Source organism: Narcine bancroftii, chromosome 5 (assembly GCF_036971445.1).
Source record: "Narcine bancroftii isolate sNarBan1 chromosome 5, sNarBan1.hap1, whole genome shotgun sequence".
NCBI classification, from domain to species: Eukaryota; Metazoa; Chordata; class Chondrichthyes; order Torpediniformes; family Narcinidae; genus Narcine; species Narcine bancroftii.
In genome coordinates, this window is record NC_091473.1 from 182923476 (window position 1) to 183067654 (window position 144179).

Sequence of the window (144179 nt, forward strand, 5' to 3'; positions counted from 1 at the left end):
TCCTCTACATCAGAGAGGCCAGACGCAGGCTGGGAGATAGCTTTGTTGAGCACTTTGGCTCTGTCCGCCACAAGAGCGTGAATCTCCCGGTGTGGAGAATCGAAGGGGCCAACTCCCAGGAGATCCCTGTCACTGGTGTGGACAGAGTGAAGGTGTTCACAAAGTGGTCTCCCGGTCTGCATCCGGTCTCTCCGATGTAGGGGAGGCCACAGCAGGAGCATCGGATCCAGCAGGTGACTCCTGTGGATTTGCAAGTCAAGTGTTGCTTCACGTGGAAGGACTGTCTGCGGCCCCGAATGGTGGTGAGGGAAGGAGGTGTGGGCGCAAGTGGAGCATCTCCTGCAATCACAGGGGATGAGTGCATGAGGGAGTCATGGAGGTAGCGGTCCCTACAGAAGGCGGAGAGGGGAAGAGAGGGGAAGATGTGTCTGGTGGTGGGATTATGTTGTAGGTAATGGAAATTGCAGACAAAAATATAAATTTAAATTTTAAATGTAGACATACACCCAATTGACTAACAACCCATGCTACATTTTGAACGCTGGGAGGAAACTGGAGCCCCTGGGGAGAACTCATGCAGACACGTACAAATTCCTTACCAAGAGCGTGAGTTTTGAACCCTGGTCCTGACCACTGGTGCTGTAACAACGTTGCGCTGACCGCTATGCCAATCAGGCCACCCTTGGAGGCTGAGGCTGGTGGGATGGCAGGTGAGGCCAAAGGAGACTCATCAAAGCCTTAGAGAATTACGCACATGTAATTCAATTCAACATCAAACCTTTTATTTTGAGGTGAATCTTTTTTTAATTTGTTTTGGGAATTACCGATATATTTTGCAGACAAGCACACCAAAAATCTCTGACTCAGGCTCTGTGGGCCCTGTACAATTGGACAAGGTGATTCTCCTTGACTCGTACTACGGTAAAGGACAATGTGCGATTTCCCTCTCATTGCAGGTTAAGACCATCAGATAGAGGAGCAGAAATAGGCCATCAGCCCATCTCATCTGTCCCATCTTTCAATCACTGCCCAGCCTTCTCCCCATAACCTTTGATGCCTCAGCTAATCAAGAACCTGTCAATCTCGGCCTTAAATACACCCAATGGCCCGGCCTCCACAACTGCCCGTGACAACAAGTTCCACAGATTCAATGCCCTCTGACTGAAGAAATTCCTCTGTATATCTGTTCTAAGTGGACGCCCTTCAATCCTGAAGTTGTGAACTCTTGTTCTAGACTCTCCCATCATGGGAAACAACGTTTGTCCACACCTTTCAACATTCAAAAGGTTTCAATGAGATCGCCCCCTTGTTCCCCGAAATTCCAATGGGTTCAGGCCAAGAGCCGTCAAACGCTCCTCATATGATAATCCTTTCATTCCCAGAATCATCCTTGTGAACCTCCTCTGAACCCTCTCCAAGGTTAGCACATCCTTTCTTCAACGAGGAGCCCAAAACTGCTCACAATTCTCCATGTGGGGTCCTACCAGGGCCTTATAAAGCCTCAACATCACATCCCCACTCTTAGATTCAATTCCTCATGAAACGAACACCAGCGTCACATTTGCCTTCTTAACCACCGTCTCAGGCCGTCCTGCACGAGGACCCTCAGCTCCCTTTGCATCTGGGGATTGTCAATTTTCTCCCCATTTAGAAAACAGTCGGCCCATTTATTTCTTATACTGAAGCGCACGACCATTCACTTTCCCACCTCTCTGCCCGTTCTCCCGGTTTGTCTAATTCTTTCTGCAGCCTCGCGGTTCCTCAGCACAACCTGCTCCTCTATCTTAGAGGATGTCTCCCCTTATCGTGGTTGAGTCCAGAAGCTTGCCATTTGCGGGGGTTTCCTTCACAGTAGATGAAAACTGTAAATAGCTAATGGCAGGGTTTTTAACAGTGTGGAGGAACAGCGAGAATTTATGGCCCAGGCCTATCGATCCCTCAAGATTGTTGCACAGTTTGACAAGGTGGTTAAGAAGGTATATGGTGTGTTGACCATTAGTCGGGGGATTCTACAGAGGTGCGGTGGAAAGTGTGCTGACTGGCTGCATCACAGGGACACCAACACCCCCTCCCCCCCAGAGTGTAAAACCCTGCAAAAGTTAGTGGATGCAGCCCAAGACATCAAGGGTAAAACCCTTCCCCAGTATCGAGGACATCTATGGCAAACATCGCTGTTCATCAAGGATCCACGCCACCCAGCACACACTCTGTTCTTGCTGCTGCCATCAGGAAAGAGGTGTAGGGGCCACAAGACTCGGCCCAACCAGTTTCAGGAATAGCTGCTCCCCCTCCACCATCAGACTCCTCAACGACAAACTCAATCAGGACTCTTATTTTTGCACTTTATTAATTTTTCTTTATTTGTTTACATGTGTACATTGAGAATTTTTTTTTTGTGCCAGCCAATTAGTGGTAATTCTGCCTGGCCCGCAGGAAAAAGAATCTCAGGGTTGTATGTGATCTCATGTATGTACTTGGACAAGAAATCTGAATGAAATCTAATCGAGTTCAAGAGTTGCAGCTCTGTAAAACTCTGTTTGGACCGGATTTAGATTATCGTCTTCAATTCTGGTAACCTCATTACAGGAAAGGTGTGGAAGCTCTGAAGAGGAGATTGACCAGGATGTTGCCTGGACTGGAAAATAAAGTCTTATAAGGCAAGGTTCGCAGAGCCAGGGACTTTTCTCTTTGGAGTGAAGAAGGACGAGAGGAGACTAAATAGATTATGAGAGGGAAAGATGCTGTGAGACCTGCTGAGTTTCTCTCAGCACTTTTATGGACCACGTTAGGCAGAATTTTCTTAAATCCGTGAATTCATCTCCAAATCTGTTAAATGTCCCGATTGTAACCAGCCTCTAGGCACTAACTAATCTCTTTATGGAAAATTGTCTCCCTTAAACTCCCCTCCCCCCTCCCACCTTGTGCACACGTCCTCTGATGTATGCTACTCCTGGTCCTGGGATAAAGGGGCCCGTCCACCTTATCTATGCCTCTCATAATCTTGCAGACCTCTATTAAGTCACCTCTCATCTTTCCTCGCTCAGGGAGAAAAGTCCCAGCTCTTGCCTATTGGGACATCTCTCCAAACCAGGCAAATCTCCTCTGCCCCCTCTCCATAGTTTCCCCATCCTTCCTGTAATGACATGACCAGGACTGAACACAATAGATCTGCAATGTTTCCTCGCAGCTCTTGAACTCAACCAGGCTTCTTAATTACCCTCTCAATCTGAGAGATCTTGTCGTAGCAAAACAAAAACTCGAAACTAATATCCAATCTGTCGGCAAAAATCAGGTGATTTTGATCGATCCTTTGATGGATTCCCCTGCACATCACCGGGGTGTGCACTTTCCAACCTTCTCCCCACAGGTTCTGGTCGAGTGGCAATCATAATAGCATTTCGTTGTCTTCACCCCTGAGTAAATAATTGGACATTAAATGAATGCCTTTTCAAATTCAAATTCATTCCCATCGTATTATACCTACACAGCCTGACGAAACAGCGTATCTCCAGACCATAGCGCACACTCTTGGACACACAATACACCCAAGGCACTAATGGCATATACTGTGTGGCAGTCGTGTTTTGGGTAAGGTCAAATTTTACACGGATGCTACTTTTGACACCCCTCCCCCAACCCCCCCCGGCAAGTACCTGCATTGTTCGAGGCATCGGGAGCTCAAAAGGGTGGTAGGTCCGCAGGTGGGCACCCATGGTCACGGTATCTGGGAACTTGGATGGGTGGGCGGTCAGGGCCAGAAATAGTGGGGGGGGCGGGGGTATTTGACTTTTACATACAAAAACACGTGAACTTTGGACCAAAAAAGTTGGGTGTCAACCATTACACGAGTACATACAATAGATTAAAAAATACAAACATTTAAAATTGGCGCCCCCCCCCCACCCCCCGCCGGAGGTGAGTTCGCCAATCACAACACTCAATCTCAAGCAACCAGAAAATTCACTTAACCAGCATCTACCAAGCCTCAAAGGTGCCAGATGCTGTTTTTTTTAAACTATGTACAAAAATCATTCATGGATTTGCAAGATTGCTCAACGGTCTCACCGCCTCCGGGAAGAAGCTGTTTCCTAGCCTGGCAGCCCTCTCTTTATGCTCCTGTTCCTGAGGGTAGTGTCTCAAAGATATTATGGGCTTGATGCGAGGGACCTCAATGTTTCCCTGAGCCCTCTTGAGGCACTGATCCCTGTAGATTTCGTTGACAGAGGGAAAGAAGGCCTTGGTGATCTTCTCATCAGTTTTAATCCCCCTCCGTTCTGACTTCCAATCTGATGCTTGGCAACTACCCGTACTGAGGTGGAGCCACTGTGTAACCGTCCAATCCAATGGTTCTCGACCTTTCTCTTTCCACGCCATCCCACTTTAAGCAATCCCTCACTCATCACAGAGCACCGATGGTCTCGGAATGTAAGTGGGAAGGGAAGGTTGAGAACTACTACTCTAGACCCAGTTGTTACTGAAATATTTTGCTTGAGAAAAATGGTTATTGGTCCATTTCCTTTGGAGTTCAGAAACCGTGCAGATAACGAGTCAATGAGGGACGATTAAAACAAGTGGGTTTCAAACTTTTTCTTTCCACCCACATCCCCATAAGCAGTCCCTCACTAATCACAGAGGGATAGGGATTACTCAAAATGGGATGTGGGTGAAAAGAAAAAGGTTGAGGACCACAGGTCTAATATGAATGAATTGTATGGATTTGCCTGGCCTCTGTACCTGTGACTCTGTGGTGGTACACCACCAGCCTACTGCAGAGGGCAACCTCTGTACCTGCAGGAGTGTAAGGGGACAGGACAACACCTGGCCGGCTGTCAATCAGTCGGCCTGAATGGATCAAGCCCCATCCAGGCGGTTGTCAATCACCCTCCGGGATATAAGCCTGTGCCAGCCTCCCGAGGCCTCACACAGAGTTACTGCAGCCACAGCCAGCCTGGCTCTGTGGAAGTCTTTGTGGATTAAAGCCTGTTGTACAGTCTTTAATGTGTGTCTGATTCTGTCTAACAGCGCACCACAGACTCCTGCCCTCAGGATCCCCATAAAGGCTGTTACCCCTCCCTCGGTACCTGCCTTGGAACTGGGTCAGCAGCATGTGAGACGTGCTTGCAGTTTATCAAGATTAAAACCTATTGATCCCGACTTGGGATAGTGGTACGTTTTGAAGGGTGGGTTGAAACCGGAGTCCGCTGCCAGCCCCTCCCCGGGGGGATCCCCACGCAGAAACGCGGAGAATATATAAATCCCTTATAGGCAGTGCGGGGTCCCAATTGCCGGCGGTGAAAACGGCGTTGCGGTCGAACCATGTTTCGTGGATCCTGGATGGGTCACCCTTTAAATGGACACCAATGAACTTTGTGCTTCCCCCCCCACCGCCCCCCCTCTCTCTACAATGGAGCCATTGATATGCAGTGGGTGATTTGTCCTCTTGAGGTCCACAATCATCCCCTTTGTCTGGTCCACGTTGAGGGTGTTGCACCTGCACCAACCGTATGACCTCTCTGGGAGCTGACTCTTCATTGTTGTCAATGAGGCCAACGACTGCTCTCAAGAGAAATACAGTGGTGTTACTGCTAGTGCGGACCTGGGAAAGTGGGGAGCGGAGACACAGTGCTGCTCCTCAGGGACCTACTGCCTGGTAGTGATGCCGCCGGCTTAGTACAGGATTTATGCAGCCTGTTTAGAGGAGCCGACGGCTTTTATTTAAAAAAATTCCTGCAACCCACAGGGTCTGTGCCCAAGATGGTGGCACCTGGGAGGATCATGGATAGATGCAGGGAATTTTTAGTCTATTGAATACGTTTAATATAGGTCCGTACAACAATGTGGGATGAAGGGCCTGTTCTCTGCTGTAATGTTCTATGTTTTGTGCTGGGCGCTGTACCACGAGGGGTTGAAGACTCCGAGGGGGAGCAGTGGACCGATGCAGGCCACCAGATGCCGGGAGACCACCCCCCCCCCACCCAGTTGAGAAGCAGAAGAGACGACCCTCCAGGGAAGGTGACCGCGGCAGCGGGCCAGCGAGGGAGGTGGGGGGGGGAAGCTCAGCGGCTGAGGGGTTCACACAGGCTGTGGGATGCTGGAGACTGGTTCAAGGAGTCTGGCATCGAGAGAGTGCTAAGGGCAAGAAGGGGCTCCCGATTGGGCCTCGAGCGCTGGATGGCTTCCCTATTGTGTCGGAAGGTTCGAATCTGGAGCTTGGGTGGCCGATGGATCAAACAGGAGTCTGTGTGGCTGCAGAGGCCACAGGAGTAGAATCCATGGACACTTGGTGACTCTGAAGGGATTCTCTCTTTTGCTTCTATTTCTCCCCTTGTTAGGGGCGCCGGGCAATGCTCATGGGTGGATAGACATTGAAATATTCAAGATTCGAGATTATTTTATGCCATGTAACAAAATCAAAAATGTAATGTTACACAAAATTTCCTTTAGACAGACAAAGATTCACCAATCAGCAGAAATTTCCCGGCACCCCTCACAGACAGAGAAAGAAGCAACAGACAGCGCCTCCCTACAGTCACCGAGTGTCTGTGGATTTTCCTCCAGCACTCCCGCGGTCCCCCGCAGCCTCACAGAGTCCAATCCAAACCACTGAGCTCAGGATCTGAACCTCCTGAGGCCCCTTGGCGCCCTCTTTCATCCCGGTACCGATACCCAGCGCCCCTTCAGCCGGTCTCCAGCGGCCCGCAGCCCTTGGCCGCAGTTGCCAGCCGCCCATGTGGGTTGCTCAGCTCAAGTCGCCAACAGCCTGTGCAGAGCCCCTGGCTCGTCCCGTAAGGTCCAAATTTTAATGTATTATCACGTGACAATAAAATGAACCTTTATCCTTGAAAGGGGATGCATGTGCAAATCAAGGACCAATGCACCCCAGACAAATTGTGGGAACTCACCTGTTCCTGATGAGATTTGATCATGGATTCATTCTGCTACAAAATCTAAAGCTGCAGACAGTCAAACAAACATGTATTTCAGTTAAACTGTGGCCAACATAAAGCATTTCTGCACAGTACAGGCCCTTCGACCCACAATGTTGTGCTGACCCATATATACTTAAAAAAATAAACCATCCCGACTCTGTAACTGTCTTCTTCCCATCCATGTGTCTGTCTCTTAAATGCCCCCAATGTTCCAGCCTCCACCACCACCCCTGGCAAGGTACTCCAGGCCCCTACAACCAACCCTCTGTGTAAAAAAAACGCCCCCTGACGCCTCCCCTAAATTCTCTCCCTTCACTTTGTACAGACATCCTCTGGTGTTTGCTGCTCCCCGTCCTGGGAAAAAGGCGCCCTATCGATTCATCCATCCTATCGATGCCTCTCAGAATCATGTTGGACCTCTAATTCTCCCCTCATCCTTCTTTGCTGCAAAGAGAAAATTGAGGGCTGCATGGTTGGCAAAGGGGTTGGCGCAATGGCATTACGGCGCCAGCAGTCGGGACTGGGGTTAGAATCCCGCACGGTCTGGAAGGAGTTTGTACGTTTTCCCCGTGTCTGAATGGGTTTTCCCCAAGGGCTCCAGTTTCCTCCCACTCTTCAAAATTTTCCGGGGTGTTGTAGGTTAATGGGGTGTAAATTGGGCGCCGCGGACTCATGGGCATTCATACATACACACATACATATACACACATTCCTACACCCACATACACAAACACATACACTCATACATACACAAGCACACACATATACACACATTCATACATACACACATACATTCATGCACACACATATACACGCATTCATACACACACACATCTTCTCTTTGGCTTGGCTTCGCGGATGAAGATTTATGGAGGGGTATGTCCACGTCTGCTGCAGGCTCGTTGGTGACTGACAAGTCCGATGCGGGACAGGCAGGCACAGTTGCAGCGGTTGCAAGGGAAAATTGGTTTGGTTGGGGTTGGGTGTTGGGTTTTTCCTCCTTTGTCTTTTGTCAGTGAGGTGGGCTCTGCGGTCTTCTTCAAAGGAGGTTGCTGCCCGCCGAACTGTGAGGCGCCAAGATGCACGGTTGGAGGCGATATCAGCCCACTGGCGGTGGTCAATGTGGCAGGCACCGAGATTTCTTTAAGCAGTCCTTGTACCTCTTCTTTGGTGCACCTCTGTCTCGGTGGCCAGTGGAGAGCTCGCCATAGAACTCGATCTTGGGAAGGCGATGGTCCTCCATTCTGGAGACGTGACCCACCCAGCGCAGTTGGGTCTTCAGCAGCATGGATTCGATGCTTGTGGACTCTGCCAGCTCGAGTACTTCGATGTTCGTGATGAAGTCATTCCAATGAATGTTGAGGATGGAGCGGAGACAGTACTAATGGAAGCGTTCTAGGAGCCGTAGGTGATGCCGGTAGAGGACCCATGATTCGGAGCCGAAGTTTACCTACCTCAGCTGCACCATTTCATCTGATGCAAGGATCGACAAAGAGATAGACAACAGACTCGCGAAGGCAAATAGCGCCTTTGGAGGACTACACAAGAGAGTCTGGAAAAACAACCACCTGAAGAAACACACAAAGATCAACACACACATATTCACACAAAATACATACATATACACACATTCATACATACACAAACACAACTAGACAAATGAACACTGACACACTCAGAGATACACCCACACACACTCACACACACAGACACACACTCAGACACACACTCACATACACTTTCATACACACACCTGCACACCACACACTCACATCCATATACACACACACACACCGCGTGGGGTAAGAGCGGACGTTGGACAGCGAGAATCCGACCATCTGGACATGACCTTACCAGGCCGCTGCCCCAGCATACACGAGTCCTTGTGCACCATGGCGGCACAGATGATGATCAAGCAAAAAGTCACCACTGCGGTGATGAAGAAGCAGATGTGATGTCCTTTGCAGAGAGCAGCCAATGGGTCTGGAAAACAGTGAAATTCAAGGCACAAGATCACTGGAGGAAGTCAGCAGATCATGCAGCCCCCACGGGAGGGAAAGGTACAGAACCCTTCCTCAAGGGATGAGCAAAAAGTAGGCAGGTGTAAAATGATGGGGGAGGAGGAGAGGAGGGAGGAAGGGGCAGGGAGAGGAGGAGAGGGCAACAGGCAAGAGGCCATAGGTGGACATTGATAGGAGGGCAGGAGAGGAAAGAGGAGGAGAGGGCAACAGGCAAGAGGCCATAGGTGGACATTGATAGGAGGGCAGGAGAGGAAAGGATTGATCGGTGTGTTTGCAGAGCTGGAGGAAAGGAGTCAGAGGGATGGAGAAGAGAGAGGCAACGGGAACTTAAACAGCATCTACAGACCTTACTTCACTCCATCCAACTGCTCCTCTGCGAAATCTCTTCGAGGAGTGCCTACCCTGAAGAAATTCTCTTCCTCTTTTTGAGGGGAGTTCTGTGAGAGTCTCTCTCACTGCTCCTCCTTTCCATTCCCTGTTTCTCTCAAGCTCTGCACTCTCTTTCCCTTCCCTCTGTCTTGTTCCTCCAGCTCTCCACCCATTGGCTCTCTCTCTCCCTCTCTCTCTCTCTCTCTCTCTCTCTCTCTCTCTCTCTCTCTCTCTCTCTCTCTATCATTGGATGCAAGAAAACCATAAAGTTATGGGAGTGAGGTAGGGAAGGTTTAGATTGTTGAGTAAGTTAACATTGTGGGCCAAAGGGCCTGTACTGTGTTGTATCTGTCTTTTGAAATATATATCTATCCTTCCATCCATCCTTCTTCCCTTCCTCCCTCCCTCCCTACATCTATCCCTCCATCCATCCTCCATCCCTCCCTCCCTCCATCCCTCACTTCTTCTATTCATCCATTCCCTTATCCATCCATCCAATACTTACCAAAGGTTTCAAGATCATGTTTCATACGCTTTTTCTGAATGTAAACAGCACAGATTAGTATCAGTGCCAATGCCAGGAGACACAGCAGGGCAAGGATGATGTTGTTGGCTGTGCAAGCCTTCCTGGAGGCTGGATATGGCAAAGGGAAATGTTTGATGATTAGTTTAATGCATTAACAAATGTCATCTCAATGTCAACTCCACTGGACAATACAACCCAATCCTTTATCCATAGATAGATAGACAGACAGATGGAAGAATAGATAAATAGAATGGAAGGATAGATAGATAGATGGATAGATTGATAGATGATGGGAAAGACAGAAGAATGAAGGGACAGATAGATAGAAGAATGGAGGGATAGATAGAAGGACAGATAGATGGATAGATAGATCAATAGATTGACTAATAAATGGATAGATAGAAAGATGGATAGATAGATGATGTATGGATAAATAGATCAATATATGGATTGATAAATAGATAGATAGAGACAAAAGTAGGTAGGTAGACAGATAGATTTGATCTGAAAACATTGGTCCAAAAAATACAATGATGACACAATTATATACAGTAATTCTGAAGCCGATTTGGGAGAGAGAGCACCCACTTACTGAAGACATTCACGGTGATGTTGGCTGTTGCTTGAGCACCAATCGGTGACATCAGAGTAATGACGTAGATGCCTTCCATGTCGAAGTTCAGTGATTTCAGGAGGAGGGATCCATTGTGCAGGAGGTATATCTCATGGTAATACGAGGTGTTGTGCTTGGACGGGTGCCAGTAGAAAAGCCACCAGCCATTGAGAGTCCAGTTTCCGCTTTGGACCTCGCCACTCATGTTCACGGAGAGGAGGACGTCAGCTTCCATTTCTGCATTGATGGTGCTGAGTTCAGCCGAGACCCTGAGCGGCACAGATTTCTCTGGCAGAAAGAGGAGCAGCTGAGTCAGTAGAGGAGAGCTTTGGGACCGGACCTTACTAGGGGTGGAAAGAGCAGGCATGACCTGCTTTCCCGGAGGGCAGAGGGGACAACAGCCATCCGGATGATCGATGGGATGAGTGGAGAGTTGAGGACGTAGGTCCTCAGCCAGAGAGTAGCTGAAGACACAGGAGAAGAAAGAGGCTATTCAGCAAATTGAGTCTTTCTCGCCGTTCAATCATGAGCTGAACCATTCTCTTGCTCAGCCCCACTGCCCAGCCTTCTCCCCACAACCTTTGATGTCCTGGCTAATCAAGAACCTATCAATCTTTGCCTTAAATACACCCAAAGACCGGCCTCCAGAACCGCCCGTGGCAATAAATTCCACAGATCCACTGAAAAGATTCTTCCCCATCTCTGTTTGAAGCAGACCCCCTTCAATCCTGAAGTTGTGCCCTCTTGTCCTGGACTCTCCCACCATGAGGAAACAACCTTTCTGTGTTTACTCTGTCCACACCTTTCAACATTCCACCCCCCTCCCCTTCCCCATTCTCCTAAATTCCAATGAATACAGGCCAAGAGTGTCGCAAGAAAACAGCCTCTATCCTCAAGGACGCCCCCCTCCCCTCACCCAGGCCATGCCCTCTTCACTCTGCTACCATCGGGAAGGAGGTCCAGGAGCCTGAAGATGAGCCCCAGCAACACAAGGACAGCTTCTCCCCACCCACCCCCCCCCCCCCAGCTGTCAGATTCCTGAAGGATAGTGAACCCCAGACACGGCTTTCACTTTCAAGTCTTTTGCACGTGTTCATTTAGTTTTTATAAAGTAATTTATTTAAATGTCTGCCCTATGAGGCTGCAGCCAAACAACAAATTTCCGTGATGACAATATTTTCAGATTCAGTTTCTGATCCTGACTCATCAAACATTCCTCATATGATAACCATTTCCTTTCTGGAATTATCCTTGAGAACCTCCTGTTCCTGCAGGGTGTGAGATCAATGAAACATGAACAATGTATTTAACAGGTCTTCGGCATCACCTTAGGTTTGAGCGAAGTTTGAGGCCGATGGTGGTTTAGAAGAGACGTTAACAGGACATCCCAAAGACGCAGATTATTAAGGTGATTAGCAATAGTAAATTGTGTCGGAGAATTGAGTGGAATTAATGTGTGAGAATCCGGGGGTGCCATGTGCAGGAAAATATGTATTAATTCAGGAGAATTCAGGCAAATTAATGTACCTGAATCAGGGAGTATTAATGTGGGAGATTCAGGGGTATTAATGTGGGAGATTCAGGGGTATTAATGTGGGAGATTCAGGGGTATTAATGTGGGAGATCCAGGGGTATTAATGTGGGAGGTTCAGGGGTATTAATGTGGGAGAATCAGGCGGATTAAAATACCTGAATCAGAGAGTATTAATGTAGGAGATTCAGGGGTATTAATGTGGGAGATTCATGGAGTATTAATGTGGGATAATCAGGGAGTATTAATGTGAGAGAATCAGGGAGTATTAATGTGGGATAATCGGGATATTAATGTGAGAGAATCGGAGTATTAATGTTGGAGATTCAGGCAGTATTAATGTGGGAGATTCAGGGAGTATTAATGTGGGAGATTCAGGCAGTATTAATGTTGGAGAGAAGAAACAATGTGGAGAAAGTCAGCAGGTCATACAGTCTCCTTCCTCTATGTGGCAAAAGTAAAGAGACATAACGGGCGTTTTGGGCTTGACCCCCGTCCTCAAGGTATGAAGAAAACGGTCGGTAGGTGCCTTAACCAAATAATGAGGTGTTGGGGCCAGGGGAGGAGCACGGTCCCACAGGCAGGAGGTAACAAGTGGATAAGGGAGGGATGGCACACTGTCGAGCAGGGGGGAGGAGGGGATGGCTCTCTGAATGGAGAGGGAAGGGGGGTGGAGAGCTGGAGGTAAGGAGACAGAGGGATGGGGAAGGGAGGGAAAGTGGAGGGGTGGTGGGGGGGTGTTCTTCACACAGAGAGGGGTGGGTGCATGGGATACCCTGCCAGTAATGGAGGGACAATTGGATCTTCGATGAGATGGATTAGATAGGTTCACGGAACTGAGAGTAAACGGAGGGTTAGCAGTGGGGAAATTGATGCAGTTGTTGGAGTAGGTTACGTTGGCACAACATTGTGGGCCGAAGGGTGTTGACTGCGCTGCATGGGCTGCGGGCGACTTGCGGTTGGGAGGGGATGGGCGTGGGCTGCTGTGGACAGGCTCATGGGAATCAGGTCTCGGAACCGAGACTCCAAAGGGCGCCTCGGGTGGCTGAAGGGCTTCCCGATCGTGCCGGGGGCTTGGATCTGGAGCCAACGGATCGAACAGGGGTCTGTGCGTCTGCGGGAGCATGGGAGGTGAATCCACGGACCCTCAGTGCCTTTGAAGGGTCTTCTCTTTCTCTCGTAGTGTAAGGGGCACTGGGCGACAGTAATGGCAACTCTTTGTCTGCTTACTTTCATGTAATATTACATGTTCGGTACTATAAGGAATCCTGAGGTCGTGGGAGTATGGAACGAGCTGAAGTGATGAATGTGAGCTCAATTTTGATAAGATGTGGATGGGTACACTGATGGGAGGGGTATGGATTGGGAGCAAATCAGTGGGACTAGTCAGTAAAATGGTTCGGCACAGATTAGAAGGGCCAAAGGGCCTGTTTCTGTTCTGTAATGTTCTAAACTGCACTGGGTGAGTCACGTCTCCAGAATGGAGGACCATCGTCTTCCCAAGATCGTGTTATATGGCGAGCTCTCCACTGGCCACCGAGACAGAGGTGCACCAAAGAAGAGGTACAAGGACTGCTTAAAGAAATCTCTTGGTGCCTGCCACATTGACCACCGCCAGTGGGCTGATATCGCCTCCAATCATGCATCTTGGGGCCTCACAGTTCGGCGGGCAGCAACCTCCTTTGAAGAAGACCGCAGAGCCCACCTCACTGACAAAAGACAAAGGAGGAAAAACCCAACACCCAACCCCAACCAAACCAATTTTCCCTTGCAACCGCTGCAACCGTGCCTGCCTGTTCCGCATCGGACTTGTCAGTCACCAACAAGCCTGCAGTAGACGTGGACATACCCCTCCATAAATCTTCATCCGCGAAGCCAAGCCAAAGAAGAAAGAAGAGTGTTCTATGGTTCTAAATGGTCAGTCAATGTTTCGAGTCTGAAGCGGGCAAGGCTGCCAACCACCATCTCGCCAACCTTTTACAGGGGCTCTATGGAGAGCGTCCTGGCCGGCTGCATCACAGTGTGGGTACAGTCGCTACAGAGAAATGGATCAGAGGTCAATCCACAGGACCCTAAGAGAGGCAGAGAGGATCCCTGGGGTCTCCCTCCTCACCTTTGATGCGATCTACCGGGATCGTTGTCCGAAGAGGGTGTGCAAAATCATCGAGGACCCCCTTCCATCCCGCACATGGCGTCTTCCAGCTGCTCCCATCGGGGGAAGAGATCCAGGTAGATCAGAGCCAGCACCACCAGGCCGAGAAACAGCTTTCCACGGGCAGTGAGAATGCTGAACAGCCAAAGGAATGGCTCGCACTGACCCTCCGAGACTCTCATAATCACGACAGAATTATTATTTATTTATTTGTTTACGATAAATCCCTTTTTCTCCAGATGCAAACAACCGGCAACCTCAACCAAGCGGCAAAAAAAATAGCGGAAAATAAACGGGTAAAAAATAAGGATCAACTTTACCTGGTAAGACTTCTTTTCCAATCCAGGCAACATCCCAGTGAATCTCCTCGGCTCCCTCTCCATAGCTTCCACATCCTTCTTATAATGAGGTGACCAGAACTGAACACAATACTCCAAGAGTTGCAACATGACCTCTTGATTCCTGAACTCAGTCCCCTGACTAATGAAGCCCAGTGTCCCATCAGCTTTCTTAACGATCCTATCAACCTGTGCAGCGACCTTGAGGAATGTATGGATTTGGACCCCAAGGTCTCTCTGTTCCTCCACACCGACCAGTAACCCTATCCCCTGGTTTGTCCTTCCCAAATGCATCACCTCACACTTATCTGGATTGAACTCCATCTGCCGCTTCTCTGCCTGATTCTGCTTCATCTGGCCACTCTATCCCTCCCCCACCTTCGTTCGAGACCCCTGGGTTGCTCTACTTACGGAACACGTTCAAGGTGATGTTGGCTGTGGCCTCCTGGCCGTTGTGCGAGTCCATGGTGACCCGGTACACGCCACTGTCGGCCAGCGCCACCGACCTCATGAGGAGCGAGGTGTTCAGCAGCAAATGCACATTCCGCTTGGTGTAGGCAACATTGAGGTAGGACCCTTCCACTGTCCAGGTGACGATGGAGGAGGAGCCGAGCTTCCAGAAGCCACTCACCACTGGGGAGGTTGGCCTCACAGACAGGGTGACCATGTCTCCCACCTCTGCATTCACTTCACTTCTGCTGACATAAATGGTGAAGTTCTGCAGGTCTGCTGTGGAAATCAATTGCATTTAAAAAAAAACATTTTTGGCTTCACCATTCTCAGGGGAAATCAACCCCAAAATTGTTTTAACTTCCATGCTGAACGCAAACCAAAGGAAGAACTCAGTGGGTCGAGCAAGAGAGCGAGGTTCAAGATACTTACATTTTTAAACTTAGTGCGGTAACATGCCCATTCGGCCCACGAACCCGTGCTACCTAATTAAACCTGATTGACCCACAACTCCTGGTACGATTTGGAGGGCGGGGAGCCCCCGGAGGAAACCCTCACAGACACGGAGAGAACGTACGAACTCCTCACAGACAGCGCGGGATTCGAGCCCCACTGCAACAGAGTTGCGCTGACCGCTACGCTAACCATGCTGGCCCTAAGATTCAAGAATTCATGTAATACAGGCAAAAGAATATCAGAAACTGGAACAGAGGTCAGCCACTCAGTCCATCGAGCCTGCTCCACCACTCATGGCTGATCTGATGAGAGGCTCATCTCCACCAACCTGCTTTTTCCCCATATCCCTTAATTCCCTGACTATGTAAAAATCTACCCAACCTTGTCTTCAATACATTTAGAACATAGAACACTACAGCATAGTACAGGCCCTTTGGCCCTCGATGTTGTGCTGTCCCATATATTCCTTAAAAATCGACTAAACTCTCCCTATCCCATAACCCTCTATTTTTCTTCCACCCATGTCTAAGAGTCTCTTAAATGCCCCTATTGTACCAGCCTCCACCACCACCCCTGACAAGGCATTCCAGGCACCCACAGCTCTCTGTGTACAAAGACTTACCCCCGACGTCTCCCCTAAACTTTCCTCCCTTCACTTTGTTCAGACGTCCTCTGGTGTTTGCTGATCCTGCCCTGCCTCTCAGAATCTAGTCGACCTCCATTAAGTCTCCTCTCATCCTTCTTCGCTCCAAAGAAAAAAGCCCCCAGTTCTGCGGACTTTGCCTCATGAGACCCGTTCTCCAATCCAGACAACATCCTGGTGAATCTCCTTTGCCCCCCTCTCCGCAGCTTCCACGTCCTCCCTGTAATGAGGTGACCAGAACTGAATTCCCAACTGAGACCAGCAGCCATCTCTCTCACTGCCCAGGTGTTCACGTCAGATTCCTACCTGCAGAAATTAGTAAGGGAGCAAAGAGCGCCAGGAATTTCCAGGTCACCATTGTACACCCGCTGTTGCTCGGAGTTTAATGTTTTATGCCGCTTGCTTCAGCTGTTAAGAGCAGAGATTGCTGACTTGACTGTTGGTCCCTGGTAAACAACCCCTGCAGAGGACGGCTCTCCCAGTTCCATTGTTCTCTGGTTTCCCTCCAAAGCACTTAACATCAGTTTCTGTTAACCTCCCCCCCTCCACTTCTTCCCCCTGTCACCTTTACCCCAGCTCTCTCTCTCTCCCTCTCATGCTCTCTCTTTTCTCTCACACTCTCTCTCCCCTTCTCTCTCCCACCCTCTCATGCTCTCTCTCCCTCCTCCTCTCTCCCCCTCTCTCTACCTCTCGCGCACTCTCTCTCCCCTCTCTCTCCCTTTCTCTCTCCCTCTCTGTCGCTCCCTCTCTCTCCCTCATGCTCTCACTCTCTCTTTCTCTCTCTCTCACTCCCTATCTCCCCCCCCGCACTTTCTCTCTCTCTTCCCTTTTCCCACTGCCTCCTTTCGCAGAACCAAAATCAATCATCACCCTTCCCCTTACCCTATCCAGTTAACGCTTTTTGTTGGTCTGGACCCTCCTCCCAGCCAGTCTTCAAAGTCTTTATTCTGATGCCTTCCTGTTCTTCAAGAAACCTTTATTTGTCATTTTGAAACCAACTGCAAATGCCTTAAAATCGAGACAACGTCCCTCTGAACCTTGGTGCTACATTAAACAACATGAGACTACACAAAGACAGTACAAGACATCACAAGTCTACACTATCACTACACAAGACGGAACAAAATCCACACTAGACGACAACCTACACGACATTCCATAAAAGGAATTTTCAAAACTGTTTTCCCCAGAGAAAAGTGAATCTGTGGAATTCCCTGTCCAGGGAAGCAGTTGAGGTGACTTCATTAAACATATTTAATGTTCAGTAAGATAGATTTTTACATAAAAAAAGGGAATTAAGGGAAAAGGCAGGTGGGTAGAGATGAGTCAATGACCAGATCAGCCATTGAATGGCAGAACAGACTCGACGGGCTGGATGGCCAACTCCTGCTTCTGTTTCTGATGCTCTTAAAAACAGGGCCACAAATCAGTAATTAATTTAAAAAAAAATAGACAATAAAAACAGAGACAAGCTACAATCTACTAGACTCTGGGTGTTAAAAGTCTGATAGGTCTAAGTGAAGGAACCGCAACCAGATCTGGAGAGGCTGCTGCCTTGCCGCCATCTTGGACCAGGTTTGCAGGTATCTACTAGGCTCTGGTTGTTGAAACTCTAATAGCTCGAGGGAAGAAGCCCCCATACTGTTCACAATCTGTAGGAGCCCGTAAGCCTCGACGCCGTCCGCTACAGGGCCCCATGATCCAAGATGGCACAACCTCCAGGACCCCACCCCCCAGGCACTGAACCAGGCACACAGCACCGAGCACCGCTGTTCTGGACACCATGGCACACCCTTCGCAGAATGCACCACAACGCCCTCCCCCACCCCCTGCCTCGGCCACTGGCAACAAGTGACGCCGAAGACTGGAGGCCTCATCCCCACAGCAGAGGCTCAGTCCCGGCCACACAGCTTCACAGCTTCACATCTTCTTCCTGAAGATTTGCTGCTTGCCAATTTCCACATTGCAGCAGTTGTCTCACAACACTCCACTGTCCATCTCCTTCCAATTAAAAATTGTGCACGGTGCCTTAAAGTCTTTGTTTATACCTCAAAGAAGGGCTCAGGCCCAAAACACTGGCAATAGATCTTTACCTCCTATGGATGCTGCTAGACCGGCTGAGTTCTTCCAACATTTCTGTGCATTTTCACTTAAGATCGTTCAGCCTTGCCAGAGAGTTGCTGAGCTATTCCAGTTGTGGAATGGATGTTTTCAGTGCCTGTCCATGAAATTAACTGCTCCCTTGGAGATAGGGATCCTGCTGACTATGCCAAGGGGCTGGCAGGTGGAGTACGGCACTGGTAAATGTGTGGTTATCCACTTTGGAAGGAAGATTGAAAGATCAGACTATTATTTAAACGGCAAGCGATGGCAGCCATGCTACTGTGCAGCACGACTTGGGAGGGGTTGTTCATGAAATGCAGCAAGTTGATTTGCAGGTGTAACAAGTGGAATATTGAACTTCATTGATTTGGAGGCAGTGCAGAGGAGGTTGATTCCAGGGATGAAGGGGGGTCAGCCTATGAGGAGAGATTGAGTCGTCTGGGACTGGACTCACTGAAATGTAGAAGAACGAGAGGGGATCTTATAAGAATGTATCAAATTATGAAAGGCATAGATCAGATTGGTTAAGTTGTTACCATGGGTGGGGGAGACCAGAGCGAGGGGACATGGCCTCAAGATTCAGGGGAGTAGATTTAGGATGGAGGTGAGGAGGAATGGCTTTTCCTAGAGGGTGTACAAAGAGAGAAATAAGGTGCAGAAATCACAATGGAATAAACTCATGAGAATGACATTATAATGTGTCCTTTTTATATTAAAATCTAAGTTTTATCTCATACAAAGGAAAACCCATTGTTGATGGCTCAGGGTGCCACTTAGTTTCTAAATAATATCTCACTGAAAGATGCTGCATTTTCCCGAGGACTTCACCCAGCTACTTACAATGAAGCTGTCCAAATTCCAAATTCAATTCATAACAATTGCATTGGCGGTGGCCAGGAAGTGCATAGTGGTATCAAGGAAATCCGACTCTCACCTGAGCATTGCACAAAGGACTGGGGAGATGCAAGCTTGTATTCCCCTTGTGACAGATTATGTTGTGTTTGTATTGTTTATAGATACGTTTTTAGGGCAGGTTTTTTTTAGTGTAGGTCACCTACAAACACTTCAAAACAGATCTCATTTAAAATACAGAGCAAACATTTATTTAATCCATCAGACAAAATATAAAGAGACAAAGTGAGGCCATGTCTGGGGTTCATTATCCATTCAGGGATCTGATGGTGGAGGGGAAGAAGCCATCCTTGTGCTGCTGGAGGTTTGTCTTCAGGCTCCTGAACCTCTTTCCCAATGGTTGCAGAGTGAAAGAGCATGGCCTGGATAGTGGGGGGGGGGGGGGGGGGTCATCTTTGAGGATAGCTGCTTTCCACGATACATACACCTGTTTCCAAAGGTCTTCGGTGACAAATCTCCCTTTCTGTGATTTTGTCGACATAGAGGCTCCAGGACAGATCCTTGGAGATTTGTTTTTTTTATTTTTCACACTATGAACCATTCCTATGTTGCACCAGCTTTTCATCCCACTTATATAGTATATGTTCACGTACCTTCTCCCCTATTTTATCTAGCTCTAATCTGGTCCAATCTGGTTTTTCCCTTGTTTGATAAAAATCTGATAGGTATCTTAATTGTGCTGCTCTATAATTATTCTTAAAGTTTGGTAACTGTAATCCCCCTTGTTTGTACCATTCTGTTAATTTATCTAGCGCTATTCTCAGTTTCCCCCCTTTTCATAAGAATTTCCTTATTATTTTCTTTAGCTCCTTGAAGAATTTCTCTGTTTGGTGAATTGGAAATGATTGAAATAGGTATTGTATCCTTGGGAAGATATTCATTTTAATACAATTTACCCTTCCTATCAGTGTTGGTGGTAAGTCTTTCCAATGCTCTAAGTCATCTTGTAATTTCTTCATTAATGTCTGATAATTTAGTTTGTATAGATGGCCTAGATTATTATCTAGTTGTATACATAGGTATCGAATTGGTTTTGTTTGCCATCTAAATGGTGATTCTTTCTTAATCTTTGTGAAATCTGCATTATTCATTGGCATTGCTTCACTTTTATTTGCATTGATCTTGTGCCCCGATACTTCTCCATATTCCTTCAATTTCTTATGTAATTCTTTTATTGATATTTCTGGTTCTGTTAAGTATACTATGACATCATCTGCAAATAGACTGATTTTATATTCCTTCTCTTTTATTTTTATCCCCTCTTATTTTATTTTCTGTTCTTATCAGTTCTGCCAATGGTTCTATAGCTAATGCGAACAGTGAGGGAGATAGTGGACATCCCTGTCTAGTTGATCTGTTTAATTTAAATTGGTTTGATATATATCCATTTACTGTCACCTTCACCAATAGTCCCTTATATAATGCTTTAATCCAATTAATATATTTCTCTGGTAGGTTGAACCTCTGTAGTACTTTGAATAAATAATTCCATTCTACTCTGTCAAAGGCTTTCTCTGCGTCTAAGGCAACCGCCACTATTGGCATCTTGTTTCCTTGTACTGCATAGATTAAGTTAATGAACTTACAGATATTGTCTGTTGTTCATCTTTTCTTAATAAATCCAGTTTGATCTAGTTTTACTATTTTTGGTACACAGTCGGCCAATCTGTTTGCTAATAGTTTAGCTATTATCTTATAATCTGTGTTAATTAGAGATATTGGTCTATACGATGCTGGTGTTAGTGGATCTTTCCCTGCCTTTGGTATTACTGTAATTATTGCTGTTTTGCATGAATCTGGCATGTTTTGTGTTTCTTCAATCTGGTTCATTACTTCCAGGAGAGGAGGAATTAATGTCTTTAAATGTTTTTTTTTTTGAAATTTATTTATAGTATCTCCATACATTCATTTCATATTGACTTAGTATAATATTACATAATAGATACTAAATAATTTTCAAATTTTCACCCCCCCCCCACCTCCCCTAACCCCTTAGGAAACCACCTTGTGGTGGTTAATTCCCAAAAACCCAAATGGGTGTGGTATAAACCACAAGTGGCATATGACTTTCGGGAGCAGAAGTACCACTCCCTACCCCCCCCCCCCAGGCAGACAAAATACACGTATAAACCAAAAAATCATCATTTCTTATATCCATAAAACCCCGGTCCATCAATTTAACCAATCTTATTCATAAACTCTTTTTTTTGAAAATCCAAACTTGATATTAAATTTTGCACTCTTTCCACCCTCCCAACACTGAGTTAAACATTGTTTACAATCAATAAAAGTTTTTTTTTAATTTTTTTTTTCAAGTCTTCCTGAATTTCATCCACTGAATTAAAACACCTCTGAACATCCCAGTTCAACACCGAATCTTCTATTCTTCTCAGTCTCAAGTTGAATTTGTAACTTACTTTCAAAAAAAGTTTTTTTCAAATCTTTTAAAATTTTCTTGAACATAATTCCTTCGGTCTTGATCTTCTAAAGCATCAATGTTATTCATAAGTTCTTTCTTCTGTGTTTCCCAATTTAATACCAAATTTTCCACTTTGTCAATCTTCTCAATATTAAGTTGAAATTATTGTTTATTTTCAAGAAAAACTTATTCAAAATTTTTAACTCTTCTTGGACATTGCTCCTTCGACTTTAATTTTATAAATCATCAATCTTGTTCATAGTTTCTTTCTACTGAATTTCCAAATTTAATAATAAAGTTTCCATTTTTTCCAATTTTCTCAATATTAAACTGATCTTGTTGTTTAGTTTAAAAAAAACCTTTTCAAAACTATTAAAATCTGTTTGCAATGTATGCATACTCACAGATAATAAATTCACTCTTCCAATATTCCATCCAAAAAAAAATCACTGATAAACCTTATTGCAGGTCAAGGAGTTCCATATATATGTTTATCGTCAGAAAATATTTCAAATATTTCAAATCAACATTCGTCGCCATCTTTCAAAAAGGAGTCCGAAATCAACTTTAATAAGTTCTGTTCTTGAGAAAATTCCAGCACCAACTCCGGCTCTGTCTGGGCAAATAGGTCAAATTTCTTCCAAAGTCAAAGAATGTAATTTTGTTCTGTATTTATAGATAATAAATTCATCCTTCCGATATTCCATCCAAAAAAAATCACTAATAAACTTTAATGTTATCTGGATTTTTAAAACTCACGGGCAACCAATACCAATTACTGAAATTTATCTTCATAAAACATTTCAAATCAATATTCATCACCATATTTCAGAGGGGTGTCCAAGGCCAGCTTATCCGACAGTCCAATTAATGAGCTCCATTCTTAAGAAAATTCAAGCCTTGACTCCGTGGTTCTGTCTGGGCAAATAGGCCGAGTTTCTTCCAAAGTCGGAGAGTGTAGCTTTGTTCTGTATTTGAACTCTATTTTCCTTAATCTTTGTTGCCATTTTAAACATTTTTCAGAGGGGTGTCCAAGGCCAGCTTATCCGACAGTCCAATTAATGAGCTCCGTTCTTAAGAAAATTCCAGCCTTGACTCCGTGGTTCTGTCTGAGCAAGTAGGCCGAGTTTCTTCCAAAGTCGGAGAGTGTAGTTTTGTTCTGTATTTGAACTCTACTTTCCTTAATCTTTGTTGCCATTTTAAACTAAAAACAATTGATAAACAAAACAAAGACTTTTAACAGAAAAGAAATATTCTTAAAACGGGTATTTATATAACTGCCTGGGGGAGACCGGGAATGCACGTCCGCTCCCTACGCCATCTTGCCACGCCCCCCAAGTCTTTAAATGTTTTATAGATTTCTATTGGGAGTCCATCCTCTACCGGCGTTTTATTGTTCGGTAGTTTTTTTTAAATATATCCTGTATTTCCTCTATTTCAAATGGTTTTATTAATTTATTTTGCTCCTCTTCTTGCAATTTTGGTAGTTTAATTTTAGCTAGAAATTCATCTATTTTGTCTTCTTTCCCTTCGTTCTCAGTTCGATATAGTTGCTTGTAGAATTCCTTGAAGGTTTCATTGATCTCCGTTGGGTTATATATAATTTGTTTGTCCTTTTTCCTTGATGCCAATACCATTCTTTTAGTTTGTTCTATCTTAAGCTGCCAAGCTAGTATTTTGTGCATTTTTTCTCCTAGCTCATAATACTTCTGTTTTGTCTTCATTATGTTCTTCTCCACCTTATATGTTTGTAGTGTTTCATATTTTATTTTTTTGTCTGCCAATTCTCTTCTTTTTGTTGTATCTTCCCTTATTGCTAATTCTTTTTCTGTACTTGCTATTTCCCTTTGCAGCTGTTCTATTTCCCGATTGTAGTCCTTCTTCATCTTAGTTACATAACTTATTATCTGCCCACTGATGAACGCTTTCATTGCATCCCATAGTATAAACTTATCTTTCACTGATTCCGTATTTATTTCAAAGTACATTTTAATTTGTCGCTCAATTAATTCTCTAAAATCCTGTCTTTTAAGTAACATGGAGTTTAATCTCTATCTTTACGTTCTCAGTGGGATGTCCTCCAGCTTTATTGTGAATAACAGGGGTGAGTGATCCGATAACAATCCAGCTTTATATTCCATTTTCCTAACTCTCCCTTGGATGTGGGCTGACAACAGGAATAGGTCTATCCTTGAGTATGTTTTATGTCTACCTGAATAATATGAGTATTCTTTCTCCTTTGGGTGTTGTCTTCTCCATATATCCAAAAATTGCATTTCCTGCATCGATTTAACCATAAATTTGCTACTTTGTTCTTTCTGCTAGTCTTTTTTCCAGTTTTATCCATCTTTGAGTCCAAATTAAGGTTAAAGTCCCCTCCTATCAATATATTCCCCTGCGTATCTGCAATCTTCAAAAAGATATCTTGCATAAATTTTTGATCTTCTTCATTAGGTGCGTATACATTGAGCAAATTCCAAAATTCTGAAGAAATCTGACACTTTATCATTACATACCTCCCTGCTGGATCTATTATTTCCTCCTCTATTTTGATTGGTACATTTTTATTGATTAATATAGCTTCTCCTCTGGCTTTTGAATTATATGATGCTGCCGTTACGTGCCCTACACATTCTCTTCTTAATTTCTTGTGTTCCACTTCAGTTAGATGTGTTTCTTGCATGAATGCTATATCAATTTTTTTCTTTCTTCAGTAAATTTAACAGCCTCTTCCTTTTGATTTGGTTATGTATTCCATTAATATTTATAGTCATCTAGTTCAACATGGCCATTTCATACTTCGTTTATCTTTCCTTTCCGCTTCCTCATCACCACCTTTCCATCCTTGGAGATTGTTGACACCCAGGAATCTGTAGCCCTTTCCACTGCTGACCCCTCAATGAGGACTGGGTGGCATTCTCATTTCCTCCTGAAGCCCACTTGGTTTTGCTAATTTAAAGCAGAGATTGACAGGCATCAACATTTACGGGGAGAAGGCCGGGGAGTGGGGCTGAGTGGGAAAATGGATCAGCTCATGATTGAATGGTGGGGCAGACTCAATGGGCTGTTTGGCCTCTTTCTGTTCCTATATGGTCTTAAATACACCCAATGACTTGGCTTCAACAACCGCCGATGGCAACACATTCCATAGATTTACTGCCCTCTGGCTGAACACAGTGGGTGGGTGACTGGTGGAGTCTGGGGGTTGGGGTGGTTAATGGGAATAAGTTGAGAATGAATTAGGATCAGCGTGTACTGGGGGGGAGGAATAGCATGGACTCGGTGGGCAAAGGGCCTGTTTCTGTGCTGCAGCTTGACATGCCTCTCGATGGCATCTCAAGCCTCAACAGGGGAACAGCTCGTCCCAGTTCAGCTGATAAATGTTTCCGGAGATAAGGAGGCAGGAAAGTGAACTGAACCTGACTCGGCAACTTCCCTAAACAGCGCTGGGCCAATGCACTTTCCTCTCCCCTCACACCACAATCTCCTCCATTCGCTGATGAAAGAGTCGACAAATAAACAGTGTCCATTTCTCAGAATGTTTTGCATTTTTCGACTGAATGGTGCCTCATTTCTGAACAATCAAAATAAGATGATGAGAGCCACAGACAGGGTGGAGGTGTTGATGGACAGCGAGGAAGGGTTTGAAAGCTTGCAGAGGGATCTGGAGCAGCTGGGAAAATGAGCTGAAAAATGGCAGATGGAATTTAATGCAGACAAGAGTGAGGTGTTGCATTTTGGACAAACCAAGAAAGGACGTACATGGTAAATGTCGGGCACTGAGGAGTGAAGTAGAACTGAGGGATCTGGGAATACAGATACAGAATTCCCTGAAAGTGGTATTACAAGTGGACAGGGTTGTAACGAGAGCTTTTGACACATTGGCCTTCATAAATCAGAGTATTGAGTCCAGGAGTTGGGATGTTATGGTGAAGTTGTATAAGACATTGGTGAGGCCAAATTTGGAGCATTGTGTGCAGTTTTGGACACCGAACTATAGGAAAGATCTCAATAAGACAGAAAGAGGGCAGAGAAGATTTACTGGGATGTTGCCCGGACTTCAGGAACTGAGTTATAGGGAAAGGTTAAACAGAAGTCCGAACCTGGATCGTAGAAGAATGAGGGGAGATTTGATTGAGGTATTTAAAATGATGAGGGGGAGAGACAGAGTAAATGTAGGTCGGCTTTTTCCACTGAGGATGGGTGAGATACAAACCAGGGGTCATGGGTTAAGAGTGAAAGGGAAAAGTTTAGGGGGAATTTCTTCACACAGAGGGGGGTGGGGGTGTGGATTGAGCTGAAATGGTGAATGCGGGCTCAATTTTAACATTTAAGAGGAATTTGAACCAGTCCATGGATGCGAGGGGTCTGGAGGGCGATGGATCTGGTGCAGGTCAGTGGGACTAGGCAAAAAAAATGGTTGAGCACAGACTAGAAGGGCCGACGGGGCCTGTTTCTGTGCTGTAGGGTTCTCTGGTTCAAATGTCACCACCTTTTCTTCATGTGGTAACACCAGCTAATACCAGAGGACCTCTGAATGAGATGAGCGAAGGAAATTTATTAAATCAACAATTTTTTTCAAAAAGTTTGCTTCCTGAAGAAAAATTGGGTTATTACGATAGACAACGTCAAGCTGAACACAAGGGGTGGGACAATTGGCGCGGCAGTTAGAGCAATACCTTTACAGTGCCAGCAATTGGGGCCAAGGTTTGAGTCCCACACTGTCTGTAACAAGCCTGTACGTTCTCCCTGTGTCTGTATGGGTTTTCCCCAGGGTCTCTGGTTTCCTCCCACCGTTCAAAACATACCGGGGGTTGTAGATTAATGGGATGTAAATTCAGTGGCACGGGCTCGTTACCATGCTGTATGTCTAAAAATTTTTTAAATTAAATTAAAATTTAACATTTATAATTTCATATTTTCTGTAACATGTAGGAAGTTGGAGAAACATGAAATGAACATTTATTGAATTCAGCACGTTTAATCGCATCATGGTGCTGACACATTGCGACAGTGTAACTGACCTAAAAATGTTTTCTTGCTGATTTTCATTTGTACTTGGCATCTGATGCCTCTCCTCTCAGTGTCCAACAATAGTTGGCCAGCCCTGATACCACTTTTCCATGTTCGCAATGTCCTGGTGAAACCTTTCACCGTGTTTGTCGCTGACTGCACCGAGATCAGCCGGGAAGATGTCCAAGTGCGGACGCACTTCTTCCCATTCTCCTCCCTTTCTCCGAAAATCTGCGGACACTGCGAATGCAGTAAAAGCCGCAGAGAAATGCTGGAGGGAAGTCAGCCAGTTGTGGAGCATCCATAGGAGGACTGGACTCCTCCCTTCGGCCAGCTGCCAGCCGTTATTCTGATGCCTTCCCATTCTATCCTTATTCCTTCAGGCCTGAAACGTCAGGAATACATCTTTACCTCCTACGGATGCTGGGAGACCGATTGAGATCCTCCAGCATCTCTGTGAGTTTTATCAATGTGTATTGCCTGTGGCCACGGAAAGGCAGCCAACACGACCGAAGGACCTGTCGCACCCCAGACACATCTCCTCCCTCTTCCCATCATGGAGAAGAGCGAGAGGGCGAAACCGCGTCCCAAAAGGCTTCCACCCTGCAGCCCTCAGTCTCCTGAACATAAACAGGGGCAGGAGTTGGCCATCCGGCCCATCAAACCCTGCTCTGCTGTTCAATGCGATCATGGCTGATCTGCTGATAGACTCATCTCCACCGACCTGCCTTTTCCCCACACCCCCTACTTTGCAAAGTTCCATCTTAAATATATTTACTGAGATCACCTCCACTGATCAATGGGCAGTGAATTCCATAGATTCACCACCCTCTCTTTCCCCTATGGGGGCACCAATACCCCCGAGCGTAAAGCCCTGCAAAAGGTCATGGACACAGCCCAGGACATAACAAGCAAAATCCTCCCCACCATTGGGAACATCTACAGGGAACGCTGCCGTCAGAGAGCAGCAGCGATCGTCAAGGATCCACAACGCCTGGCACATGCTCTATTCTCGTTGCTGTCATCAGGAAAGAGGTGTCGGTGCCGCAAGACTCACCCCACCAAGTTCAGGAACAGCTGCTCCCCCTCCACCATCAGACTCCTCAACGACAAACCCAATCAGGGACCCATTTAAGGACTTTTAATTTTGTACATAATTGATTTTTTAAAAATTCTCTCTGAATTACACAGTCAATTTGTTCAAATATCTCTGTTTACATGTAAAGGTCGACCCCTTTATTGTGAACTTCAGGAGGAAGTCAGTGGAACGTGACCCAATCCTCATTGAAGGGGGTCAGCAGCGGAGAGGGTCGAGAACTTCAAATTCCTGGGTGGCAACATCTCTGAGGATCTGTCCTGGAGTCCCCAGGTCAATGCAATGATGAAGGAGGCCCGCCAGTGGCTAGACTTTGTGAGGAGTTTAAGGAGATTCGGTACATCACCGAAAACACTCGAAAACCTCTCCAGGTGTGCTGTGGAAAGCGTTCTGGATGGTTGCATCACTGCCTGGTACAGAGGGGCCAACGCTCAGCACAAGAATTAACTCCAGAGGGTTGTGAACTCGGCCTGCGACATCACCAGTCTTCACCCCATCGAGGACGTCTACAATAGACGGTGTCTCAAGAAAGCAGCCTTGATCCTCAAAGACCCCACCCCCACCCCAAGGCCATGCCCTCTTCACTCTGCCACCACCGGGAAGGAGGTCCAGGAGCCTGAAGACGAGCACCCAGTGGCGCGAGGACGGCTTCTTCCCCCGTCATCAGATTCCTGAACAGACAATGAACCCTAGACTTTTTATGCACTATTTTTATTTATTGTTATAAGGTGGTTTATACGAACGCGCCTGCCGTGATGCTGACGCAAGGCAACAAATTCCATAAAAATCACTTCTGATTCCGATTCATTCCGGTGTCTTCCCTTCTTGACCGGGATCTTGCTTGAAGGTTGGGTTGTTGAAGCCCATTGAGGTGCCAGTCGGTGTGCTCATGTCCCTGCCTCGCCACCTTCTGTATTTCTCAGCCACTGAAGGAATAAAGAAAGATGCTTTGAGATGACACGCCTTCATCCATTCGTTCGACAGAACAAGGGAGAGATACGTGACAATTTAGTTCAGAGAGATGGACCCTCATTGTTATCTGGAGAATAAACTGCTGAGCTGGTGAATGGGGACTCAGGTTTAAGAGTTAAGAGGAATTTTGGCAAGGATGGGAGAGGTACGGAGGGCGATGGTCAGTGGGACTATGCAAGAAATAAAATGGTTGGGCACAGACTAGAAGGGCCAAAGGGGCTTGTTTCTGTGCCATAACTGTTCTATAGTCACAGCGCCAGCAGCCCGGGATCCCAGTGTTTTGTGCATTCTCCTGCGTGGATTTTCCCCCGGGGTGGGCCTCTGGTTTCCTCCCACCCACCGTTCAGTGTGTGCGTTAAGTGGGTGTAAATTGGGCTCGTGGACCAGAAGAGTCTGTTACCACACTGTACGTCTCCGAACAAAGTCAGAGGAAACTGCTGGGATGAAAAGGAATTTCCATGTGCTTCTGTCTGACCAGGCAGGTGGAAAGTCAGTTCCCCTGCCCATCATGGTTAGCCTCGCCCATAGGGGAAGCTACCTTACGAGTGGCTGTCATGTGGAAACACAAATGCTGGAGAAACTCTACAGGTGAGGAGCCCACAGGTGTGGGGGGGGGGTGGGGTGCTGCTGGTGGCTCAGGACAAAGAACCCATATGGCCTGCGGGCATCTTCGGCTGAGGGACTCGCACTGGGCTCGAGACTGGCAGAACCGGGTCCCAAGAGGGGACCGAGAGTGCTGAAGGGCTCCCTGACCGTGCTGGAGGTTTGGATCTGGAGCTCGCATTGAACTGTGTGAGCCTGCGGTGGGGGTTGGGGCCGTGAGAGGCAAATCCACAGACACTTGGTGACTCTGATGGTAAGAGATACTTCAGGCAGTTTCTGCTGGTGGTGAATCCCCCCGCCTTATGGATTAGAGCGAATTTTGTGTGGTATCGCCCTGTTTATTACAGGACATAAGGGAATCTTGAAGCTTGAACCTTATATCTTGAACATTGAGTGATGGTGAAGGGGAAATCCAGTTTAAAACTTACGTTTCTCGCAGGCCTTGCACAAGCAAATGACGAATATACACATGAGAAAGAGAAGGCCCAGAACTCCGAACGCTATTCCAACATAATTTCCGATTCCTGTAGAATGACAACAATACTTCCACTTTAGAACATTTCAGCAAGGAAACTGGCCCCTGTGATAGTACAGATTCTATCACCAATGTGTATATGTACAGATTGTAGTGTAGGATGACTGTGATTGGCTGAGAGCGTAGCCATACCTACTGGCAGGTCTTAAAAGATTGCTCCTAGTCAGACCAGGTCATTCTGGACTGGTCGACCGACATGTGATATCCTCCAGTCTCTTAGTTAATAAAGGCCTTGGTTTGGATCAACAAGTCTTTGGTTCTTTCGACGCGCTCTACAGCCCCTTCGCCCCTTCTAGTCTGTGCCGATTCCCACTGACCAGGCCGCACCTGGTCTGTATCCCTCCATATCCCTCCCATCCATGTACCTGTCCAAATTCTTCTTAAGTGTTAAAATTGAGCCTGCTTCAGCTCGTTCCACACTCCCACCACACACCGTGTGAAGAAGTTCCCCCTCACATTCCCCCTAAACTTTTCACCCTTAACCCACATCCTCTGGTTTGTATCTCAACGACCCTCAGTGGGAAAAGCCGACCTACATTTACTCTGTCTCTCCCCCTCATCATTTTAAATACCTCGATCAAATCTCCCCTCATTCTTCTACGATCCAAGGAATAAAGTCCTAACCTGTTTAACTGTAATTCAGTTCCTAAAGTCCGGGCAACATCCCAGTAAATCTTCTCTGCCCTCCTTCTGTCTTACTGAGATCTTTCCTGCAGTTCGGTGTCCAAAACTGCACACAATTCTCCAAATTTGGCCTCACCAATGTCTTATACAACTTCACCACAACATCCCAACTCCTGTACTCAATACTTTGATTTATGAAGGCCAATTTGCCAAAAGCTCTCTTTGCAAACCAGTCCACCTGTGACGCCTCTTTCAGGGCATTATGTATCTGTATTCCCAGATCCCTCTGTTCTACCGCACTCCTCAGTGCCCGACCATTTACCATGTATGTTGGTTTGTCCTTTCAAAATGCAACACCTCGCACTTGTCTGCATTAAACTCCATCGGCCATTTTTCAGCCCATTTTCCCAGCTGGTCCAGATCCCTCTGCAAGCTTTGAAAACCTTCCTCACTGTCCACAACGCCTCCAATCTTAGTGTCACCAGCAAACTTGCTGATCCAATTTACCACATAATCATCCAGATCATTGATATAGATAACAAACAACAATGGTCCTGGCACTGATCCCTGAGGCCCACCCCACTTGTCACCTCTCCTCTTATTAACACCTTTTGTTGGTCTGGACCCACCCCCACCCCCCCCAGCCAGTCTTCATTCTCTTTCTTCTGATGCCTTCCTGCTCTTTCCTTATTCCCAGAAGAGGGGCTCAGGCCAAAAACCGGCCCCACATGTACCTTTACCTCCTATCAAGACCGGCTGAGTTGCTCCAGCATTACAGGTGCTTTTACTACAATTACAGCACCTGCTGATTTTCGTGTTTTGCGAAAGAACCATAAGTAACATTTTGGACTTCAGACCTTCATCGAGATAAAATGGACATGGAAAAGAGGTCAGGAGAGAGGAAAGGCGAGAATTGATAGGGGGAGGGTGGTTTTGGTACTATTGAATGCAGGAGACAGAGGGAAAAGGGAAGAGAGATAGAGAGACTGAGCAACATGAAAGGATAAAGGGCGGGGAGAGGGGCGAATGAAACCAGAGAGGTCAATGTTGATGACGTCTGATTGGAGGGAGCCCAGGCGGAAGACAAGATGTTCCTCCAATTTGTGGGTGGTCTCAGTCTGGCTGTGCATGAGACCGTGGACAACCATGTCGGCCGTGGACAACCACGTTGGCCGTTGGAACGGGGCAGGGAATTGAAATGAGTGAGCCTAAACCCCCCCACCCCCCACAATCCCATAAAAAAATGGCATAGTCGCCAGAGCTGCTGGTGCGGACCCACAGAGAGCAGGGAGTGGACACTCCTGCAGGGTCCAACCCTCCCAGTCCGACATTGTTTCTATTATGTGACAATAAATTGAATCTCAGAAGCCAGGCTAGTCTCGGCTGTCAGTACCAAGGCCTTTATACTCACCGCGTCCTACATAGCAGTAAGAAGACGTGTACCGGTAATTGGCTTTGCACTTGTAAATTGTATCCCAGTTGTTGACGAATTTGTGCTGGGTCATGTTGACGATGAGGCGGCGGGTGCTTTTCATTTCCTGGTGAAAACCGCCGGGACCAGTCCAGATCAGCGTGGGGAAGGGTACCCCGCCGCGGTAGAAGCAATCCAACAGGACATCATCGCCTGAGTAATAGTACGTGCAGGACAGATACGATTGGCTCCTGGCTGAAGCGTGCCGCTTGTCTGCAAGACAGAAGGGACCCCGGTGGGGGGGTCACTCATTGGATTCCAGAGCACGTCCAGGGTGCCAGAGGTGATGGCCCACTGTGGCGTTACCAGAGTTGGTGAGGTAACTCATGGTGCTTTCACCCACCCCCCACACCACTCCTCCCATCATGGACCTCCCGTACCAGACCAATCAGAATCCTTAGTAATGATTTCTTGTATTAATGGTACTGGTAACTTGTAAATATTAATGACCACAATATAGTTGCTAGAAATACCAGAGAATCTGACAAAAGCAGCGACTGTAAAAACACCGGCAACGACTAAAGCAACAGCTCATGCTGGTGGTATGTACAGACGAACGGCGCGTGTCGGTGAGGCGTGAAGATGAACAGCACAGGCAGACGATTGGCGCATGCAGACGAACGGTGCGTGCCGGTGGCATGTGCAGATTAAACCACGTGGCTCGAGGTGCCATTGTCATTGGGTCATAACGACCACTCTGACCAGAGTGTGTTCGAGGGGTCACAAGGTAAATGAGCAGGGAAGTTTTAGCCTTGTCGGTAGATTGATACATGTACGCTGGGCTGAGTGCAGGGATATTTTTATTTTAAAAATAATAAATTTCTCCTGAAGCACGGCACCCAAATTTGATAGGCAGTAATTTTTGGTGTCACCCCCTCTAATGGTGTTCCCTCCTCCACACCCACCGTGTGATGCCAGTGACAACCCACACATCTACCTCTGCACAACAGTAAAAACTCAACACTGGAGAAACTCAGCAGGTCCTCACCAAGTCAAGTTTATTGTCATCTGATTGCACAAGAACAACCTGACGAAACCGCGTTCACCGGTCCTCGGTGTAAAACACACAGACACACACCCAGACAGGACACATGTGCAGACACACAGTACACATGCAGGACAAGTGTTTCATCTAGTCAAATAAATATTGTTTCGGTAATATGAGAGTCTCGGAGGGTCAGTGCGAGCCGTTCCTTTGGCCGTTCATTGCCTGTGGGAAGAAGCCGTTCCTCAGCCTGGTGGTTCAGGAATTTGCTTTCATCTGCCGTAAGGTGGATAGATTCGCTAGCAGCAGAAATTGCCTGAAGTGCCTCTTACAAAAGAGAGTCTCCCCCCCCCCCCCCACTTCCCTGAGTCACTGAGTGTCTGTGGATTCGCCTCCAGCGCTCCTGCAGCCCCAGCAGAGTCCAGTACAACGTTTGCTCCAGTGGGGGGCCCGTTATCCTCCAAAGCATACTGGTGATGTCGATTAATTGAGTGTAATTTTGAGGCACGGGTCTCAGGGGCCGGAATCGGCTTCTACCGTGTTGTAAATGCAAAGATCAAAGGCAATTCGTCATGTTCATTCGACACCATGTCCTTTCTTGCTCATTTGAATGACGTTAAATGGTGAGACTTGGATGTAACAGGGCGGGAGGAACATCTGGGTAAGGTTATAAGACCATAGGAGCAGAAGTAGGTCATTCAGCCCATCGACTCTGCCTTGCCATTCCTTCAAGAATTGATCCACTCCGCCCCACCACCCGGCCTTCTCCCCATCACTTTTGATGCCCCGGCTAATCAGGAACCTGTCAATCTCTGCCTTAAATACACCCAATGACTTTTTATGCCCAACTTCCATTTATTGCTGTCAGGTGGTTTATATAAATGTTTGCACTACAACGCTTACTCAAAACAACAGATTTCATGACTTGTTTATGGCAATAAATTCTGATTCTGATTTCATAAACCCCAATTCTTTTTATCAGGAAGTAACCCTTTTCAAAAGAATTGTTGTCCAGTGTTACCAGCCACATCTTGTTCCCCTAATAAGAATGAGTTCTTACGTGTGAATAAGGTGAAATATAAGACACTGATCAACACAAGGACTCGTCTTGCCATGATCGAATTCTTCAAGGAGTCACCACGAAGTTCCTGAGGACCTCTCTCTTTCTCGCTCCCTTCAGACGGTGACCACTGCAGAAGTGCATTGACAGACACCGCTGGCAGACTGATCCCTCCTCCCTCCCCACCCAACCGCTCTCCTTCCTTCACAGATGCTTCCTTCATTGAGAAAGATATCCAGCAGTCTGGACAGAGTTTGTGGCAATTGAAGGTCAGATCATTTCACAAAAGCATTGTCCAATCAAGACCATTTCTGGTTACCTCCAGGTCGTGACAAAATGAGCGACACTAAAATCCACAAAAAGCACCTCTCAATTTAACCCCCTTCTCCACCCTCTCACACCACCACCCCCACCCCAAATTCCACACCCCACACCCCCCAGCTCTCTCACATTCCAAGATGACATCTGAGGTGTACGGTTCGCGCCACTGCAGAGTCGAGAAGGTGACTTCCCTTGTGGTTACGATTGAGGAAGTTCTACTCTGCAGAATCTCGCCTGCAGGTTTAAGTTCTCTGTTTCATTGTAGGAATTTTGCAATTATGTTCAGGTCCTTCCTCAAGTACGGGTTACAGGTTGGATTTCCATGATTAAAATGGAAGCAGAACCAGAATTTATTGTCGTGAACACGTCACAAAATTCGTTGTGTTGCGGCAGCTCTGCAGGGCAAACATTCGTATAAACCACCTTCCAACAATAAATAACAAAAGTGCATGAAAAGCAAGGCCACGTCTGGGGTTCACTGCCCATTTTGGAATCTGACGGTGGAAGGGAAGAAGCCGCCCTCGTGCTGCTGGGTGCTCGTCTTCAGGGTTCGGGACCTTTTCCCCCGATGGTAGCAGAGTGAAGAGGGCGCAGCCTGGGTGGTGGGGGATAGAGGGTGCTTTCTTAAGGCACTGCTGCCCCCCCCCGAAGGAGTGATCTGGTGCCCATGATGTCACAGGCTGACTTGACAACCCTCTGGAGTTGTCCCAAGCATTGGCGCCTTCGCACCAGGGAGTGATGCAACCGGCAAGAATGCTCTCCACGGTAGAAGTTTTTGAGAGTCTTTGGTGATGTACCGAATCTCCTCACAAAGTATAGCAGTTGACGAGCCTTGGTGATTGCATCGACATGGAGGCCCCAGGACAGATCCTCAGATTTGGTCACATCTCTTGCACGGCTTGTTCACGGGGGTCCTAAATCCTAAATACCCATCCCCCCACCCCAACAGGCCATACATCTGAGCCCAAACATCGTCAGCACTGCATTTTTCTCCCTGACCAGAGTTTCATTGTACGTTATCTACACCGGAGAACCTCCTTCACTTTTATCCAAAGACTGTCCCCATACTTCACCCCACAGTTCACAGAATGCTCAAAACCCACTGACCAATTACCCCCCGAGCTCGCTGACCAATTACATTGGAAGATTTTGCATCCTGAACACTTTTGGAGGTATTTTATACATTTTTGGGTTGCTGACCGCGTAAATCACCTTAAAATTTTCCTATCGTGTACCGGTTTTTTTAAGATATTTTTGTGAGTTCCTGGAAGATAGAGGCTGCTTTCTTGCTGACGTCCTCGATGGGGTGGAGACATGCCCATGATATCGCTGGCTGAGTTCGCCACTCCTCCCACCCTGTTCATGGGCACCTCCACACCAGATAGAATGCTCTCCGCAGTGCAACGTTTTTGAGGATCTTTGGTGACCCCTGCACTGACATTTAAAATCCAGTAGCAACATTTTCTCCAAGCTGGTCCATTCAGCCCTTCTAGTCTGTGCCCCAACTCACTGACCTGCACTTGGACCATGTCCCTCCATACCCCTCCCATCCATGTACCTATCCAATTTTTTCTTAAATATTAAATTTGAGTCCATGTTCACCACTTCAGCTGGCAGCTTGTTCCACACTTCCACTGCTCTCTGTGTGAAAAGTTCCCCCTAAACCTTTCCCCCTTCACCCTTATCCCATGTCTTCTGGTTTGTATCTCACCGACCCTCAGTGGAAAAAGCTGACCATGTTGTGGCCGTCATGGATTCATGGCTAAGGGATAGATGTCATTGGGAGTTGAACGTCCAAGGATACACAGTGTATGAAGAGGATAGGGGGTGTTGGTAGGGAACAGTATTTAAACACAAGAGGTGACAGAGAATTAGAAGATTATAGAATCATTGTGGGTTGAGTTAAGAAATGGCGAGGGTAAAAAGGGACTGTGGAGTTATAAAAAGACTTACATCCAGTAGTTGGGATGTGGACAGCAAATTACAGCAGCAAATAGAAAAGGTGTGCCAGAAGGGCAAATTTATGGTGGTCATGGGGGATTTTAACATGCAAGTGGATTGGGTAAACCAAGATGGGACTGGATCTCAAGTGTTGATATACTGCGAGATGGTTCTTTAGAGCAATTTGTTGATGAGCCCACAAGGGGATTGACTTTTACTGGACTGAACATTGCGTGATGCATCAGGGGTGATGAGGGAGTAAAGGGAACCATTAGTGGGTAGTGATCACAATACGATCGAGTACAAACCGAGATATCACAAGGAGGAACTAAAGTCAGATGTGTCCAAGTAAAGGGAATTACAGGGGCATGAGAGAGGATCCAGAAGGGGGCACTAGTAGGGTGGAGGGCAGAGCCCCAATGGATGGAGTCTCTGCAAGAAATGGGGAAGGTCCAGACCAAAAAACGGGAAATATCCGAATGGAAAATAACACCAACTGTGGCTGACGAGGGAAGTCAGAGCAGCAAAAGGCAAGGAAGCAAAAAACTAGTGGGAAGATAGAGGATTGGGAGATTTTTTAAAACTTGCAGAAGGTAACCAAAAATATTCGCGGGAGCATGAGCTACAAAAATCTTCTCCTGCAGAGACGTGAGAAAAAATTCTTAAACTAGTTAATGCCTCATCAATGTGGTCATACATGGGGTGCATATGTCTAAGGACAAGCTTACCTGTATTTTCCCTGATTTTAGCCAAATCTATGCCAGGAGTAATTCACAAGTGGCTTCATTGACCCTTATGTTTTGGTCCTGTCCGGTTTTGGAAAGATATCTTTGTCCTCTTTCAGCAATTAATTTGCAGCCAAATCCTTTAACTGTTCTTTCTGGAGTTTTAGGAGCGGATGGAGGTCATTGTCTGGCTTCTTCTCATCAGACGATCACTTTTAACCACCCTGATGGCCAGGAGAACAACTCTTCTAAGACGGAAGACCCCACTCCATCTGCGATAGCCCAGTGGTCTTTCTCAAACCATCGGAACTTAGAGAGAATCAGAATGGCACATTTGATGCCTCCATTTAATCTTGGTGCCCAGGCATACAACATTTTCATCTAAGATCATTTGTAATGTTTTCTTTTTTATCTTTATATTTAAATCTTGTTCCCATTTTTGTTTAGTTTTACCATTTGTTTCCTCATTCTCCTTTTCTTGCAGTTTAATATACATATTTGTTAAAAATCTTTTGATTATCATTGTATCTGTAATCACATATTCAAAGTTACTTCCCTCTTGTAACCTCAGAATGCTTCCTAATTTGTCCTTCAAGTAGGATCTCAATTGGTAATATGCCAGCACTGTATCTTGAGTTATATTGTATTTATCTTTCATTTGTTCAAAGGATAATAATCTATTTCCTGAAAAACAATTTTCTATTCTTTTGATCCCTTTTTTCTCCCATTCTCTAAAGGAAAGGTTATCTATTGTAAAAGGGAGTAACTTATTTTGCGTCAATATTAGTTTTGGTAATTGATAATTTGTTTTATTTCTTTCTACATGAACCTTCTTCCAAATATTGAGTAGATGATGTCATACTGGAGAACTTCTATGTTGTACCAATTTTTCATCCCATTTATATAATATGTGTTCAGGTATCTTTTCCCCTATTTTATCTAATTCTAATCTAGTCCAATCTGGCTTTTCCCTTGTTTGATAAAAATCTGATAGGTATCTTAATTGTGCGGCTCTATAATAATTTTTAAAGTTTGGCAGTTGTAAGCCTCCTTGTTTATATCATTCTGTTAATTTATCTAGTGCTATCCTCGGTTTCCCCCCTTTCCATAAAAATTTCCTTATTATTTTCTTTAACTCCTTGAAGAATTTCTCTGTCAAGTGTATTGGCAATGCCTGAAATACGTATAATATCATTGGAAAAATGTTCATTTTAATACAGTTTATCCTTCCTATTAGTGTTAGTGGTAAATCTTTCCAATGCTCTAAATCGTCCTGTAATTTTTTCATTAGTGGATAATAATTGAGTTTATATAGTTCGCCGAGATTTTTATTCATTTGTATACCTAGGTATCTTATTGCTTGCATTTGCCATCTGAATGGTGATTCCTTCTTAAATTTTGAGAAATCCGCATTATTCATAGGCATTGCTTCACTTTTATTTACGTTAATCTTGTAACCCGACACTGCTCCATATTCCTTCAATTTCTTATATAATTCTTTGATTGATAGTTCTGGTTCTGTTAAGTATACTATAACATCATCCGCAAATAAACTGATTTTATATTCCTTATCTTTTATTTTTATCCCTTTTATATTATTTTCTGTTCTTATCAATTCTGCTGGTGGTTCTATAGCTAATGTGAACAATAAAGGTGATAGTGGGCATCCCTGCCGTGTTGACCTGCTTAAGTTAAATTGCTTTGATATATATCCATTTACTGTCACTTTCGCCAATGGTCCCTTATATAATGCTTTAATCCAATGAATATACTTCTCTGGTAAACTGAATTTTTGCAATACTTTGAATAAATAATTCCATTCTACTCTGTCAAAGGCCTTCTCTGCGTCTAAAGCAACTGCTACTGTTGGCGCTTTACTCCCTTCAACTGCATGAATTAAGTTAATAAATTTACAAATATTGTCTGTTGTGCGTCTTTTTTTAATAAATCCAGTTTGGTCTAGATTTACCATTTTCGGTACATACTCTGCTAATGTGTTTGCTAATAATTTAGCTATTATCTTATAATCTGTGTTAAGTAAAGATATTGGTCTATATGACGCTGGTGTGAGTGGATCTTTCCCTTGCTTTAGTATTACTGTAATTATTGCTGTTTTACATGAATCTGGTAAGCTTTGTGTTTTATCAATCTGGTTGATTACTTCCAGGAGGGGAGGAATTAATAAATCTTTAAATGTTTCATAGAATTCTATTGGGAATCCATCCTCTCCTGGTGATTTATTATTTGGTAATTTTTTTATTATCTCTTGTATTTCTACTATGCCAAATGGTTCTGTTAATTTATTTTGTTCCTCTATTTGTAGTTTTGGTAGTTCAATTTTAGTTAGAAATTCATCTATTTTCCCTTCTTTCCCTTCATTTTCAGTTTGGTATAATTGTTCATAGAATTCTATAAAGTTTTCCTTGATCTCCTTTGGATTATATGTGATTTGTTTGTCTTTTTTCCTTGATGCCAATACCATTTTCTTAGCTTGTTCTGTCTTAAGCTGCCATGCTAGAATTTTGTGCGTTTTTTCCCCTAGTTCATAATATTTCTGTTTTGTCTTCATTATGTTCTTCTCCACCTTATATGTTTGTAGTGTTTCATATTTTATTTTTTTATCTGCCAATTCTCTTCTTTTAGTTGTATCTTCCTTCATTGCTAATTGTTTTTCTATATTTACTATTTCCCTTTCCAACCGCTCTGTTTCCTGATTATAGTCCTTCTTCATCTTGGTTACATAACTTATTATTTGCCCTCTAATGAACGCTTTCATTGCATCCCATAGTATAAACTTATCTTTCACTGATTCCGTATTTATTTCAAAATACATTTTAATTTGTCTTTCAATGAATTCTCTAAAATCCTGCCTTTTGAGTAACATGGAGTTTAATTTCCATCTATACATTCTTGGAGGAATGTCCTCTAACTTTATTGTCAATATTAAGGGTGAATGGTCCGATAATTTTCTAGCTTTATATTCTGTTTTTCTTACTCTATCTTGCATACGAGCTGATAACAAAAATAGGTCTATTCTTGAGTATGTTTTATGTCTAGCCGAGTAATATGAATATTCCTTTTCCTTTGGGTGTTGTTTCCTCCATATATCCAAAAGTTGCATTTCTTCCATTGATTTAATTATAAATTTGGTTACTTTGTTCTTTTTGTTAATTTTTTTCCCAATTTTGTCCATATTTGAATCCAAATTCAGGTTGAAATCCCCTCCTATTAATATGTTCCCTTGCGTATCTGCTATCTTCAAAAAAATATCTTGCATAAACTTTTGATCTTCTTCGTTAGGTGAATATACATTGAGTAGATTCCAAAACTCCGAATATATCTGACATTTTATCGTTACATATCTCCCTGTTGGATCTATTATTTCCTCTTCTATTTTAATTGGCACATTTTTACTAATTAATATAGCTACTCCTCTTGCTTTTGAATTATACAACACTGCTGTTACGTGTCCTACCCAATCTCTCTTTAATTTCTTGTGCTCCAATTCAGTTAAATGTGTTTCTTGCACAAATGCTATATCAATTTTTTCTTTTTTCAGTAAATTTAGCAGTTTCTTCCTTTTAATTTGGTTATGTATTCCGTTAATATTTAAAGTCATATAGTTCAGCGTAGCCATTTTATACTTCGTTTATCTTCCCTTTCCGTTTCTCCATCATTACCTTTCCTTCTTATCCATTTCTGCTTTCTTGTTTTGAACACTTTATAAGGCAACATTTCTAAAACATCAAACATTTTCCCTATTCTCCTATTTAAAACTTCTTTAACCCCATTCTCCCCTCCCCCTCCTGAGTTGTCCTTTATCCCTTGTCGCACAACCACATCTCCCCTCTCCATTTGGATTTGCGAATTCACTCGCAAACATCAGCTGATTTTGCAGTGACCGTAACTCCTCCCCACCCAGCCCCCCCAGAAAAGATTTCAATTTTCATATGTAACAAAGGTCACTCTTTTAATTCCCTCCTTATTCCCTCTATTCCCTTTCCCTCCCTTATTAATTCTTGTCTATACTCTATATATTTTCCTCTAAATACGGATACATTCATGTATGCACACTGTATATATATTTATATATATATATATATATATATATATATATATATATACACACATATACCCCTTTACACACATACATATAGACCGTGGTCATTTTTACTCTTATTACATGTCTTCATCTCTCTGCTTGTTTTGTAGTTGTTCTGCAAATTTCCTTGCTTCCTCTGGATCCGAGAATAGTCTGTTTTGTTGCCCTGGAATAATTATTTTAAGTACCGCTGGGTACCTTAACATAAATTTATATCCTTTTTTCCATAAGATCGTTTTCGCTGTATTGAACTCCTTCCTCTTCTTCAGGAGTTCAAAACTTATGTCTGGATAGAAAAAAATTTTTTGACCTTTATATTCCAGTGGCTTTTTGTCCTCTCTTACTTTCTTCATTGCTTTCTCCAATATATTTTCTCTTGTTGTATATCTTAAGAATTTTACTAAAATGGATCTCGGTTTTTGCTGCGGTTGTGGTTTCGGGGCTAAAGTTCTATGTGCCCTCTCTATTTCCATTTCTTCCTGTAATTCTGGTCTTCCCAGGACCCTGGGGATCCAATCTTTTATAAATTCTCTCATATTCTTCCCTTCTTCATCTTCCTTAAGGCCCACTATCTTTATATTATTTCTTCTATTATAGTTTTCCATTATATCTATCTTCTGAGCTAACAGCTCCTGTGCCCCTTTAGCTTTTTTATTAGATTCTTCTAATTTCTCTTTTAAGTCTTTTACTTCCATATCTACAAATGTTTCTCGTTTTTCCATATTTTCCACTCTTTTTGCCAATTCTGATATGGCCACTTCCATTTTATTCATTCTTTCTTCTGCATTCTTAATTCTTCTTTTTATCTCATCAAATTCTTGTAATTGCCATTCTTTCACTGATTCCATATATTCTTTAAAAAAAGCTACATCCATTGTCTTGCTTTTCTCTTCTTCTTTTACTTCTTTCTGTTCTTCTTCTTCCTCTGGGTTGACCATCTGTTGTTTCCTTGTTTTCTTTTTACCCTCTTCTTTCTTGTTGTCGTTATTTTCTCTGTTCTGCACCTGCTGCTGTGCTGCAGGTGTCTCTCTCAGCTGTGGAGATCGACTCCGCAGCTGTTCCCCCCTCCCGTCAGTGTGTTTTTTTTCATGCGCATCGCACATGCGCGACTCATCGCGCATGCGCGGTTGCACACTTTTACTCGGCTCTGCGAGCCATTTTTGTAGTCCCGAGCCCGGGACTTCCACTGACCTGTGGGAGCGGGCTTCTCTCTCTCCGGCGGGCCTCTTCGGACAGGTAAGGCCTTCACCTTCTTCTTCCGAAGTCTTTCCTTCTTCTTTTCTTCCCGTTGATTTTGGTTTTTCTTTCTTCGCTGCCATTTTCTTCACACTTTTACTTTTACTTTGTTTGGTTTTTAAGTTTGTGCCTTTGCTTTTTCTCTATCTTTTTTTAACTTTTCTGGAGAGGGCTGGAGTTCCCCTACCGGCCACTACTCCATCATGTGACTCCCCTCTTGTAATGTTTTCTTCAAGATAAGATAGAGGTAGGACATTTGGTTTCACTGAGAGGTGAGACAAGATTCAGGGGAATAGATTTAAGACAGAGATGAGGTAAAAACTGGCTTTTCCCGGAGAGTTGTAAATCCGTGGAATTGTCTGCCCAGAGAAGTGGTGGAGGTGACTTCATTAAATGTATTTAAGGTTCAGCGAGATAGATCTTTACATCAAAAAGGCCCATGGGACGCTGGGCTTCATTAATCGGGGGATTGAGTTCAAGAGTCAAGAGGTCATGTGGCAACTCTACAAATCTCTGGTGAACCCCACTTAGAGTATTGTGTTCAGTTCTGGCCACCTCATTATAGGAAGGATGTGGAAGCTGTGGTGAGGGGGCAGAGGAGATTGGAAAATAAATCTTATGAGACAAGGTTCTCAGAGCTGGGACTTTTCTCTTCGGAGTGAAGAAGGATGAGAGGAGACTTGATGGAGGTCGACAAGATTCTGAGAGGGTGGACGGCCGGTGCCTTTTACCTAGGGCTGGAGCTGCAAACACCAGAGGACGTCTGGACAAGGTGAAGGGAGGGAAGTTTAGGGGAGATGGCAGGGGTAGGTTTTTTTACACAGAGAGGGGTGGGGGCCTGGGATGCCTCGCCAGGGGATGGTGGTGGAGGCTGGAACATTTAAGAGACTCTTAGATTCAGGGATGAAAGAAAAATAGAGGGTTGCTGGGTAGGAAGGGCTTCATTCTATTTTTGGTAAATATCTACAGGTAGTCACAACTTTGATAGAATGCACTGTGCTGTTACGTTCTAGAACATTTAAATTTCATAATGAGTATCATGTCCCACAGGTACATTGGCAATTCTGCCATTCCCCGAATCAACACCTTTTTTAAAAAAAATCCATGTTCACCCAAGAATACTCCAAGCTCACAACAACGCAACTGCACTTAATTGGCCTCATTAGGGATTTCATGGAGACATATATTTAGGTCTCTCTTGGCATTGGGCAACATCGAGGTTGCAGGCAGTGAAACGATGCATGAACCATCAAAGGGTCTAGTGTACGCCATTTACTATCCCATTCTTGCCGCTGTGGGAATTCCAGGTATGACCTTGGAATCTCGCTTGAATTACGCATCTTTTGGTGAGCTTGTCTTTGCATGTTTTTTTTTGCTCCCCGAGTTCGAATCCTCACAACGGTTGCTCAGGAGGCATCAAGTGAACAGCTCTGTAGCCAAGCTTGCAACGGTCCGAAGGTCAGTGGAGGAGCAGGTGGCATGAGGGAACCGGGAGGAAGCAGAAAGATGTGGGCAGATCAGGAGACTGGGTAGAGAAGCAGGAAATTAAATGCAGTGTTGGAAAGTGAATGGTCATGCACTTCGGTAGAAGAAATAAACAGTTTTCCAAATGGGGAGAAAATTGAAAATCCCCAGATGCAAAGGGGACCTCAGGCTCCTCGTGCAGGACGGCCTGAAGGTTGCAGGTCGAGTCGGGGGTGAAGAAGGCAAATGCAACACTGACATTCATTTTAAGAAGAATTGAATATAAGAGCAGGGATGTGATGTTGAGGCTTTATAAGACCTTGGTGACACCTCACGTGAAGAATTGAAGCAGTTTTAGGCTCCTCACTGCTGACGTTGGAGACAGTTCAGAGGAGGTTCACGAGGACGATTCCGGGATCGAAAGGGAGACAGTGGTTTTCAATGTTTTCCTTTCCACTCACATCCCACTTTAAGTATTCCCGATGCCATCGATGCTCTGTGATTAGTAAGGCATTACTTGAGGCACTCTGTGGGTGGAAAGAAAAAGTTTGAAAACCACTGTTTTCACCATCCCTCATCGACTCGTTACGTGCACGGTTTCCGGACTCCAAAGAAAATGGGCCAATTACCATTTTTCTCAAGCAAAATATTTCAGTAATAAATGGGTCTAGAGCAGTGATTCTCAACCTTCCCCTCCCACTCATGTCCCACCTTTAGAAATCCCTCACTAATCACTGAGTACCAATGGCATCAGGATGACTTAAAGTGGGATGTGAGTGGAAAGAAAAAGGTTGAGAACCATTGGGTTAGAAGAATGAGGGGATATTTGATAGATGTATACAAAATTATGAGGGTTATAGACAGAGTAAATGAAAATAGGCTTTTTCCACTGATTTTATTTCAGCCCGTGACAAAGGGCTCAAGCCCAAAACATCAGTTCTGTATCTTTATCTTTGCTGTATAAAGGACACTGTTTGACCCCTGAGTTTCTCCAGCGTCATGTTTTCACTTCAACCACGGGGTCTGAAGAATTTCGCGTTTTACTTTTTCCAATCAGGGTCAGTGAGATACAAATCGGAGGTCATGGGTTCTGGGTGAGAGGGGGAAAGTTTAGGGGGAACTTCTTCACACAGAGAGCAATGGGAGTGTGGAACGAGCTGAAGTGGTGAATGCGGGCTCAATTTTAACATTTAAAAAGTATTTGGACAGGAACATGGATGAAGGGAGGTATAGAGGGATATGGACCAGGTGGAAGTTAATGGGACTAAGCAGAATCACAGTTAAGCACAGACTAGAAGGGCCGAAGGGCCTGTTTTCTGTGCTCTAATGTTCCATATGAGGAATGTTTGATGGCTCTTGCCCTTCACTCAATGGAATTTAGGAGAATGGATAGGAGGGGTCTGGAGAGTCATGGATTGCGAGCAGGTCAGTGGGACTAGCTAGTTTTATTGGTCAGCACAGACCAGAAGGGTCGAATGGCCTGTTTTTCTGTGCTGTAATATTCTCTGGTTCTATGAATCTCATTGAAACATATCAAACGATGAAAAGCACTGACGAAGCCGACGTAGAAAGTTTGTTTCCCCACAGTGGGAGAGTCCAGGACAAGAGGGTGCAACTTCAGGATTGAAGGGCAGAGACACAGAGGAATTTCTTCAGCCAGAGGGCGGTTATGGAGGCCGGACCATCGATAGATTGACAGGTTCTTGATTAGCTGGGGCACCAAGGGTTATGGGGAGAAGGCCAGGCAGCGGGGCTGAGAGGGAGAATGGTCCAGCTCTCGATTGATGTGACTCAAATGGCTGAATGGTCTAGTTCTGCTCCCAATATCTCGGAATCCTGTGATTGGCTTGTGCTCTCAGTTGGGCAGTGCATAACTCCAATTGCCAAGTGTTTCATTGTTTCTCCCCCGGCTTCATTTAATCTCATTATATTTCAGCCAACATTGCCGCCATCACAATTCTGTCCCAGGGAAAATGCGGCCTCTCCAAATGCATCTCCTACTATCTGGTGGGGATGGCAGTGTCCGACCTTCTCGTCCTCCTCACCGGGGTTCTACTCAACAAGATCATTGGCATTTACTTCACAGGGAGCCACCTGTCCACCACGCCGATATGCAGTTTAAAAATTGTTCTCATTTATGCCTCCCGGGATGTCTCTGTGTGGCTGACAGTCGCTTTCACCTTCGACCGTTTCGTGGCCATTTGCTGGCGAAAACTGAGAACTTGGTATTGCAGGCAACAGGTGGCGGCAGGGGTGGTCTGGACTGTATTCGCCCTGAGCTGCTTGCAAAATGTCCCATGGTACTTTAAGTTTGAACCTTTGTACATTATCAACGGGACGCCATGGTACTGCCACACAAAACCCAGTTTCTACACCACCCCGTCGTGGATCATATTTCAAGCATCTAATTACATTGCTACCCCCTTCCTCCCCTTCTTTCTCATCCTATCCCTCAATGCCCTGACCATCAGGTTCATTGTGGCGGCAAGCAAGACCCGCAAAGCTCTCCGCCGCCACAGTAACCATGCGGATCCCAGGGACTCAGAAATGGAGAACAGGAAGAGGTCCATCGTTTTGCTTTTCACCATCTCTGGCAGTTTCGTGCTCCTGTGGATGACGTTTCTTGTCCACTTCCTTTACTACCGCATCACAAGCACCCTATACTACTCGGGTTACAACGACCCCGTATTCATCATGCAGGAGGTGGGCTATATGCTGATGCTTCTCAGCTGCTGCACCAACACCTGCATTTATGCGGTGACCCAGCGCAGGTTCAGAGAGGAGTTGAAACCATTACTGAAGCGCCCACTACTCTGGGCAACAAGCCTCTTCCGAAGGTTGGCTTCCCAATTATGATCGACGGCTTCAAGCTGACCACAAAAGATCATTTCAGATTTGCTGAGGAAAGTTGGAGAAACAGTCAATTGACTTTGATTGACTTTAGCGCGTTTAATCGTACCGTGACACTGGCACGTTGCATCTGTTCAACTGACCTAAGAATGTTTTGCCGCTGATTTTCATTTATACTTGGCATCTGATGCCTCTCTTCTCGGTGTCCAACCACTGAACAATTAATTTTTTTCCCAAATAAAATTGGGGATTACTCTCAGCTGAACACAAAGTTCAGGTTTGCTGCAGGACATCAAAGAAACATTATTATTATTGAATTTAATGGTCAGGATATTGCTAGGGCTTGAGGAATTGAAAGTAAGAAAATGCGATGCTGGAGAAACTCAGCAGGCCAAACTGTGTCCTTTACCATATATAACCATATAACAATTACAGTACAGAAACAGGCCATCTTAGCCCCTCTAGTCCGCACCGATCTAAGTGAAACTTCACTAGTCCCACCTACCCGCTCCATATCCATAACCCTCCAACCCCCTCACATCCATGCACTCATCCAATCTCCTCTTAAATGACAGCATTGACCCTGCTGCAACCACCTCTTTCGGAAGGTCATTCCACTCAGCCACCGCTCTCTGAGTGAAGAAGCCCCCTCTCAAGTTATTCTAACATTTTTCCCCCTAACCCTTAACTTATGACCCAATCTTGCCTACCATCAAGGGGAAGAGCCTATTCATATCTATCCCCCTCATAATTTTAAACACCTCTATCAAATCCCCCCTCAACCTTCTACGCTCCAATGAATAAAGACCCAGTCTACTCAATCTTTCTCCGTATTCTCGATACTGCAATCCAGGCAACACTTTAGTCAATCTTTACAGGGCAAAAATAAAGATATGTCGTATTGAAACATGATGTCTTTATTGGACACCAAATTAGCCAAGTTCAGCCCGAAAGCAGTCTCCAGGGGTCTCCATCCAACAAAGGGATGCATCAACTTTTGTACACTTGAGTAAACTAAAAGATTACATCGTTATTCTACCTATTAGGTAAGTAACACCCCCTTGTGTCCCCATCCCCTCTATAAGAACCCTGGGTAATCTTTACTCCACATTCAGCAAAAACATTCCTTATCTGCACAGCCTGCATTCCAAAGCCTTATGAAGGTCCTGCTGGGCTGAATTATATCCATGGAGCCTCTCCTTAATCTCTCAGACATCAGGCTTCCATTTTAATTCACCTTAATTATTTTAATATTCACTTACAGACACATAGTCGACATTTAGGCCTTGAGCCCTTCATCAAGGTGTGGGGAAATGTTGGCAGGCTCCCTTACCTTGATGAGGGTCTCGAGCCCGAAATGTCGGTTACTTTTGCTACATAAAGGACACTGTTTGTAACTGCTGAGTTTCTCCAGTGCCACGTCTTTACTTCAGCCAACGGACTTCCGTGTTTCACTTGAGGGACAGGGAGATAGTGGCGGGGATTAACCTAGACCAGACAAGTTAGAGGGTGCCCAGACGGAATATTAGGTGTGGTTCCTCCAATTTGCGGGTGGTCTCCATCTAGCAGTGTCAGATATGTCAGTGTGGAGATAGGCAAGGAGTGCCTCCCTTTCCATCAATCGCCCTCTTGGCACCTACCCCTGTGACCGCAGGAGATGCTCCACTTGCGCCCACACCTCTTCCCCTCACCGCCATTCAGGGCCCCAAACAGTCCTTCTATGTGAAGCAACGCGTCACTTGGGAATCTACGGCATCCGGCGCTCCCATGGTGGTCTCCTGTACATCGGAGAGACTGGACACCGGCTGGGAGATCTCTTCAAGGAGCTCCTCGGCTCCATCCACTGCAAAAGCGGGGATCTCCCAGTGGCCACCCATTTCAATTCCCCACCCGGTTCCCACAGGGGAAAACAGTGGACTTCAGATTCATCAGCGACAGGAGTTAACAGCTGGGAAGCAACCCAAGTAAAATTGATGTGAAACAGTGGGAAACAGGGGCCAAGAAACTGGGGGATGGGAACAAGGGGTGAGAAACAGGGAGGGGCTGGAAACAGGGGGTGTGGAATAAGGGGTGAGAAATGGGGGTGGGCAGGGAACTGGGAGTGGGGAACTAGGGGTCTGGCACTAAGCTTGAGAAAAGGGTGGCAGGGAACTGGGGGCAGGGAACTAGGGGGGAACTGGGGGTGAGAAACTGGGATGTGAGGAACTAGGGGTAAGAAATGGGGTAGGGATCTGGGAGCAGGGAACTGGGGGGGGTTGGGGAACTAGGAGTGAGAAATAGGAGAGGTGGGGGACTGGGGGAAGTGAACTGGGGGTGGGAAACTAGGGATGTGGAACTAGGGGTGAGAAATGGGGGCGGGGAACTGAGGGCAGGGAATTGGTGGGTGGGGAACTAGGGGTAAAAAATAGGGGGGTGTGGAACTAGGGGTGGGGAACTGGGGGTGTAGAACTAGGGGTGAGAAATGGGGATGGGGAACTAGGGGTGGGGAACTGGGGGTGTAGAATTAGGGGTGAGAAATGGGGGAGGGGAACTAGGGGCGGGGAACTGGGGGTGTAGAACTAGGGATGAGAAACAGAGGGCAGCGAACTAGGGGTGTGGAACTAGGGGCGGGGAACTGGGGGGGGATGGGGAACTAGGGGTGAGAAATGGGGGGTGGGGAACTGGGGCAGAGAACTGGGGGTGGGGAGCGAGGGGTGAGAAATGGTGGGGTGGGAAACTGGAGCAGAAAACTGGGGGCTGGAAATAGGGTGCGGGAAGAAGAGGGCGGTATCGAGGGGCTAGAAATGGGGCAGAATACAGGGGATGGGAATGGGGGGAGGGGTGGGTGGGAAACAGGAAGTGGAATAGAGAAGGTGCAAAGCCTCGTGGTCTATTGCTGAGATCCAGCTTTGCTGCAGGAATTTGGGGTTGAGCCAAGAAGATGTGGTCATTTCCGTCACTCTTAATCACTAACAAATTCGATGTAATGACTAAATGTCATTCAGGTCCTGATCCCCTCTGCTTCATTTCAACGCATAAAGGAGATATTTCTTTTGTCAAATGCAGGAAAAGTGTCGGAAATGATTCACTTTTGCTTCCAACTCTTCTTTTCTGGTGGTAAGTTCAAAAAACTAAGTAGCTCTCTGTGCTAATTTTAATTGGGTGCTGTGGTTAATGTTGATGGATGGCTTGTAGCAGAGCAGAATTCAAGTTCCAGTTTCAGCTTCTCAGGGCCGTGGGCTCAGCCTGCTTTGGTTCACGTTACTGACCCATGACTCCGGCATCGGGTCCAGCTCCAGCAGGGTTGTCACATTCACCGATAGCACGGCCGTCCTCGCCCTGCAGAGAAGAGGGGGAAACTCTTGTGAAGTGGTGCGAGAGCAGTGACTGGGAGCCTCAAGATGAGGGAGGTGAACGTGGACTTCAGGAAGACCAGAAGCGACCACTCTCCCCACAAGTCCAGGCTCCCCGGAGTTCTCTCGACTTGTGACCTCTCGTGAACGCACAACATCTCCTCAGGAGTCAGTGGAGGTTCAGAACGACATCAGAAACCCCGGCAAATTTCAACAGAGGTGTTGGTGGAAAGTGCGCTGACCGGTTGCATCACGGTCTGGTACGGGGGACACCAATGCCCTCTGAGCATAAAGCCCCGCAAAAGGTAGTGGACACATAGGCAAAACCCTCCCCACCATCGAGAACATCTCCGGGGAACATTCGGAGAGTAGCAGTGATTATCAAGGACCCACACCGCCCAGCACACGCTCTGTTCTCGCTGCTGCCATCAGGAAAAAGGTGCAGGTACCAGAAGACTCGCCCCCTACCAGGTACAGGAACAGCAGCTCCCCCTCCACCATCAGACCCCTCAATCAGAGATTCATTTAAGGACCCTGATTTTTGCACTTCACTGATTTCTCTCTCTCTGTATTGCACAGTCAGTTTGTTTACATTTCTTTATCTGTTTACGCTGTGTACAGATTTTTGTTATCTGCACATCCAATCAGTGGTAATCAGTGGCCCACAGGAGAAAAAGAATCTTAGGATTGTAGGTGAGGTGATGTACCTGACAATAAATCTGAAATCTGAATCTCTTTGCAGCTCTGGGAGTTCAAACCATTGCTGAGGAAGGACTTCTGGTTGGAAGAGCCGGCGATGAAATGAGCCTACCTTGCTCTTTCGCCGGCACTTTCATGAATCTAACCCTGGTCCAAGTGACATGGCTGAAGAAAACCGACGGCGGGAATGTGAACCTGGCCGTGTACAACCCCCAGTACGGGATGAGCTACCCTTCCAGGTCCAGCCGGGTCACGATGGCCAACTCTCCCACCCTGAGCTACACGCTGACCATCACCCCCTTGCAGTTGAGTGACCAAGGCCTTTACAACTGTGAAGTTAACACGTTTCCTGACGGCAAGCTGGAATTCCTCACCGATTTGACTGTTCTAGGTAGGCGACCGTGCCAGGCAGACCGTTGGCGCTGAAACCGGACGGTCTGTTTTGCGCTGTGAGGTGACGTTGCAATAAAAGTAAACCCATTCCAAAGACAAAATAATGCAAAGTAATGCAAGATTTAGATTTCAGATTTGTTATCAGAGCACATACATGGTATCACGTCCATCCCTGAGATTATTTCTCCTGCAGGCAAGGCAAAATTCCCACTTATTGGTAGTGCAAGAAATGAACTGTACACATAAACAAATAAAGAAATGTAAACAAACTGTGCAATACAGAGAGGAAAAAAATGCAAAGTCAAAAGTCCTTAAACGAGTCCCTGATTGAGTTTGTGGTTGAGGAGTCTGGTGGTGGAGGGGGGAGCAGCTGTTCCTGAACCTGGTGGGGGCGAGTCTTGTGGACCCAAGACCCTCTTTACTGATGAGAACAGAGAGTGTGCTGTGTGGATCCTTGACGATCGCTGCTGCTCTCCAACGGCAACGATTCCCTGGTAGGTGTACCCAAAGCTCTCTTCACAACCCTGCCCACCTGTGATGCCACTTTCAGGGAATTCTGTATCTGTATTCACAGATCCCTCTGTTCTACAGCACTCCTCGGTGCCCAGCCGTTCACCGTGTACGTCCGACCTTAGTTTGTCCTTCCAACGTGCCACATCTCATGCCTGTCTGCATTAAATTCCATCAGCCATTTTGCAGTCCACTTTTCCGTCTGGTCCATATCCCTCTACAAGCTTTGAAAACCTTCCGTACAGACCCCAGAACCACAAGAATCAAAATCTATTTATCATGAACATGTCAGGAAATGTGTTGTTTTGCAGTAGCATTTCAGGGCAAAAGTTTCTACGTAACTTTTTAAAAAATAAATAAATTTGTGCAAAAAGAAGAGAAAGTGAGGCTGTGTCTGTGGTTCACTGTCCGATCAGGAATCTGATGGCAGGGGGTGGGGGAAGAAGCTTATACTCGTGCTGCTGGGTGCTCGTCTTCAGGCTCCTGTATCACCTTCCTGGTGGTAGCAGAGTGAAGAGGGCATGGTCTAGGGATGGTGGGGTGGGGGGGGATCCTTGAAGATAGAGGCTGCTTTCTTGAGACACCCCCTCTCATAGGCGTCCTTGACGGAGTGAAGTCTGATGCCCTGCGATGTCGCAGGCCAGGTTCACAACCCTCCGTTGGCCTTGTCCCGTCCTGTGCGTCGGCGCCTCTATGCCAGACCACGATGCAACTGGCCAGAATTTTCCCCACGGTGCACCTGTGGAGATTCTTTTGTTGTCTCAGCAAATCTCCTCAACTTCCTCACGGTCAAGCTGCTGGCAAGTCTTCTTTCGCGGTGGGAGGCCCCAGGGCAAATCCTCAGAGATGGCGGCACACAGGAATTTGAAGTTCTTGACCCTCTCCATTGCCCTCAATGAGGGCCAGTTTGTGTTTTCCTCATTTCCCCCCCCGCCCTCCCTGAAGTCCACAATTACTTTCTTAGTTTTGCCATTGTTGAGTTCAAGGTTGTTGCTGTGATGAGCTGATCTACCTCCCTCCTGTACGCTTCCTCATTGTACAGAGGATGTGGAAAGGCTGCAGAAGGATAGAGTTAAGTGAGGTGAGTGGGCAAAGGTCTGGCCGATGGAGTACAACGTTAGTAAATGCGAGGTCATCCACTTTGCTAGGAAAAATAGAAGAGCCGAAAGACTGCAGCAGGTGCTGTTGTGCAGAAGGACTTGGGAGGGCTCATGCATGAATCGCAAAAAGTTGGGTTGCAACAGGTACAACTAGTTATTAAGAAGGCAAATGTTGGCCTTCATCGCTAGAGGAATTGAATTCAAGAGCAGGGAGACCACACTACAACTGTACAAGGTCCTGGTGAAGCCACACCCGGAGCACTGGGTGCAGTTCTGGTCTCCGTACTTGAGGAAGGACAGTCTGGCCTTGGAGGCAGTGCAGAGGAGGGTTCACCAGGTCGATCCCGGAGATTAGGTGGGTTGACCTACGAGGAGAGACTAAATCGCCTGGGATTAGACTCACTCAAATTCTGAAGAATGAGGGGAGATCTTATAGAAACATATAAAATTATGAAAGGGATAGATAAGATAGAGGCAGGAGACTTATTTTCCCTGGGAGGAGAGACCAGAACTAGAGGGCACGGCCTCAAGATTCGGGGGAGTAGATTTAAGATGGAGATGAGGAAAAACTGTTCCCCCCCCCCAGAGAGAAGAGAATCTGTGCAATTCTCTACCCAAGGAAGCAGTTGAGGCGACTTCATTAAACATATTTAGATAGATTTTTAGATTAAAGAAGGGAGTTAAGGGACATGGGGAAAAGGCAGGTGGGTGGAGATGAGTCAATGGTCGGATCAACCGTGATCTCATTGAATGGGAGAGCAGGATTGATGGGCCGAATGGCCCACTCCTGCTCCTGTCTGGGCTTCAAAGTTCAGATAAATTGTCAGAGCACATACATGGCTTCACATACAACCCTGAGATTTTTTTTCAGGCCACCCAGGCAGAATTTCAACTTAATGGTAGTGCAAAAAAAAACTTCACTCAAAAGAGAGAATTGTAAACAAAATGGTATAAACTGACTGTTCAATACAGAAAATAAATATTCTGCAGTTAATAAAGTGCACAGGTCAGCATCCTTAAATGAGCCCCTGATTGAATTTGTCATTGAAAATTCTGATGGTGGAGGGGGAGTGGCTTTTCCTGAACCTGGTGGGGGCGAGTCTTGTGGTACCTACACCTCTTTCCTGATGCCAGCAGCGAGAAAAGAGCGTGTGCTGGGTGGTGTGGGTCCTTGATTATCGCCACTGCTACTCTCCGACGGCAGGGTTCCCCCCCCGTAGATGTTCTTGATGGTGGGAGAGGGTTTTGCCCGTGATGTCCTGGACTGTGTCCACTACCTCTTGGAGGGCTTTCCGCTCAGAGGGATGGGTGTCCCCCCACCAGACGGTGATGCAGCCACGCGCTGTCCACCACCTGGCGACAATTGTTTATTCTCTGCAATTCTTCTCTCTCCAGTGAAGCCGTTGAGCAAGGTGGCCGCGGTTCCGGCAGAGGCCGCACCACTCGAAGTTCCGGTGGCCAACTGCACAGCGGCCAATGGGAAACCGGCAGCAGGTATCGCTTGGATTATGGGAATTCCAGGAAACATCACCAACACGAGGATTGACCATGCAGATGGGACAGTTACCGTTCACAGCCAGTACAAAATAATACCCTCCAGCTCGGATGACGGCAGGAGTATGACTTGCCTGGTGACACACAAAGCCTTTGCAGAAGTGGTGAATTTGACTGTGACATTATCAGTGTCCTGTAAGTCCACAAAACCATAAGACATAGGAGCAGAAATAGGCCATTCAGCCCATCAAGTCTGCCTCATCATTTAATCATGAGCTGATCCATTCTCCCACTTAGCCCCACTCCCCATAATCTTTGATGCCCTGGCTAATCAAGGACCTGTCGATCTCTGCCTTAAATACACCCAATGACCCGGCCTCCACAATCACCTGTGGCATCAAATTCCACAGATACACCATAGAATATCACAGCACAGAAATGAGCTCTTTCGCCCCCTCTAGTCTATGCCAAACCATTTTTTTTGCCTAGTCTCACTGACCTGTACCCAATCCATGTCCTTCCATATCCCTCCCATCCAAATTCTTTTTCAATGTTAAAATTGAGCCCCCGCATTCACCACTTCAGCTCATTCCACACTCCCACCACTCTCTGTGTGAAGAATTTCCTGCTAAACCTTTCCCCTTTCCCTCTGAACCCATGTCCTCTGTATCTTACCTTCCTTCAGTTGAAAAAGCCTGTCTACATTTACTCTGTCTACCCCCCTCATAATTTTAAACCACCTCTCATTCTTCTATGCTTCAGGGAATAAAGTCCGAACCTGTTTAATCTTTCCCTGTGACTCAGTTCTTGAAGTCCAGGCAACATCCCAATAAATCTTCTCTGCCCTCTTTCTATCTTATTGAGATCTTTCCTGTAGTTCGGTGACCAAAACTGCACAAAATTCTCCAAATTTGGCCTCATCAATGTCTTGTACAACTTCACCATAACATCCCAACTCCTGCATGCAATACTTTGACTTATGAAGGCCAACGTGCCAAAAACTCTCTTTACAACCCTATCCATACTTACAGAGAATTCTGTATCTGTATTCCCAGATCCCTCTGTTCAACCGCACGTCTCAGTGCCTGACCGTTCACCGTGTATGTCCAACCTTGGTTTGTCCTTCCAAAATGCAACACCCCATACTTGTCTGGATTCCATCAGCCGTGGTCATCCACTGCATCCAGTGCTCCTCGACGTTGGAGAGACTGAGGCGCAGACCGGGAGACCCCGCTTCGTTGAGCGCCTCGGCTCCGCCCGCCGTGGCAGCACGGGCCTCCCAGTGGCCGCCTATTTTCAATTCCCCGCCCCATTCCCTCGCTGGCGTGCCTGCCCACTGTCTCGTGCACGGCCAGACGAAGACCACCTGCATATCAGAGGAACAACGCCTCATCTTCCATCTGGGCCGGTTTCCATTAACCCACCCCCCCAACCATCCCTTTGTCTCCTTTACTCTCTCTCTCTCTCTCTCTCTCTCTCTCTCTCTCTCTCTCTCTCTCTCTCTCAATCTCTCTCTCTCTCTCTCTCTCTCTCTCTCTCTCTCTCTCTCTCTCTCTTCCTTTTCACAGATCCAAACGCCCCCTTCCCCAATCAATTCTCAACTTGCCTCTCTCCTGTATCCTAGTTTAACACCTTGGTCTTCACTCCTCCCCCATCCCTCCCTCTTTTCAGATGTATATCGTGGTAACGAGCCTGTGCCACCCAATTTACACCCCATTAGCCTAGCCTACAGCCCCCCCCCACCCCAGCACATTTCGAACAGTGGGAGGAAACCAGAAGCACCCCCCCCCAGGAAATCCCACGCAGAGAACGTACCAACTCCTTACAGACAGTGCGGGATTCGACCCGGTCCAATCGCTGGCGCTGTAAAGGTATTTACAGCTGCACCACCCGTGACACCTGCCTGCTTTTTACTCACACCTTGAAGGGCTCAGGCCCGAAACATCATCAACATATCTTTGTTTCCTACGGAAGCTGAGTTCCCCCATCAAATCTTAATTTTAACTGCAATCACAGCGTCTGTGGACCTTTGTGTATTGTTGGTCTCCATTAATGATCCAAGATTCAGAATTCTTTTATTGTCATATAGAATATGTAATATTACACAAAATTGCCTTCGACATGCTGTAAGGCAGACAAGCCACCATTATTAGAGAAGCAAAAGAGCCCCCCGTCAGAGACACTGAATGTCTGTGGATTCGCCTGCCACATTCCTGCAGTCGCACGGACTCCTGTTCGATCCATCAGCTCCAGATCCGAAACCCCCACTGACTCGATATGGAAGCCCTTCAATGTGCTAGTCCCCTTTGGGAGCCCCTTCTTGCCCTCAACGCCCTCTTGAATTCCAGGCTCCGATACCTGATTCCCACTAGCGTGCCTCTGGCAGCCCGCAACCCATACCTGGCGTCAGGCCGCCCCCGCTGATCCGCAACCATGGCCATGGTCCTGTAGGGTTGTCTCCTCTGCTTTTCCTTCCAAACCTGGGGAGGCAGTGGGGGAGGGGAGGGGGGCGTGGCCATTTCTGGTGCCCTGCACCCCCACCCCCACCCCCGGAGTCTGCAACCCCCTCGAGGCCGCTGCCCAGCACAGGCCCGTAACTCGAGAGGCAGAGACTGAGTCACTGATTTATCCACAACGGACAGGGGCCTCATCCTGTGTTGTGGCCCAGGCTTTCTGGGGAAGGGGGTCAAGGCTTTATACAAGGTCAAAAGGGGAGGGGCCACTGGTGGAGTCACAGGACGGGGTGGAACAAGGAATACAGCAGGTTCACAGTGCTGCCATCTTTGCAAAAACCTCCGGGCTTGCACGATTTTAAATAAAAGCACAGTCAGCTCCTTTAGCAAGCCAGCACAGAGCCATTGGCATATGGACCAGACAGTAGGACCCTGTGGAAGTCCACCATTCCCTCCTCCCCCAGGGTCCCTGCCACCATTTTATTTTCCTCCATGTGAATTTGATCTCCCTTTCACTTCCACGTCGTATGTTAAATTTACAATTTGTTTGAAATCAGTGGCATGGGATCCTCACGATTCATTTGTGCTTTCTTTTTCATGAACAGACCCACCAGAAGTGATAATTACAGGATACAACGGAAATTGGTACATGAAAAATACGAACCACAGCCTCAGGTGCAATGCCAAGGCAAACCCCCCCGTTACAAGTTATCACTGGACAATGTAGGTTGGCATCATTTTTAAACCGTTTCAAGGTTCAAAGTTTCTTCTAATTTTGCCATGTAATAATTCTGTACATTTTAAAACTGCAACATTCATAATACACATCAGCATCTGCACGTCGATAGGCAAACAGAGAGATGTCATGAGTATTGCCCAGTGCCCCTAACAGAGAGAAGCAAAAAAAAGTCCCTTCAGAGATGGTGACGTACAAACACCTCACAGACAGCGTGGGATTCGAACCGGGGTCATCGGTGCTGTAACAGCATGGCTCTAATCATTATGTTAATGGTGCTGCTCACTGGGTTGTGTGTTTAGGGGAGACATCCTTCCCAGGGGCAGTGGTGGGAGGCTGGTACAATAGGGGCATTTAAGAGACTCTCAGAGAGGTGCATGGCTGGAGCAAAATAGAGGTAAGGAGGGTTTTGCTTTCTTATACATATAGGTCAGCAGAACATTGTGGGTCCAACTGTGCAGTAATGTTCCCTGTTATCCAGATCCACAGGGTCCATCCCACCAACTGTCCAAAACATGGGTGATCATTTGATCATAACACTCGTTGATTATTCCCTCAATGGCACGTGGACATGCGAGGCAACGAACTCCATTGGAAGAGGGCGGGGAGAAATTTCCATCGTGGTAAAGGAGCCGGACTTTGCTACAGCAGGTACATCTCCACTGTTAACAATGCTATGCATCGTCAACAGCGCGACTGTTGGTGGGAGACCAGGAAACTGGCCGGTGGCCAGGGGAGCAGATGGACGTTGTTTACCTCGATTTCCAGAAGGCACATAAAAGACTTTTTCATAAGGGTGTGTGGAGCTGGGGGAGATGTATTAGCATGGATAGAGGATTGGTTGACCAATAGAAAGCTGAGAGTTGGGGTGCAGGAGTGTTTTTCTGGTTGGCAATCGGCAGTGAGCGGGGTACCTCAAGGGTCAGTGCTGGGGCCACAACTTTTCACAATATACGTACATAAACGATCTGGAAAAAGGGACAGGGTGTCTAAGTTTGCTGGTGATACTCAATTGAGTGAAAAAGCAAATAGTGCAGAGGATACGGAGAGCCTGCAGGGAGATATCAATAGGATAAGTGAGTGGGAAAGGGTCTGGCGATCAGAGAACAATGTCAGTAAATGTGAGGTCATCCAGTTCAGAAGGAAAAATGGAAGATCAGATTGTTATGTAAACGGCAAGCGATTGCAGCCATGCAGGACTGGGGAGAGCTTGCGCATGAATCGCAAAGGTTTTGGTCACTGAACTACAGGAGAGATATCAATAAGATTGAAAGAGGGCAGAGAGGATATTGCCTGGACTTCAGGAACTGAGTTACAGGGAAAGGTTAAACAGGTCAGGACTTCATTCCCTGGAACGTTGAAGAATGTGGGGGAGATTTGATATTTAAAATGATGAGGGGGAGAGATGTTGGTCAGCTTTTCCCACTGGGTGAAATACAAAGCAGATAACGTAAGTTAAAAGTGAAATGGGAAGAGATTAAGAGGAACATTAGGGGGAACTTGTTCACCCAGAGAGCAGTGGGAGTGCGGAACGAGCTGAAGTGGTGAATGCGGGCTCAGGTTTAACATCTAAGAACAATTTTGATTGGTACCTGGATGGGTGGGGGGGTGGGGAGTAAGGGATATGGAGAGCTACGGACCAGGTGCAGGTCAGTGGGATGAAGGGCCGCATTGTTGCATGGTTCTGGACACCGTTTGACCTGCCAGGTTTCTCCATCATTGTGTATCTTCAGTGTCAGGGTATGGATGTTCTAACTCCCCAACACGGTGTGCCTTATTTTATAGGTGAGCCCTTTGGTTCCACAGTGATCTACCTTGTAGTCGGGATTCTGGTTGCAGTGTTGATTGCAGTTGTGTTGCTAACCCTGGCAAGAAAGAAAGTGAGGCAGCGGGTTGCTGGTGAGTGAAGACTATCTGTTGGATGGATTGAAATGGTGGGGGGTGGGAACCTATCTTTGTGCTTTGTTTCCTGTTGGGAGAGACCAGAACTAAAGGCCTTTCTGTTAGCCTGGTTGACAACTGGCCATGAACATATTCACCCTCAAGACACCCATGAACATGATCTTAAACCCACATCTCTCGTCTCGTCCCCCTTGGCCTCTTCCAGTCTCTCTCCCTCTTTCTTGAACCACAGAACATTACAGGCCCTTCTAGCCAAACTATTCTTCTATCTCATCCCACTGACCTGCCTCCCGGACATTAGCCACAATCGAGCCTGCACTCACCGCGTCAGTGGACAGCTCGTTCCACATTCCCACCGCCCTCTGCGTGAAGACGCGCCCCCTCCCCCCCCCCCGCCTCCTACTCCCCCTGAACTTTGGGAAGCATGGTCGGCGTAGCGGGTTCACACAGCGCTATTACGGAGCCAGCGACCCTGGTTCAAATCGGGCACTGTCCGTCGGGGGTTCGCATTTTCTCCCCGTATCTGAGAGGGATTCTTCCAGGTGCTCCAGTTTCTCCCCTGACCCCCCTCACTCTTCAAAACGTACGGGGGTTGTAGGCTAATTGGGTGGCATGGGCTCGTGGGCCGGAAGGACTTGCTGTATGTCCACATTTTAAAGATAAATTAAATTAAATTGAACTTCTCCCCTCTCACCTGAACCCATGAATTTTGGTTTGTACCTCATCAAATCTCAGCTGTCTTTGTCTTTGTGTACCTCTCTCATTTTCTCTCTCTCTTCCCCTCCCACCACCTATCTCTCCCTACCCTTCCCTCTCCCCCTTTCTCTCTCTCTCTCCCTCCCTCTCTCCTTCCCTCTTTCTCCCTCCCTCTCTCTCTCTCTCTATCTCTCTCTCTCTCTCTCTCCCCCTCTTTCTCTCTCTTCTCTTTTCTATTACAAAACAACCCCACCACAAACCTCAGAACTGCGTCGGTGTAGCATTTACATTGTCAGAAGACAGCAGTGTAACTAACTTTGGTGCTACATCCAGTTAGTTACACAGATTCCGCCCCCCCAATCTCTTCCGCCCTCCCTTTCTCCATCCTTCTTGTCATCCATCTCCCCCCTCACTCCCTCTCTCCCGTTTTTCCCTGCCACCCCATTCCTGCGCAGAGCATGGCCAATTATCTGGACATGATTGTGCAAATAAATAAAGTCCACTCAGCAGAAAACAATTACGACCTATTGAAGAACCTGCAGCTTGCATGCATTCACGAGGAATTGTCCCACGCAGAATCGCTTATTCTGATCTTGTTTTCCATACAGACTCAAAGGAAAAGGTGAACTCTTGTCAGCGAAAGGTAAGGATCTCATGCACCATACGGTTATGGACCTCAGGCGAAAATCCCAAAGCTGAAATCTCTGTCCATTTTATCATTTATCTTCATCTTCGTTCAAAGGGGTTGTGGGCTTCACAGCTTTGAGCCAGCAGTCACTGGGGTGTTGGGGTTAGGGAGGGAGCACCTGCATTTTGACCCTGGTATAGAGAAGGAGCGGCTTGGTATTTCCAGTTGGGGATGGTGTGTTGCTTAGTGGGGAGTGGACTCTGACTCCGTCCTTAACCTACCCTTATCCTCCCATGGAACCAGGGTACACCATGGTGTGGAAAAAAGCCCCTTGACCCTTCTAGTCTGTGCCCAGTTCCTCCCTGACCTGCACCCTGGCCCATATCCCTCCAGATCCCTCTCATCTGTGTACCTGTCCAAAGTTTTCATGAATGTCGAAATTGAGCCTGTGTTCACTGCTACAGCAGGCAGCTCGCTTCACTCTCCCCCCCCACCCCCCACTCTCTGCGTGAAGTTCCCCTCAATGTACCCTTCCTTCCCCCACCCGGGCAGTTAGACCAGGTTCAATTCCAGCACTGTCTGTAAGGATTTTGTACCTTCTCCCCATGTCAACATGGATCTCCTCTGGGCACTCATGTTTCCTCCCACCCTCCTAAAATTAATTGGGTGTAATTGGGTGGCACGGGCTCGTGGGCTGAAATGTTCTGTTACGGTGCTGTAGGTCTAAATTGAAATGAAATGAAGTGTGCTGTTTGACTACTGAATTGTGTTTTTATCTCGATCAAATGCGCCCATTGACTTTTCTCTTTCACTACTTTTTTTTTCTAAACAGGGCAGTGAGTTTGTGGTCTTAGCAACTGTAAGCCTTAAGGTTATGGACTGTTCCCATCCTTCAAAGAGAGAGAATTGTGACCCAGAGACGACAGAGCATTCCGAAACAGCGATGGGCTAGATTCTGAACCTTTCTCTCGCAAATGTTTATGAGGCGAATACACAATCAGGTATCGACCGCCTCAAGTCAACGTTGTTGCAACTTTTCAATACCAGGATGGACAATGAGCCCCAAAAGCGTCACGCGTTACAAAGGATTTTGCAGTTTGTCTTCATCTGGAGTTGGCGCGTGATTCCTAATTCTTCATCTTCTTGCAGTCACTTTGTTGGGGGTGGGTGTGTTTTCCAGCAGCTTAAAGAATAAATCAACTCTCTCAGAAGTGTTGAGATGCTCGTAAGAAATAAAGTGAATACACAATATCGCACGAATCAGAATCAGATTTGGAATCAAAATCAGAATTAGAATCAAAATCAGAATCAGAATCAAAATCAGAATCAAAATAAAAATCAGAATCAGAATCAAAATCAGAATCAGAAACAAAATCAGAATCAGATTCAGCTCATTGAGTGGTGTCCCAACAACCGCCTTGTACTCAACATCAGCAGAACCAAGGAGGTGATTATGGACTTCAGGAAGGGGATGTCAGGGGAACACAAACCAGTCCTCATCAAGGGGCCTGCAGTGGAGAAGGTCAAGAACTTCAATTTCCTGGGTTTCAACTACCCCAAGGATCAGTCCTGGGGCATCACATGCCATGTGATGCAACCACAAAGAAGGCCCGCCAGCAATTATACTTCACGAGGAGTTTGACGAGATTTGGTGCGTCACCGAAGACACTTATAAATTTCTACAGGTGTATTTTGGAGAACATTTGGACTGGTTGCATCACTGATTGGTATGGAGGCACTAGGGACAGGAAAAGACTACAGAGAGTTATTAACTCAGCCAGTGACATCACAGATACCATCTACAAGAGGCAATTTCTCAAGGAAGCGGCCTCTATCCTCAAGGACCCCCGCCACCCAGGCTGTGCCCTCTTCATTCTGCTCCCATCAGGAAGGAGGTCCAGGAGCCTGAAGACGAGCAGCCAGCGGCACAAGGACAGCTTCTTCCCACCCCCGCCCCTCCCCCACACCACCGCCGTCAGATTCCTGAATGGACAATGAAGCCCAAACATTCTCTCACTTCCTCTTCTGATTTTTTAAAATGTAATTTATAGCAAAACAATGAATTTCATGTCGCTTGTTCATGACAATAAATTCTGATTCTGGTTCGTGTTCTCCAGATGTTCTCTTCCTGAACTCCACAATCAGTTCTTGGTTTTTCAAACTTTGAGTGGCAGGTTGTTGTTGGGACACCACCCAATGAGCTGATTCTGATTTTGATTCTATTTTGATTTTGTTTCTGATTTTGATATTGATTCTCATTTTATTTCTGATTTTGATTTTGATTTTGATTCTGATTCTGATATTGATTCTCATTTTATTTCTGATTTTGATTTTGATTCTGATTCTGATATTGATTCTCATTTTATTTCTGATTTTGATTTTGATTTTGATTTTGATTCTGATTCTGATGCTGATCCTGATCCTGATCCTGATCCTGATTTTGATTTTGCTTTGCAGCAGCAGTATTGTCCAGGACAATGTGTGATAAGGATTGTAAATTACAATTCCACAAATACAAGGTTTTAAACATAAATAATTAATGCAAAAATGGGAGAAAATGAGGTAGCGTCTGTCTGTTATTAGACCTGGGGAACATTCTGAAAAAAATTACGGAAGTGGATTTTCCACAGGATCTCGAGTTGTACCTTCTGGGAAACATTGTGGATGCGAATTTTAAACTGTCCAGGCACCAAATTCAGTTTGTGAAGGTCGCCTTGTCGGCAGCCCGAAAGTGTACAGTGGTCACGTGGAAGTCGGACTCCCAGGTTAATATTGCACGATGGAATACAGAAATAGAGCAGGGTTGTGCCAAGAGGGAATATCCGTGGGCATTGCTCCTCCCACCAAATCAAGGTGCCTACAGTCACGGCCATCGCTCGCTTTCAGACCCCACCCGACCCACTCTGGCATCACTAACGTTGCGTCAAGTGTCACTCATGACTAGCTTGATGTACGCTAGCGACTCTCCACCCGCCCCCGTCCACGCCACTAGTGGGCGACAAGCGTCACTAGCGGCTAATGGCACTTGACAACAGAAAAGCGGCGGTCTCAGCACCTACATCAGAAGATGGTAACAACACCCCACCCTTCCCCACCCCCAGCTGAGCACCGGGCCCATGCAGGTATAATTCAACCCCTTCCGAATAAAGGAAAAGCAACAATCGGCGCCAGTTGTGGGACGATTGAGATCGGTGAAGCGGGTTGGGGCGCAGATGATGAGCTCATGCATTCCACCCCTTATCCTTTTTTTTAAAAAATTTCGGGTCACTTTGGGATTGGTCCCCTTCAGGGTTTGCGACTTTACCGATAATTAGAATTAGGTTCTTTGTACTTCTATAAACTTCTCCTTGTGGTCTCGGGGTACAGGAGGGAGGGGAGAGGGCAGTTGGGGGGGGGGGAGATATACTATCATTGAGAGAAAATTGCGTTGATTGTACGAGTCTTTATTAAGCCCCGGCAAGGCGTTCCCACAACTCTCTGTGTTAAAATAAAACTCACCCCGAAAAGCTCCTCCCTTCACCTTAAACACTGGGCTGCCTCTCAGAATTGGAATTTTGTTATTGGCAAATTATTTGTTTTCAAGTTAAGTGTCCTTCTACAGTAACGCAATGTTTTAGGCGAATGTAGTAATGGGAATTATGAGACCATTGAGAGAAGGAACTGAATCATGTGATTTCACAAGTCATCTTTTGGAGAAGGATTGAGCAGAAGCCTGCGGTGTATTGTGAGTTTGTGTCTAGCTGGCGATGCTTTCACTTCCTGCTTCCCATGAGCCTGCCTGAGCTCTTCAGCTGCAAGTTGCCTGCAGGGGTAAGGGGGGAGGAGGTCCTTCAGCCGCTGAGGGCCCTGGCTAGCCCGCCGCTGTGGTCACCTCCTCTGCTTCTCCTTCTCAAACCGATTGGAGGGTGGTGGTGTGGGTGGTCACCCCACTTCTGGTGCCCTGCGTTGGTCCGCTGCCCCCCACCCCCAGAGTCGGCAACTCTTTGCTGCCCGGCACAGGCACTGCTGTCTCGGGCACAGGCCCCCACGGAGGCAGGATTTTAAGAAGAAAATAATACCATCGGCTCCTCGGACAGGCTGTTTCCAAAGCTAGTGTGGAGCCATTGGCGAGAATGCCCGGTGCTAGGACTCTGTGAAGCAGCACTGTGTCTCCACTCCCGGATCTCCTGGGTCCATGCCAGCGGAAGCAGCTCTGGTAGTGCCACCATTTTTATTTAGGTGAGGGAACAGATCTTAACACAGAGAAGAAACGAAAGTGCTGGAATCAAATGCAAAGACATAATGAAAGGTCCCAACTAATCGTTTCAACCATGTGTGCTGATCTGAGTGCGCCTGGTCTGCTCAATGCGAGAATGAGGTGGCAATTGTTGAAAGGCATGGACAAGGGGAATCAAATATAAGAGCAGGGACATGATGCTGGGGCTTTATAAGGCCCTGGTGAGACCTCATGTGAGCAGTTTTGGGCTCCTCATTGGAGAAAGGATGTCCTGATGTTGGAGAGGGTTCAGAGGAGGTTCACAAGGACAATTCCAGGAATGAAAGGGTTATCATAACGAGGAGTGCTTGACCTGTCGTCATTGGAATTTAGGAGAATGAGGGCAGAATTTCATTGAAACTTTTCGAACGTTGAAAGGCGTGGACAGAGTAGACACAGAAAGGTTGTTCCCCCATGGTGGGAGAGTCCAGGACAAAAGGGGCACAACTTCAGGATCGAAGGGCATCCACTTAGAACAGAGACATGGAGGAATGTCTTTGGCCAGAGGGTGGTGTATCTGTGGACTTTGTTGCCACAGGCGGTTGTAGAGGTCGGGTCATCGATAGATTGACGGGTTCTTGATGAGCTGGGACATCAAGGGTTATGGGGGGGGGAAAGGGCGGGCAGCGGGGCTGAGTGGGAGAATGGATCAGCTCACGGTTGACTGGCTGAATGGCCTCTTTCTGCTTCTCTGTCTTATGGTCTTAACAGAAATGATTCCCCTTTATCCAGAACGAATCTTTGTTCAGAGCAAGGATCTCCCAGTTGCCAACCCATTCCACGTCCTATTTCCTTGCCGGTTTGTGGTCTCACGCACTGCCAGACTGAGACCTCCTGCTCATCTTCTGTCTGGGGCACCCCTCACCGACTGGTATTAACATCTGTTAGTTCCCCCCACCCCACCACCATTCTTTCCCTATGTCATCTTTCCCCCTGCTCTGTCTGTCTCCCTCTCTTTCTCTCTTCCCTTTTCCATCTGTTTCCTTTCATAGAGTCATAAACAGCCTCACTCCTTCCCCCAATCCATTGTCACCTTTCCTGCATGCACCATTGGCACCGGGGTCGGGCAGTAAGACCCTTCAGAGAGCACAGTGTCAGCATTGTACAGAATTGAGTGCCGGAGTTGGGATGTTATGGTGAAGTTGTAAAGGACATTGGTGAGGCCAAATTTGGAGCATTGTATGCAGTTTTGGTCACTGAACAGGAAATATATTGATACAACTGAAAGAGGGCAGGGACGATTTACTGGGATGTTGTCCGGACTTCAGGCACTGAGTCATAGGGGAAGATTATACAGGTTAGGACTTCGTTCCCTGGAGCGTAGAAGAATGAGGGAAATTACAAGGGGGATAGAAAGAGTAAATGTAGACAGGCTTTTCCTACTGAGGGGAGGTGAAATACAAACCAGGGGACATGAGTCAGGGTGAAAAGGGAAAATTTTAGGGGGAATATGAGAGGGATCTTCACAGAGTGTGGGGAGTGTGGAACCAGCTGAGGTGGTGAATGCGGGATCAATTTTAACGTTGGAGTATTGCTTTCAGTTCAGTTCACATCATTCCAGGAAGGATGTGGAGGCTGTGGAGAGGGGGCAGAGGAGATTTTAACCAGGGTGTCACCTGGATTGGAGATCGTGTCTCATGAGGCAAAGTTCGTAGAGCTGGGACTTTTCTCTTTGGAGCAAAGAACCTCCACATGTTGAAAAAGGGCTCAGGCCCAAAACATCATTTATATCTTTACATCCTGGAACAGAGGGATCCCCAGGAATACAATAGACAATAGACAATAGACAATAGGAGCTGGAGTAGGCCCTTCGGCCTGTCGAGCCAGCACCGCCATTTTACAGATCATGGCTGATCACTACCATCAGTACCCCTTTCCAGCCTTATCCCCATAACCCTTAACTCTTTTGCCCACTAGAGTCTTATCTAACTCTCTTTTGAACATAATCAGCGAATCTGCCTCTACCACCCTCTGTGGCAGAGCATTCCACAGATTCACACTTCTCTGGGTAAAAAAATGTTTTCTCATCTCCGTCCTAAAGGGCCTACCCTGTATTCTTAAACTATGCCCTCTAGTCCTCGTCTCCCCCATCATTGGGAACAAGTAATCCGACTTCACCCTGTCTATCCCCCTGATGATTTTATATACCTCAATCATGTCCCCCCTCATCCTTCTAAACTCCATCGGATACAAGTCCAGTTTTTCTAGCCTTTCAGCATATGTCAACCCCGCAATCCCTGGAACTAACCTTGTAAATCTGCGCTGCACACCCTCTATAGCTAGTATGTCCTTCCTCAAAATTGGAGACCAGAACTGGACGCAATACTCCAGGTGGGGTCTCACCAGGGCCCTGTACAACTGCAGAAGGGCGTCTCTGTTCCAATACTCCAATCCCCTCTTTATGAAAGCCAACATGCTTTCTTCACAGCTTTCTGAACCTGCATGCTAGTCTTCAGTGACCGGTGAACAAGTACTCCCAGATCCATTTGCTCCTCCCCACTCCCTAGCTTGTCTCCATTTAAATAATACTCAGCTTTCCTATTATTGCCCCCAAAATGGATAACCTCATATTTGCTTACATTGAACGTCATCTTCCATTCAGCAGCCCACTCCCCCAACCTGTCCAAGTCCCTCTGCATTTTCCTGACATCCTCCTCACACCCCACACCGCCACCCAGTTTCGTGTCATCTGCAAATTTGCTCAAATTATTAATAATCCCCTCATCCAAATCATTTACATAAATTACAAATAACTGAGGACCCAATACCGATCCCTGCGGCACTCCACTTGTCACATCCTGCCATCCTGAAAAAGACCCGCTTACCCCAACCCTTTGTTTCCTATACAGAATTCCCTGAAAGTGGCATCACAGGTGGATAGGGTTGTAATGAGAGCTTTTGGCACATTGGCCTTCATAAATCAGTCCAGGAGTTGGGATGTGATGGTAAAGTTGTATCAGACATTGGCGAGATCAAGTTTGGAGCATTGTGTGCAGTTTTGGTCACTGAACTACAGGAAAGATATCAATAAGATAGAAAGAGGGTAGAGAAGATTGTTGCCCAGATCAGGAACTGAGTTACAAGGGAAGATTAAACAGGTCAGGACTTTATTCCCTGGAGCGTAGAAGAATGAGGGGAGATTTAATCAACGTATTGAAGATTATGAGGGGGAGAGACAGTCAAGGGACTCCCCCCAGGTTGCCATCTACTGGAGACCAGCTGGAGATTGGATGAAGAAGTACTGGGTATTGGAAAGGGCACCGGGATGGTATCGGAGGTTTAGATCTCGGGCGACCGATGGTTTGGACTGGGCTCTGCGGGAGCCGTGGGAGGCGATTCCACAGACTCTCGGGGACTCTGTTTTGCTTCTCTTTCTCTGACTAAGAGGCACCGCAGGCAATTTTGGCCAATGGCGAATCTGTCTCCCAATGGCAGACCAAGGCAATTTTGTGTAATGTGACACTGTTTTTATTACATGTCAATAAATTGAATTTTGAGTCTTTAAATGACCAAGCAATCAGTGTAGTGAAATTGCACAACAGAAATGTTCCAAATACTTCTTTCCAAATCAGCCTTATCTCTGCAACAGCGTTGCAGTAAGAATTAATGTTTCAAGATTCTTTTATTGTCATGCGATAAAACAGAAAATGTGAAATTACATGAGATTTCCTTTAGTCTACCTGAAGGCAGACAGATTCCCCATCAGGAGAAATTGCCCGGTTCCTCTTACAGTCAGAAGGAAAAGAGAGTTCCCCAGAGGCATTGAGGGCCCATGGATAAGCCTCCAGTACGTCCCTCAGTCTCCACAGCCACACAGACTCTTGTTCAATCTGCCGGCCACGCGAGCTCCGGATCCGAACCTCCAGCATGATCGGGAGACCTTCAGCGCCCTCGGCTCACTCTCATGTCCCGGTTCCAATACCTGCCACCCCTTTCAGCCAGGCTCGAGGCAGTCGCCAGCAGCCTGCCTGGGTCCCTCGCCTCGAGTCGCCAACAACCTGCTGCTCATGTGCTCTTCAGCTGCGCTAGTCCGCCGCTGCGGTCACTGTCCCGTGGAGCATCTCCTCCAACCAGGGTTGGGGTGGGGGGAAAACTCAACATTTTCTGGCACCTTGCAGCAGTCCCCTGCTTCCCCGGAGTCTGACACCCACTCCCTCCCCCCCCCCCCCCCCCTCCCACTGCTGGAGCGGCTACTGAACACAGGCAGCATCCTGGAACCAGACTCCCTCAATGGCAGGATTTTAAAATAAGCCACTATCATTGAAAGTGAGACATCGGAAGTGAGACAGAGCAGTAGGACCTTGTAGAGCAGTGCTGTGCCTCTGCTCCCTGCTCTCCCTGGGTCCAAACGGGCAAGGCCATCGGCCGCCATCATGTTCGCCTTCAGGAGCTCTACCGAGAGCGTCCTGGTCGGCTGCATCACAGTGCTGGACGGTCGCGGCAGAGAAATGGATTGGAGGTCAATCCACAGGACCATGTGAGCAGCAGAGAGGATCGCTGGGGTCTCCCTCCCCCCTCCCATCAACGTGATCTACTGGGACAGTCGTCTGAAGAGGCCACGAGAAATCATCAAGGACCCCCTTACACTCCGCACATGGCATCTTTCCCATCGGGGGGAAGAGATCCAGGAGGATCAGAGCCAGCACCACCAGGCTGAGGAACAGCTTCTTCCCACAGGCAGTAAGAACGCTGAACAACTACTGACACAAACGCTCTGAGACTCTCATGTTTATTTTTAATACATTCTGTGTTCTGTCTGAGTGTGTTTGCACCAAGGACCAAAGAACTCTGTTTTGTTGGGTTGTACTGGTACGATCGGATGATACATAAGCTCGAACTTGAACTTGCTCTACATCTTGCAGAAGTAACCAAACCAATGCTTTCCACTGGATCCAAGCGATCATTCATCTGGAAAACAATGCATAATCACACAAATCTCAGAGCCGAAATAGGCCCATCAAGCTTGCCCCGCCATTCTAATCATGAGCTGGTCCATCCTCCCACTCAGCCCCACTCCCCAGCCTTCTCCCCTGTCAATCAAGTACCTGTCCATCTCTGCCTTATATATACTCAATAACCTTGCATCCACAGCTGCCCGTGGCAACAAATTCCACAGACCTTCTGGCTAAAAAAAAATGTCTCCACATCTGCGTTTTAAATTGACGCCCTTTTACCCTGAAGTTGTGCCCTCTTGTCCTGGACTCCCCGACCATGGGGAAACATCCTGACCACATTGACTCTGTCCAGGCCTTTCCACATTTGAAATGTCTCTACGAGGTCCCCCCTCGTCCTTCTGTAACCCCATCGAGTTCAGTCCAAGAGCCGACCATCATCCCTCATATACTAACCCTTTCATTCCTGGTATCGTTCAAGTAAACCTTCTCTGAACTTCTCCAATGCCAGCACGTCCTTTCTCAAACACGGCGCCCAAAACCTGTACCCTGTCTCCAAGTGAGGTCACACCAGTGCTCTGTAGGGTCTCAATGTCACGTCCCTGCTCTTGTAAGCTCCTCTAGAAATGAATGCCAACACTGCCCCACTGACCCAACCCAGAGGGTCACCTATGTGCAAAACATTCAATAATACAGTTTAAAGTTGTTCATAGAGCTCATATGTCTAAAGATAAACTCCATCGCTTTTATTCTCATATCGATCCTATATGTGATAAATGTCAATTGGAAATAGCTTCCCTTACACATATGTTTTGGCCCTGTCCCTCTTTACAGAATTATTGGAAGGAAATTTTTTCCATTATATCTACTGTTTTGAATATTGATTTACAACCACATCCCATTACTGCAATTTTTGGATTACCTATGATAGATTTGACTTATTTATCTCTTCCTGCGGATCGTATGATTGCTTTTCTTACACTAATGGCTAGAAGATCTATACTATTGAATTGGAAAGAGGTTAATCCTCCCACTGTTTTCCAATGGTTTACCCAAACTATACTATGTTTAAATTTAGAGAAAATTAGAAACTCTGTCTATGAATCCCCTTCTAAGTTTGAGTTAACCTGGCGACCATTTATTCAATATTTTCATTTGTGGTGAGTTGATCTGGCTCTGTTTTCTTTCTATGATTATGTATGATAATTGGGCTGTAAGATGAGATCGGAGTGATCGGCGTGGTTTAGCTATATCTGTAGGTTTTTTTTAAAGTTTTTTTTAAGTTTTTTTTAATTCAGATTTGTTTTTTCTTCTTTTTGGGGTTTTTTTTTCGCTTTTTTCATATATTGTTATTAATTATATCTTTTTTTTTAGAGATAGTTCACACCCTAAACTGATCAAAAAAATTTTTTTATGATATATTTTTATTCTGTAATATTATTGTTTAATATCTCTGTATTAATTCATTACTTACTATGTATTTTTTATATCTCTTTGAACTGTATGTGTTTATAAATTATAATAATAATAAAAAGATTGAAAAAGAAAAAAAAAGAAGAAATATCTCTTTTTTTTTATATGTTATTTTTTGTAATTTTATTTAGTATCTGATTTAATTCTTCCCAAAACGTATTCACTTTTGTTCATACCCAAGTTGCATTTAACGTTGTTCCCATTTCCTTCTTACAGTGAAAACATCTATCCGATGATGTTGAATCTCATTTTTTTTAATTTCTGAGGAGTGATATATACCCTGTGTAACCAATTATACTGTATCATGTGTAACCTTGTGTTTATTGTATTCTTCATAGCTCCAGAACATGACTTTTCCCATACTTCATTTTTTATCTTTCTGTTTAGATCCTTTTCCAACTTCTGCTTAGGTTTGTAGTTTATTTCATTTTCCTTATCTTGCAGCTTAATGTACATGTTGGTTATAAATCTTTCAATTATCATTGTGTCTGTAATCATGTATTCAAAGCTGCTTCCTTCAGGTCATCTAAGACTGTTTCCCAATTTATCCTTTAAATAAGCTTTCAATTGGTGATATGCAAACATTGAACCATGAGTTATTCCATATTTATACTTCAACTGTTCAAATGTTAATAAATTATTTCCCAAAAAAACAGTTTTCTATTCTTTTAATTCCTTTTCTCTCCCATTCTCTAAAGGAAAGGTTGTCTACTGTAACAGGGATTAGTGGATTTTGCGTCAATAATAATTTTGGTATTTGATAATTCATTTTTTTCCTTTCTAAGTGGATCTTCTTCCACATATTAAGTAAATGATGCACTACTGGTGAGTTTTTATATTGCACCAGCTTTTCATCCCACTTAAGTATATGTTCCGGTATTTTCCCCTATTTTATCTATCTCTATCTTAGACCAGTCTGGTAAAAATCTGATAAATATCTTAATTGTGCAGTTCTGTAATAATTTCTAAAATTTGGTAACTGAAAACCACCTTGATTATACCTCTCTGCAAATTTATCTAATGCTAACCTTGGATTCCTCTCTTTCCACAAGAATTTCCTTATTATTCTGTTTAATTCCTTAAAGAATTTTTCTGTTAAAAGAATAGGTAACGTTTTAAATAAGTATTGTATCCTTGGGAACACATTCATTTTAATGTAGTTTACCTCCCGGAGGGTCACCTTCAGGCTATCCTACACCTTGGATCTAAATAAGAGTCATTCCTTCTATTTCTTTTACCAAAGCGCGTGACTGGACACTTTCCAGTTTTTAATGTCCATGTCACCAACATCCGAGGTTCCAAATCTTTCGATACTGGTGTGAGCTCAAGAACTTGTGCTGCCTCTTCTTCCCTCCCTTCCCCCCCCCACCCCCACCCCTGGCCTTTGTATTCAGGCACCGCCTGTTTTTGTGCTCATACCTTGGCGAAAGGTCTCAGGCTGGAAACGTTGGTTGTACATCTGTACCCACTTGCGGACGCAGTCTGACCTGCCGAGCCCCTCCAGCACTTTTGCAATTCTGCTATAACTCCAGCGTCTGCAGAGTTTCTGGTTTGGCTCCAAGAGGATTGGGAAATTGGTTTGGAGCACCCCCCCCCCCCCCCCCACTCACCCAGAACCAGAAGGTTGAGTCAAGGGTTCATACTTAACCATGCAGAGGAACAGAGGGACTTTGGGATCCAAGCACATGGATCTCAAGGTCGCCGCATAGGTTGATAGGACGGTTAAGAAGGCCTCTGGGTCGCGAGCCACATTAGTCGAAGGGGATTGAGTTCAGGTCACGTTGGAAATCTACCGATCTCTGGTGAGACCGCACTTGGAGTATTTGTGTTCGGTTCTGGTCACCTCATTACAGGAAGGATGGGGAAGCCATGGAGAGGGGGGCAGAGGAAATTGACCGGGAGGTATCCCAGATTGGAAATTAGACAAATTTATCAGAGCTGGGACTTTTCTCTTTGGAGGGTTGCAGGACGAGAGGCATGGATAGGGTATTCAGCCGGGAGCAGCAAACACCAGGGGCCGTCTGCACAAAGTGAAGCGAGGGAAATTTGGAGGAGACAACAGGGTGTTTTTTTTATACACGGGGAGTTGTGGGGGCCTGGGTTGGGTTGCTGGGGGTGGTGGTGGAGGCTGGAACATTAGGGGGCATTTAAGAGTCTCTTAGGTACACAGATGGAAGAAAAATCGAATGACGAGGTAGAGAGGGTTTCGCTTTTTGGGGGTGGCACAGCATCGAGGGCCAAAGGGCCTGTACTGTGCTGTAATGTTCCACCATCTGTTGGTTCAACGTCTCCCTCCACAACCCCCCCCTGCCCCTCAGTACATCCTTCTGTGCGCCGGAGGGTATTGTCCACAAGGGCTCAGCTCGGTACAAGTGCCAGCTTGGGACAACTCCCTTGAAAGGAGCATACCCGAACTGGAAGGATTCTCAGAAACCCTGTGAGTGAGCACTTCCAAAACATTGGCTGATTAACCATTCGGCTGAGTGGGCTTAAGCCTGAGGGCCCGGTAGGGAGAGATGAGGGATGGGGGTTGCTGAGAGTAGCAACAAAATAATTAAATTTATTTAATTGAGCGTACACAGGATATTTGCATAGACTTTTTTTCATATCTGGAATATTGAAAATATTATATAGTTTTCTAAATTAGGTCCCAAATGTATAAGCATCTAGAAGTAATGCTTTTGGGACGTCGTACTGCAGCCGCAAGATTGTGTTTACCGTGACGACATTATTTCCGCACGAGCTGGCGACACTGGTTAAAGGCGGGGAGTGAAGTTTATGTTTGACAAAGGGCGAGAAAATCAGGAGACGTTGACTGTGCTGTTCTCCAAGCTCAGGTGAGGCATTCGGTTTTAACCACTCTAAGCCAAGACCATGCTTGATTACTGGACAACACCAGTCGGAGTGTAATTACATGAAAGGGTTGTTGCTAAATGTCTTTATTCATTGGAGCATAAAAGGTCGAAGGGGAATTTGATAGAAGTGTTTAAAATTGTGAGGGGGATGGAAAGAGTAGATGTGAATAGTCTCTTCCCCTTGAGGATATGGGAGATTGGAACGGTCACACGTTAAGGGTTAGGGGGCATAAGTTTAGAAGTAACATGAGAGGGGGATGCTTCACTCAGAGAGTTGTGGCTGAGTGGAATGACCTTCCGGAAGAGGTGGTTGCAGCAGGGTCAATTTTCTCCTTTAAGAGAAGGTTGGACTAGAGGAGATCACTTAGATCGGTGTGGACTAGAGGGGCCGAGATGGCCTGTTTCCGAACTGTTATATGGTTGTATGCTTATACGTGCATACTTCGAGCAACGATGTAAGTTGTCTAATGTCACTTTATTCTATGAAGAGGGTGGGGGAGGAGGGGGGGGACAAGGTCAGGGGAGAGCTTTACGAAAGCTCAGCCTAGGCGGCTCGGGTTGTTGCTGATCCGCCCCTGTTCCGAAGACATTATAAAGATGACTGCTTGGCCTTACCATGTCAGGTTGCTGTAGAAGGCACGGTCGGATAACCTGATGTTCTTGGAGGAATTTAAAAAAAAACGTCAGTGAACGTTTGCTTCAGCTATCCCCTTGATTACTTCTGAGCCACAGCACGGAAAAAAGGCCCTTCGGCCCTTCTCGACCGTGCCGAATTATTGTCCAGCCTGGTCCCACTAGCCTGCACCAAGTCCACACCCCTCCCATCCAGGTACCTGTCCAAATTCTTCTTCAACATTAAAATCGAGCCCACATTCACCACTTCAGCTCATTCCATGCTCCCACTGCCAAAGTTCCCCCTAAATTTCTTTCCTTTCACCCTGTAATGCAAATAAAAAGAGGGTGGGTAGGTGGGACTAGAGGAGATCACTTAGATCGGTGCATACTAGAGGGGCCGAGATGGCCTGTTTCCGAACTGTCATTGTTATATGGTTATAATCTCTGCACTTTTTCTAAATTATTGAGATCTGTCCTGTAGTTCGGTGACTGAAACTGCACACAATGCTCCAAATCTGGCCTCACCAAGGTCACCCTTAACCCACATTCTCTGGTTTGTATCTCACTTCCACTCAATGGGAAAAGGCAACCTACATTTACTCTGTCTGTCCCCCTCATCATTTTAAATATCAAATCTACCCTCACTCATCTATGGTCTGGGGAACAACTACAGCACAGAAAACAGGCCCTTCGGCCTACTCAGTTCATCCTGAATCATAACTTGGGCGGATCAGTTCTGGTCGCCTCATTTCAGGAAGGACGTGGAAGCCACGGAGAGGAAATGTACCAGTTTGTGGAGAATGTGTCTCATGAGGCAAGGCTGACAGAGCTGAGCGACAAAGGGTGGACAGGGGACCTAATAGAGGTGTATAAGCATGGATAGAGTGGACAGCTGCAAATACCAGAGGGCATCTCTAAAAGGTGAGGGGAGGAAATTTTCAGGGGAGGTGTTATTTTTGGGTACAGAGAGTGTCTGGAGTGCATTGCTGGGCGTGGTGGTGGAGGCTGGTTCAACAGGGGACCCTTTCACACTTGCCAGCAGTCCCAAGAATCAAACGGCAAGCAAAATCTGCTCAACGCCAGCGTCAGATGGCACCGCCTCACGCCGGGGACTGACGGCCTCAACCCCTAGGTTAATCCCTGGCTGGCGTTGAGATCAGGGAATTTGGAAATGGGCAATCACTTCTCTCTTTTGTGTGCCGCACCATGTGGGCACTTCCAGTTAAAGGTGGAGCAGACCAGATGCCGGGGACAGATCCTTGCAAGTGTGAAAGCGTTCAGCGCCCTGGTTAGGAGTGGTCTAGCGTGAAAGGCCAAACCTCCCCCCTCCATTCCTGTCCTGGGACGCTGGACAGGCTGACTTAAGTGGGACACAAGTGTGAAAGGGAGTAAGGCAGGCCCATGGATGCAAGAAATATTGAGGATGTGAGGGTGGGAAGGGTTCGATTGTGGCGGAGTTGCTTGGCTAGGCCCGTTAGAGCACCAGTGACAGGGTTCGAATCCACCACTGCGTGTAAGGAGTTTGTACGCCCACCCCGTGTACATGCACGGTTCCCTGCGGGGCACCCATACATCAAAAATGTACAGGGGTCATAGGTTATTTGGGAGCAGCTTGGCAGCACAGGCTCGTGAGCTGGAAGGGCCTTTTACCAAGCTGTACAATTTTAAACATCTTTTTTACAGATAGTACACTGAGAAGAGGCAACATGAACAGAGCTCAGTCCTCTTTGGAGCGAAGAAAGATGAGGGGCAGCTTAGTAGAGGTCTATCCGATTCTGAGAGGCATAGATAGGGTGGACAGACAGCGCCTGTTTCCCCGGGGAAACACCAAAGGACGTCTGGACAAGGTGAGGGGAGGAAAGTTTAGTGGTAAGTGTTTTTACACAGAGCGTGGCGGGGGCGCCGGGGGGTGGAGGCTGGTACAATAGGGGCATTTAGAAAACTCTTCAGTGATGCAAGAAAAATAAAGGGTTGCTGGTGTGAGGGAGGGAAGGGGGAGACCGTGGAGTAGGCTTGAATGGGTGGGTGCATCACCGTGGGCCAAAGGGGCTCCACTGTACTGGAATGTTCTGAGATCTCTGCATGAATATTTTTTTAAAAATCTGTTGGCAGTCTTACCATGTATGTGCGCTCTCGGTTCAAAGGAGACATCTGTAAAGAAAGTCCATAATTCAGTAAATGGTGTCAGAAACATTGATCAAGGATCAGAATTTATTCTCATCAGCATGTCACAAAATTTGTTGATTTATGGAAGTGTTAAGGGTACAAATCTTGCCATGAATTACATGGAAAAATAAAAAAATTTGTGCATTCATTGAAGAAAGTGAGGCCGGTTCTGGCGTTCATTGTCCGCTTGGGAATCATATGGTGCAGGGGAAGAAGCTACTTTTTGTTACGTTAGGTGTTTGGGCTTCAGGTCCCTGTATCTCCTTCCCGATTGTGGACGTCAGGCGAACACAGGTGATGAGGGGGGGGTGGCTGTGGAGAGGATCACGAGCTACCAGTCACTGGGTGTCAACGTCTCTGAGGGTCTGACCTGGGGCCGCTGGATCGATGAAATCACGGGGAAGACCTGCCAGCGGCTAGACTTCGCGAGGAGTTTGAGGAGATTTGGTACGTTGGGAAAGTCGCTTGCAAGCTTCTATAGGTGCACCGTGGAGACCATTCAGACTGGTTGCATCACTGTCTGGTACAGAGGTGCCAATACACAGGGCAGGAAAAGATGCCAGAGAGTTGTAAACTCGACCTGCGCCATCACAGGCACCAGTCTTTATTTCATTAACAGGCGGAGGACCGCCATCATCAAGGCTGTGCCCTCTTCTCCCTGCTACCATCTGGAAGGAGGTACAGGAGCCTGAAGACGAGCCCACAGCGGCACAAGGACAGGTCCTTCAAGTCGTTTACTGTCATCTGATTGTACAAGTACAACCTGATGAAACAGAGTTCTCCGGTCCTTGGTGCAAAACGCGCAGACATAGCACACAATACATATGCAGGACAAGTATTTAATCTATATAAATACATTTTGTGAATATGAATGTCTCGGAAGGTCAGTGTGAGCCGTTCCTTTGATCGTTCAGCATCTCGCTGCCTGTGGGAAGAAGCTGTTCCTCAACCTGCTGGTGCTGGCCCTGATCCTTATGTATCTCTTCCCCCGATGGGAGCAGCTGAAAGATGCTGCGTGCAGGGTGGAAGGGACGTGCAATGGTTTTGCGCGCCCTCTCCAGACAACAATCCCAGTAGATCACGTCGATGGGAGAGGGAGGGAGACTTCAGTGATCCTCTCTGCCGCTCTTATGGTCCAGTGGAATGACCTCCGATCCATTTCTCTGCAGCAACCGTCCCCGCACTGTGATGCAGACGGCCAGGACGCTCTCGATAGAGCTCCTGTAGGAAGTTGACATGATGATGGTCCCCTTCTGCCATCAGACAATGGACCACATGCATTTTCTCTTTTTTTGCACTAATTTATTTGGTTTTTTACAAGTAATTTATAGCAATATCTGCACTGTAATTCTGCCACAAAGCAATTAATTTTATAACGTTCAGGGCAATAAATTCTGATCCTATTTTTGATTCGTTCACTAAAATAAAATGTCGAAATGTGGATTTGCACACTGCCGACCCCTAACTCCACCGCCAAGTCCTGCTCCAACAGGGTCAATGCGTTTGCAGACGACCCAACTGTCGTGGGCCTCGTCACCAACAACAGTGGGTCGCCCGACAGAGAAGAGGTGGAAAATCTCGTATCAGGGCGCAGGAGTACCAACAAGACGAGGGAGATGATCGTGGGCATCAGGGGGACCAGGAATGACCGCCCTCCGCTACACATCAGCAACTCTGCGGTGGAGAGAGGGGAGACACCAAGTTCATTGGAGTTCACTGAACTAGTGACTGATCGTGGATGCTCGACATCTCCTCGTTTGTCAGGAAGGTGCAACAGCATTTGCACTTCCTACGAAGACTGAGTCAGGCCAGGCTACTGGCCACCATTATATCAACCTTGTACAGGGGTTCTATCAAGAGCGTCCTGGCTGGCTACATCACAGTGAGGGGACGGTTGCTGCAGAGAAATGGATCAGAGGTCAATCCACACATCTGTAAGAACAGCAGAGAGGATCACTGGAGTCTCCCTCCCACCCCCATCGACATGATCTACCAGGATCGCTGTCTGAAGAGGGCGCAAAAATTGTTAAGGGCCCTTTCCACCCCGCACACGGCATCTTTTAGCTGCTCCCGTCGGGGGAAGAGATCCAGGAGGATCAGAGTGAGCACCATCAGGCTGAGGAACAGCTTCTTCCTACAGGCAGTGAGAACGCTGAACAACCAAAGGAACCACTCGCACCGACTCTCATAATCACGAAACAATATTTATTTATTTAATTTTAAGGATGAAACACTTGTCCTGCATGGAAAAGAATCTCAGGGTTGTATATGATGTCATGACAATAACATTTGAAATTTAACATTTTAATGCCATTACAGTGTTGGTGGCCCTGGTTCGAATCCAGCTCTGTCTGCAAGGAATTTGTACGCTCTCCACATGACCTGCGTGGGTTTACCCCGGGTGGGGGGAGGGGAGGAGAGGAAAGGCTCCTGTTTCCTCCCACCCTCCAAAAACGTCACTTAATTTGGGCGGCATGGGTTGAAATGGCCGGAATTGGCTTATACCGGCGCCTGACATACGCTCGTGATGCGGCCAGGTGGGGGAGGGTGGAGAGTGGCAAGCGTGTATCAACCTAGACGCTAGTGACGTGGGACGGGTTGGAGGGGTTTGCGGGTCTGAAGGCCAGCGATGGCCGTGACCGCATGGAGGGGCACAGCACCTCGTTTGTGGGTGGGGCAATGCCCACAGACCCTGGCACTGACCCTGTAAAATTTGATGTCAGATGTTCGAACATCTTAAGTTCCCTATTTAATAATTTCAGTCGAACAACAAGATTGGAGTTGGATTTCACCTACCTGAGTCTCGGAAGAACGAGCTGTAGTGAAAAGAGACAAAATAGGTCCGATATAATTAATCATTTCATCAATTACAATTCCAAATTTATTTTGCCATTAATAATATAAAATGTTCTCCATTATCTGAACCTGCTGATTAGATTAGAAGTCAAAGATTTATGCTTATCCTACCAATGCAAGAATAAATACAGTAAAGCCCCTCGAAGAAGCTGGATAAGTGCATTTCCAGATGCTTGAGACTTACTAATCAAAACACAAAATGGTGGAGAAACTCAACAGGTTGAACAGTGTTGTTTTATGTAGCAAAGGTAAAGATACATCACCGACATTTCGGGCTTGAGCCCTTCATCAGTGTGCGAGATAACGTCCAAACAAAGGAGTAGCAAAGGAAGGAGATGATAGGTAGAGAAAGGAGGGAGGGGACAACAGTGATGGGGGGGGGATGCTGGGGGTGGGTGGGTGGAAGGACAGGATGGGGACGGGGGGACGAAGAGATGAGCAGGCTTAATGGGAGGCTTTGATGCTCTTACCATGTGGCTGGACATCTAATCAGGTTTCGTTTCTCCAATCTGAGGGTGGTCAGGGTGGAACAGTGCATGGGGCCCCAGACAGACATGAGAGCACTGGGGTGAGACCCAGAATTGCAATAGGCGGCCACTGGTAGGTCGCTGGGGTTGCGGACGGAGCGGAGGTGCTGAGCGAAGCAATCTCCCCGTCTGTGGCCAGTCCCTCCAATGCAGGGAAGGCCACAAAGGGAGCAGCGGACCCAGTAGGTCTGCCCTCTGGATGTGCAGGTGAAGGGCGGTTTCACGTGGAAGGCCGGTTTGGGGCCCCGGCCCATAGTGAGGGGAGGAGGCGTGGGCACAAATGTTGCACCTCCTGCGGGCACCGGGGAAGGGGGAGTGCGATGGATGGGGAGGGATGAGTGCTCGAGGGAATCATGGAAAGAGGGGGGCGTGGCAAGATGGCGTAAAGATCAGACGTGCCTTCCAGTCCTCTCCTAACTCTATCTTATTGTTTTGTCTAGAAATGCCCGTTAAAATTCTTTAAAAGTTTAGATAATTTCAGTGCTGTTAATTTAACTTATGATGGTACAATTGGTGGAAAAGAGCAAAAAAAAATGACAACAGATCATCAAAAAACTACATTTTCCAAAAGTTCAAGTTTTGGAGCCTACCTACAGGAAAGACACCGGGACTCAGCGTGAAATGGATCCCAGGAGAAAGGTACAGTGTTCGGATGTAGAGCTCTATGTTACATCGGTAGAGCCCCCTAAAGAGGGCGCCAAACAGCCTTTAGGACAAAGAGTTACTCAAAGGCATTTGTCAACTGTAGAGCTGGCGCTGCAAACTGCATCTCTTGAGATAAAAGAACCTATACAACTTGATGTACTGGGAGAACTTAATACATTATGGACTGGGGAAAACCCCGGCCAGCGTCCTCCAGTTATTGCTGGAGAGGCTGTGGCTGGGGTTTCCACACGCAGTCATACTACAAGGAAGGCAACCAGAATGAAGGAAGGAACAGAAGATCCTTTGGTTATGCAGAAGAAGCAGGAATCTGTTGAGCCAAAATCTCTTCCAATTGAAAAGATTTTTGTGAATCTTGAATCTAAATTATCTTATACAATGCAGGGATTATCCAAGATTATGACTGAACTTGGTACTAGGTTTAATACTCTGGTGAAAATACATTCTCAACAGATGGCTAAGTTTGGAGCTTTTAAGCTTGAAGTGAGAGATAAATTTAATTCGTGTGAAGAAGATATAGACGAAATACGGGATCAAGTTTTTGATGTGACCAAAATGGTCGAAGACTTACAAACTCAAAATAAAAATTTGGTGAAAAAGATTGATTATTTGAAAAACCAATCCAGACGGAACAATATAAAGATTATTGGTTTGCCAGAAGGTATGGAGGGACCAGACCCAAGAAAATTTTTTACTGAATGGATTCCGCAGGTGCTGGGTCAAGAACATTTCTTGGAAGGTATAATACTGGGACGTGCTCACAGAGCCTTGCGTAGAAGACCTATTTCAGGTCAAAGTCCAAGACCTGTTTTGGTTCATTGCTTGAATTATTACGACAGAGAAATAATTTTACGAATGGCTATTAGAAATGCACAACAGAGAAAATCACCCTTGATGATTCAAAATAATCGAGTTTTCTTCTATGCGGATTTGAGTCAAGAAGTTATGTTCCAACGACGGGAATTTAATCCTGCTAAAGAGTTGTTGTGGAAGAAAGGTTACAAGGCAACCTTTAGATATCCAGCTGTTTTGAAGGTTTTTCAAGATGGTTGCCAACCAAAGTTCTTTGATTCTCCAAAGGAAGCTATAGCATTTGCTCGAGAGCTGCCAATTACTCAGTTTCAACAGAGACATAGTCCGCCGCGATCTCTAAGGAGACAAGAGATGGAAGAAAAGAGCCGTGCTCCAAGAAGGAATGGTTGTAATGGTGACTCGGCAGTTGGAGCTGATTAAAAGAAGAGTTGTCCTTTTTTTTCTAATGTTTTTTTTTAAAAAAAAAGGGATATTAAATAATGATGATGTTAGTTTAAGATGAAGTGAGAGTTGGGGGAGAGAACTGGATAGGCACTATTTCCTGAAAGTCATCTGCTACGTGTGAGTTATCTCACACCCATTTTCTTTTGGGAGTTACCGCATTGCGCAGTTTAGACGGGAGGGGGTATTTTTAACCTCCTACCCGTTTTTTTTTTTCCTTTTTTTTGTATTATTAGATTAAAGAGTGAAGGGGTTTTTTTTTTGGTTTAAATATTTTAAAAAAGCATAAGAAAGTATTTGATTGTTTAAAAAACTAAATATTGATGTGGTTTTTTTTGTAAAGTTTATTCAGTAGATAAGGAATATCTGAAATTTAAATGTGAATGGGATGGATAAGTTTTTTTAATATTTTTTCTTTAACTTTAAGGTGAAAGGAGTGGTAATTCTGGTGTATATTATTTTGCTATTTTAGTTATAGAATGAAGGCAATAATGGTGAAAGTTATAAATTGAATTGTACAATTCTTAATGAGGCTTGAATTTTGTTTGTGGTTTATGCTCCATTTGTTGAAGATATAGATTTCATTGTAGATGTGTTTTTATTATTTGGATATCTGAATTTTAACATAATGATTGGGGATATTTAAATGTGGTATTGGAGCTTTTATTGGATAACTATTCAAGAGTAAAAGGGAAAAATGGTGGAAGAGTACTAAAATTTAATTGTATAATGCTTAATGAGGTTTGAATTTTGTTTTAAGATGGTGGTTTAGGTGACTAATATGATGATAGATGTGAAATTAGTTGATATTTGGTGAAGGTTTATCTCTATAGAGAATTTTTTTTTCATCTTTTTTTTCATGCTACAATTTTTTTTTTAAGAATTGATTATTGTTTAAGAATTTTTAATAGATAATGTTACTAACTTTACTAATTTTTTATATTAAGTTTGAGTTAAATATATGTTTCATCTTAACTCTGTTTGTTAAATATATGCATTTAAGTTTGATTTAAATATGTTTTTTAAGTCTGATATCTTAGTATTAATTACTTTTCTTTTTGTTAGTATTTTAATCGGTTATGTTTTTGTTTTTTTTTGTAAGTGGGTTTTTTTCTCACATATATTATTAACTTTATTAATTCTTCACTCTTTATTTTGGGGGGAAAGGGGGGGGTTGGATTAATTTGAGTTGGGTTATTAATGTGTAATAATTATTGGGGAGGGTATAGTTTATTTAGATTACTGATACTGTATTGTAATTTTATTATTTTATTCTTAATTTTTTTTAAATGTAATCCTATATGTTATTCATGTTATAAAATCTTAAATAAAGTTTTAAAAAAAAAGGAATCATGGAAAGAGCTACACTTGAATTAAGAATAAACAGTTTAAAAGACAAAAATACTAGACTGTACTTACACCGAACAAACTCATTGCATGAATATATAAACCTTAAAGCATTTTACGTTATTTTCAGTCACATTCTTTGAAAACGTTTAACTGTCACTGCATCTGCAGGTTCCTTCCCCTCCACAGAGCCTCCCGAAAGACCAACAATAATGTTACCCCCCACCTCCACCCCAAGGTTGCAGATAAAGCCTCTGACCGGGGCAACTCTTACTAAGCGGGGATAAGGAGCCACTTGATGAGAGACTCCCCCACGGGGAGCGGCATCTACCCACTCTTTGTCCTGGGTGACACCATTGCCGTTTCACCCAAACACTGGCTATGAGCAAAGCCCTGACCAAGGCCCTCCCTCCGCTGGCCGGATATTTGCTTCACCAAAGGGTTACATGTTACTTTGTTTTTTTTTTCAATCAACATGAAGTCATAAAACAAACAAAATCACAGGCCTATACAAGGAAATGCCAAAACCGAGCTTCAGGTTGATCTACAAAGAAGGAAGAATCAACACGTTATTGCAATGATCAAATTCTGCGTTCGTGTTTATCAAGACAAGATCACACACCATGCCCATCCTTCAAAGGAAAGTCCCCGTCCCCCCCAAAGGAAAAAGATGATGTTGAGACTGTTCAAGGCATTGGTGAGGCCACGTTTGGAATATTGTGTGCAGTTCTGGTCCCCAAATTATAGGAAGGATATCAATAAGGTAGAGAGGGTACAGAGGAGATTTACTAAAATGTTGCCTGGATTGCAGTACGGAGAAAGATTGAGTAGGTCATTACTCATTGGAGCATAGAAAGTTGAGGGGGGATTTGATAGAGGTGTTTAAAATTATGAGGGGAATAGACAGAGTAGATGTGAATAGGCTCTCCTCCTTGAGGGTAGGGGAGATTGGAACGAGGGGTCATATGTTAAAGGTTAGGGGGCAAAACTTTAGAAGTAACATAAGAGGAAGCTTCTTCACCCAGAGAGTGGTGGCTGAGTGGAATGACATTCCAAAAAAGTGGTCACAGCAGGGTCAATTTTGTAATTTAAGAGAAGGTGGGATGAGTGCATGGATGTGAGTGGATTGGAAGGTTATGGACAGGGAGCAGGTAGGTGGGACTAGAGAAGTTCACTTAATATGGTGCGGACTAGAGGGGCCGAGATGGCCTGTTTCCATACTGTAATTGTAATTATGGTTATATGATTTTCCAAAAGCATTAATTACAGACAGATGAAATATGAAGTGATTCATCCAGACCTTCCTTCCTCCCTTAAGGGATCAATGTCTTGACATAGACATCATTAGAGATACTGGAGATAGTGATGTTGAAGGGGGGGGGGATTTCCCCCGCAGCGTATCTTAAAACGGGTTCTATATTCTTAAAGTCCACTCCATTGAAGACATCTGCGAGAGGCGGTGTCTCAAGAAAGCAGCCTCTATCCTCAAGGACCCCCACCACACCTTCCCCTACCCCTCAGGCCATGCCCTCTTCACTCTGCTCCCATTGGGAAGGAGGTCCAGGAGCCTGAAGACGAGCCCCCAGTGACACGATGACAGCTTCTCCCCCACTGCCCTCCAATTCCTGAACGGACAACGAACCCCGGACACGGCCTCACTTTCTCCAATTTTTGCACTATTTATTTTTAAAATGCAATTTATAGTAATTTTGCGCCTGCAATATTCTGCTGCAAGACAATTAATTCTAATTCTGCCTTCTTCACAAGAAATCAGATAATAAATGTCAGCTTTTAAATCTTTTCTGGTCGCCGCACAGGCTGATGGGGTAGTTCAGAAGGCTTATTGTACGCTGGCGTTCACTAATCGACGGATTGAGCTCAGGGGCCGTGAGGTGAGGTTGCAGCTCTATAAAACCCTGGTGAGACCGCATTTTGAGTATTGAGTTCAGTTCTGGTCACCTCATTACAGGAAGGATGTGGAGACGATGGAGAGGGGTCAGAGGAGATTCACCAGGATATCGTCTGGATAGAGAAATAAGTCTGGTGAAGCAAGTTTAGCAGTGCTGGGACTTTGGAGCGAAGGTGACTAAATAGAGGTCCACAAGATTCTGAGAGGCATAGGTAAGGTGAACAGACAGCATCGATTTTCAAGGGCGGAGTTGCAAACACCAGGGGACATCTGTACAAAATGAAGGGAAGGAAGTTTAGGGGAGAAATTGGGGGTGTTTCTTTTTTAACAGAGAATTGTGGGGGCCTGGAATGGCTTGCCAGGGAAGGCTGGAAGATTTTAGGCATTTAATAGACTCTGAGACAGGCACACGAATGGAAGAAAAATAGAGGGTTATGGGGTATGGAGGATTTAGGATGTTTTTGGTAGTTCAGTACAACATTGTGGGCCGAATGACCTGTACTGTGCTGTAGCGTTCTATTTTCTCTGTACTTCAGAGCATTTTAGGCGCGGTTTCCTTGGCATCAATCACCCGCACTTTGCCCACATACTTGCCTTGAATTGCCGCTTTCCTCTTGACAACGGCAATTACGATCACGATGGCAGCCAGCAACACTCCACCACAGACACCTGCAGCGATGTAATACTTTTGGAAATCCTCTGCAGAAGAGTCCACATTGGAGGAAGCCGTTACAATTCACAGTACAGTAGAGGGGTGGGTCAATGAGCTTTCGAAGGATACGAAGGTCAGAGGCATTTTAGACAGTGTAGAAGGTTGTCGTAGGTCACAACAGGATATGGGCAGGATGCCGAGCTGGGTAGATGGAGTTCAATCCGGGTGAGGTGATACATTTTGGAGGGTTAAACTGAAAGACAGAGTACGGGGTTGGAAAGTTAACAGTGTGAAGGAACAGAGGGACCTTGGGGCCCAAATCCATACATCTCTCAAGGTCGCCACACAGGCTGATATGATGGTCGAGAAGGCTGATGGGATGCTGGACTTTATTAGTCGGGGGATTGAGTTCAGGAGCCGTGAGGTCATGTTGCAGCTCTGTAAAACTCTGGTGAGACCACACGTGGAGTATTGTGTTCAGTTCTGGTCACGTCATCACAGGAAGGAGGTGGAAGCGATGGAGAGGGGGCAGAGGAGATTCACCAGGATGTCGCCTGGATTGGAAAACGAGGCAAGGTTTGCAGAGCTGGGATTTTTCTCACTGGAGTGAAGAAGGATGAGAGGAGACAAGATGGAGGGCTGCAAGATTGTGAACTCAGAGCTAGGGTGGACGGCCAGCACCTTTTCCCCAGGGGAGGAGTAGAAAACCAGAGGATGTCTGTATAAGGCAATGGGAGGGAAGTTTTGGGAATCATCAGGGGAATGTGTTTTCTCCCAGAGAGTGGTGGGGGCCGGGAAGGCCTTGTCAGGGGTGGTGGTGGAGGCTGGAACATTAGGGGCATTTAAGAGACTCTTAGACAGGTCCCGTGGATGGAAGAGTTATGAGGTAGGGAGGGTTTCATTTTTTTTTGGTAGGTAGAAGTAGTTAGGCACAACATTGTGGGCCAAAAGGCCTTTGCAGTGCTGTAATGTTCTTTGGTCAATAAGTTCAATACACAAATGTGCTGGAGAAACTCAGCAAATTCAGGCAGCATCCATTAGAAGTGCTGGGTGACCAACAATTCGAGCCCGGCCCCTTCGACAGGTACGTGATGGCACGTTGAAGAGAATCATCCGAATGAAGCGCAACGGAGCAGGGCATTGATCCTGTGGGGTGGGCGGGGGGGGGGGGGGTTAGTTTGTGGGATAAGAAGCAATAGGGCACGATAGTTGGCGTCGGCCATTACTGAGGGTATCATGAGCAGTTGTGGGATGTGCTGACGTTGGGGAGGCTTCAGGGGAGGTTCACAAAGATGATTCCAGGAGCGAAAGAGCTATCACCCGAGGAGCATTTGACGGCACTTGGAATTTGGGAGAATTGAGGGGGAGGAAAATATTATCAAAACATTTTGAATGTTCAAAGGCATGAACAGAATCTATGTGGAAAGGTTGTTTCCCCACGTTGGGAGAGTCCAGGACAAGAGGGCCCAGCTTCAGGAGTGAGCGGAGATGCAGAGGAATTTCTTCAGCTGTAGAGTAGTGAACCTGTGGAACTTGTTGCCAGAAGCGGGAGTGGAAGCTGAGTCATAAAGGCAGAGATTGACAGGTTCTTGATTAGCCAAGGCACTGACGGTTATGGGGAGAAGGCCAGGGAGAGGGGCTGAATGGATCAGCTCATAGTTGAATGGAGGGGCAGACTTAATGGGCTGAATGGGCTGTCCCTGCTTCTTTGTGGTCTTGTGGGAGGCTGGCACCTTGATTACTCCACGAAGCTGCTTGATACACCAGGCAGAACTTGGTTTGGGTGATTCGCGCGTCGGTCCAAACCACACAGTGGTAGAATCCGGCATCACTCCTCCTTGGAGTGAAGGTGAGGGTGCAATCCCCAGCCCTGATGCAGGGCAGCATGAGAAGCTTCATCTCGGCCCGCCCCTGGTGCACGGAGACGTTCCCGTTCAGGATTTGCATCAATAGAATCTCCTTCCCACGGTCGGAGGGGTCGCTCCATCGCCACTGGACTAGTGGTGGGTTGGCATACGACAGGTCAGAGCAGTTGAGAACCATTTCGTTGGTGGAATCAGTGAAGGTCACCTCTCTGCAGTCACACTTCACAGCCGACGTGCCTCCTGCGAGCAGATTTCAGATTTATTATCGGGGACATACATGACATCACATAAACCCTGAGATTCCTTTACCTGCGGGCCAGGCAAAAGAACCATTTACTGGCAGTGCAAAAAATACCGGGCTCAATGTACAATGTAAATGCATTTAAAATGTTAAGGAAATGACTGCAGCACAGAGTGAATGAGAATAAGTCAATACAGGGAACAAATCCTTAAATGAGTCCCTGATTGAGTTTGACTTTGAGGGGGACTGATGGTGGAGGGGTGGGAGGAGCAGCTGTTCCTAAACCTGGTGGGGGTGAGTCCTGTGGCACCTGCACCTCTTTCCGGATGGCAGCAGCGAGAACAGAGCATGTGCCGGGAGCTGTGGATCCTCGACAATTGCCGCTGCTCTCCCAACGGCAGCATTCCCCCCATAGAGGGTAGGGAGGGCTTGGCCTGAGATTTCCTGGCCTTAACGCCCTGGGGTATTGGTGTTCCCGTACCAGACTGTGATGCAGCCGGTCAGCGCACTTCCCACCAACACATCTGAGGAAATTCGGGGTTTCCTATGTACATTCGCCAACTCCTGAGGAAGTCAAGGCGTTGATGGCTCGGGAAAGGTCCTCTGCAACTGTGCCTCCCAAAGACTTAAACGTGCTCCCCCCCACCCTCTCTCAACCCCCCAGGGATCGTACACCCTTGGTCTTCCCCCCTTCCTGGAGTCAACCGTCAGTGCCTTGGTTCTGATGACCAGAAGACTTGGGAGTAGAAACAAGGTTTTCGAGAAAATAATGGTGGCGCTGCCAGAGCCGCAGGCGCGGACCTGGGAAAGTGGGGAGCAGAGACCCAGCGGTGCTCCGTTGGGCCCTCCTGCCCAGTCCTGACACAAATCCCACAGGCACAGAACTTTACTTCCACCGGCCGTTTAATGCCTGTATCACTTTCCTCTTACCGTATCCCAATGAATATCTTTTGTCTGTGGGTCTGGACTCCCTGGCATTGTTCCCCCAACTTTTAATTCAGATGCCTGTGCATTTATTTCATGCCTCAAAGGAGGCTTCAGGCACGAAACGTCAGTAATACCTCGTACGGATGTTGCAAGACCAGCTGAGTTCTTCCAGCATGTCTGTGTGGTGATATGACCCCCAGCTGACAGCAGGGGGTGATCTCTGTACCTGCAGGAAGATCACCTAAGGGTTGACTCCACCTGGCGGGCTGTCAATCGGCCAACCCGAATATAGACCTGAGCCATCCCCTCCTGAGCCAGTCACACGGGAGCCACCGAAGCATGAATCGGTGTTCAGACTTTTACCTGAATGCAGCCTGTTGAACAGTCTTTTGAGTTTTGTGCTTGCTCGCTGCTACCTCAGTGCTTCACACAGCCTGTGCTTTGATTTCAATTACGGCGTCTGCAGACTTCCGTGTTTTGCTGGACCTGACTGTTGTTTAAAAGGAAAAATGTGCAATCCTCGAGAATAGGGAAGCGAAAGGAGTCGTGGGCAACAGCGCATTAGCCGTGATTGCACCATGTGACCCGCTGTAAAATTGACTGCATAAAAATCTGCTCTGTAATTCGGACTGAGTTCCGGCAGAGATCAGGTCTCAGAACAAATTTACTGGAGTCCAGGGATTTTTATTTTCTTCTGATTGACTAAAATGATCAGCGACAGTGAGACACCCCATCATTTACACTGTCAGAGAAGGAGGAAGGGTCCAGCCTTTCGAGTCATTTGACAGCCTCCAGTTTGCTCCGCTATCCGTCTTCCCCTGATGCCGATGGAACATTCCAGCACAGCGCAGCAGGGCCCTTTAGCCCACGAGTTTGGGCTGACCTCTAATAAACCCACTTGGGGGGGGGGGAAGAGGGGGGACAATGGCGGCGTTACTGCACCGGTGAGCAGGACCAGGGCTCGAATCATGGTGCTGCCTGTTCTGTATCGATTTCATCTGGGGGGCTCCGGTTTCCTCCCGTCGTTCAAAATGTTGCAGGACAATTGGGTGCAATTTGGTGGCATGGGATCATGGGCCGGAATACTGTCTTAAAAAAAATTTTTTTAATTAAAAAACACCCCCTTCCCAACTTCACACCCAGAATCCTCTATTTTTCTTGCATTTGTGTGCCTGTCAAAGAGTCTCTTAAATGGCCCTATTGTACCAGCCTCCACCACCCCAACCTGGTAATATATTCCAGGCCCCCATTACACTCTGAGTAAAAAAGATCTCCCCTAAACTTCCCTCCTCTCACTTTGTACAGGCCTTCTCTGATGTTTGCTACTGGGAAACAGGCACTGGCCATCTACCTTATATATAACCAAGTAACAATTACAGACGGAAACAGGCCATCTCGGCCCCTCTAGTCTGCACCGATTTACGTGAAACTCCACTAGTCCCACCTACCTGCTCCCTGCCCATAACCCTGCAACCCCCTCACATCCTTGCACTCATCCAACCTCCTCTTAAAAGACAGAGTTGACCCTGCTGCAACCTCCTCTTCTGGAAGGTCATTCCACTCAGCCACCGCTCTCTGAAAAAGCTTCCTCTTACATTACTTCAGAAGTTTTCCCCTCTAACTCTTAACTTGTGACCCTTCGATCCAATCTCCCCTTCCCTGATCGCTTATCTCCAACTCGTTCCTCCACCCCCCCAACCTGCCATCCAAACCAAGTTATCTATGCCTCTCATAATCACATCTTTCTTTGGCTTGGCTTCGCGGATTTATGGAGGGGTAATGTCCACATCAGCTGCAAGCTCGTTTGTGGCTGACAAGTCCGATGCGGGACAGGCAGACACGGTTGCAGCGGTTACAAGGGAAAATTGGTGGGTTGGGGTTGGGTGTTGGGTTTTTCCTCCTTTGTCTTTTGTCAGTGAGGTGGGCTCTGCGGTCTTCTTCAAAGGAGGTTGCGGCCCGCTGAACTGTGAGGCGCCAAGATGCACGGTTTGAGGCGATATCAGCCCACTGGCGGTGGTCAATGTGGCAGGCACCAAGAGATTTCTTTAGGCAGTCCTTGTACCTCTTCTTTGGTGCACCTCTGTCACAGTGGCCAGTGGAGAGCTCGCCATATAACACGATCTTGGGAAGGCGATGGTCCTCCATTCTGGAGACGTGACCTACCCAGCGCAGTTGGATCTTCAGCAGCGTGGATTCGATGCTGTCGGCCTCTGCCATCTCGAGTACTTCGATGTTGGAGATGAAGTCGCTCCAATGAATGTTGAGGATGGAAGGAGACAACGCTGGTGGAAGCGTTCTAGGAGCCGTAGGTGATGCCGGTAGAGGACCCATGATTCAGATAGACCATCATTAAATCACCTTGCCTCCTCCTTCGCCCCAGAGAGAAAATCCCCAAGCTTTGCTAACCTTGCCTCATGAGACACATTCTCCAATCCAGGCAACATTCTCTGCCCCCCCCCCCACCCCCCGCAGCTTCCACAACCTTCCTGTAATGCAGTGACCAGAACTGAACACGACATTCCAAGCGTGATCTCCTCGTGCCCGTGATTATCCCTGCACCCACATATTCTCTGGTGATTAACACATCCTTTAACCTCAAGGGGCCCAATCGCCATTTGCAATAATCTCCGATTTTATCTGGAATTCATAACCAGTGAGATTTACCCTGAGGTCACTCACCAAAGGCTTGCAAATTTCTACAGACTTTGTAGAGGAGAGCTTTCGGATGGGTTGAATCGCTGTCTAATACGGAGGTGTTTGGTTCGGAGGTGTCAGTGCACAGGACAGGAAAAGTCCAGAGGGGGTTGTTAACTCGACCTGTGACATCGAGGACACCTAAAAGAGGCGGTGCCTCAGGAAAGCAGCCTCTATCCTCAAAGACCCCCACCACCCAGGCCGTGCCCTCTTCACTCTTCTACCATCGGGAAGGAAGTCCAGGAGCCTGAAGACGAGCCCTCCCGTCATCAGATTCCTGAATGAACAATGATTTCACCTTTCAGAGTACACACGTGACATCCCATACAACCCTGAGATTCTTTTTCTCCTGCAGGTGAGGCAGAATTGGTAGTTTAAAAAGAACTGCATACAATGTGAACGTGTAAACAAATAAACAAACTGACTGTGGATTACAGAGAGAGAAAATACAAAGTCAGAGTCGTTAAATGAGCCCTTGATTGAGTTTGTTGTTGAGGAGTCTGATGGCGGAGGGGGAGCAGCTGTTCCTGAACCTGGTGGGGGTGAGTCATGTGGCACCGAGACCTCTTTCCTGATGGCAGCAGCGAGAACGGAGCGCATGCTGGGCAGTGTGGATCCTTGACGATTGTTGCTGCTGCTCTCTGACGGCAGCATTCCCCCATATTCGTGCTTGACAGTGGGGGAGGGTTTTGCCTGTGACGTCCTGGGGCTGTGTTCACTCCCTTTCACGGGGCCTTACGCTCGGGAGTACTGGTGTCCCCGTGATGCAGCCAGTCAGTGCACTTTCCACTGTGGAAATTTGCCAGGGGCTCTGGTGTCGTGCCAAACCTCTGCCAACTCCTGAGGAAGTTGAGGCCCTGATGGGCTTTCTTCACTGATGGGATCCAGGAAAGATCCTCTGAGGTAGTGACTCCCAAAAACTTAAATCTGCTCATGCTCTCCATCTCTGACCCCCAGTGATCACTGGATCATCCACCTCTGGCTTTCCTTTCCTGAAGTCAACAATTAGCTCCTTGGTTTTGGTGACATTAATTCATTTTCTCTTCTTTTGCACAAATTGATTAATTTTTTTTAAAGATAATTTATAGTAATAATTACATCTGTAATGCTAATACAAAACAATGAATTTCGTGACACATTCAGGACCATGAATCTGAATCTGACAATGAAAATCCTCCATACATACAATATTTCTCCCTTAAGCATAGGAAGTCCCCAATCAAAGGTGTATTGGTTTATTATTAATCCAAGCAATGACCAGTGAAGGATTCCAGCTGTTTAAACCTACCTTCACGGAAAACCACCATCCAGAGCAGATGGCACAGAATGGCTTGCACGTTCCCCATCACCTCGCAGTGAGACTTATCTCCTCGAGCCCTTTCTCCAAGTCACCTCAGCACCCGGTGGCCTGCACCATGCACAGAAAACAGGATTCAGCAAATGATGTATGGATGGTAAAGCTCTGCCTCACGTGTGAGGTACATTTAACAGGAAATGCTGGTCAAATCCTTGGACAGAAGGGTCCATCAGGGTCATTGAACGGTTATGGTTTCTGAGCTGAATTTGTACTCCCCCCCACCCCCCACCTTCTGCCCAGTACCTAGGTCCTGGAGTGTACTGGTCTTCAATCTCCTGTAACATTTGCAATGTCCTCATGTTTGAGGACATCTGATCATCCAAACCCATGGCAATGCTCAAATGTCGACACACCCCAAGGTCAATACATCAATGTTAATGCGCCAATATCACTTCACCAATGTCACTGCACCAATTTCAATGCATTAATGTCAATATATCAATGTCACTGCACCAATGACAATGCATCAATGTCAATGCACCAATGTTAATACATCAATGTCAATGCACCAATGACAATGTATCAATGTCCAGTACCTAGGTCCTGGAGTGTACTGGTCTTCCATCTCCTGTAAAATTTGCAATGTCCTCATGTTTGAGGACATCTGATCATCCCAACCAATGGCAATGCTCAAATGTCGACACACCCCAATGTCAATGCTTCAATGACAATACATCAATGTCAATACATCAATGTTAATGCGCCAATATCACTTCACCAATGTCACTGCACCAATTTCAATGCATTAATGTCAATATATCAATGTCACTGCACCAATGACAATGCATCAATGTCAATGCACCAATGTTAATACATCAATGTCAATGCACCAATGACAATTCACCAATGTCAATGCATCAATGTCATGGCACCAATGTCAATGAACCAATGATAATACATAAATGTCAATGCACCAATGACAATGCACCAATGTCAATACATCAATGTCACTGCACCAATGTCAATACATCAATGTCAATGCACCAATGTCAATACATCAATGTCAATGCACCAATGTCAATGTGCCAATGTCAATGCATCAATGTGAATGCTCCAATATCAATGAATCAATGTCAATACATCAATGTCAATGCATCAATGTCAATGCATCAATGTCACTGCACCAATGTCAATGAACCAATGACAATACATCAATGTCAATGCACCAATGACAATGCACCAATGTCAATGTGCCAATGTCACTGCACCAATGTCAATACATCAAAGTAAATGCACCAATGTCAATATATCAATGTCAATGCATCAATGTCAATGCATCAATGTCACTGCACCAATGTCAATGCATCAATGTCAATGCACCAATGTTAATACATCAATGTCAATGCACCAATGACAATGCACCAATGTCAATGCATCAATGTCACTGCACCAATGTCAATACATCAATGTCACTGCACCAATGTCAATACATCAATGTCAATGTGCCAATGTCACTGCCCCAATGTCAATACATCAATGTCAATGCACCAATGTCAATACATCAATGTCAATGCACCAATGTCAATCTGCCAATGTCAATGCATCAATGTGAATGCTCCAATATTAATGAATCAATGTCAATACATCAATGTCAATGCATCAATGTCACTGCACCAATGTCAATGAACCAATGACAATACATCAATGTCAATGCACCAATGACAATGCACCAATGTCAATGCAAGAATGTCAATGTGCCAATGTCACTGCACCAATGTCAATACATCAAAGTCAATGCACCAATGTCAATATATCAATGTCAATGCATCAATGTCAATGCATCAATGTCACTGCACCAATGTCAATGCACCAATATCAATACGTCAATGTCAATGCACCAATGTCAATTAACCACTGACAATGCATTCATGTCAATGCACCAATGACAAAGTGCCAATGTCAGTGCATCAATGTCAATGCTCCAATATCAATGCATCAATGTCAATGCACCAATGTCAATACATCAATGTCACTGCACCAATGTCAATACATCAATGTCAATGCACCAATGTCAATGCATCAATGTCACTGCACCAATTTCAATGCACCAATATCAATACATCAATGTCAATGCACCAATGTCAATGTGCCAATGTCAATGCATCAATGTCAATGCTCCAATATCAACGCATCAATGTCAATGCACCAATGTCAATGCATCAATGTCAATGCGCCAATATCACTGCATCAATGTCAATGCACCATCGACAATGCATCAATGTCACTGCACCAATGACAATGCATCAATGTCAATGCACCAAAGTTAATACATCAATGTCAATGCACCAATAACAATGCACCAATGTCAATGCATCAATATCACTGCTCCAATGTCAATGCACCAATATCAAAACATCAATGTCAATGCACCTATGTCAATGCATCAATGTCATTGCACCAATGACAATGCATCAATGTCAATGCACCAATGACAATGCACCAATGTCAATGCATCAATGACAAGGTATCAATGCCAATGTGCCAATGTCACTACACCAATGTCAATGCATCAGCGTTAATGCACCAATGTCTATACATCAATAACAATGCATCAATGTCAATGCGCCAATGTCAATGCACCAATGTCAATGCATCAATGTCAATGCTTCAATGTCAATGCATCAATGTCAATGCATCAATGTCAATACATCAATGTCAATACATCAATGTCAATGCATCAATGTCACTGCACCAATGTCAATACAACAATGTCACTGCCCCAATGTCAATGCACCAATGTCAATACATCTATGTAAATGCACCAATGTCAATGCATCAATGTCACTGCACCAATGTCCATGAACCAATGACAATGCATCAATGCCAATGCACCAATGACAATGCATCATTGTCCTGTACTTAGGTCCTGGAGTGTACTGGTCTTCCATCTCCTGTAACATTTGCAATGTCCTCATGTTTGAGGACATCTGATCATCCAAACCCATGGCAATGCTCAAATGTCGACACACCCCAATGTCAATGCATCAATGTCAATGCACCAATGTCAATGTGCCAATGTCAATGCATCAATGTCAATGCTCCAATATCAATGAATCAATGACAATGCATCAATTTCAATACATCAATGTCAATGTGCCAATATCACTGCACCAATGTCACTGCACCAATGTCAATGCATTAATGTCAATATATCAATGTCAATGCACCAATGACAATGCATCAATGTCACTGCACCAATGACAATGCATCAATGTCAATGCACCAATGTTAATACATCAATGTCAATGCACCAATGACAATGCACCAATGTCAATACATCAATGTCACTGCACCAATGTCAATACATCAATGTCAATGCACCAATGTCAATACATCAATGTCAATGCACCAATGTCAATGTGCCAATGTCAATGCATCAATGTGAATGCTCCAATATCAATGAATCAATGTCAATACATCAATGTCAATGCATCAATGTCAATGCATCAATGTCACTGCACCAATGTCAATGAACCAATGACAATACATCAATGTCAATGCACCAATGACAATGCACCAATGTCAATGCAAGAATGTCAATGTGCCAATGTCACTGCACCAATGTCAATACAACTGCACGAAAACCAACAAGGTCGGGTCAGATACAGCAATGAGCTCTCTGAACCCTTCTCCATTAACAATGGCGTGAAGCAAGGCTGTGTTCTCGCACCAACCCTCTTTTCAATCTTCTTCAGCATGATGCTGAACCAAGCCATAAAAGACCCCAACAACGAAGACGCTGTTTACATCCGGTACCGCACGGATGGCAGTCTCTTCAATCTGAGGCGCCTGCAAGCTCACACCAAGACACAAGAGAAACTTGTCCATGAACTACTCTTTGCAGATGATGCCGCTTTAGTTGCCCATTCAGAGCCAGCTCTTCAGTGCTTGACGTCCTGCTTTGCGGAAACTGCCAAAATGTTTGGCCTGGAAGTCAGCCTGAAGAAAACTGAGGTCCTCCATCATCCAGCTCCCCACCATGACTACCAGCCCCCCCACATCTCCATCGGGCACACAAAACTCAAAACGGTCAACCAGTTTACCTATCTCGTCTGCACCATTTCATCAGATGCAAGGATCGACAATGAGATAGACAACAGACTCGCCAAGGCAAATAGCGCCTTTGGAAGACTACACAAAAGAGTCTGGAAAAACAACCAACTGAAAAACCTCACAAAGATAAGCGTATACAGAGCTGTTGTCATACCCACACTCCTGTCCAGCTCCGAATCATGGGTCCTCTACCGGCACCACCTACGGCTCCTAGAACGCTTCCACCAGCGTTGTCTCCACTCCATCCTCAACATCCATTGGAGCGCTTTCATCCCTAACGTCGAAGTACTCGAGATGGCAGAGGTCGACAGCATCGAGTCCACGCTGCTGAAGATCCAGCTGCGCTGGATGGGTCACGTCTCCAGAATGGAGGACCATCGCCTTCCCAAGATCGTGTTATATGGTGAGCTCTCCACTGGCCACCGTGACAGAGGTGCACCAAAGAAAAGGTACAAGGACTGCCTAAAGAAATCTCTTGATGCCTGCCACATTGACCACCGCCAGTGGGCTGATAACGCCTCAAACCGTGCATCTTGGCGCCTCACAGTTTGGCGGGCAGCAACCTCCTTTGAAGAAGACCGCAGAGACCACCTCACTGACAAAAAGCAAAGGAGGAAAAACCCAACACCCAACCCCAACCAACCAATTTTCCCCTGCAACCGCTGCAACTGTGTCTGCCTGTCCCGCATCGGACTTGTCAGCCACAAACGAGCCTGCAGCTGACGTGGACTTTTTACCCCCTCCATAAATCTTCGTCCGTGAAGCCAAGAATGTCAATACATCAAAGTCAATGCACCAATGTCAATATATCAATGTCAATGCACCAATGTCAATACATCAATGTCAATGCACCAATGTCAATTAACCACTGACAATGCATTAATGTCAATGCACCAATGACAAAGTGCCAATGTCAATGTATCAATGTCAATGCTACAATTTCAATGCATCAATGACAATGCACCAATGTCAATACATCAATGTCACTGCACCAATGTCAATACATCAATGTCAATGCACCAATGTCAATGCATCAATGTCACTGCACCAATTTCAATGCACCAATATCAATACATCAATGTCAATGCACCAATGTCAATGTGCCAATGTCAATGCATCAATGTCAATGCTCCAATATCAATGCATCAATATCAATGCACCAATGTCAATGCACCATTGACAATGCATCAATGTCACTGCACCAATGACAATGCATCAATGTCAATGCACCAAAGTTAATACATCAATGAAAATGCACCAATGACAATGCACCAATGTCAATGCATCAATATCACTGCTCCAATGTCAATGCATCAATGTCAAAACATCAATGTCAATGCACCTATGTCAATGCATCAACGTCATTGCACCAATGACAATGCATCAATGTCAATGCACCAATGACAATGCACCAATGTCAATGCATCAATGACAAGGTATCAATATCAATGCGCCAATGTCACTGCACCAATGTCAATGCATCAGCGTTAATGCACCAATGTCTATACATCAATAACAATGCACCAATGTCAATACATCAATGTCAATGCACCAATGTCAATGTGCCACTGTCAATGCACCAATGTCAATGTGCCAATGTCAATGCATCAATGTCAATGCTCCAATATCAATGAATCAATGTCAATGCATCAATGTCAATACATCAATGTCAATGTGCCAATATCACTGCACCAATGTCACTGCACCAATGTTAATACATCAATGTCAATGCACCAATTACAATTCACCAATGTCAATACATCAATGTCACGGCACCAATGTCAATACATCAATGTCAATGCACCAATGTCAATACATCAATGTCAATGCACCAATGTCAATGCACCAATGTCAATACATCAATGCCAATACACCAATGTTAATGCATCAATGTCACTGCACCAATTTCAATGAACCAATGACAATGCAGCAATGTCAATGCACCAATGACAATGCACCAATGAAATGCATCAATTTCAATCTGCTAATATCACTGCACAAATGTCAATACATCAATGTCAATGCACCAATGTCAATACATCAATGTCACTGCACCAATGTCAATGCACCAATGTCAATACATCAATGTCAATGCACCAATGTCAATGTGCCACTGTCAATGCACCAATGTCAATGTGCCAATGTCAATGCATCAATGTCAATGCTCCAATATCAATGAATCAATGTCAATGCATCAATGTCAATACATCAATGTCAATGTGCCAATATCACTGCACCAATGTCACTGCACCAAGGTCAATGCATTAATGTCAATATATCAATGTCAATGCACCAATGACAATGCATCAATGTCACTGCACCAATGACAATGCATCAATGTCAATGCACCAATGTTAATACATCAATGTCAATGCACCATTGACAATGCACCAATGTCAATGCATCAATGTCACTGCACCAATGTCAATACATCAATGTCACTGCACAAATGTCAATACATCAATGTCAATGCGCCAATGTCACTGCCCCAATGTCAATACATCAATGTCAATGCACCAATGTCAATACATCAATGTCAATGCACCAATGTCAATGTGCCAATGTCAATGCATCAATGTGAATGCTCCAATATCAATGAATCAATGTCAATACATCAATGTCAATGCATCAATGTCAATGCATCAATGTCACTGCACCAATGTCAATGAACCAATGACAATACATCAATGTCAATGCACCAATGACAATGCACCAATGTCAATGCAAGAATGTCAATGTGCCAATGTCACTGCACCAATGTCAATACATCAAAGTCAATGCACCAATGTCAATATATCAATGTCAATGCATCAATATCAATGCATCAATGTCACTGCACCAATGTCAATGCATCAATGTCAATGCACCAATGTTAATACATCAATGTCAATGCACCAATGACAATGCACCAATGTCAATGCATCAATGTCACTGCACCAATGTCAATACATCAATGTCACTGCACCAATGTCAATACATCAATGTCAATGTGCCAATGTCACTGCCCCAATGTCAATACATCAATGTCAATGCACCAATGTCAATACATCAATGTCAATGCACCAATGTCAATGTGCCAATGTCAATGCATCAATGTGAATGCTCCAATATCAATGAATCAATGTCAATACATCAATGTCAATGCATCAATGTCACTGCACCAATGTCAATGAACCAATGACAATACATCAATGTCAATGCACCAATGACAATGCACCAATGTCAATGCAAGAATGTCAATGTGCCAATGTCAATGCATCAATGTGAATGCTCCAATATCAATGAATCAATGTCAATACATCAATGTCAATGCATCAATGTCAATGCATCAATGTCACTGCACCAATGTCAATGAACCAATGACAATACATCAATGTCAATACATCAATGTCAATGCACCAATGTCAATGCATCAGTGTTAATGCACCAATGTCAATACATCAATAACAATGTGTCAATGTCAATGCTCCAATGTCAATACACCAATATCAATACATCAATGTCAATGCCCCATTGTCAATACATCAATGTCAATGCATCAATGTCACTGCACCATTGTCAATGAACCAATGACAATGCATCAATGTCAATCCATCAATGTCAATGCACCATTGTCAATGAACCAATGACAATGCACCATTGTCAATGAACCAATGACAATGCATCAATGTCAATGCATCAATGTCAATGCACCATTGTCAATGAACCAATGACAATGCACCAATGTCAATGCATCAATGTCAATACATCAATGTCAATACACCAATGTCAATGCATCAATGACAATGCATCAATGTCAATACATCAATGTCAATACACCAATGTCAATGCGGCAATGTCACTGCACCAATGTCAATGCATCAATGTCAATGCACCAATGTCAATGCATCAATGACAATGCATCAATGTCTATGTGCCAATTTCAATGCACCAATATCAATACATCAATATCAATGCTTCAATGTCAATGCTTCAATGTCAACGCATCAATGTCAATGTGCCAATGTCACTGCACCAATTTCAATACACCAATATCAATACATCAATATCAATGCATCAATGTCAATGCATCAATGTCAATGAGCCAATGTCACTGCACCAATGTCAATATACCAATGTCAATGCGCCAATGTCAGTGCTTCAATGTCAATGCATCAATTTCAATGCACCAATGTCACTGCACCAATGTCAGTGCAAAAATGTCTATGCACCAATATAAATAATCCAACATCAATGATACATCTACCTCAGTAAGTATTTTCCATGGTGAGGCCAAATTTGGAGTACTGTGTACAGATTTGGTCACCAAATTATAGGAAAGATATAAATAAAATAGAGAGAGTACAGAGAAGGTTCACGAGAATGTTGACAGGATTTCAAGGTTTGAGTTACAGGGAAAGGTTGTGCAGACTAGGGCTTTTTTCTCTGGAGCGTAGAAGATTGAGGGGGGACTTGATAGAGGTGTTTAAGATTTTAAAAGAGACAGACAGAGTAAATGTCGATAGGCTTTATCAATTAAGAGTGGGGGAGATTCAAACTAGAGGGCATGGTTTAAGATTGAAGGGGGAAAATTATAAGGGGAACATGAGGGGAAATTTCTTTATGCAAAGGGTGGTAGGGATCTGGAATGAGCTTCCGGCAGACGTGGTTGAGGCAGGATCATTGGTTACATTTAAGGATAGACTGGATAGTTACATGGAGAGGAGAGGACTGGAGGGGTATGGATTGGGTGCTGGTCAGTGGGACTAGAAGGGTGGGAATTTGTTATGGCATGGACTAGTAGGGCCGAACTGGCCTGTTCTGTGCTGTAAATGGTTATATGGTTATATGGTTACCTCAGTAAGTACTCCCCATGGTATGTCTACCTCAGTAAGTATTTCCCATGGTACGTCTACCTCAGTAAGTACTTCCCATGGTACATCTACTTCAGTAAGTACTCCCTGTGGTATGTCTACCTCAGTAAGTACTCCCCATAGTACGTCTACCTCTGTTAGTACTCCCCATGGTACATCTACTTCAGTAAGTACTCCCTGTGGTATATCTACCTCAGTCAACTTGATCATACCTCAGAACTTAATAAGGTAGTTGAATCTGCTGGGTTAAAACACCTCTCTCAGCAAAAGGATTCTTGAATTCCTGTCAGAGAGACCACAGGCAGTCCAGATCAGTTACAGCATCTCCAAGACCATCACACTGAGTCCACTGCTGTTCATTCTGCTGACCCATGACCGTGCAGCTAAACACAGCTTGAACCACATCATCAGGTTTGCTGACCACAGGAAGTGGTGGGGCTGATCAGCAAGATTGATGAGTCAGTGCGTAAAGATGAGGTGCAGTCGCTAATGGACCAGTGCAGAGCCAACAAGCTGTATCTGAATGTTAAAAAAACAAGGGATGTTGTTGACTTCAGGAGGGCCCGGGGGGACCACACTCTGCCAACCACTGACAGCTTGACTGTTGAGGTTGTCAAGAGTATCAAGTTCCTTGGAGTGCACTTGACGGAGAATCTCACCTGGTCCCTTAACACCAGCTCCACAGCCAAGAGAGCCCAGCAACACCTCTACTTCCTGCGAAGGCTGAGGAAAGGTCCATCTCCCACCCCCCACTCCCCCATTGTCACTACGTTCTACAGAGGATGTATTGAGAGCAACTGCATCACCACCTGGTTTGGAGGCAATATCCCCTCTGGACCACAAGATCCTGCAGAGGATAGTGAAGTCAATGGAGAAGATCATTGGGGAACCTCTTCTTACCATGATGGACATTGACAACACCAGATGCAGGCGAAAGGCAATAAACATTGTGAAGGTCTCCACACACCCCTCACATAAACTGTACTCCTTTCTGCCATCGGATAGAAAATACTGGCCTTAACGTCCAGATGGGGCAGCAGCTTTTTTCCCCAAGCTGCAATTCCTGAATTCCCAGAACATTCATGGATAGGGTTCCATGGACTGGTGGTGTAACCATCTTAATATTTTAATGTGTTTAACTTCTATTCTAAATTATATTTCTGTATATATGCTACTGTGGTCCTGGAGAAATGCCATCTTATCTTTACCATGCAAGCAGGGAATGAACGATAAATGAAGGTGACTTGACTTGACAATATCCATCCAGCAATCATTTCCCCACATCCCTTCATTCCCCAGCTGTAAAAATCTATCCAATCTTGTCTTAAATATATTTATTGAGGTCCTCTCCACTACTTCAATGGGCAGAAAATTCCACTGATCCCCCACCCTCTGGGAAAAACAATTCCTCCTCATCTCCATCCTAAATCTACTACCCTGAATCTTGAGGCTATGTCCCTTCGTTCTCATCTCCCCCACCAAGGGGAACAAGTTACCGACCTCTGGCTTATCGATACCCATAAACTTCTACTAGATCCCCCCTCATTCTTTTAAATTCCAGCGAGTACGGCACCAGACGATTTAACCTCCCCTTGTAGGCCGACCCCCTCATCTCTGGAATTGACCTGGAGAACACCACCCCACCCCCACCCCCCCGCACTGCCTGCACAGCCAGTATGTCCTTCCTCAAGTCAGGAGACCAGAACTGCCTGCAGTTCTCCAGATGCAGCCTCACCAGGACCTTGTACAGTTGCAGTGTAACCTCCCTGCTCCGAAGTCCAATCTCTCCAGCAACGAAGGGCAATGTTCCATTTCCCTTCTTGATAACCTGCTGCCCATGCAAACTAACCTTTTGTGATTTTTGTGTCAGCCCGCCAAGTCCTTTTGGACGGCAGCCATCCCTGCATTGTATACTCCATACTTCACAGAATCAAAAGTTACTGTCCCCAAGAAATTTGTCATCTTGTGGCAACATCACAAGTGCAAATATTGCTATAAATTATATTTTTTAAAGTAAACAATTTAGTTGCAAAAGGAAAGAAAAGGTAAGGTGATGTCCTTTGTCCATTCAGAAATGGTGCAACAGTTAGTGCAATGCTGCCAGGAACACAGATTCGAATCCAGCACTGTCTGTAAAGAGTTTATACACATCCTCCGGGGGCTCTGGTTTCCTCCCACCCCTCTATGGGGGAGATGGGGGGGGAGGAAGGGGGAGGGGGTGTTGTAGGTTAATTGGGCGGCATGGCCTCATGGGCCAGAAGGGCCTGTTGCCATACTGTACACCTAAATCTACAACCAAATTTGATGGTGGAGGGGAAGCCGCTGGGTGCACGACTTCAGACTCCTGTTCCTCCTTCCTGATCATGGTAGTGAAAAGAGGGCAGAGCCTCTTCTCACTGCCCTACAAGTGTACTCCAAGATACAGTCCATATTTTGCGAACTCAGGAAGCAAATGGAGAGATACTTACAGAGCTGCCTGATTCAGAGAAGCAGTCTTCCCTTTCAGTGCCACGAGCAATGTCTTAATGTTACAGAGCATTACACTCTCGGTGACATTGCGACACTGTTTGTGGTCCAGTACGCGGGAAATCAGTCTCACTTCACAGTCCCGAACATTGCAAAATATTTCATAATGAACCTGCTGGTTCGATCAATCTGTTGTTTGAAAATCATGGTCAGAAGAGGTGGAAGATCTCATGATGTGTTGCGAGAGAACACTACAGCACAGTACAGTCCCTGCGGCCCTTGATGCTGTGCCAGCCCTTGTATTCCTCCCATTAAAAAAAGTACTAACCCCTCTGTGGCAGGCTCCGCCAGAAGAAAACACAGGCATAATACTGTTTGGGGCAACACAGCTTTATTCCACTCACATAAATATCTAGTTGGCTGCTAGCTGTGTTACAGTGGTCCCAGGGGAGAGAGTGAGAGCGCACAGTCAGGACCTCGGCTTTATATGTGTCTCCAGGCCCCCTGGTGGCCGAGTGATGTACCACAGCGTATCATCTCACCTTCCCTACCCCGTCACCCTCTAATTTTTATTTCACCTGTGTGTCTGCCTAAGAATCTCTTCAAAGCCCTGAATGTTTTAGCTTCCACCATCATCCCAGGCAAGACATTCCAGGCTCCCTGCCGTCTCCCTAAACTTCCCTCCCTTCACTTTGTACGCATGTACTCATTGGAATTTAGGAGAATGGTGGGGGGAATCTCATTGAAACATTTTGAATGTGGACAGAGTCGATTCTCCATGGTGAAAGAGTCCAGGACAAGAGGGTGCAACTTCAGCGTTGAAGGGCACCCACTTAGAACAGAGGCGCAGGGGAATTTCTTCAGCCAGAGGGAATCGATTTCCATGGGCGGTTGTGGGGCCGCATTGCACTTCAGGCAGAGATTGACAGGATTAGCCAGGGCGTCAGGTGGGCAAGTGGGGCTGAGGGTGGGGGGGGAGAATGGATCAGCTCGTGATTAAATGGCGGGGAAACCTCGATGAGCTGAATGGCCTATTTCTGCCCCAGTGATTTATGGCCTGAAAGTATATCAGGTATATGACATTTTCACTGTGACAAAAAAAGTAAACCTCGAACCTTTGCCATTAGGGAATTGTCTGTATGATTACAATGTTGCTTAAGTGATTCATTGGGGACCTCAGTGAGGTATTTATCAGGAAGGCGTTCACTCGGATTAATGCAGGCGTGGGCATAATTCCCACAACCCGAATCTCTTGAATATGCATGAACCAGTGAACGGACTGTTCTACGCCGTTTATTATACAGCTGTTGCCGTGGTTGGTGTTCCAAGTAAGTCTTTTATGGTCTTACTGTTCCACGTGGTTTGAGCTCCTGTAGAAGTAAAAAACACACCGTGAAACACTGCGGTTTCACCAGCGTCCAGAGGAGATAAAAGATATTTTACCGATGTTTCAAGCCTTAGAGGAGTAAGTGGGGTGGGGGGGGGGAAACCGAAGAAATCTCAATTTAGAGCAAGTGCTGGCCGGGAGACAGGTCCGGACCAACGAAAGGTGGGAAGGGGAGAGGCGAGAATTGATTTTGACCCCAAGAAAGGAGACAAAGAGAGAAAAGGGAAGGAGCTGGGGGAAGGGGGGGGGGGTAGAAGTGAAGGGTTGTAACGAAAAGCCAAGAAGTCGATGTTAATGCCATCTGGTTGGAGGGTTGTCCAAAGGGAATGTGAGGTGCTGTTCCTCCAATTTGTGGGTGCACTCGGCCTGGCAGAGGATTAGACCATGGACAGACAGGGAATGGGATTGAGAAATTGGACACTGGAAGATTCACGCCATTGCAGCGGGCAGATCCGCGCCGCTTGGCGAAGCGGTCCCCCCAGTCTGCTGCATCCAGTCTCTCCGACATAGGGGAGGCCACAACGGGATGCAGTGGATGACCTCTTCCCCAACCCCCGCAGATTCACGAGTGTTGCTTCACCCGGAAGGACCCGTTTGGGACCCCTGAGTAGCAGTGAGGGAGGAGGGGTGGGTGTCGGTCGATCATCCCCTGCAGGCACAGGGGACAGTTGGTGGGGAGGGAGGAGCGGACGAGGGAATCGCGGAGAGAGCGGTCCCTGTGGAAACTGGAATAGGGAGGACGGGGGGAAAGATGTGACTAGTGGTGGGATCACGTGGGACGTGTCACAGGGGAAGATGTTGATCACACAGTCAGTGACCGCAACGTTCATTTGAGCTCCTTTTGTGCACAAATTAGTACTCCTGAGGGGGGGGGGGGGGGAGTGTTGGAAGGAAAGGGGGGTCTAAAACCAGGACCATCAGTCCTCAAAATAAAAAGAAGGTAATTCAGAATATAGATCGAGAGACAGAAAATGGCGGAAACGCTTGGTGTCTCTCTAAGATGCTGCCCTCAAGAAGGCACCCAATGCCAGAAAAGACCCCCTATTTGGGCTTCCAATCCCTGGACACTCAAAAGCCAATTAACTGGGATCAGTTTTTCATTGTGGTTGAGTGGCCCTAAGGATAGAGGGAAAGGTTTAAGGGGAACATTCAGGGGCACTTATGAAGAGAGTGATGGGAGTATGGAACGAGATGTCAGCTGAAGAGGGCAGAGATTTATCAGGATGTTGCCCGGACTTCAGGGATTGAGTTACAGGGAAAGGTTAAGCAGGTTAGAACTTTATTCCCTAGAGCACAAAAGAATGGATCAGGACCCTGGTCACAACTTCTTCTCGCTGCTAACTTCGGGCAGAGGGACCAACCAAGGTAGGGCATACATGGTTAACAGTCGGGCTCCGAGGAGTGCGGTAGGACAGAGGGATCTGGCAATACAACAGCATAAATCCCTGAAAGTGGGGACACAGGTAGATAAGTTCGTAAAGAGAGCTGTTGGCACATTGGTCTTTGTAAATCAAAGTACTAGGTATAGGAGTTGGGATGTGATGGTGAAATTGTATGAGACATTGGTGAGGCCAAATTTAGAATCTTGTGTGCAGTTTTGGTCACTGAACTACAGGAAAGATTGAACAAGAGCAGAAGAGATTTACCAGGATGTTGTCAAGACTTCAGGAACTGAGTTACAGGGCAAGGTTAAATAGGTGAAAATTTTCTTCCATGGGGCATAGGAGGGGAGATTTGACAGAGGTATAAAAGATTTTTGAGGGGCTAAAGCACTTTTTCCACTGGAGCCCTGGCCCAGGAATTTACTGGGACAGGGCGCCAGTGGAAAAGGAACACTGTCCGAACGCTGGCGTCAAATGACATCATTTCACACCGGGGGTTAACCACCTCTACGCCCTACTCCTATCCCTGGTGTTTGCTGATAAAACCATTGGAAAAGGGGCAGCAGAAAGTCACCCATTTCTAATTGAAGGTTGAACACTCCGATCCCCCGGGGGATGAGGGCCTCCAGTGGAAAAAGCAGTCGGTGTCCTCTGTTAAGGCCCAAGGGGCTTCCAGTCCCTGGACACTCAACAGCCAATTAACTGGGATGCCAGTTTTTCATTGTGGTTGAGTGGCCCTGAGGATAGAGGGAAAGGTTTAAGGGGAACATTCAGGGGCACTCATGAAGAGAGTGATGGGAGTATGGAACATGATGTCAGCTGAAGAGGGCAGAGAAGATTTACCAGGATGTTGCCCGGACTTCAGGAACTGAGTTACAGGGAAAGGTTAAGCAGGTTAGAACTTTATTCCCTGGAGGGCAGAAGAATGGTTCAGGATTAGAATTTATTGTCATGAACATGTCACAAAATTTGTTGGGTCACAGAAATAAATATTGCTGTAAATTACACTTAAAAATAAATAAATTTATGCAAAATGAGGAGAAAGTGAGGGAGTGTCTGGGGTTCATTGACCTTTCAGGAATCTGATGGCGGAGGGGAAGAAGCTGTCCTTGTGCTGCTAAGTGTTCATCTTCAGGCTCCTGGACTCCCTTCCCAATGGGAGCAGAGTGACCTGGGTGGTGGGGGGTCCTTGAGAGTAGAGGCTGCTTTCTTCAGACCCTGCCTCTTGTAGACGTCCTCGATAGAGAGAAGTCTGGTGATGTTGCAGGCCGAGTTCGCAGCCCTATGGAGTTTTTTTCTTGTCCTCCATACCAGACAGTGATGCAACCAGCCAGAATGCTCTCCAAGGTACACCCGTAGAAATCCGGATCTCCTGAAATGTCCCTCAATAAAATAAGGGGAGATTTGATAGAGGTGTACAAAATTATGAGGAGGATAGACAGAGTAAATGCAGGCAGGCTTTTTCCACTGGGGGGGGGGTGAGATACAGAGGGCATGGGTTCAGGTTGAAAGGGGAAAAGTTTAAAGGGAACATGAGGGGGAACCTCTTCACACAGAGAGGAGTGGGAATATGGAACGAGAAGCAACTGAAGTGGTGAATCCAAATTTCCAAAATTCCAATTTATTGTGAGACATCACCTCCACCCTAATGGTCTCAGGCCCGAATCGTCGGTCATGTTTCTTACCTTTCCTATACAAAGGACATTGTTTGACCTGCTGGGTTTCTCCAGTGTCGTGTTTTTACTTCAACCGTGGGCTCTGCAGACATTCGTGTTTCACTTACTTCATCCAACCCGAGATGCATTTCACTGCAGGCCAGGCAGAGTTACCAATGATCAGTGATGTAAAAAAAAGTGTACTCAAGGAGATATGTACAGAGATAAACAAATAAAGAAATGTAAACACCCTGGCCATACATTACAGAGAGAATAAAAATGAGTAAAGTGCAAATGAGTCCCTGATTGAGTTTGTGGTTGAGGAGCCTGAAGGTGGAGGGGGGGGAGCAGCTGTTCCTGAACCTGGTGGGTGCGAGTATTGTGGCCCCTACACCTCTTTCCTGATGGCAGCAGCGAGAACAGAGCACGTGCCAGGCGTTGTGGATCCTTGATGATCACTGCTGCTCTCCGACGGCATCGTTCCCCGTAAGCGTTCTAGATGGTGGGGGAGGGTTTCGCCCGTGATGTCCTGGGGCTGCGTCCACTCCCTTTTGCGGGGCTTCCCCTTAACAGACTGTGGCACAGCACACTTTCCACCACTGCATCTCTGTAGAACTTTACCGGGATTTCCTGCATCACGCCGAACCTCTGCCAACTCCTGAGGAAGTTGAGGTGCTGACCTGCTGCCTTCACGATGCCATTGGGTCCAGGAAAGACCCTCCATGATAGTGACGCCCCCCCAGGAATTTAAGGTTTCTTACCCTCTCCCCCTCTGATCCCCCAGTGATCACTGGATCTGGTTTTTCCATTCCTGATGTCAACAATCAACTCCTTAGTTTGGGTGGAATTGAGTGCGAGGTTTGCTGTTGGTGACACCGTTCGGCTAAGTTTTCAACCTCCCTCTTGTTGGCCGACTCATCTCCATCCTTTATACAATCCACCACTGTGGGATCTTCCTTGAATTTGTCATGTTATTGTCGTGCCAAGCCTCATGGTCATAGGTGTAAAGTGAGTAGAGCAGGGGGCTAAGAACACAGGCCTGTGGTGCTCCGGTACTGATGGAGATTGTGGAGGAGAAGTTCTTACTGATCCTCACCAATCGTGAACTGGGTCACATTTAAAAAATTTGGCCAAATACATGGATGGGGGGGGGGTGTAATGGAGGGCTACACATTGGGTGCAGGTCAGTGGGATTCGGCTGAGTAATTGTTTGGTGCCCATTAGAAGGCCTGTTCCTGCACTGATCCTACAGTGTTAAAATGACACTGAAATACTGGAGGAACTCGGCTGGTCTTTCATCATCCATATTTGACAAAGATATATTGTCGACATTCCGAGCCTGAGCCCTTCTTCAAGGAATAAGCAGAATGGACCGAGAGCAGGACATCTCAGGCAATGCTGGCTGGGGTGGAGGGGCCAACAAAAGGTGTGAATTGGATATGATGAGGTGATTTTGGCTCTGTCAAAGGAGATTGAGGGAAAAGGGGAGAGAGAAAGAATTGGGGGAAGGCGATGGGGGGGGGGGGGTTAATGAAAGCCAGAGTAGTCGATGTTAATGCCATCCAGTTGGAGAGGGTGCCCAGAAGGAAGATGAGGTGTTGCACCTCCAATTTGCCTATGGTCTCAGTCTGGAAGACCATGCTCCAGATATGTCAGTGTAGGGAATGGAACGGGGTGGGGGGGCGGGGAAGAATTGAAATGGGCAACCTCTGGGAGATCCATGCAGCGAACAGAGACGAGGTGCTCAGGGAAGCGATCTCCCAGTCTGCGTCCAGTCTCTCTGATGTAGACCACCTCCTGCAGATTCATGTTAAATGTGGCTTCACTTGGAATGACTGTTGGGGCCCTGAATGGTTCGACATTGTTATTGATTTGTAATGGAGAGTGGTCGCTCCTGAAGTCCACGATCATCTCCTTCATCTTGTCCCCGTTGAGACTCTCGGGCCCAAAACTGAGCGCTCGCTTCACCACTTGCTTTCTTGCAGTCAACCTCGTGGCGGTGGCCATCTTGTTGCGGGGGAAATGCGGACTCTCCAGGTGCATCACCCGCTACATGGTGGCGATGGCCCTCGGAGATCTGATGGTCGTCCTCACCGGGGTCATCCTGAACCGGGTCGTCGGCATTTACGCCCCCGTCAGCCTCCTGTCCTACACGCCGGCCTGCCGCGTCCAAACCGTGCTGGTCTACATCTCCAGGGACTTCTCCGTCTGGTCCACCGTCGCCTTCACCTTCGATCGGCTCGTTGCTATTTGCTGTCCGAAGCTGAGAGTATCGTATTGCACTGAGAGGCTCGCCACGGTAATCGTGTGCGTCGTGCTGGGTCTCAGCTGTTTGCAATACGTTCCATTGTATTTAGCACTGGAACCCTTCTATTTCGCCAACGGCATTCCGATGTACTGTACCACGATAAGTAACTTCTACGTGGACCCTGAATGGATAGCCTATTCCTGGATGAACCACATTTTCACACCCTGCCTGGCGCTATGTCTCATTTTGCTGTTCAACGCAGTGACGGTGCGGCATATACTAATCTCCAGCAGAGTTCGACGGGCATTGAGGGGCACGGACAATAATACAGACCCCGAGTTGGAAAACAGAAGGAAATCCGTCGTTTTACTCTTCAGCATTTCGGGGAGCGTGGTCTTACTATGGGCTACCTACACGGTGCACCATCTCTACTACCGGATCACCAACACCTATGTCTACTCGGGCGGCGACGACCCGATATTCATCCTCCAGGAAGCCGGGCACATGCTCCTCCTGCTCAGCTGTTGCTCCAACACTTGCATTTACGTGGCGACCCAGAGGAAATTCAGAGAGGAGCTGAAGAACGGATTAAAATACCCCCTGACGTTGGTGGTCGCGACATTGAAATGAGGATGCGGAATACACGGCCATCGGCGTGTTGAGCCCACGCTGTTTCTGCGATTGGATTGTGGTCAGATGGTCTGGACGGTGCTTATTCAATAGTTGTTCTGCGTCATTAAAGCCTCTTCCTTCCCTCCCTTCCCTCGCTGTTGAAAGGTGAATTTATTTGATTGTCATCTATCTATTTGATGGTCTCAATATCTGTCCGTCTATCTATATTTCTATCTGTCTCTGCATCGCTGTCTGTCTGTCTATCTATCTCAGTGTCTGCCTATCAAATATTTATCTATCTGTGTTGTCTCTTTGTCTCTGACAACCACCCATTTCAATTCCACGCCTCATTCCCGCGCTGACATGTCTGTCCGTGGTCTCGGGCACGGTCAGACGGAGACCACCCGCAAATTGGAGGAACAACACCACATCCTCCACCCTCTCCCTTTACTCCAGCTCTCGCTCTCTCGCATGCTCCCTCTCTTCCCTTTTCCCCCTGTATCCTTTCCGGAGCCAAAATCAATTCTCACCTCTCCTCATGATGACCAATTAATACCTTTTGGCTGCAGGTCCCCGGACACTTTCCCCCCAAACCCCTTCATATCTAGTCTTTAATTAAGACGCTTGTCTGCTTTCTTTTTTTGCCCGAAGAAGGATTCAGTGCCCGCTATGGGCGCCGTGAGACCGGCCGATTTCCCCCAGCGTTGCTGTCCACAGCCACAATATCTGCAGACTTTCGTATTTCGCTCAGCATTCACGAGGACCCTGAATAGACACCCCATTCCTGGATGAACCACATTTTCGCCACCTGTCGGGGATAATGTCCCATTTTGTTGCTCAACATATACCAGTCCCCAGCAGAGTTCGACGGGCATGGACAATAATGCGGACCCCGAGTCGGTAAACAGAAGGGGATCCATTCAGCAATTCGGCGAGCGAGGTTCCACACGGCGCATCATCAGACGGAGACAGGGGGAAAAGGTGGAGAGAGAGCTGAAGGAAGGGAGAGAGTGGAACAAAGATGGGGATGTGGGGATGAACTGAAATCGATGTTACTGCCGTCCGGTTGGAGGGCGCCCAGGCGGAAGATGAGGTGTTGTTCCTCCAATTTGTGGGTGGTCTCAATCCGGCCGTGCAGGAGACCGCGGACAGAGAAGGCAGCGAGGGAACAGGACGTGAAATTGAAATAGATAGAACGCGAAAGTCTGCAGACGCTGAGATTGTAGTGAAAACACACAGAAAAGGCCAAGGAACTCGGCCGGTCTCACAGCGTCCAGAGGTGGTGTTCGAGCCCAGAGGAAGCTCAAAACCCAGCAGAAATAGAAATTCACCAAGACAAATGGTTACTTAAACAAAAGGTGCTTTTAATTATCTTTAAAAATGAAAAAAGGATCACACTTTAACTTGTTACAATTATCAACTTAACCTCCTAATTCTAAGTGCACGTGTATGTAATGTGTGTGTAAGTTCAGAAAAGTTCTTTAATTCACAGTCCAATTTCACTCCTCCAAGTTCACTGATGTATTGGGAAGGGTTGCGGCTGCCATGAGACAGCACTGCCCCCTACCTAGTTGGAGGGCACACCAGCTGCCAATCAAGGTTAGTACACACCTTGCTGTTGGTTCCAGCCTGCCTGTACTTGGCCTTGGGCCATTGGCTGTTGGGAGCATTTAATTAGTGTCCCTTGTAGCATAGAGTTGTGTCTGCACTGAGTCAAGGGGTGGTGGGGCATCATAGTGATTTTTCCCTGATCATTGTATGAACCAGTTCATATTGTGTGTGTGTGTGTGTGTGCTCTGCATCAGTTGGCATTTTCCCACACTTCCCTTCTTCTAATAAAAATCCTACATCAAAACTGTTCAGAGTCCTTGCCTTTGAGATCTACCAGGAGCTACTTTGAGACTTTCCTCACTCACAACAACTGGTTGCAGGCAATTCTTATACCGTGCACAGAATTTAACATTTATGAATTTCAGCAGGCTTCGGTGCTTGAAAGATCAATGGTTACTGCTCAGGAAGGTTCTTGTGGGTTTTCAGAGAGATGTTGTAGTTCCTGGACACAAACAGATTCCTTCAGATCAGCCACTTCAGTGTCTTGCCAAAGAAACTTGCCCCATCAGGGTTTTCCAGATGATAAACTCTTTCTTGCAGGTCACCACAGAGTTCTTTTTTGTTTCCCTTATTTCAAGTGAAACATTAGGCAGCCAGTCCTCTCCTCTTGTATGGACCACAAGGAACTTTGACCAGGCTGAACTAAGAACTCACAACCTGTCTTCAAAATGGGTTTCTTTCCACAAGTTTGCCAGCTTGTCCTGTTCCAGTCCCAGCTGCTGCTGCTGAACTGTCGAACTGAATTCTCTCTCTCTCTTCCAAAACAACAATCCATTAGTGAAGTCATAGTGGCCACAAACGAACAGACAGACAGTAAAAACACTCCAAACTCAGCCCGTCTTTTCAGCGATGATAGGACAGAAAGATATATTACCAATGTGTCGAGTCTGAGCCATAGGAACATAGGAAGTAGGAACAGGAGTAGGCCAAAAATGGCCCATCGAGCCTGCTCCGCCATTCAATACGATCATGGCTGATCTAATTTATGACCTAACTCCACCTACCTGCCTTCTCCCCATATCCCCTAATTCCTCTGTCATGTAAAAATTTATCTAACCGAATTTTAAATATGTTTAATGAGGCAGCCTCAACCACTTCCCTGGTTAGAGAATTCCAAACATTCACTACTCTCTGGGAAAAACTATTTTTCCGCATCTCTGTCCTAAATCTACTCCCCCGAATCTTGAGACTGTGTCCTCTCATTTTAGTTTCCCCGGCCAGTTCAAAAAACTTTCTACATCTATCCTATCCATACCCTTCATAATCCCATATATTTCTATAAGATCTCCTCTCATTCTTCTGAACTCGAGCGAATACAATCCTAGACGATTTAATCTTTCATCATAAGTCAACCCCTTCATCCCAGGGATCAACCTAGTAAACCTCCTCTGGACCGTCTCCAAAGCCAGTATATCCTTCCTCAAATATGGAGACCAGAACTGGACACAGTACTCCAGGTGCAGTCTCATCAGTACCTTATACAGTTGCAACATTACCTCCCTACTCCTGAATTCAATTCCTCTAGCAATGAAGGCCAACATTCCATTTGCCTTCTTAATAACCTGCTGCACCTGCAACCTAACTTTATGCGATTCATGCACAAGCACTCCCAAGTCCCTCTGCATAACAGCATGCTGTAGTTTTTCACCCTTAAATAATATTCAGCTTTTATTTTTTGCCGAAGTGGATAACCTCACACTTACTAACATTGTACTCCATCTGCCAGACCTTTGCCCACTCATCCAGCTTAACTATATCCCTCTGCAGACTCTCCACATCCTCATTACAATTTGCTCTTCCACTCAATTTGGTGTCATCGCAAACTTGGCTACACCACATTTTGTCCCCTCCTCCAAGTCATCAATGTAAATGATGAACAGTTGTGGGCCTAACACTGACCCCTGCGGCACCCCACTTACCACTCTCTGACAACTTGAAAAACTCCCATTTATCCCTACTCTCTGCCTCCTGTCAGACAACCAATTTTCAATCCAGGCCAATATACTTCCCCGGACTCCACTTTCCTGTAACTCACTGATAAGTCTCTTGTGCGGCACCTTATCAAACGCTTTCTGGAAATCCAAATATACAACATCAACCTGTTCCCCTCTATCCACCGCACCCATTATATCCTCAAAGAATCCTAACAAGTTTGTCAAACAAGATCTTCCCTTTCTAAAACCATGCTGAGTCTGCCTGATTGAACCCTTATGTTCCAAAAGTTTCACTATTTCATCTTTAATGACGGCTTCAAGCATTTTTTCAACCACAGACGTCAAGCTAATTGGCCAATAATTTCCAGTCTTCTGCCTACATCCCTTCTTAAAAAGTGGCGTGACATTTGCTGTCTTCCAGTCTGCTGGGACCTGCCCAGAATCCAAGGAATTTTGGTACATGACCACCAATGTATCAACTATAACTTCTGCCATTTCCTTCAGAACTCTTGGATGCATATCATCAGGACCAGGTGATTTGTCTGGCTTTAGTCCCATTAGTTTCTCCATCACTACTTCCTTTGTAACAACTGTTTTATCAAGGCCCTCCCCAACATTCGCATCCTTAACTCCGCACTTAGGCATGGTGGACATGTCTTCCACCATGAAGACTGACACAAAATATTTGTTTAATGCCTCAGCCATTTCCTCATTTTTTGCTACCAGTTTTCCTTTCTCATCCTCCAAGGGTCCTATGTTAACTCTGGCCACCCTCTTCCGTTTTATATATTTATAAAATTTTTTGCTTTCTGTTTTTATATTTTGTGCCAATTTACTTTCATAATCCTTTTTCCCATTTCTTATTACCTGCTTTGTAACCCCTTGTTGCCTCTTAAAGTTTTCCCAATCTTCCATTTTCCCACTTCTCTTTGCAACTTTGTACACCTGCGCCTTCAATTTTATACTCTCCTTTATTTCCTTTGTTAACCACAGTTGATTTTTCCCTCCCTTGCTGCTCTTTTTCCTGACCGGAATATATTTTTGTTGAGCATTACAAAATATTTCTTTGAAAATCTTCCACTGTTCCTCAACTGTTTCATCAATTAGCCTGTGCTCCCAGTCCACTCTACCCAATTCCTCCCTCATCCTATGGTAGTCACCCCTGTTTAAGCAAAATATATTAGTTTTAGATCTAACTATTTCCCCTTCCATCTGAATGAGAAATTCTATCATACTATGATCGCTATTTCCCAGATGGTCTCTGACTATTACATCATTTATTCTACCTATCTCATTGCACAACACGAGATCCAGGAGAGCATTTTCTCTTGTGGGTTCCTTAACATGCTGCTCAAGAAAGCTATCGCGGATGCATTCTATGAAGTCCTCTTCCAGACTCCCACGACCAACTTGATTTTCCGAATCTATGTGGAAGTTAATGTCCCCCATGACTACTGCCGTATCATTATTACATGCCTCACTTATCTCTATTTATTTCCTGTGCCACTAAACTATTGTTATTTGGTGGGCGATAGATAGCACCCACCAATAATTTTTTCCCTTTGTTATTCTTTATCTCAACCCAAATGAACTCAACAATATGCTCTTTAGATCTTATATCATTCCTCACTACTGCCTGGAGCTCATCTTTGATTAAGAGTGCAACTCCGCCTCCTTTCCCATCCTGTCTATCTCTTTGCACCACCTGATACCCTTGAAAGTTTAATTCCCATTTAGGGTCACCTTGTAGCCATGTTTCCGTGATGGCTACCAAATCATAGGCATGGGTACCGATTTGCACCTCAAGTTCACTAACCTTATTTCTAATACTGCGGGCATTCAGATAAAGAGCCCTTATGCTCTTTGTCCTTTTAATATCTAGTGACTTCTGTAACCTTTTCTTTTGATTTTTCTGCCCACTATTTTTCTTTGTAATTTTCTTAAGACTATCATTGACCCGAAAACTCATTGCACCATCTGATTTTTTACTTTCTCCTCCCAACATTACTTTTCCTATTTTACTTTTCCTGGCCATTACTTTATCTTCCCTACCCTTTTCCCTATCACTCTGGTTCCCATACCCCTGCCAAATTAGTTTAAACCTTGCCCCACTGCTGTACCAAACATAGTTGCCAAAATGTTGACTCCTTTTGGATTTAGGTGCAACCCGTCCTTCTTCTAAAGATCATGCCTTCCCCAAAAGAGATCCCAATGATCCAAGAAGCCAAATCCTTGCCTTGTACACCAGCACCTCAGCCACACGTTCATTTTCCTTATCCTTACATTCTTTTCATCACTTGCATTTGGAACAGGTAGTAATCCCGAGATCACCACCCTAGCGTTCCTGTCTTTCAGCTTTTGTCCCAGCTCACTGTAATCCCTTTTCATTACCTCCTCCCTTTTCTTGTCAGTGTCATTTGTACCCACATGTACCAAGTCATCAGGCTGCTCTCCCTCTCCTCTCAGAATATTTTGGACCCGATTTGTGATATCTCGTACCCTTGCACCAGGGAGGCAGCACACCATGCGGATATACTTATCTGGCTCACAGAACCTCCTGTCCGTACCCCCAACAATGGAGTCCCCAACAACTACTGCTTCAAGGAGTAAGCAGAATCACCCAACAGCTGGAAATCTCAGGAAGTCGCAGAATTCAAACAACGCTGGTTGTGGGGGAGTGGGGGGTGGAATCCAGAACAACAACAGGTGTTAATTGAATGTGACAAGGGATAATTGTGAGAATTTATCATGTCTATGCAAGAGACAGGGAAGAAACAGAAAAATAAGTGCAGGAGTAGGCCATTTGGCCTGTCAAACCTACACCACCATTCAGTATGATCATGGCTGATCAATACCCGGTTCCTGCCTTCTCCCCATACCCCTCGATCCCCTTAGCCCCAAGGGCCAAATCTAACCTACTCTTGAATATTGACTGGGAACTGGCCTCAACTACTTCTTGTGGCAAAGAATTCCACAGATCCACCACCCTTTGAGAGAGGGCATTTTTCCTCATCTCAGTCCTAAAAAAATTCCCCCTTATCCTTAAACTGTGACCCCTAGTTCTGATTTTTCCCAGCATTGGAAACAACCTTCCTGCATCTAGCCTGTCTAAGCTCTTAAGAATTTTATATAAGATCCCCCCTTCAATCTTCTAAATTCCAGAGAATACACGCCTAGTCGATCCAACCTTTCTTCATATGCAAGTCCTTCCATCCCTGGTAACACTCTCATGAACCTTCTATGCGGCCCCTCCATGGCGAGAATGTCCTTCCTCAGATAAGGCAACCAAAACTGCACGCAGTACTCCAGGTATGGTCTCCCCAAGGCCCTTTACAGCTGCAGCAGGATCTCCCTACTCCTGGACTCAAATCATCTCGCCATGAACGCCAACATACCACTTGCCCTCCTCACCACCTACTGCACCTGCACACCCACTTTCAACGACTGATGCACAGCAACACCCAAGTCTCGCTGCGTCTCCCCTTTTTCTAAACAGATACCATTTAGATAATAGTCCACTTTCCTGTTCTTACCTCCAAAGTGGATAACCTCACATTTATCCACATTATATTGCATCTGCCACGTCTTGCCCAACTTTTCCAAATCACTCTGCACTCTCCTAGCGTCCTCAACACAGCCAACTCTGCTACCCAACTGTGTTGTCTGCAGATTTTGAGATATTGCTATCTATTCTCACAGAGCTGGGGGAAGGTGATTGGGAGGGGTGGGGGGAGAAGTGAATGGGTGGGAATGTTTAATGAGAGCCAGAGAAGTTGATATGAATGCCGTTGGGTTGGAGGGAGCCCGATTGTTCCTCCAATTTGCGGGTGGTCTCAGCCTGGCATTGCACGAGACCATGGGCAGACATTGCAGCAAGGGAATGGGGCAGGGATTTGACAGACCACCAGACAGACACAGACAGATAGACAGATGAATGGATGGACAGACACAGGCAGAAAGATAGATAGACAGACAGAGATAGGCAGACAGACAGACAGAGATAGGCAGAAAGACAGAGACTGACATATATTGAGACAATCAGACAGACAGACAGACAGATAAATAGACCTACAGAAAGATAGAGGACAATCAAATAAATTCACCTTTCAACACCGAGGGAAGAAAGAAGTTCTAATGACACAGAACAACTATTGAATAAGCACCGTCCAGGCCATCTGACCACAATCCAATCACAGTGAGGGCATTTGCAGAAACAGCGTAGGCTCAACATGCCGATGGCCATGTATTCCGCATCCTCATTTCAATGTCGTGACCACAAACATCAGGGGATATTTTAATCCATTTTTCAGCTCCTCTCTGAATTTCCTCTGGGTCGCCACATAAATACAGGTGTTGGAGCAACAGCTGAGCAGGAGGAGCATGTGCCCGGCTTCCTGGAGGATGAATATTGGGTCGTCGCCGCCCGAGTAGATGTAGGTGTTGGTGATCTGGTAGTAGAGATAGTGCACCGTGTAGGTAGCCCATAGTAAGACCACGCTCCCCGAAATGCTGAAGAGTAAAACGACGGATTTCTTTCTGTTTTCCAACTCGGGGTCTGTATTATTGTCCGTGCCCCTCAATGCCCGTCGAACTCTGCTGGAGATTAGTATATGCCGCACCGTCACTGCGTTGAACAGCAAAATGAGACATAGCGCCAGGCAGGGTGTGAAAATGTGGTTCATCCAGGAATAGGCTATCCATTCAGGGTCCACATAGAAGTTACTTATCGTGGTACAGTACATCGGAATTCCGTTGGCGAAATAGAAGGGTTCCAGTGCTAAATACAATGGAACGTATTGCAAACAGCTGAGACCCAGCACAACGCACACGATTACCGTGGCGTGCCTCTCAGTGCAATACGATACTCTCAGCTTCGGACAGCAAATAGCAATGAGCCGGTCGAAGGTGAAGGCAACGGTGGACCAGACGGAGAAGTCCCTGGAGATGTAGACCAGCACGATTTGGATGCGGCAGGCTGGCGTGTAGGACAGGGGGCTGACGGCGACGTAAATGCCAATGACCCGGTTCAGGATGACCCCGGTGAGGACGACCATCAGATCTCCGAAGGCCATCGCCACCATGTAGCGGGTGATGCACCTGGAGAGTCCACATTTCCCCCGCAACAAGATGGCCACCGCCACGAGGTTGACTGCAAGAAAGGAAGTGGTGAAGGGGGACATGAAATTATGCATGGAAATAAAGTGGAAATGTACATGTTGGTAATGTCTCTTAAAAGGTAAATGTTACGACAGTATTTACAAAATTGGAAAGATATTATTGTTATACAATATCTGTTTGAAAAAAATGGTATGAATAAAACACTAAAGTTTATTGGTCTTAATATTAATGGGATAAACAAAATGGTGAAGAGGAAAAGGGTCTTGGCATACCTAAAGAAATTAAAAGTGGATATTATCTTTTTTCAGGAAACATATTTTTCCAAATTGGAGCATGATAAATTAAAAAGAGGATGGGTGGGACAAATAATATCGTCTTCCTTTGGTTCAAAGGCAAGAAGGGTGGCAATTCTTATTGATAAAAATACACCAGCGTTAATAGAAGATACCTCAATTGATCAGGCTGGAAGGTATGTAATGGGACACTGTAAAATTTATGGAGAAGCATGGACATTTATGAATATTTATGCCCTGAATTATGATGATGAAGCTTTTATAAAGGACATCTTCTTAAAAACAGTAGAGGGAAGACATATATATTTTGGTTGGAGGAGATTTTAATTTCTGCTCGGACCCAATACTAGATAAATCAGAAAGAACAACAATGAGGGTTAAAGCAGCAAAACCCACAATTTCATAAATGAAAGATCTCAATCTTATCAATTTATGGAGGTAATTAAATCCCATAGAGAGAGAGAGATTACTCCTTTGACTCATGCAAGGATTGACTTATTTTTAATGTCTGTCCAGTTAAAAAGTAGAATGATAAAAACAGAATATCTATCAGCCCGTTCTCCATTAATATTAACTATAGCAATAATGGAAAAGCAGGAGAATGTGTACAGATGGTGTCTCAATACTGCATTGTTTTAAAGAACTAACCTGTGAATTTATAAAGAGACAGAAATATTTTGCGAAACAAATCTGCCATCCACTAATAATAGTTTTCTGATATGTGACACGCTCAAAGCATATTTAAGGGGAAAAATTATATCCGATATGAAGAATCTTAAGAGGGAACATATGGCAGAAGTAAACTGTTTGGAAAAAGATATTAAAGAATTAGAGAAAAAAATTAAAGAGCAGGACTACAAGAAGAATACAGATTACACGAGAATAAAAAGCTAAGATACAATTCAAACAGATAGGACGATAGGACAGGAAAAGCTATATTAAAAACTAAACAACAATACTATGAGTTGGCTGAATGTGTGCACAAAGTTTTAGTTTGGGATATTAAAAGAGGAGTCATCAAAAATGATAAATGCTATAAAAATAGAGACATGTGCCTAATATATAAGTAAAAATAAATTAATGAGATTTTTAGACAATATTACATCAAATTATACAAATCAGAATTACTAGGAGTTAAGAACGAAATGGAAGAATTTTTGCCGAATATCAAACTTCCAAGGCTGGAAGAAAGTAAAAGGATAGAATTAAATATTCCCTTCACAGGGGAAGAACTCGAAAAGGCCCTGGGCATCCTTCCTAATAAATCACTAGGAGAGGATAGATTTCCAACTGAGTTTTATTGACAATTTAAAGAATTATTAATGCCCCTGTTAATGGATGTCCTGGGCCAAGCGGCAGAAACACAGACCATTCTCAACTGCGATTATTACAATGTTACCAAAAAATAAGGGACCACTAAAACCTTCGTCATTACAGACCAATATTCCTGTTAAGTACTGATTATAAGATTCTAGAAAAAATGTTGAGTAATATGTTAGGACAATACTTGCCAAAACTGATACATACGGACCAAGCAGATTTATTAAAGGAAGGCATTCCTCAAATAGTCTAGGAAGATTATTTCATATCATACACATGGCTAAATCTGAATGAAATCCAAGTATTACAGTCTCCCTAGATGCATAAAAAGCATTCAACCATTAGGAATGAATGGCTATTTTTATTTAAAACTGCAAAAATTTAGTATAGGGAGAACATTTATAAATTGGATATAAACTTTATACCATAAACCACAAGCTCAAATAATAACAAATAAAGATGTCGGTGGTGTTCCCCTTGAATAGATCGAGCAGAAGGGATCTAGATATAAAGGGTTTCAAAGACAGACATGAAGAATACCAAATCAGTCTATTTGCCGATGATGCGATATTGCACCTACCAGAACCAGCTAAATCTTTGTGAAAATTACAAAGAACACTAGAAAAATATGGAAGAATATCAGGCTGCAAAATAAATATGAATAAAAGTGAGATAATGCCATTAACAAATTTTGAATATGCCAGATACCAACAAGGAAGTGAATTTAAATGGAAGATGGAGAGAATAAAATATCTTAGAATAGCAACTAACAATAACTTGCAAGATCTGTACAAACTAAATTATATTCCTCATCTTAGGAAGACAGAAGGAGACCTACAGAAAGGGAGAGACTCACCGATTACTTTGGTGGGAAGGGTTAACTGTATCAAAATGAAAGTGATGCGAAGAATGAAATATCTTTTCCCAATCGCTGCCTATTCCATTATCTAACCCCTGAGACAACCCTATCAGACAGTTTCTATGGAATAATAATGTACCAAGAATTGCATTGGAAAAACTGACATGGGACTATGGGTTGGGAATGTACTCAATGAAGTAGGGGGAAGCAAAGGACTGTCTATAAATGGTGTGAAGATGGATCACCCCACCCTAATACATATGATTAAAACATGGCAAGAACTTAATAAATATAGGGGAAAAAAAGTAGGGATATCAATAAAACTTCTATTGTGTAAAAATGTGTTACTGCCTATGAACATGGGCAATAGGATATTAAATTTGTGGTATGACAAAGGTATAAGATATATTAAGGACTGTTACATAGAAGGAACTCGTGTCCTTTGAACAATTAAGACACAAATATGGAGTGGCCATTGGGCCCATCTTCTGTTTCCTCCAGTGTAGATCATGCTTAAGAGGAAGATGGGGACCAACATTGACCCCCATCTGAAATTAGTGAAACGGAATTATTGGTTTGGATGGGGAATACACCCAGATTTATAACAAAAATGTACCACACTCTCCAGAGCGAAAGTGTAAAACCAGGGTTGCAGAGGTCAGGGGAAAGATGGGAGTCAGTCTCGGGGATCGATGATTTCAGAAAGACACGGGTTAGACTGGTGTCAGGACGTCAATCATAAATGCAAGATACAGTCATCATTTCCCTACACCAGTTAGATCTTACCCCATAAAGGATTTCAGCGGTGTGTTTCAGGCCTGTGGCTGAGACAGGAGTTCTTTCTACGTGCCCCGTGGCCGAGCATGAAGGTGAGGCCATTTTGGCAAGAGGTTGCAGAAAAATCACAGGTGTGACCTTCACGGGGTGGTATCTATGAGGTAATTTCATGGCGACAAATTGACCAAATATCAAATCTCATTTATAAAAATAGCACCGGTGGTAGCAAATAAAATGTATCGCGATCAGTTGGACGTCCAACTCCCCTCTACTGATACCAAGATGGACTGCAGAAATGAACAGCTGTAAACCTATGTGGGGAAAAAAAATCACATATAATTTAAGGGATAAATATGACACTTTTGTAAAGGCCTGGCAGCCACAACTGGACCACAGAGTGGCCCAGAAACAGTAATAAAAAGGAGGGAAAAGGGGTATAAAAGTAACTATTATATTATGCCAAAACTGTACTCTTCATTCTCAAAATATTTATAAGCTCTAACGGTGAATGGATCTGTATGTGGGGAAGTGGGGGAGGGAGGGATTGCTTTTGTTTGTCGTGTTTAACCATATAACCACTTACAGCTCAGAACAGGCCAGTTCGGCCCTACTAGTCCATGCCGTAACAAATCCCCACCCTCCTAGTCCCACTGACCAGCACCTGTTCCATACCCCTCCAGTCCTCTCCTCTCCATGTAACTATTCAGTCTTTCCTTAAATGTAACCAATGATCCCGCCTCAACCACGTCTGCCGGAAGCTCATTCCACATCCCTACCATCCTTTGCGTGAAGAAATTTCCCTTCATGTTCCCCTTATAATTTTCCCCCTTCAATCTTAAACCATGCCCTCTCGTTTGAATCTCCCCCACTCTTAATTGAAAAAGCCTATTCACATTTACTCTGTCTGTCCCTTTTAAAATCTTAAACACCTCTATCAAGTCCCCCCTCAATCTTCTACGCTCCAGAAAAAAAAGCCCCAGTCTGCACAACCTTTGTGAGAAAAAGTTTAACATACTGTATATTTTTGGGAAAATACCCCTCGCCCTCAATGTCATCAACACCAAGGTGCTGATTGTTGACTTCAGGAAGAGACAACCAGAAGTGCACGATCCAGGGATCAGCGGCAGAGAGGGTGAGCACATTTAAATTCCAGGTTGGATCATTCCCGGACCAAACACAGTAACGGCATCGTCAGGAAAGCAGGTCAGCGGCTCTACTTCCTCAGGAGTTTGCAGAGGTTGGGCACAACATCAGAAACCCCAGGCACAATTTCGATAGAGGTGTTGGTGGAATGTGAGCTGACCGGCTGCACCACAGTCTGTCATGGGGGCACCAATACCCCCTCCCTGAGTCTTAATCCCTGAAAAAGTTAGTGGACATGGCCCAAGCACATTGCAGGAAAATCCCTCCCCCAACATTGAAAACACCCCACCTACAGGGGGACGCTGGCATCGAAGAGCAGCAGTGATCGTCAAGGGTGCACCCCACCCAGTACACGCTCTGTTCTCGCTGCTGCCATCAGGAAAGAGGTGTAAGGGCCACAAGGCTCACACCCACCAGGTTCAGGAACAGCTGCTGCCCCCCTCCACCATCAGACTGCTTGACAACAAAATCAATCAGGGACTCATTTGCACTTTACTGATTCTTATTCTTTCTGTAATGTATAGCCAGGGTGTTTACATTTCTTTATTTGTTTATCTCTGTACGTATCTCCTTTGAGTACAGTTTTTTTACATCACTGATCATTGGTAACTCTGCCTGGCCTGCAGTGAAATGCATCTCAGGGGTTGGATGAAGTAAGTGAAACACGAACGTCTGCAGAGCCCACGGTTGAAGTAAAAACACGACGCTGTAGAAACCCAGCAGGTCAAACAATGTCCTTTATATATGAAAGAAACACAACCGACGATTCGGGCCTGAGACTATCAGGGTGGAGGTGATGTCTCACAATAAATTGGAACTTTGGATTCACCACTTCAGTTGCCTCTCATTCCACATTCCCACCCCTCTCTGTGTGAACAGGTTCCCCCTCATGTTCCCTTTAAACTTTTCCCCTTTCAACCTGAACCCATGCCCTCTGTATCTCACCCCCCAGTGGAAAAAACCTGCCTGCATTTACTGTGTCTATCCCCCTCATAATTTTGTACACCTTTATCAAATTTCCCATTATTTTATTGAGGGGCATTTCAGGAGATCCGGATTTCTACGGGTGTACCTAGGAGAGCATTCTGGCCGGTCACATCACTATCTGGTACAGAGGACAAGAAAAAACCTCCATAGGGCTGTGAACTCGGCCTGTGACATCACCAGACTTCTCTCCATCGAGGACGTCTACAAGAGGCAGGGTCTGAAGAAAGCAGCCTCTATTCTTAAGGAACCCACACCACCCAAGTCACTCTGCTCCCATCAGGGAAGGGGGTCCAGGAGCCTGAAGATGAACACTTAGCGGCACAAGGACGGCTTCTTCCACAACCCCCCCCCCCATCAGATTCCTGAAAGGTCAATGAACCCCATACACTCCCTCACTTTCTCCTATTTTTGCACTAATTTATTTATTTTTAAGTGTAATTTACAGCAATTTTTGCCCCTGTGATGCTCCCACAAAACAATAAATTTCATGACACGTTCATGGCAATAAATTCTAATCCCGATCCATTCTTCTACACTCCAGGGAATAAAGTCCGAACCTGTTTAACCTTTCCCTGTAACTCGGTTCCTGAAGTCCAGGCAAAATCCCAGTAAATCTTCTCTGCCCTCTTTCTATCTTATTGATATGTTTCCTGTAGTTCGGTGACCAAAATTGCACACAATGCTCCAAATCTGGCCTCACCATCGTCTTACACAACTTCACCAGAACATCCCAACTCCTGGACTCAGTACTTTGATTTACTAAGACCAATGTGCCAAAAGCTCTCTTTACGAACTTATCTGCCTGTGACGCCACTTTCAGAGATTTATGCTGTGGTATTGCCAGATCCCTCTGTCCTACCGCACTCCTCGGTGCCTGACCATTGACCGTGTATGTCTTACCTTGGTTGGTCCGTCTGCCCAAAGTTAACAGTGAGAAAAGGGTGATGGGAGGGGGGGTCCTTTCTGCCATTGGCTGCATTCTTGAGGGCAGCATCTTCGAGAGACGTTAAGCGCTTCTGTCGGTTTCCGTCTCTTGTCCTCTGCAGCCTTTGATCTATATTCCGAATTACCGGCGTTGTTTTATTTCGAGGATTGAAGTCTTGGTTTTAGACACCCCAGCAATTCCACGTCTTTCCTTCCAACCCCTCCTCCAGGAATACCGAGCACATTCTCTCTAATTCTCTGTGCACAAAAGGAGCTGAAACCATGTGGAACAGTAAGACCATAAAAGACTTACTTGGAACACCAACCACGGCAACAGCTGTATAATAAACCGCGTAGAACAGTCCATTCACTGGTTCATGCATGATCAAGAGATTCAAGTCGTGGGAATTATGCCCAAATCTGCATTAACGTGAGTGAACGCCTTCCTGATAAATACCTCACTGAGGTCCCCAATGAATCACTTAAGCAACATTGTAATCATACAGACAATTCCCTAATGGCAAAGGTTCGAGGTTTACTTTTATCGTCATGTAATAATAGATTGAAAACGTGGCATAAATGATACACTCCACCTCTGAAGATAGAGGAGCAGAAATAGGCCATTCAGCCCATCGAGTCTTCCCTGCCATTTAATCATGTGCTGACCCATCCTCCCCCCACCCAATGACCCAGCCTAAGCAGCAGCATGGAAATAGAATCCCTCTGGCTGAAGAAACTCCTCTGCGGATACCTTTCAATCCCACCCTCTTCACCTAGACTGTCCCACCATGGAGAAGTGACTGACCACACCTTGTTTAAGTGAGATCCCACCCCTTCCCCCCCCCCCACATTCTCCTAACTCCCAGCATGTGATGACCCTTCATTTCTGGAATCATCCTTGAGTCCTCTCCAAGGTCAGCACATCCTTTCTTAAACGAGGAACCCAAAACTGCTGACAATGCTCCACATGAGGACTCACCAGGGCCTTATAGATACCCAACATCACATCCCTGCACTTGTATTCGATTCCTCTTGAAGTGAATGCCAGAGTTGCATTTCCCCTCTTTACCCCCCTTTCCCCCCCCCCCCCCCCGACCCGACCTGCAAGTTCAACTTCAGGCCATACTGCACGAGGACTCCCAGGTCCATTCTCTGCTGTAAGATAGACAGAGAGTCGCCAAGAGCATTGGCCGGCGCCCATTACAGGACGAGAGAGAGAGAGAGTCCCTTCAGAGATGCTGAGTGTCTGTAGATTCGCCTCCCCCGGCCTCCGCGACCGCACGGACCCCTGTTCAATCTGTCAGCCGCCTGAGCTCCAGATCCAGGCCTGTGACGCGACCAGGAAGCCCTTCATCACCCGAGGCCCCCTTGGGAGTCATTCTTGCCCTCAGTGCCATCATGGATCCCAGCTCCAACACCTGCAATTGGACTCTTGACTCCTTCATGATCAACGACACTGGTGCACCCCAAGGATACGTGCCGAATCCGCTGCTCTACTCCCCCCATGCCCATGACTGCGTGACCAGGCACAATTCCAGTGCCGTCTACAAATTTGCCGATGACCCCACGGTCATTGTCAGAACCCAAGACGGCAACAGGGAAGCGCGCAGGAGGGAGATGGATCGGCTGGTGAGTGGGGTCACGGCCACAACCTTGGGGTGGTGAGTGGGGTCACGGCCATCGTTAGAAAAGCTGACGGTGGACTTCCGTGGGGGGGGGGGAATGAGGAGAGCACAAACCAGTCTTCGTCGGAGATTGGGAGATCGCTTCATCCCAGTACCTCCTCTCCACCCGCGCCGAATACGAACTACCCATAGCCGACCGTTTCAATGAGTCATACTCGCACGTCTGTCACTAACCCTACCCTGACCACCCACAGATTGGAGGAACAACACCTCAACCGGGCAGGAACATTGAGTTCACTGCATTCTTCTAATCAGCTTCCCTTTCACCCCCCCCCCCCCCCCCACAACTAGTTATTCCAGTTCCTGTTTCCTTCCTCCCTCCACCCAGCTTAGACTCCCTCCCCCTCCAATGCTCCCCCCCCCCCCCTCCACATATCATCTCCTTCACCAACCCAACCCCCTTTTGTTCAGACATCTCTCATGTTCCCCTTGATGAAGGGCTCAGGCCCGAAATGGCATTTGTGTGGTTTTTTTTCACTTAACCACCGGTGTGCGCGGAATCCTGTGTTTTACCCCCAAGTCTTCATCAAGGGGTTAGCAGTGGGAAGTAATTAAAATTCCTGGGGGGGGGGGGGTCAGCACCTCTGCTCATCTGACCTCGAGCCTCCACATTGATGCAATCACGAAGGCGGCCCACCAGCGGCTCGATTTAGTGAGGAGATTCGGCGCGTCACCAGAGACTCCTGCCGGTTTCCACAGGTGCACCGGAGAGAGCACTCTGACCGGTTGCATCGCGGGCTGGCACAGAGGTGCCAATGTCCAGAGCAGAGTGTTGCAAACACGGCCTGTGCCATCGCGGGCATCAGGTCGAAGACATCGACAAGAGGCGGTATCTCAAGGCAGCTTTGATCCTCAAGGACTCCTGCTCCCCCCCCCCCCCCCCTCCACCAGGCCATGCCCTCTTTACAGAAAAGGTCCAGGAACCTGAAGACAAGCACCCAGCGGCACAAGGATGCCCTCTTCCCCACCCCCACCGCCAGCAGATGAACCACAGACCCTGCCTCACTTTTGCACAAATTGACTTTTTTTTAATGCAATCTGCCGCAAAGCCACAAATTTTCTTCCATATTCACGACAATGAATTCTGATTCTGGTTCCCCATGAGCCGGTCTCCAGCAAGCTCTGTAGCCTGTAGGGGGTCCCTCAGCCGCTGAACCCCTCGCTGGTCCGTCGCGGTGGACACAGCCGGGCCGTCGGCTTCTCCTCCTGAACAGTGGGGAACGGGGAGTGGACTCTCCTTTATCCGGTGCCTTCCCCAGAGTGGGCAACCCCTCGTGGTCATCCGGGGGGGGGAGTAGATCCCCCGCGGCCGTAGGCTCTTGCTCTCGCTGCTGAAACCAGCGCAACTTTGTGTATAAACTTGGCCCTGGATTAACAGCAAAAGATTGAGTGATTTTTGTGAAATAGGTGAGTTACATTTTAATGTACGCAGTCATATAGCTGGTAAATTCTCGCCACAAGCCAAGGCAATTTGCCCTGTGGAGGTTAAGTGACAATATTCTCTTAGCTGCTATGCCAGTAAGACAGACGAATAGGTTCCACTGGAAGTGCACAGTAACGAGGAGAGATTAGATAGAGATGTACAAAATTATGAGGGGGATAGACAGAGTAAATGTAGGTCGGCTTTCTCCACTGAGGGGAGGTAAGATACAAACCAGTGGACATGGGTTCAGGGTGAAAGGGGGAAGGTTTGGGGGGGGGGGGGGGGAACATTCATAGTGCAACACTGTTACAGTGCCAGCAACCGGGACCGGGTTCGAATCTCGCTCTTTCTATAAGGAGGTTGAATTCTCACCCTGTGTCTGTGTGGGTTTCCAAAACATACTTGGGGGGGAGGGGTTTGGGTCAATGGGCTGCCATTGAGCAGCACGGGCTCGTGGGCCAAAAAGGGCCTGCTTAGCGTGCTGCACGACAAGGAGCGCCTTAACGCAGAGAGCAGTGGGGGTGTGGAACGAGCATTGTGTGGGCTCGATTTTGACACTTAAGAAAGATTTGGACAGCTACATGGATGGGAGAGGGTACGCGGAGGGGGGCAGGGTCAGTGGGATGAAGCGGAATAGTAGTTTGGCACAGATTAGAAGGCCTGAAGGGCCTGTTTTCATCAGACTCAATCAGAGACACATCAAAGGACTCTTACTTTACACGTTATTTATTGCAAAATATTGAGTGTTGTCCGTGTTTGCACAGTCAGTTTGTTTACATTTCTTTCTTTGCTGACATCCCTCTCTTTTCCCACTGTCTCTTTAGTGCCGAATGAAGTAACCGGCAAGTAGAAATTCTGCCTGGCTCGCAGGTAGAAGAATCTCGGGGTTGTGTGTGATGTCCATGAGTGTACTTTGAAGACCGGGAGACATCAGAACATTAAACACTGCAGCACAGTACAGGCCCGTTGGCCCTCAGTCTTGTGCTGACCCATATATTCCTAAACTCTCCCTATCCCTCTATTTTTTGACCATCCCAGTGTCTCTTAAATGCCCCTGTTCCAGCCTCCACCACCATTCCTGGCAAGGCACTGCAGGTCCCCACAACTTTCCACATAATCAACTTACCCCTAAACCTTGCACAGACATCCTCTGGCTTTTGCTATTCCCGCCCTGGCTGGCTGTCCACACTATCTTTGCCTCTCAGAATCTTGTCGACCTCTATTAAGTCTCAGCTCCAAGGAGAAAAGTCCCAGCTCTGCTGAACTTGCCTCGTAAGACTGGTTTCTCAATCTGGGTGACACCATGGTCAATCTCCTCATCCTTCCTATAATGAGGTGACCAGAAACGAACACACTGAAATAACAAACTGAAGTGTGTTATTATTTTATGTAGAGTGGTAGGTGCCTGCTTTGCAAAAATTCACTTATCCTGCATTTACCAATCCCCATAAGTTGCTGGACACCAGGGGTTTTTAGCTGTAATTGGATATGAAAAGGACAGGAGAGAAGAGAGGTGAGAATTGATTTTTCTGCTGTGAAAGGAGACAGAGAGAAAAGGTGGGGGTGGGGGGGGAGAGAGAGAGAGAGACAGAGACAGAGACAGAGACAGAGAGAGAGATGTGGTTGAGGGCTAATGGAAACAGAAGACTATGTTTAATGCCATCCAGTCGGAGGGGGTCCAGTCAGAAGCTGAGGTGCTGCACCCCCAATTTACAGGTGGTCTCAGTCTGGCCGTGCATGAGACACGTCAGCAAGGGAAAGGGACTGGGGAATTGAACTGAGTAGCCGCTGGGAGATCCGTGCATTTACGGCAGAGGTGGTTGGTGGAGGTTTTCTATAGAGTTTTATAAAGTTTTTTATGCTGATGTATCTTCTATTTATAACGATGTATAACACAAACTTACAATACTTTTCAATTACCTGAGTCTTGTTCTAACGCAATAATTACGGTTATACCAAAAAAAGATAAAGACCCTTTACAGGTTTCTTCTTATAGACCAATTTCATTGTTAAATATAGATTATAAAATTGTAGCTAAAATTATGGCTAATAGATTAGCTCAATATCTGCCAAAAATTATACATGGTGATCAAACGGGATTTATAAAAAACACATATGCATCAGATAATATTTTACAGTTAATAACCTTGATAAATAAATCTAAATTTCAGTTGAATTATCCAATAGTAGTTTCATTGGATGCAGAAAAGGCTTTTAATAGAGTGGAATGGAAGTTTCTGTTCAAAGTACTTGAGAAATTTTGTTTTGGTTCTTCATTTATTGGGTTGATAAAGGCTTTATATAATAGCCCGAAGGCTAGAATTGCTGTTAATGGACAAATTTCAGAATCTTTTAGTTTGACAAGATCTACTAGACAAGGATGTCCGTTGTCACCTGCTTTATTTGCCATAGTTATTGAACTCTCAATTAATACGTCAAAATGAAAATGTTAAAGGTATGAGAGTTCTGAATGAGGAATACAAGATTAATTTATTTGCTGATGATGTTTTATTATATTTGGTGGATCCGGATATTTCTTTACCTGCAATTCAAGAATGTTTAGAAATTTATGGCCAATTATCTGGTTACAAAGTAAATTGGGCTAAAAGTGAAATTTTGCCAATTTGTAAAGGTGATTATTCAGTATATAAAAATATTACAAATTTGAAGTGGACTACACAAATTAATTATTTAGGAATTAATGTTAATACGGAAATTCAAGAATTATATTCAATTAATTATTTTCCTTTAATAAAAAAGGATTAAATTAGATTTGATTAGGTGGAGGGATCTACCTTTGGGTTTACTAGGGAGGATTAATACCATTAAAAATGAATATTTTTCCTAGAAAACAATATTTGTTTCAATCAATTCCTTATTTTTTTTTTTAAAAAGTTTTTTTAAGGACTTATATAAAGCGATTAGAGAATTCTTATGGAAGGGAAAATTTCCGAGAGTAGCAATGAGAAAATTGATGTGGGATTTTCAATTTGGAGGTTTAAGATTACCGAATTTTCAGCATTATTATGAAGCAGCTCAATTCAAATTTCTTAGTGCATTAATGAATATGGACGACCCACCTAGTTGGGTAAAGATAGAAATGGCGGTTATTTTAGAAAAATTTCCTCATGAGTTTTTGTTTCAATGGAATAAAAATTTATTACGAACTTATGATGTGCCAATATTGAAACATTTATTGAATTTATGGACAAGTAAACTTAAAAAATTGGGACTTAAAAATATATATTCTGGAAGATTGCCATTATATAATAATCAACTTGTTCCTTTTACGGTCTCCAATGCCACTTTGAAACAATGGGAAAAGAAGGGAATAAAAAATTTATCTGATTGTTTTTCTGAGAGTTGTTTTTGTTCCTTTGATGAATTACAAAGGAAATATGGTATTAGTGCAAATTCTATATTTGTATATTATCAATTAAGATCTTTTGTAAAACAGTTATGTGGTCAACATATGATTTTATTGCCTGAATCTAGTTTTGAAGAATATGTACTTTCAATACCAAAAAAGGGATATATATCTGATTTGTATTGTATTTTACAAGAAATTGATAGTAAAAAAGACTGGGATAAAGATAAGTTGAAATGGAAAAAAGATTTAGGACATAAAATAGCTGAAGAAGCTTGGATGGAAATTTGTCAGAATAGTATTCAGAAATTAATTAATGCTAGACTAGCGATGATTAATTATAATTTTATTCATCAGCTATATTTAACGCCAGAGAAATTTTAAAAAATTTGGTTTTAGTAAGTTGGATTCTTGTTTTCTTTTTTAAATTTTTTTTATTTTTCACACCATAAACCACATTGACCAAGGTACATACATTTTCCTTTTCAAATATATACAGTGTCATTTTCTCCCCCCCCCTCCCTCCTCCCATCCCACCCTCCCTACCTCCCTCCCCCCATTTATTTAAAGTACAAAATCTAAGATACATTAAACCAGTCAAACAATGTTGTCATTCAATAAAAATAAAAAAGAAATTCCACTGAGTCAATTCTTTTCATTTCCTTCTCCTTTCATTAATTTAGGTGGTAGATGTCCCCGGTAGGTTTTCTCTATTGTGTTTCATGTATGGCTCCCATATTTGTTCAAATATTTCAATATTATTTCTTAAATTATATGTTATTTTTTCTAATGGAATACATTTATTCATTTCTATACACCATTCTTGTATTCTCAAATTATCTTCCAATTTCCAGGTTGACATAATACATTTTTTTGCTACGGCTAGAGCTATCTTAACAAATCTTTTTTGTGCACCATCCAAATCAAGTCCAAATTCTTTGTTTTTTATGTTACTTAGGAGGAAGATCTCTGGGTTTTTTGGTATATTGTTTTCTGTAATTTTATTTAATATCTGGTTTAGATCTTCCCAAAATGTTTCTACTTTATCACATGTCCAGATTGCATGAATTGTTGTTCCCATTTCTTTTTTACAACGAAAACATCTGTCAGATACTGTTGGGTCCCATTTATTTAACTTTTGAGGTGTAATGTATAGCCTATGTATCCAGTTATATTGTATCATATGTAACCTTGTATTTATTGTATTTCTCATTGTTCCAGAGCATAGCTTCTCCCATGTTTCCGTCTTTATCTTTATATTTAAATCTTGTCCCCATTTTTGTTTAGTTTTACCATTTGTTTCCTCATTCTCCTTTTCTTGCAGTTTAATATACATATTTGTTATAAATCTTTTGATTATCATTGTATCTGTAATCACATATTCAAAGCTACTTCCCTCTGGTAACCTCAGACTGCTTCCCAATTTGTCCTTCAAGTAGGATTTCAGTTGGTTGTATGCCAACACTGTATCTAGAGTTATATTATATTTATCTTTCATTTGTTCGAAGGATAATAATCTATTTCCTGAAAAACAATTTTCTATTCTTTTGATCCCTTTTTTCTCCCATTCTCTAAAGGAAAGGTTATCTATTGTAAAAGGGAGTAACTGATTTTGCGTCATTATTAGTTTTGGTCATTGGTAATTTGTTTTGTTCCTTTCTACATGAATCTTCTTCCAAATATTGAGCAGATGATGTAATACTGGAGAACTCCTACTTTGTACCAATTTTTCATCCCATTTATATAATATGTGTTCAGGAATCTTTTCCCCTATTTTATCTAGTTCTAACCTAGTCCAATCTGGCTTTTCCCTTGTTCGATAAAAATCTGATAGGTATCTTAATTGTGCGGCTCTATAATAATTTTTAAAGTTTGGCAGTTCTAAGCCTCCTTGTTTATACCATTCTGTTAATTTATCTAGTGCTATCCTCGGTTTCCCCCCTCTCCATAAAAATTTCCTAATTATTTTCTTTAACTCCTTGAAGAATTTCTCTGTCAGTTGTATTGGCAATGCCTGAAATAAGTATAATATCCTTGGAAAAATGTTCATTTTAATACAGTTTATCCTTCCTATTAGTGTTAGTGGTAAATCTTTCCAATGTTCTAAATCGCCCTGTAATTTTTTCATTAGTGGATAATAATTGAGTTTATATAGATGGCCGAGATTTTTATTTATTTGTATACCTAAGTATCTTATTGCTTGCATTTGCCATCTGAATGGTGATTCCTTCTTAAATTTTGAGAAATCCGCATTATTCATTGGCATTGCTTCACTTTTATTTACGTTAATCTTGTAACCCGACACTTCTCCATATTCCTTCAATTTCTTATATAATTCTTTTATTGATAGTTCTGGTTCTGTTAAGTATACTATAACATCATCCGCAAATAAACTGATTTTATATTCCTTGTCTTTCATTTTTATCCCTTTTATATTATTTCTGTTCTTATCAACTCTGCTAGTGGTTCTATAGCTAACGCGAACAATAAGGGTGATAGCGGGCATCCCTGCCTTGTTGATCTGCTTAATTTAAATTGCTTTGATATATATATCCATTTACTGTCACTTTCGCCAATGGCCCTTTATATAATGCTTTAATCCAATTAATATATTTCTCTGGTAAACTAAATTTTTGCAATACTTTGAATAAATAATTCCATTCTACTCTGTCAAAGGCCTTCTCTGCGTCTCAAGCAACTGCTACTGTTGGCACTTTACTCCCTTCTACTGCATGAATTAAGTTAATAAATTTACAAATATTGTATGTTGTGCGTCTTTTTTTAATAAATCCAGTTTGGTCTAGATTTATTATTTTAGGTACATCCTCTCCTGGTGTTTTATTATTAGGTAGTTTTTTATTATCTCTTGTATTTCTACTATTTCAAATGGTTCTGTTAATTTATTTTGTTCCTCTATTTGTAATTTTGGTAGTTCAATTTTAGTTAAAAATTCATCTATTTTGTCTTCTTTCCCTTCGTTTTCAGTTTGGTATAATTGTTCATAGAATTCTCTTTGGCTTGGCTTCACGGACGAAGATTTATGGAGGGGGTAAAAAGTCCACGTCAGCTGCAGGCTCGTTTGTGGCTGACAAGTCCGATGCGGGACAGGCAGACACGGTTGCAGCGGTTGCAGGGGAAAATTGGTTGGTTGGGGTTGGGTGTTGGGTTTTTCCTCCTTTGCCTTTTGTCACTGAGGTGGGCTCTGCGGTCTTCTTCAAAGGAGGTTGCTGCCCGCCTAACTTTTCTTTCTTTCTTTCTTTTTCAATCTTTTTATTATTATTATAATTTATAAACACATACAGTTCAAAGAGATATAAAAAAAATACATAGTAAGTAATGAATTAATACAGAGATATTAAACAATAATATTACAGAATAAAAATATATCATTAAAAATTTTTTTTGATCAGTTTAGGGTGTGAACTATCTCTAAAAAAAAAGATATAATTAATAACAATATATGAAAAAAGAGAAAAAAAAACCCCAAAAAAGAAGAAAAAACAAATCTGAATTTAAAAAAAACTTTTAAAAAAAACCTACAGATATAGCTAGACCACGCCGATCACTCCGATCTCATCTTACAGCCCAATTATCATACATAATCATAGAAAGAAAACAGAGCCAGATCAACTCACCACAAATGAAAATATTGAATAAATGGTCGCCAGGTTAACTCAAACTTAGAAGGGGATTCATAGACAGAGTTTCTAATTTTCTCTAAATTTAAACATAGTATGGTTTGGGTAAACCATTGGAAAACAGTGGGAGGATTTACCTCTTTCCAATTTAATAGTATAGATCTTCTAGCCATTAGTGTAAGAAAAGCAATCATACGATCCGCAGGAAGAGATAAATAAGTCAAATCTATCATAGGTAATCCAAAAATTGCAGTAATGGGATGTGGTTGTAAATTAATATTCAAAACAGTAGATACAATGGAAAAAATTTCCTTCCAATAATTCTGTAAAGAGGGACAGGGCCAAAACATATGTGTAAGGGAAGCTATTTCCAATTGACATTTATCACATATAGGATCGATATGAGAATAAAAGCGATGGAGTTTATCTTTAGACATATGAGCTCTATGAACAACTTTAAACTGTTTTGCACATAGAGAAGAGTTTACCAGTCGCAGAATTTTATTCCAATTTTCATTAGAAATATGAAGGTTGAGTTCTCTTTCCCAATCATTTTTAAACTTTTCAAAAGTCCCAGAATTTATTTTTGTAATTATATTATATAATTTAGATATCACACCTTTTGGAGGGAATTTTGAATATAGTATATCCTCTAAAACAGTCTTAGTCTCCCGATTGGGAAAAGAGGGTAAAGTCGAAACTAAGAAACTCCTAATCTGCAAATATCGAAAGAAATGAGATCGAGGTAAATCATATTTCATGGATAATTGTTCAAATGACATGAAAGAGTTATCCAAGAATAAATCCGAAAAGCATGTTATACCTTTAACTTTCCAGAGTAAATAAGCTTGATCAATTAGAGAGGGATGAAAAAGGAAATTTAGTACAATAGGAGTTTCCAAGATAAAATGACTTAGGCCAAAAAATCTCCGGAATTGAAACCATAAACATAGTGTATGTTTAGCCATTGGATTATCAATTTGTTTATATAATTTAGTAAGAGTAAAAGGGAGAGCAGCTCCCAAAATAGAGCTAATTGAAAAATTTTGTATCGGTTTAATTTCTAAATTTACCCAATGGGGATTTAGAGATAATTCTGAATAATTCAACCAATACCTTAAGTAACTAATATTAATTGCCCAGTAATAAATTCTAAAGTTGGGTAATGCCAACCCTTTCTCTAGTTTAGATTTCTGTAAATATTTTTTCCCCAATCTAGGATTCTTGTTTTGCCAGATATACGAGGACAATTTAGAATCGACCTTATCAAAAAAAGATTTAGGAACAAAAATAGGTATAGCTTGGAATATATATAAAAAATTTAGGTAAGATCATCATCTTAATAGCATTAATTCGGCCTATCATGGATAGGGATAATGGTGACCAATTGGTAAGTAAACTGCCGATCAGGTCCAATAGAGGGAAAAAATTAGTCCTAAACAAATCTTTATGTTTTTTAGTAATCTTAATCCCTAAATATATAAAATGGTCTCTAGCTATTTTAAAAGGTAAACTATCATAAATAGGGACCCATCCATTAAAAGGGAATAATTCACTTTTATTTAAATTCAGTTTATATCCCGAAAAATTACTAAATTGGACTAATAAAGATAAAACTGCAGGAATAGAATTTTCAGGATTGGAAATATATAACAATAAATCATCTGCATATAGTGATACTTTATGAATATCCCTGCAACGAATAATACCAGTAATATTGGGTACTTCTCTGATAGCAATTGCCAAAGGTTCTAAAGCTAAGTTAAATAATAAAGGGCTAAGGGGGCACCCTTGCCTGGTGCCCCGAAATAATCGAAAATATGGCGATCTTTGGGTATTAGTAAAAACCGAGGCAACTGGGGAATTATAAAGAAGTTTAATCCAAGATATAAATATCGGACTAAAATTAAATTTTTCAAGAACTGTAAATAAATAAGGCCATTCTACTCTATCGAAGGCCTTCTCAGCATCTAGTGAAATAACACATTCTGAAGACTTATGTGAAGGAGTGTAAATAATATTCATCAATCTTCTAATATTAAAGGAGGAATAACGATTTTTAATGAATCCAGTCTGGTCTTCAGAGATAATATATGGTAATATCTTCTCTAGCCTTGTCGCTAGAATTTTAGAGAAGATCTTAGAATCAACATTCAACAAAGAAATAGGTCTATAAGAAGAACATTCGGTCGGGTCTTTATTTTTTTTCAAGATTAGAGAAATCGTAGCTCTGTAAAATGATTGTGGTAGTTTACCCAATGTGATAGATTCATCAAACATCTTAATCAGCCAGGGAGAGAGAGTAGAAGAAAAAGCTTTATAAAATTCCACAGAATATCCATCGGGACCTGGTGCTTTCCCCGCGTTCAGTCAGAAAATAGTATTATTGATCTCCGAATCTGTAATGGGTTTACTTAATTCTAAGTTATCTTGAGGTAATACTTTTGGGAATTTCAAATGTTCTAAAAAATTAAACATATTACTAAGGTCTTGAGGGGATTCTGTACTATATAAGGATGTATAAAAATTTTGGAAAGATTGATTTATCTCTTCCTGGTTAACAGTCAGTTCTCCATTCTGTTTGCGAATCTCCACAATTTGGCGTCTAGCTGAAATATTCTTCAGATGATTAGCCAACAGTTTACCCGATTTCTCACTATGCACATAAAAATCAGATTTAGATCTAATTAGCTGGTTTTCAATCGAAGATGTAAGTAACAAATTATATTCCATCTGCAGTTCAATTCTTTGTTTGTAAAGTTCTTCAGTAGGATCAGTTACATATTTCTTATCAATGTCTTTAATCTTCTCAACCAATAGATGAATCTTGTTTTTGATGCATTTCTTCAAAGCTACTGAGTAAGAAATAATTTGACCACGAATATAAGCCTTGAATGTATCCCACAATATTCCATAAGGAATTTCCGTAGTGTAATTTGTTGAAAAGAAAAAGTTAATTTGTTCTTTCATAAATTTAACAAAGTCTAAATCTTGCAATAATGTAACATCAAAACGCCAGTGCTTAATAGTAGAAACAGAGTCTTTGAATTTAAGAGAGAGTTGTAATGGAGAGTGATCCGAAATGGCTATAATGTCATACTTACAAGCAGTTACAAGTGGAATAAAACGTGAATCAATAAAAAAGTGATCAATTCTCGAGTATGAATGGTATACATGAGAAAAAAAGGAAAACTCTTTATCTGTCGGGTGAAGAAATCTCCAAATATCAACAGCTCCAGAGTTAGTAAGGAAAGAGTTAATATATGTAGCTGATTTATTCGGTAGGAGCTGTGAAGGTTTCGACCTATCTAGCAGGGGATTCAGACAACAGTTAGAATCCCCACCCATTATTAAATGATATTCATTTAGATTGGGTAAAATAGTAAACAAAGATCTAAAAAACTCAGGGTGATCTACATTCGGGGCATAAACATTAACCATGACAACCTTAATATTGAATAATAACCCAGTAACCAATAAAAATCTGCCGTTAGGGTCTACAGTGATGTCATGTTGAACAAATGTAATAGAGGGATCAATAAAAATAGATACACCTCAAGTCTTAGAGCATGAGTTGGCATGAAATTGTGGGCCTTTCCAAGATTTAAAAAAAACGCAGATTATCCTCCTTCCTCACATGAGTCTCCTGTAAAAAAAATAATCTGTGCTTTCAGTCTCTGGAATACGTTAAAGACCTTCTTCCTTTTAAACATGTTGTTTAGACCATTAGCATTCCAAGAGACAAAATTAATGTTTTGATCCATTACTTAGGTCAACCCTCCAGTATATAAAGGGTTAACCAAAGCAGGGACCCATGCGCCCGGAAGAAGAATTAAGATATAAGGAAGGACCGGAAATGACGACGTGTCAGCCATATCTGTAGTTCTAAAAGAAAAATCAAGAAAAAACAAAAGAAAATGAAACATAAAAACCCCTGAAGGAAAAACAAAACCCACCCCCCACCCACAAAGCCCCCCATCTGACCAGAGAGCGATCAGAAAAAAAGAAGAGATAATACTAAACCTACCCCCATGTCTTCAGACGGCAGCTCCTAATATTAAGATAAGATCCACCACCTAAACTTATAAAAAGGATAACTCAAGCTAAAATCAAATACTAAATATTGAAAGAAAAATATTTAAAAAGAAATAAAAGAAAAATCGTAATTGTGTAGTACCTACTGATAAAACAAAGTCATAAAGAGTTAAATCATTTTAAAATTAGTTTATGAAGAAAGACAAAGAGAAAATGGCGAATGTAAAAAAAAACCATGAAAAGTTTTAATAAACAAAAGATAAAAAATCGCCATTTTCAGTAATTCAGAAATAAAATAGTAAAGAATATAATCATATTATTAGTATAGATTAATATAAAATTAAACATACACTTATATATTTAAAAAAAATTTCTCACAGAGGAGAAAGAAAATATATAAAAATGTGTTAAAGATGAACAGGATAATTAGAGCTATAATGAATGGTCAGAAATCAGAATCTGACTATTAACCTGAAAAACACCAATATCTACCGCATTTTTTAATCGGTCACTCGGGCTGAGAGGTCGCGCTAGACGGGAAATTAGCCGACAGGTAGTTCCGTGCTGCAGACACGGAGTCGAATATTTGATGAGCTTGGTTCTCCGGAGAAATCCTGAGCCTCGCAGGATACAGGAGCGCAGGTTTCAGTTTCTTCTCAAAACATTCGGACATCAGATCTTTAAACAGTCTTCGAGCGCGTACTACCTCCGGACTAAAATCTTCATAGACTCTTAGACTAAAGCCACGAACAGTCACATTTCCAAGTCTTCTGGCTGTACGAATCAATCTATCCTTTCTACTCACGTAATGCATACGGACCATCACCACTCTGGGTTTGGAAGCTTCAGCATTTCGGTTCCAGATACGATGTGCTCTATCAAGTAGCGGTGGATCAGCAGGGAATTCGGATGGGTATGCTTCTTTTAAAAGCTCGGCAAAAAACGTCAGGAGATCTCCTTTCTCAATGCCTTCAGGAATTCCAACCAAACGAATATTTTGTCTTCTGGAACGGTTCTCTGAATCAATGCTTTTCAGCTGGAGTGCTTCTAGTTGTTTAATTGCTTTGGAAAGTTTCTGTTCGACCTCAGTCAGTCTAATCTCTTTTTGTTGAACTTCAGTTTGAAGAGCTGCAATTAAGGTATGTTGTTTTTTGGTTTCAGCTTCTGAGGCAATTAAAGCTGTACGAAGTTCAGCTAGGTCTTTTTTGCGACAAACATCTTTGAATTCATCACGAAAGAATTTTAAAAAGTCAGTGAAGGTCATCTCACTTAGTTTAGTGTCTGGTTGTTTCTTCTCTTGGCCGTTACCTTCTTCTGCCCGGGTTTTAGATCGTGTAGCTTTTCCTTCAGTCATTTCTTCAAAATTTTCAGACTCAAGTATAATTAGAGAAATAATAAAGATCTTTCTCACTTCTGTGAAGTTAGTTCAAAGGTGGATACAGGTTAAAAATAGTATATTTTATGGAGCAAAAACCAAAACGTGTTCACTCCATGAGCGCCACCTGGAGACTCTCCTGCCCGCCAAACTGTGAGGCGGCAAGATGCATGGTTTGAGGCGTTATCAGACCACTGGCGGTGGTCAATGTGGCAGGCACCAAGAGATTTCTTTAGGCAGTCCTTGTACCTTTTCTTTGGTGCACCTCTGTCACGGTGGCCAGTGGAGAGCTCGCCATATAACATGATCTTGGGAAGGCGATGGTCCTCCATTCTGGAGATGTGACCCATCCAGCGCAGCTGGATCTTCAGCAGCGTGGACTCGATGCTGTCGACCTCTGCCATCTCGAGTACTTCAACGTTAGGGATGAAAGCGCTCCAATGGATGTTGAGGATGGAGCGGAGACAACGCTGGTGGAAGCGTTCTAGGAGCCGTAGGTGGTGCCGGTAGAGGACCCATGATTCGGAGCCGAACAGGAGTGTGGGTATGACAACGGCTCTGTATACGCTTATCTTTGTGAGGTTTTTCAGTTGGTTGTTTTTCCAGACTCTTTTGTGTAGTCTTCCAAAGGCGCTATTTGCCTTGGCGAGTCTGTTGTCTATCTCATTGTCGATCCTTGCATCTGATGAAATGGTGCAGACGAGATAGGTAAACTGGTTGACCGTTTTGAGTTTTGTGTGCCCGATGGAGATGTGGGGGGGCTGGTAGTCATGGTGGGGAGCTGGCTGATGGAGGACCTCAGTTTTCTTCAGGCTGACTTCCAGGCCAAACATTTTGGCAGTTTCCGCAAAGCAGGACGTCAAGCGCTGAAGAGCTGGCTCTGAATGGGCAACTAAAGCGGCATCATCTGCAAAGAGTAGTTCACGGACAAGTTTCTCTTGTGTCCTGGTGTGAGCTTGCAGGTGCCTCAGATTGAAGAGATTTAGAGAATTCTCTAAAGTTTTCATTAATCTCTGTTGGATTATATGTGATTTGTTTGTCTTTTTTCCTTGATGCCAATACCATTTTCTTAGCTTGTTCTGTCTTAAGCTGCCATGCTAGAATTTTGTGCGTTTTTTTTCTCCTAGTTCATAATATTTCTGTTTTGTCTTCATTATGTTCTTCTCCACCTTATATGTTTGTAGTGTTTCATATTTTATTTTTTTATCTGCCAATTCTCTTCTTTTAGTTGTATCTTCCTTCATTGCTAATTCTTTTTCTATATTTACTATTTCCCTTTCCAACTGCTCTGTTTCCTGATTATAGTCCTTCTTCATCTTGGTTACATAACTTATTATTTGCCCTCTAATGAACGCTTTCATTGCATCCCATAGTATAAACTTATCTTTCACTGATTCCGTATTTATTTCAAAGTACATTTTAATTTGTCTTTCAATTAACTCTCTAAAATCCTACCTTTTAAGTAGCATGGAGTTTAATCTCCATCTATACATTCGTGGAGGGATGTCCTCTAACTCTATTGTCAATATCAAGGGTGAATGGTCCGATAATATTCTAGCTTTATATTCTGTTTTTCTTACTCTATCTTGCATACGAGCTGATAACAGAAATAGGTCTATTCTTGAGTATATTTTATGTCTACCCAAATAATATGAATATTCCTTTTCCTTTGGGTGTTGTTTCCTCCATATATCCAAAAGTTGCATTTCTTGCATCGATTTAATTATAAATTTGGTTACTTTGTTCTTTCTGTTAATTTTTTCCCCAGTTTTATCCATATTTGAATCTAAATTAAGGTTGAAATCCCCTCCTATTAATATGTTCCCTTGCGTATCTGCTATCTTCAAAAAAATATCTTGCAAAAACTTTTGATCTTCGTTAGGTGAATATACATTGAGTAGATTCCAAAACTCCGAATATATCTGACATTTTATCATTACATATCTCCCTGCTGGATCTATTATTTCCTCTTCTATTTTAATTGGTACATTTTTACTGATTAATATAGCTACTCCTCTAGCTTTTGAATTATATGACGCTGCTGTTACATGTCCTACCCAATCTCTCTTTAATTTCTTATGCT

General features: G+C 44.9%; 5 protein-coding genes across 9 annotated transcripts; 2 read left to right on the forward strand and 3 right to left on the reverse strand.

Moving 5' to 3' along the window:
• Positions 1 to 2325: 2325 nt before the first annotated feature.
• LOC138764302 (uncharacterized) lies at positions 2326 to 16536 on the reverse strand. 2 transcript variants are annotated; one of them, XM_069940045.1, is made up of 7 exons: positions 16335 to 16536; positions 14891 to 15205; positions 10438 to 10746; positions 9825 to 9953; positions 8784 to 8912; positions 6903 to 6953; positions 2326 to 3413 (listed from the first exon to the last, which is right to left on the reverse strand). In XM_069940045.1, the coding sequence occupies exons 1-6, from the start codon at positions 16384 to 16386 to the stop codon at positions 6931 to 6933; spliced, it is 957 nt and encodes a 318-aa protein (XP_069796146.1). In that variant the 5' UTR covers positions 16387 to 16536; the 3' UTR covers positions 2326 to 3413; positions 6903 to 6930. The 2 variants fall into 2 exon arrangements, with proteins under 2 accessions (XP_069796146.1, XP_069796145.1); XM_069940044.1 differs by having other exon boundaries at positions 14891 to 15208; positions 16335 to 16535.
• Positions 16537 to 28266: 11730 nt separating this feature from the next.
• Positions 28267 to 35894, reverse strand: LOC138765382 (uncharacterized). The gene is made up of 8 exons (XM_069942424.1): positions 35878 to 35894; positions 34820 to 35040; positions 34642 to 34737; positions 34272 to 34376; positions 33822 to 34064; positions 31717 to 31989; positions 29575 to 29670; positions 28267 to 28497 (listed from the first exon to the last, which is right to left on the reverse strand). Exons 1-8 carry the CDS (start codon positions 35892 to 35894, stop codon positions 28376 to 28378), a joined length of 1173 nt encoding a protein of 390 aa, XP_069798525.1. The 3' UTR covers positions 28267 to 28375.
• Positions 35895 to 49388: 13494 nt separating this feature from the next.
• On the forward strand, positions 49389 to 62515 carry LOC138764301 (nectin-1-like). 2 transcript variants are annotated; one of them, XM_069940043.1, is made up of 8 exons: positions 49389 to 49556; positions 50535 to 50882; positions 53890 to 53988; positions 57047 to 57164; positions 57659 to 57828; positions 58963 to 59076; positions 60384 to 60418; positions 61236 to 62515. In XM_069940043.1, the coding sequence occupies exons 1-8, from the start codon at positions 49520 to 49522 to the stop codon at positions 61353 to 61355; spliced, it is 1041 nt and encodes a 346-aa protein (XP_069796144.1). In that variant the 5' UTR covers positions 49389 to 49519; the 3' UTR covers positions 61356 to 62515. The 2 variants fall into 2 exon arrangements, with proteins under 2 accessions (XP_069796144.1, XP_069796143.1); XM_069940042.1 differs by having other exon boundaries at positions 49390 to 49556; positions 53890 to 54183.
• A 6856-nt stretch (positions 62516 to 69371) lies between these two features.
• LOC138764307 (uncharacterized) lies at positions 69372 to 104415 on the reverse strand. 3 transcript variants are annotated; one of them, XM_069940052.1, is made up of 9 exons: positions 104326 to 104392; positions 102070 to 102140; positions 92883 to 93002; positions 87601 to 87972; positions 85810 to 85914; positions 79456 to 79475; positions 76612 to 76644; positions 74494 to 74537; positions 69372 to 69566 (listed from the first exon to the last, which is right to left on the reverse strand). In XM_069940052.1, coding segments are annotated over exons 3-9 (633 nt in total). In that variant the 5' UTR covers positions 92941 to 93002; positions 102070 to 102140; positions 104326 to 104392; the 3' UTR covers positions 69372 to 69565. The 3 variants fall into 3 exon arrangements, with proteins under 3 accessions (XP_069796153.1, XP_069796152.1, XP_069796154.1); XM_069940051.1 differs by lacking the exon at positions 102070 to 102140 and having other exon boundaries at positions 104326 to 104415; XM_069940053.1 differs by lacking the exons at positions 92883 to 93002; positions 102070 to 102140; positions 104326 to 104392 and adding an exon at positions 89264 to 89364.
• A 6385-nt stretch (positions 104416 to 110800) lies between these two features.
• LOC138765383 (probable G-protein coupled receptor 139) lies at positions 110801 to 111625 on the forward strand. Its single transcript, XM_069942425.1, has one exon. It carries the CDS (start codon positions 110801 to 110803, stop codon positions 111623 to 111625), a length of 825 nt encoding a protein of 274 aa, XP_069798526.1.
• The last annotated feature ends 32554 nt before the right edge of the window (positions 111626 to 144179 follow it).

Excerpts from the sequence above, each read along its gene's own strand:
- LOC138764302 (XM_069940044.1), bottom strand. The coding sequence starts at position 16,386 with ATGGTGACCTGGAAATTCCTGGCGCTCTTTGCTCCCTTACTAATTTCT. Across the intron at positions 15,209-16,334 it reads TCCCTTACTAATTTCTGCAG|CAGACCTGCAGAACTTCACC; the intron begins GTAGGAATCTGA and ends TGATTTCCACAG. Across the intron at positions 8,913-9,824 it reads ACATGATCTTGAAACCTTTG|ACCCATTGGCTGCTCTCTGC; the intron begins GTAAGTATTGGA and ends ACTGTTTTCCAG.
- LOC138765382 (XM_069942424.1), bottom strand. Across the intron at positions 34,065-34,271 it reads CTCAGATGTCATCTTGGAAT|ACTGCTGGATATCTTTCTCA; the intron begins GTGAGAGAGCTG and ends AACTCTGTCCAG. Across the intron at positions 29,671-31,716 it reads TTACTGCTATGTAGGACGCG|GAATCGGAAATTATGTTGGA; the intron begins GTGAGTATAAAG and ends GTCATTCTACAG.
- LOC138764301 (XM_069940042.1), top strand. The coding sequence starts at position 49,520 with ATGATTCACTTTTGCTTCCAACTCTTCTTTTCTGGTG. Across the intron at positions 57,829-58,962 it reads GCCGGACTTTGCTACAGCAG|GTGAGCCCTTTGGTTCCACA; the intron begins GTACATCTCCAC and ends CTTATTTTATAG. Across the intron at positions 60,419-61,235 it reads TGAACTCTTGTCAGCGAAAG|GGCAGTGAGTTTGTGGTCTT; the intron begins GTAAGGATCTCA and ends TTTTCTAAACAG.
- LOC138764307 (XM_069940051.1), bottom strand. The coding sequence starts at position 92,940 with ATGGGGAACGTGCAAGCCATTCTGTGCCATCTGCTCTGGATGGTGGTT. Across the intron at positions 79,476-85,809 it reads GAGGAAAGCGGCAATTCAAG|CTCGTTCTTCCGAGACTCAG; the intron begins GCAAGTATGTGG and ends TTTTCACTACAG. Across the intron at positions 74,538-76,611 it reads ACCGAGAGCGCACATACATG|AACATCAGGTTATCCGACCG; the intron begins GTAAGACTGCCA and ends AATTCCTCCAAG.
- LOC138765383 (XM_069942425.1), top strand. The coding sequence starts at position 110,801 with ATGGTGGCGATGGCCCTCGGAGATCTGATGGTCGTCCTCACCGGGGTC.